The sequence below is a fragment of the Serinus canaria genome, chromosome 17, assembly GCF_022539315.1.
Source record: "Serinus canaria isolate serCan28SL12 chromosome 17, serCan2020, whole genome shotgun sequence".
NCBI lineage: Eukaryota > Metazoa > Chordata > Aves > Passeriformes > Fringillidae > Serinus > Serinus canaria.
Window position 1 is genome coordinate 377,248 of NC_066330.1, and position 133,294 is coordinate 510,541.

General features: G+C 51.7%; 1 protein-coding gene across 9 annotated transcripts; it reads right to left on the reverse strand.

Annotated features, from left to right (window-relative positions):
- Positions 1 to 323: 323 nt before the first annotated feature.
- MVB12B (multivesicular body subunit 12B) lies at positions 324 to 55,000 on the reverse strand. Of its 9 annotated transcripts, none has more exons than XM_050980795.1 (11): positions 54,557 to 54,670; positions 49,857 to 49,941; positions 48,688 to 48,810; positions 43,838 to 43,945; positions 40,714 to 40,810; positions 37,818 to 37,947; positions 37,434 to 37,556; positions 25,980 to 26,077; positions 9,461 to 9,516; positions 8,090 to 8,149; positions 324 to 4,798 (listed from the first exon to the last, which is right to left on the reverse strand). In XM_050980795.1, the coding sequence occupies exons 3-11, from the start codon at positions 48,799 to 48,801 to the stop codon at positions 4,712 to 4,714; spliced, it is 873 nt and encodes a 290-aa protein (XP_050836752.1). In that variant the 5' UTR covers positions 48,802 to 48,810; positions 49,857 to 49,941; positions 54,557 to 54,670; the 3' UTR covers positions 324 to 4,711. The 9 variants fall into 9 exon arrangements, with proteins under 9 accessions (XP_050836752.1, XP_050836754.1, XP_050836755.1 ...); XM_050980797.1 differs by having other exon boundaries at positions 49,857 to 49,973; positions 54,557 to 54,615; XM_050980798.1 differs by lacking the exon at positions 54,557 to 54,670 and adding an exon at positions 54,210 to 54,459.
- Between the last annotated feature and the right edge of the window lie 78,294 nt (positions 55,001 to 133,294).

The window sequence follows — 133,294 nt, forward strand, 5'->3', positions numbered from 1 at the left end:
AGCCCAGGCTGGTGGCCACGGGCTGAGCCCAGGGGGCCAGTGCTGCCCTCACTGCTGCCAGCACCACGGCTGGGCTGAGGATTGCTCCTGCCAGGCTTCACCCAGTCCTGCCCCACAAAACACGTCACTTGAGTTTGTTTTGACTTCGCAGCATACCTGTAGAGCAAGACATTTTGGACACATTTTCCAAGGCTTTTTACATCCAATTTCCAAGGAAAAAAGCCCACAAACAAGAGCAGGTTCCCTACAGCACCTCTGTAGTTCACTCTTCCAATCCAGGTAGCTGTTTCAGTCAGAAAATTAAAACACAAAAGCACACAGAATTATCTGATTAAAACAAGTTTCATTTAACAAATTATATTAAGAATACAGACGGAGTTATCACACAATGAAACTTCCCTTTGTAAAATACAGGAGGGTCATCTAAAATAAATATAAAACATAGTAACATTCATAAGATTAATGCACAGTAAAATCACTTTCAGTAACCCAACCATCTTAGAAAACCACCTTGCAACTGCATGAAAGGTTTCTCTCTGCCATTAGTATGACGACATTTAAATCTGTTGCTGTCAGGAAACAATTTCACAACAAATGACCAGAATATCCAGAGTGCTTGGTTTCCCTGTGGTGACTGAAGCGAGCAGCACCTCGCAGAGCCTGTTTGTGAGCAGAGGAGCAGCTGTGCCCTGTGTGCCCCGGCCGGGCAGTAAGGCTGGGCTGCCTGCTGCAGGGAGGATTGCAGGCTGCTCACCAAGGCTCCGAGGCTGAGGTAATCACTGGGGTGCAGCGAGGCGTGCCTGCCTTTGGGAGGAGCAGGAACAGCTCTGTGGCTCCTGGGGCTGCCGTGGGCACACCTGGGCAGCAGAGGGGAGGTGAAGCCAGCATGGGACTGCCAGCTCTGTCCCATTTCCCCTCCGGACAGGAGATTCCAGGCCCCACAGAAGAGGAGGTGCCAAGGCCCGTGGAGGCATGCCCTTGCCACTAGCACCTACCTGGCACGTGCAGTGCCCACGACAGAATTCTCCAGGCTCGGCAGCATGTGGGTTCGGTCTGGAGAGCTCAGGACACTGAGGAGCAGTGGTGGGTGTGAAACCAAACAAGCCCAATGCTACAGACTACCAACAACCTCCCACTGCACAGGAGGCTCCCAGGAAACCTCCAACAAACACTGTGGGGACACGCAGGGACAGTCACAGGAAAAGCCTGACACAGTTTACTCCTATGGAAATACAGATACGAGGTGCTCCCATAAGGGAAGACACCTGCTACAACTATTCACACTTGAATTTTATCACAAAGTTCACACTCTACATCACTTTCTGGACTAACTTCTTGCCTTCCCATGATCAACACAGCAGACAGCACAGCCTGGCCTGGGTGGCCACAAGTCACCTTGGCACACGACCAGCTTCTCGCCGTGAGGAATGCAGGAGGCAGCGTGTCACTAGGAATTCACATCAGAAGGCGTATTTTACAGTAAGCAAACCCCTCACTGCTGCTTTTCTGTCTCTGTTGCAGATATATAATAATTTGGCAAACTAACTTCTCCATCAGCCATAAGATTAAACTACCTAGAGACCAGTTTTGTTCTACAAATTCAGGCAAGATAGCCAAGAACATCTGGAAAAGCTCTGCAAATTCACTTCTGTTGCTTTCCACTGACTCCTCCCCTCCCCTTATGCTCCAGAAGGCTTCTCCTCAGCCAGACAACATCCACATCAGGTGCCCTGAACATTTATTGCCTGGGCCAATTGTTCCACAGTCACCTCTTGGACAGGGAGGGAGATGCAGAGAGATGCTGGTACTGGCCATGGCACATGCCAGCATGGAGGACTCAGTGTAAGGATGCAAGGACCAGCCTTGCAATGAGCTGCCACGAGTACAAACGTTACAGAGCAGCCAATAAAACCTTCCAGTGGAAATGCTGACCTGACAGCCCTGGTCTCGGGAATTCAGCAGTGCAATAAAAAAAGCTTCCTCTGATCAGTGGACTGAGAAGTTGACACAGTCAACCGCCCTGCACTGTGTCTTGCTGTGCTTCCAAAGCACCAGCTCCGAGCCCTCTCCCTTTTGGAACTGCCTAGTTTTCCAGCTTGTGGTTAGCAGGCCTGAGAGCTCAGCTGGCTCTCAGCAGGTGCAGCTCTTTGTTCAAAACACCTTCATTGTATTTGCCCCACAGGAAGTGCATCTGTCCTGCCTGTGCATTTGAACCAGGCTGTCCCCGCAGCGCCGTGGTGCAGGACCACACCATGGAGAGCAAAATCATCTCTCAAGGTTCTTTGCAGGTGAGTCCTGAAGCAGCTTTGCTGGCCCAGTGTTAGAGAGGGAGAAGAATACAAATATATCCTGAAGATGCAGATGTCTGTCCCAGCTGCATATCCTGCCAGTGTTTCCTGTAGGTCAGAGCAAGCTGAGCAAACCTAGCAGTTGGTACAAATACTAAAGCACTGATTTTCTCTTACATAAGGGACTTGAAGCTCTGCACCCATTTCCCCAGACATATCCAGGGAGTGTGGCACTGAGCACGGGGCTCGCTGGCTCTCAGAACCTGCTCCTTGCTCAGCCCCCATCTGCTGCAGCCCTGCCCTCCTGGGAAGAGGCGGCTCCAGGAGGGGCTGGCAGCTGTCTCTCCATCTCCCAGTGGCAGGCAGTGCCCTGGAGCTCTGCAGACTGTGCTGTGCCCTGTGCTAGCCCTCGCTCCTCCACCATGAACAGGGAAGGTCAGCTCTCATCCCAGAGCTATGAGGAACGCACTGCTGCAGATGGCTCCTGCCTACCTGCCGTGACCACTGAGCCACAGGAGGAGCTATAAACGGATGTCACAGAAAACTACAGAACAAATTACAAGCAGAAAAATAGAAAGACAAAAGATGGATGAGATGGGCACAGCACTACGGCACAGAGTGGATTTGAACTTGAAGTGAACCTGAGCCGAATGACCAAGCTGCCATGGTATGTTCATTTGTCGACGTCGGCATCATCAATCTGGCCTTTGTGAAGCCTGGCAGTGAGGTCTGGCTTTTCTTTACTGCAGGATAAATAACAACTAAAAATGGTGGAGCAAGCTCCAAGTAAACGAGCACTTCCAGGGGGTCACCCAAGGGCTCCAGAGCTGGAGCACAGCTTTAACTCTTTTGCCCAGAAACAATGTACATGCAACCAAATTGGCCTCTGCTCTCCAACCACCAGGCCACTCTACAGATGCAGCTCCAGAAAAGTATTTACCTGATTGGAAGAAGCTGAAGCAAAGATCTGGACTCAGTTTGTCCCAAATGTATTTTGTGCTCTTTATCCCAGCAGTACAGTGTGGTGCCTTAAAACCAGAAATGAATCTTTGGACAAGAATTATTTTACTTATGTACAAATAAAAATATTAGCTGACAGTACAAATACTGCTGTTAGTTACCACTCTGTGCAACTAGCAAATGCCAGATCAATCCAAGGGAGTGCAAAGTAGGTCGGGGCACATGTACGACCCAGGCTGAGAGCAACAGCACTGTTACTGTTACCATGGCAATTGCATTTCAGTGGGGTCAGGGAATCAGTATTTTACAATACAAAAAATTGTACATTTTAACTCTTACTCCAAAATTGCCATTTTGCTGCCATGATGTATCTTTGTTCTACAGCAGAGACTTGAAAGAGCAGCACAGAGTCAGACGGGCACTTGTAAATAACTTATTACAGCAAAGGACTTCTCCAGGACATGCGTTTGGCTTGGGAGCAAGGCCGGTCAGCGATCACAGGGAGGCAGAGGTCAGGGTTTAATGCATCCCACTCTCATCCTGTGCCACATCAGTGTTCAGTGCTTCCCCATGAATGCCCAGGAAACAGGCACATCTCTTTTGTTTTAGCAGCTAGCAGGGAACATGTTAGAGAACTGTCTCAATGATGGGCAGGTGATGGCATCCCAGCTGTCAGCAGGTCCACAGGCAGCTTGGCTGGGGTCAGTGGGGCACGGCCAGGGTCTGCCAGGGTGTCGCTGCCAGCATCCATCCAGAAAGAAACACAGGATGCTTGTTGCCCTAGATGTGCATGGACAGATGAACACCCTGTGCAAAGCGAAGGTGCTTCATCTCAGGATCTGCAGTGCACCTTGGGCATCCTGCCTGCCCTGCCAGTGTCCACGGAGAGCCAGGGACCCTCCCTAAGCAAATCCAGTGACCACAGTGGATCTGAGACTGATCCCAGCCACAGCAGAACTTCTGTGCCCAGACCGTGGCAGAGGGATTGGCATTCACTGCAGCTGAGTTCTGCACTGGACTGGGTGCTGCAGGAGCCTCCTGCTGCAAGGTGTGAAGAGCCAAGCAGCTCCAGGGCAGCTGGCGTGGCAGCACCCAGCCGTGCCTTTCACTGCTCCTTTCAGGGAGAAGATCTCTCCATGCTCCGCAAGCTCCCGGCTGTGTTCGCAGAGGTTTGCTACAGCTCTGGGTTCTGTGACTGTCCTGCAGCAGGGTTACAAAGTGAGGATGAGCAAGGGGCTGCATCAGGCTCCCAGTCCTCAGTCCTGTACTCACGTGGAGAGGGGTCTGCGGCGGGGGTAGGGGGCAGCTGCCCAGGGGCCACGGTGCCCACGGAGGAGCGGTGTGTGCAGGGGCGGTGCAGCGCGGCGCGGTGGCCGGACACGGGGAGGCCCCGGGCTGGTTCCATCGCTGTGTCCCGTGTCCTGCTCAGTAGTATGCACGCACACACGCTCCGGCCGCGGCCCTCAGGACGGCGGCACCGGCGGGCAGCGGGTGGGGCTGGGCGGCAGGCGCGCCGCCGCGCTCTGCTCCGTCCGGAAGCTGTAGTCGTACTGCGGGCAAAGCAGAGAGAGGGAACCTGGAGCGCTGACCCACACACCACACTGCCTGGGCTGGCACAGTGTAAGAAGCAGAAGAATGAGAGGAGAATTGCGGCTGACAACAGCTGGCCCAGGCAGGGCCGTGCCAGGTGAACCTGCTGGTACCACCTGACCCCACATCAGTGACCTCCCCAGGGAGGGCTCACCCCCTCCCCCAAAACCCCACATTAACACAAACGTGACCACGCTCATCCTGCCCATAAAGCAGCTAGTCAGAAACATTCCCCCTGGCAAGTTTACTCAAGCTGCTACCATCAGAATTAACATTTTTGGCTGGCGAGAAAGTGAAAATCCCTACGTACACATTCCTGTGCCCCCACGGTGTCACTGCAGACAAGGGACATCCCTCGCAGCCTGGCGTGCACTGTAGCAGTGCCATCTCGTGGCACGCTGTGAGCCGCACCCGCTGGCCCGCAGCCACACCGGCCATTGCCAGGGCACCCCAGGACAGGCCGGGGTAGCCGTGGCTTTCCTGTGGCAGGTGGATGGCAAAAGCAACACCATATGTTGGAAGTACCGAGGTAGGAGCTGCCCATGACCGTGGCACACGCACTCCAACGGCCCTGTACACAGACTCTCCTCCCATGCACATCCCAGTGTTGCATTTGTGGCTCTTGGAATGTCACAAACACATCCTCCTTTGTGCTTCTCGCAGCCGGACTGGGACATGGGATGTGGTCCGTGCAACCATCAGCCACACCGGTACCTGGCCCAGGGCTGTGCCAGCTGTGCAGGGGCCAGGCCAGCTGTACCAGAGCTGTGCCACTTCCACCCAACGCCGACCTGCTTCTGGAGCCGGCTCGGCAGGACAGCGGCGCGACGCTGAGCTACCGGAGTGCCGCTCCAGCCGAGCGCACAGCGCCGGCCCCGGAGAGCCATCCCGGGCGAGGCCGGCAGGGGGCGCCGCGGCTTCGTGGCGGGCCGGGCCGGGCCGGGCGGGAATGGGCACCCCGGGCTGGACCGGGGCTGTAGGGGCTGTAACCGGGCTGTACCGGGGGCTGTACCAGAGCCTGTACCCGGGCTGTACACGGGGCTGTAGGGGCTGTACCCAGGCTGTACCGGGGGCTGTACCCAGGCTGTACCGGGCTGTACGGGGGTGACCCGGGCTGTACCAGGGCTGTACCCGGGCTGTACCCAGGCTGTACCGGGGGCTGAACCCGGGCTGTACCAGAGGCTGTACCCAGGCTGTACCGGGGGCTGTACCCGGGCTGTACCGGGGGCTGTAGGGGCTGTACCCAGGCTGTACCGGGGGCTGTACCCGGGCTGTACCCAGGCTGTACCGGGGCTGTACCGGGGGCTGTACCCAGGCTGTACCGGGGGCTGTACCGGGGGCTGTACCCGGGCTGTACCAGAGGCTGTACCGGGGCGTACCAGAGCTGTTACCGGGGCTGTACCCGGGCTGTACCCAGGCTGTACCGGGGGCTGTACCGGGGGCTGTACCCAGGCTGTACCGGGGGCTGTACCGGGGGCTGTACCCGGGCTGTACCGGGGGCTGTACCCGGCCTTCACTCCCTGGGGCTGCACCTCCCTGTCGCGATGCTGCAGCCGCTGGCACGCAATAGGCCTCATTTTTCAACACCCAAACGCATAAAGATGTCAGCTCAAACTGTTTACTAATTAACACTTAAAAAGACACAAATTAGATATGCGTGGCTAAGAGCAATTATAATCAAGACGAATCTTCCAGTCATTGGGGAACTGAGGAAACTCCTAATTGCTGGAACCAATGTTTTAAAATCTGAAATCATGCCAGTTAGCAAATATGTTCATTTAAAGAACATTTCATGTGACTGTACTCAGGAGAATTGACTACAAACATGCAAACAAGGAAAAATATTTCTGTGTAAAATTAAAATTTTAAGCTCTTCTAGATTTACAACTTCTTCATTAAATATATTTGCAAAAAGCAGCCCATGAAAACTTGTAGCAATTCAGCGGTTAAACGAACTGCCTTCCTCATCACTTTAAAAGGAATGATGAATATTGGATGCTCCCTTTACTAATTAGACTCTCTCTAGACTTTTTACACCCAGATGAAGGCAGGGTGCACCCTGCCGTGGCCAGACCGCTGCCCTCGCTGCACAGCACCCGCCACAGAGCTGGGAACAGGGACAGTGCCACCACCTTGGCAGTGACTCCAGCCCACCCAGGACAGCCAGGGGTAAAGGACAAACCCCCAGAGCCCTGCTGGGAGACCTGGCAGCAGCACTGTCTGTCCTACATCCACCACATTCGCCATGAAGTGATGACATGTGCTGCTTACACCTGCACTTCACCACCTCTTCAGAGCCCAGCTCTCTGAGCGCTCCCCGGGGCACAGCTGTGCCATCCTGGGGAAATGAGAACAGTACAGGTGCAGTCCAGGATTTGCACCTATTTCCATCATTTTCCTGACAGGGTAGAGTCCTGAAATTCAGCTGCCTGCAGCTTGGAGGATGGGTGCATACATCTGAAATGTGGTGACAGAGAACAGTAATTCTTGGAATTCTTTGGGAATATTTTTTGCAAGGCATCTTGCTCCAGGGAGAATGTTCTGGCTGCTTTGGATATCCAGAAGATTTGCTGTAATGGTGCTATTGCTTGCAAGGGAAATAAAGCCATGCCGAAATTCACAATATTTATATGTGTAGCTCTCTATGTGCAGACAAGATGCTTCATCAAGGAATATGGGCTGCATAATCATACTTTTCATTATGCTGGAACGCACACAGCCCGCTCCAGAGCAGGAGCTGTGGGAGAGCAGCAGGTCTTGGCCTCTCCTCCCTGGCCCACAGAAATGATTGCAGTGCTGGTGTCCCCACCCTCCACAGGCCTGAGAGGGCACAAGCAGGGCTGTGCAGCCCAGCTCTCCCAGCAACGACTTCCCAGCATCAGCAAACTAAACTCATGAAGATGTTTATCTGACATTGCTGAGGCAAGTCCATTTGCCTCCCTGACATGCAAGAGGCACCTAAGAGTGTTCTGCCACTACCTTGTATTGCTAATACATGAGAAAGAAAGGCTAACCAAGACAGACACCTGGAAATAAACAGAAGGCCCCACACTTTGCCATTAAATTCACCACCTGAAGTGTCTTCACTCGTCACAGATCAGAGAGGGCACCGCTGACCCTGGGCTAACTGCTTGACTTTATCCATCCCCTGTGACTTGGGAGAGACAAGAAAGGTATTTTCCATAAGGGAAGGGCTCTTAAGAAGAGAAGCCAGCCCTCGTGATTTGCTCAGTGCCTGGCTGGCTACTTACCTCCTTTTCAATTTCTGCAAGGGTTTTGATTGTGATACCCAAGAGATCAACCGGCTGCATCTGGCAAGAAAGAAACAAAAATGTCAAAGTCAGGGTCGGGGGTGTGTGTGTGTGTGTGTGTGTGTGTTTGTTTGTTGTTTTGTTCTGGTTCAAGTCAGCAAACACTCCATCACTAGAGATTTAGAGGCACCATCTGTAAACAGAGGCACGATCCTGTTCCTCATTCCAGCAGGAGAGTGAACAGCAGACGGTGGGCTGGGGCTGGTAGCTCCAGCCCTGCTCTCCCTCAGCACGACAGCTGACACTCACCTCGGTGCTGCTCCGTGCAGGCAGACCTGCCACCTCCCCCTGCAGCATGGCTCTGCCACTGGATGGGTTCTGTGGCTGCAGCACGAGGTGTGAGCTGCAGGAAGCCCTGACCAAACTGACCATATGGTGGCAATGGTGTCTAAAGGATCCGCGGGGAGGATTAGCACGACCTAATCTCTCTGCATTTGTCCTCACAGCAGGGACTTCAGATTTCTGGGAATAATGGCCCATAAACAACCCTCTCAGAAAGCAAGGGATGTGAAAAACCGCTGTCAGCAGGAAGAAGAAAGCAAAAAGCTGGAGCACTACTGAAAAATCAGACACAGCTGATGGCCCAGTGTTTGCCTTAACAGCTGCCTGTAAATTGATTTTTAAAAAGATGCTGCTTTAGGATCAGATGGATTTGGGAACTGGTAGTGGGATGCTGAATCTTTGAGCTCTGGATCATCAACCTTAACAAGCACTGGTCCAGTGACACCCAGAGGTCATTCTGAACCAGGAGCAGTGTTTCTGTTTGGTGAGGCAGACGTGCCCTGCCCGTGCTGGCAGCAGCACCCGCTGTGGAGCAGGCACCCCCCAGTGCCCTCTCCAGCTGACCCACAGCCAGGCAGGACCCTGGGGGCAGCTGATGGCACTGGAGTGCACTGTGCCATCACCACTGCCCTGAACTGCAGTGACAACAGGAAGTAGTAAAGCTGTTGGCACTATGCCACCCTCACAGCAGGTAAATGCAGGAGAGCTCCACCTCTGCAGCTTTCTTTACAATCGATGCTAAGAAATTAGAAATGCTTTCAGCACCAGGGAGTCCCATTGCCATTCCTATCTTTGATGGTAATAAACCTTGAAATCCCAGGACAAACCAGTTTTAGAAGCAATCTGGCAAAAGCCTTTCCCATCTAACGGGCAGCTATTGGGACATGCAACCTCAGCCCATCTCAAGCACTGGGTATGTATTTGGCCCCACAACAGAATTGCTCCCAGAAGCAGGAAATTTGTCTGGATGTTTTGTGATCGCTCCCTATGAAACAATGGATTTCAGAGACTGGAGAACAACAAACTCACCCCTTCAGGAGCACAGGCAAACTTCTCCGAAATCATGAAAGGCACTCCATCCATTGCTGAAAGGGACAAGACATCACATGTGACGTTTCCAGCTGCCTTCTGACATGCAACTTCACACATTCCCAGTGACAGATCAAGTATTCACAGCACTGACACATGACTGATTGCTCCCAAACGTTACTGCCAGCCTTTTTCTCCCTCTAAACTGCCAGTGGCTTCTTTCCATTTAAGACATAGCTGGGTCAGTCCCTACCAAGCCAGGAATCCAACAAATTCTCCTTGCTCTATCTGTATACGATTTCATGGCCTCAATTCTGCATTTACCAATTTTGTGCAGCTGGCAAAGCAGGACAGTATTTGAAACTGGAAGGGCAAACTTCTATTTATCACCTCCTCACCAAACCAGTCCAGCACTTGTGGTGTCTGAGCAAGAGAAAAAGGAACAGCTGGTTCAGGGGACTTGTAGCCCCCAAAGCAGCCAGCACCACCACCTGTGTACCAGGCAGTAAGTTGCCACCACCTGGGTAGGATGATGACAAACACCTGGGACCAAGCACCCTCCCTGGCCTGGCTGTACTTAGTGTAAACTCAACAGTGAGCAGTGGCTCAAACACTTGCAAACCACATCTAGAGGGTGTAAACCAGTGGAATATGAAGACAGACATGAGTACATGACACCACATGGCACAGCCTCATGTCCCATGGCCCAGCCTTTTCTGGAGCATAACCTTAATGGTACACAGAGCACTGTTTGCCTTTATACCATCTTGTGTATTCATTCTAGTGCAATGATGTTCAGTGTTTGTGTCTTGCTATCAGCATGTCACAGGAAGCCTCCCACAAGATGTGGTAGTACAAGGGAGACACTTATTCTTAAAACACGTACCTCAGCAATTTGCACAGAAGATGGAAAAGGGCACGTTTCAAAGGCAGCTCACACCCCAGATACACCCCCTTTATTGCACTTACACCTTTAAAATCTGAAGTCTTTAAATTTCAACTCTGAAAGAAATAAAACTTCAGATCAGAGCAAATTTAAGCCCTGAGAGGCCCTCCACTGATCCTCAAATAGGGTTTTCTTTCAGAAAGCATCTGCACCCACAAACCCAGTGCTCCTCTGCTGTTTCTAACTTCTGCAGCACCAATGAGTTACCATGTTGGCTATTAAACAAGGGTCATTTAAGAACACTCAGCCTTTTACATTCACTTTGTCTATTTTCAATATAAAACCCCCTTCCACTGGAGTAATTTTGTTATCAAAGGTGCTGTGTGGCAGCCACAGCGCAAAGGAAAACAAAAGGAAACAGATGAAAAGCAGCATCACCAAATCCAGGAAGTTTTAAACCTGAAAGACCATCTGCACTTGTTATCCGACAGAAACCCTCTTTGATCAGCCACACACCAGCTTTTGTAAAGCAATCTAGAGCCTGAGCTAGGGAGAGTGTGCATCCCCAGAGCCCCGGTGCCCGGCCACGCGCTCCAGCCCACCCGGAGCTCAGCACACACAGCACAGCAGCAGATAAAAGCAGGGTGAGCCAAAGGCTCCGCAGCGCAATTAGCACTCTCCTAAACAAACGAGCTTCAACAGAGCTGTAATTAAGCAGGCCTGTAATTAAGTATATGCCCTTTATCATAACGATCATGCTTAAAAATGGCACGATGCATGGAAGTGTGTTATTAATGCCGCGCTCCCCAAGCGCGGGAGCGTGTGCGGAGCTGCCGTGTCAGGCCCGTCACCAGCCTGCTGCTAAAATGCATTAGAGGCACAAGCACAAAACAAGGTGCTCATTCAGCGTCTCCTTTTTCAGCCAGGCACCGGTGTCATGAGGGTTTAAACACCGCCAGTTCTGGAAACTTTACAGAAGCGGAGCCCTGTGCGGCCACTGGCACTGCCTGCCCCAGCACCAGGAGGGCAGCAGCCCTCAGCCCTCACCCTGTGGCTCAGCCAGGCTCCAGGAGCCCTTTGGCCACCCAGGGGGCTGCAGGCAGGCAGGCAGGGGCGAACCCCAAGACAAGACGCAAGGGGAGCATGCTTCCCCCTTGCATCCGCTCCCTGGCTGAGCAAGTGCCCTGAGCAAAGCAGATGCTCTGGGGGCAGGACCCTTCTGGGCCCCCCACCTCACCTCTGGGGTCCCCTGCTCACAGGATGAGACACCCACTGCTGCTGCTGCCCAACATGGGCTTTTTCACATTCACGAGGACTTCAAGGGTGTGCTCTTCTCCCTCAAAATGGAGCAAAATAAAATCGTGTTTCACAAGGAAAACTGTTTCCAATGGTTGTTTGCTGCCTCCCAGGATCAGCTCCTTCCTGAGGGTCACAGCTAATTAACTCAGGCACTGCAATGAGTTAAAAGAGTTGAAAGGAGCCAGCAGCCACAACCAGCCTCGCAAAGGCCAGCCCCAAAGGACGGTGTTCCCATGCATCCCTGCCAGCAGGAAGGGGAGGGATGCCTCGGTGAGGTGTAGTGGACACGTCCCTTCATCGGTGCAGGATCACCGAACACACAACCGGCCTCCAGCTGGTGGCCACTCCTTCACTGTGATTTACCAAGACTTGCTCTCAGGCTCTAGTGGGGAGGACACCAAAGCATGCTCTATAATTCAGCTTGCTAGCTCGCTTAGAAATCCTCTCTTTAATCTGTGAAAGTATTGTCACCCTTCTCTAAGCACTCGAGAGATGCTGCCTTCTGTGCTGCAGACTCCAACTAAATCTCAGTTGTCAAATTAGTAATTCATCTTTCTTGAATAACTATATTTTTAGCCAAGCTACCAGATTTAAATAATCAGACCTGCCAATGCTACCCTAATTTAAACATGCTGACGAACTTTCACAGGCAGCATCAGCTAACATAATGAGTTTCTGGATGACAAAGAACTTCAGACGGTAGTTCTCTACACTACCCAGCGTAATAAGCACTTGTTCTTTTCTACAATGTGCACATAAAAGAAAAATCTAAATAATAGTTGCTGTAATTATCTTGAAAAATATGTGGTGATTAATGGTGATTATGAAAATCTGTATAATTGTTCGCTAACGCTCCAAAGATCAGATGTTCTCTTGAAGCAACCATCAGTGAAGAACTTGGAAACACAAAAGCTTCCAAGCTGCTGTCCCTGTGAGAGTGGGATGACCCGTGTGCCAGCTCAGCCTTCACCCTCCCGTGACCTCTGCCAGAGGTTCCAGGGTGTCCACCATGTGACACATGTGTCATTGCGGCTGAAAGCACGAAGTTCAACCTGTTATTTATGCAAATAATTAATTACTCTTGTATCCAACTCACAGTTTGTCATGACACATTAATGACTTGATAGACTTCTATGAACTAGTGAGCACAGGACAGCAGAGCGCTTTTATCGTCATTTAATTTAAAAACGATCCTGTGTGAAATTATCTAGTTGTGAGTGATGGAGGCATAAAGAACAGACTCAGCAAAGCTTCTTTTGGATCATTGCTTTATTAATGGTAACGTCAGGGAAATGAAAAATGCTAACATTGTCATATTTAACTCCTGGGTACAGATGAATCGCTGCCTCAGAGCCTGGCAGGCTCCGTTTGCACACTGCAGTGAGCGCTAATTCCTCACACCATGACTGTGGGGATACACAGCCACGGAAGAGTTTATACACCTTAACTCCCAAGGAAATAACAGCTGTTTCTGCATTAAAGTCTCACCATAAGCTTTTATAGCTTTGGATTTCTTTATTACTCTTTTTGCATAGCTTGTTACACTAGAATTTTCAATTTCTGATATTATATTTAAATAAATAAATAAATCCCTTGCAAAATGTTTTCCTGCATGACTGAAAATGAAGAACTGCTAATCCAAACCAACAAAAAACCCAACACTGAGTGCACTACTACCACCTTTAAAATTTAAATGACCTTAGATTTTAGAAAGGGCTTCCTCTAATGCAGCAGAACTGTTCCCATTTTCCCCAGACCTGAATGCTAACAGAGTGTTTATCCTTTACCAAGAAGAGTATCTCATAAACCAACCTACAGCAACACCATAAAACCAGCAGAGCTCCCCCGCTTAGAGAAAACTTGATTTTCAGCTGAATGGCACCAGAGGAGTCTGAAAGCAGATTGAGAATCGGGGGCTGGCGCAGAGCTCCGGCACAGCAGCACTGGAGGGGAGCCACGGTCAGGCTGGAGGGACACACGAGACCAGCCCCTGTCTGGTGTGGGCAACAAAGGTGCCCACCAGCAGAGCCACAGAGCCTGGCCACGGGAGCTGTGAGGCCTTTGCACTGCAGCAGGAAAGCACAGCCACGAGCAGCCTGTGCCCCAGCCTGGCGAGGACAAGGGACTGCTCCCTCCAGCAGACAGGACATGCTGGTTCCTGGGGGCTGAGCAGCCATGGGGAGCTGGTGGCACAGCGTGTGCCAGCCAGGGCAGGCTGGAGCCAGGCCACCCGCCCTTGGTGCCCTCTTGCAGCTCCTGCCAGGCACACAGCTCTGGCTCCTAGCCATGCCCTGGCGTGAGCGCTGCACCCGTGCAAGGAAGGCAGCACAGCACACCCACGCAAACCAGGCACTCTGTGCCCTCAGTACAGGGGAAACCACCCAGAAATATGAAGAAATGCTTTCCAATGGTTTGCAACGCATCCAGAGAAGGGTGTGAGCTTTTCAAACCCAACCAGCGCTCCATGATGCTAAGCCTCCTATTCCTGTATTTCTATACACAGAGATTTAAACAGCAACCTGAACAGTAAATTTGTGTGTTCTTTGTGCTACAGTGCACCGAGGCCCATATGGAACCACACCAAATCACTGATGGCAAAACCTCAGGGCCAAAACCAAAAGCAGCCTTTCCTGACAGCTCCTGCCAAGCCGGCTGCAGCAGGGAACCTGCAGCTGTCCCAGCTGTGCTCCCCAGCTGCAGACACCAACTCCAACATGCATACAACTCCTTTGTGCCATACAAAGAAGTACAGAGGTGCAGGCAGGGGCACAGGCACGGGTGCAGGGCTCAGCTCTGCTTGCCCAAGGCACAAGCCCAAGCTCATGAAAGCCCCAGAGCACTTCATGTGGCTGAGGGGGCAGCTGCAAGTCCCCAGGGCTGCCGTGGGGCAGCAAGGCAGCAGGGGCACAGCCAGCTGGGAATGCCCAGCCCAGTGCCCAGGCCTGGCCAGGCAGCAGGATGGCAGCAGCTCCAAGCCACCCAATGCCTGGTGCAGTGAGTGGGACAGCAGGGGCCTCCTGGGCTGGGGAAAGAACCTCTGCTTTGGGAAAGGTTTACAGCTTTCCTGTTCCTCTTGAAATTACTTTGATTAAAAAAACAGACCTGGACTAAATTTTCATTTTTGCTAATTTGATTGTCAGCCTTGATTTTCTCCATTTCCTGCATAGCTCATGACATGGCACAATTAGTTCTTTACTGCTAAGATCAAGCCACGAAAACACTTGAAAAAGTACCCCTGGATTTGATTATTTTCTTTTTTAAATAAAGTGAAGGTTAAGTACTGCATGGTGACGCCTAAGGAGCACCTCAGCACTGTGACTCCATCAGCACCAGAGAACATGGAGAGACTTCAAACAAGCTCTTCAAATTGCAAGTGTTTAGGAGCTCTTGATTTTATTATTTTTTAATAAAATGTCCCCTTTGAAGTCTCTGCACCACACTAAACTTCAAAGATCACACCTTAGCATGTGCTGTTTCCAAGCCACAACCCCTAATTAATTAGAGCAGAGCAGATACAAACCAGGGCACTGGTGTGGGGCTGAGGCAGAGCTGGGACAGGGCCCGCTTAGGGATGGGGAGGCAAAGGCAAAGGTAAAGGCAGAGGCAAAGGAAAGGCAGAGGCAAAGGCAGAGGTAAAGGCAGAGGCAAAGGCAGAGGCAAAGGCAAAGGAAAGGCAGAGGTAAAGGCAGAGGAAAAGCAAAGGCAGGTATTCCTCCAGCGTCCGCTCACGGCTGTGGGCTGAGGAGAAACCCAGACTCTTTTCCATTCCCTTCAGCTCTGGCTGTAAGGACAGACTCCTTGGAAGTCATTAAACATGTAATGTCTGTCTGCCACGGCCGGGCAGCGCAGGCTGCAGCAGCACTTGCAAAAAGCATCTCGGGCAGCCCCACAATGGCCGCAGTGTTCCTGGCCGGCAGCTGTAAATTCCTGCTGCTTGATGAGAGAAACATCCACACGGCTTCCAGGGCTGCAGGGTAGGGGCAGGGGGTATTAAATCCACAGGCTGCATATTGTTACAGTGTCTGGCCCCGGAAGCTTTTTCCTTAGCCGAGCCACCTCTGGTGTGAGGAGGGATTTGTTGCCACTGTGGCAGCCCTGGGCTCCCCAGACTCCCTGGACAGCAGCCAGGTCACTGCCAGGGGCAGATGCTCACACCTGCAATGATGCTGTGATCCTGCCCAACAGCACCCCACACTCTCCAGCAGTGCATTGAGTGACCAACATCTGTCCCACAGGGCTCCCAGGGGAGACAAAGGTGCACGGTCTTCTCTTTACATGGTTTTGGTCTAAGAGACTCCAGTTATTTTTAACACACAGCAGCTTTGTGTTTCCAATAAAAGCAGGAGAAAGAAGCTGGATCAGCTGCCCTGACAGCACCGTGCTCTCCATTCTGCGAGCATGCCTGCAAGTTAGTGGAAAGAAGTCCTGAGCATGGCTAGGAAGGATGTGGGGATACCCATCTTCTGCCCTGCAGCTCACTGACACCCAGAACACACTCCCACCATGCCATGGAGCACCCACCCAGCCAGAGGAGCCTCGACACAGACCCAAAGCTGAGGCCCCCAGGGCTGCAGGGGATGGCCCGGGGCACGGGCACGCAGCGCTGCCCGGCTGCAGGAAGGTCCCTGTGCCGTGGCTGGGGGCTGAAGGCCAGGGGAGGTGCCCTGCTGCCCACGGCCAGGCACAGAGCCACAGCCCTTCTGAGGAGGAGATCCACACCTTCTAATGGGATTTCATTTTTAAGTGCTCAAAATCATTACTGGAACCACATATTTCTATCAGGTAAATTTCATTTGCATATGCAAATGATATCCAAATACACTGCACCATTAATATGATCAGTAATTACATAATAATAGTCACCAATCTCCACACACATCAAACTTACAGTTTTGTAGCTATTAAGGAAACTGTGCTTTGTAATTAAGATAATCCTCATTTCCAGATGCTAATTAACTATATAATAATTAGCTTCTTTTGCTAATGCAAATGAAGTATTTTCATCTTTATTGGTAAAAGAGTTGCTTATCACTTAAAAAAGAGACAACCTAGAAATAATCCCTCCTCCTCCTTAAAGGTGAAAAGGTAACTCCATTTTTATCAGTCTCATTTGTGAATGCAAATTAGCCCTGATTAATCAAATCACAGATTAATGTGCCCATCTTGTAGCACGGCCAGTGCCGGGTGTGGCCCCCAGCCCTCGGAGGATGAGGACTGCCCGTGGCCCAGAGCAGCCCGCGGCTCCTTTCTGCTGGTGCTGGCACTGCAGAGCCCCCTGCCCCGGGCACCGCCCCTGCAGGGGCACACGGTGCCACCCGAGGAGCCGCGAGGTTGGTGGCTGTGCCACCCCTGGGGCGGGGGCAGCGGCGGCAGGTGCCAGTGGCAGCGCTGCCAGCCTGCCACGCCACCGCGGCACGGCCCGGCCCTGGCGCAGCACATTCATCATCTGCTCAACCAATCCACCCACTCTGCACCACCATTTGTCATTAATTATGCTAATCAGCACACCATTACTCTCCGATGACACCACGGCACTTATTAGCCAGTTATGGTTTTTCAAAAGCACAGCTCATTGTGTATGTGAGTGCTGCGCCTGCATTAGCCTACAGGGAAGAAATGTCCAATTATGAAAAGAAAAAATCTGCTATTATCTCCCTCTAACAAACCAATTTAGTAATTATAAAAGTCTCTGAACTCAGAAGGATTTGTTAAGAAGAGCTGAGTGATGAAACCAGAGAATTTTCTCTGCAATAACTTTCTGAGTTGGAATTGAAGTGACAACAGAGAATGAGCAGTTTTTATTATCTTAATTACAACTCTTGCATCTTCACTTTAAATGATCAAAAAGCAGAATTTATCTAAACACAGGCCCATATTTGGCTGTTCCCTTAACCCATCTGATTTGTTTATTTTAACAGATCTATATCCAAACATGTGTAACATGTCACAGACCCCGAGATGGGCCTGGCCAGTTCTCAACATGCAGCTCTGAAGTGTTGGATGTTGGATGCAGCAGCCACCCATGCAGAGGCACCCTGCAAAGGCACCCATGCAGAGGCACCCACGCACCACCCCAGGAGCAGGGACACTGCCCCAGGAGCAGGGACAATGCCCAGGAGCAGGGACACTGCCCCAGGAGCAGGGACACTGCCCAGGAGCAGGGACACTGCCCCAGGAGCAGGGACACTGCCCAGGAGCAGGGACACCGCCCAGGAGCAGGGACACTGCCCCAGGAGCAGGGACACTGCCCGTGCAGACACAGCTGAAGGGATGGAGCCAGGCCCTGGAGAGTCCCTGGAAAACTGGCTTTGTTGGAACATCCAACTCCTCCACAATTCCTATGTTGATTTGCCCACTGCAAGGAGACACCACTGGTTTTAGAAGCTTAATACGTGTTAAGCGCTCATTAATATCATCAGAGTAAATGGGCCTATTAAAACATCTTTAAGCAATATCTGAACATACATCTCCCTAAACTATATTTAATGACTGTACTTAAGATACATTATATGAAAGTCTTAATGAGACATTAGATAGCATTTTGAAGATTAAAATTAGAGAATCCATATAAAGTCTGTCCACTTAATTTAGCCTTAAGCTACACTGATGAAATACATTACCACCAAATTATTACTTCATTAGAACAAATATTTTCTAATAATTTCTGATTTATGCCATTTGTTGTCTCCATATATATTATATATTCGTATCTATATGCACATATAAAAGTATACACAAAACAATTTTCTAGTTCAAGAAGAGATGGTAGAAATTCTGAGCATTCTAATGGCTGAGTTAATTACCTGTCTTTTTCTTCTATTGAGCTAAAGATATGCAGTCTTCATAACAGTCCATTTGTGGTGCCCCCACTTATCCATTATCCAGGAGGTCATTGTTTAAGCATTTGCTGGTTTGCTTTTCAAGGCTCAGTGGGATGCCGTGGCCCTGGCCCCCCGGCCCCTCTGCAGAGGTTGAGGCTGTGGCCGTGCAGCCCCCAGGTGGGTCCCAGCCCGGGGCTGAGCAGGACCCTTGCTCTGTGCTGCCCGTGGCCCAGTGAGGGCTGGGACCCACCAGAATTACCCAGGGCCTGACAGGACCTGTGGACAGACCTGCAGCAGTGCCCATGGCACTGTCCCTCCCCTGCCCTACGACAGCCAGGCCATGGGACACCTCCCCCAAACAACCGAGTCACTGCCAAAACAAACTGCAGTAAACTTATTAGCAAGAGGGTTTTATGTGTGGTTTGTTTTGTAGAAACAGCTTTTCATTTGATAAATGAAGTCCAACAACCTTTTTAAAAATGTTTTCAATTATGAAATGATGCCATTGAGATATCTGGATGGTGATAACCAGGGAAAACACCAGTGACATCTCCTGCTCGGAGCTGGAACGTGCTGCCTGCACGGCTGCTCCTCCCAGTCCCATCCCACCCTGCCACACCAGGCATTTACTAACTCCTGCTTTATTTGGTGGAATCTGTAGCAACAAGACTATTTGCATTTATTCTGCCCAAGCCTTCTATCCAAAAGAGCAAACATCTCATTGTAACAATTTTGCATTCTTAACTGTGCGAATTAAGCATTCTTCATAAATAACAGCCTGGTTTGCTGCACTGCAACTCCTTTTTATTAGCAGCACAGAAATGCACAATGAGCAACATGTTCTATTATTCTTTGTCAAATCACAGAATGCTACATTAGAATAACTCTGCTGGTCAATGTAATATAGTAGATTAAATTCAACTTCTGTGCAAAACCCACTGTAAAACAGCATGATAAGAAGGCTATAAAAAATTTAATTTTACTCCAAACTCCATCAAAAAAAAAAAAATGGTGTGAAAAGTAATTTTGCATAATCAGTACACGCCATCTGGAACAATTAACTGATTTCTATAGAACTATGAGGATCAGTCATATCTGCTTATTAAAGATCAGAAATTATACAAGTAATAAATCCTTGAAAAAACTAAGCGTACTCCTGCCTGTCAATGCTATTTTAACTTCAAATACTGAAGAACGCCTGATAAGGCTGAAAAGAAGAGATTAATATATGCAAATTACATCCAGCATTTAAAATCCCCAACAACTGTCTCTGGTTTTCTGTCCCTTATTGCTGCCTTTATGTTTTATTCATACACCAACTCACCTGTCACTTCATAAGCTATAATATTATGGGGGGTATTATTAAACAGCATAAAGCCAAGCTTTAATTGGAAAGCTTCATTGCATTTTCCAATTATTTGGAGTAAATTAAAAGCAGATGCACATAGTTTAATAAGGAGTCTAATATCAGTTCCGGGAAATCAAAATTCATTGTCATTACTATGCTGTGATAGTTTTGCAAACTGTACTCAATTTTGGAGGTTTTGAAAGGAAAATCTGTCTCTGCAATCTGTTAATTGTCATTCGGTTAATAACTGTTTAAATATCCAAACCTCTGAGCGGCTCCCTATTTAAAAAAAATTAAACTCTGGCACTCAGCAAAGCAAAACAAACACAGTGCAGGCCACCCCAAGGTTGTGCTCCACGGGAATGGCACAGTCCCGCAAGCTCATCCTCCTCCACCAGGCACTGGCCTTCACCCAGTGCTGCTGTGGGGCGAGGGCACCCCTGTCCCGGGATCCATGTCAGCTCAAAGGGATCACCCTTCCCTCCACCAGCCTTCTCCCATGCTGTGGGGCATGCAGGGCATGGGCAAACCCAGGATTCATGTCAGCTCAAAGGGATCACCCTTCCCTCCACCAGCCTTCTCCCATGCTGTGGGGTATGCAGGGCGAGGGCAAACCCGGGATCCATGTCAGCTCAAAGGGATCACCCTTCCCTCCATCACCCTGCTGTGGATGTGCCACCAGCCTGTGCCTGGTACACCTGCTCATGCATAATGTATGGATCCAGGGTTACAGCCAGATAATCCTCTCAGCAGAGAGCAGCAGCCCCCCTGGAAGGTGCTGTGTGAGCTGGGGAACACGGGTGAAGCCCCCCTGCCCGAGCAGAGGGGACAGGGCTGGCACGCCCGCCTGCCGCGCCAAGGGGAGCCGGGACCACGCGAGGGCAGGGCAGCAGCCAGCCAGGGCCCCCACCTCCCTGCCAGCACATGACAGGAGCAGAGGAAAACAAATGGCACTCTGGACAACAGCAGGTTCATCAAAAAATTGTCTGTCTTAAAAATGTCACCTGGGAGAGAACTCAGCCCCATTTGGGGTTGCTGCCCCAGCACAGCCTGGGTAACGTGGGGCACGCTGACACAGCACACCAAAAGGGTCTGTACACCACTGATGGGATAATTTCATAGGAAACATACTTTTTGTATAGTATTAAGTAACACACTTCCCTTTCTGAAATATGCAGCTGCAGCATTTTACATGAGACTCCAGCCTCCCTGAACTGCTGGATATTAATAGAGTCTTTCATAGCTGGAAGATTATCCAGGTCTCTTAGTCGAAAGACTGGAAATTGCAATAGGGTAAAGAACAGGCTGACTTTAATCTCAGCTTCAGGAAAGAGGTTTCAATGCAGAATAAAGCTTGTGTCACAACTTATCTGGCTTTTAGACCATCCTGATTAAAATTCAGTGTCACAAAATATATATTTAGTTATGCTTCTACTCTTAAAAAGCACAAAGAGCAAGAGTGAAGGGATGGGGACCGATGGTAGGATGTAGCACAGGACCTCCCCTTCCAAGACTGGGGGTCCCAAAACCCTTGAACATTAGAGGCAATTGCAGAACCACCAGGAACTGTGCTAGAAGATGAAGATAAAAGCAATCCTTGTGCACTGATCCAAAGAACAGAATCCCCCCTTTTTTTCAAAATTACCTGTTTTAGTGGAGTAAACACACTGTGACAAGTGCATAATTTAATTATCTACAAAAACAATGAAGCAAAACAATAGTTTGTAGAAATAAATTATTAACCTCTGATTAAAACACCTGTCCTCCTATACACAGAGAGCTACTGTGAGAGCTACTGTGTCTTTTAAAAGGAAACAGACAACTAAGGAAGTGGCACATGTGGCCAGATAACCTGGCATTTTGCAACAAGAAGGAAGTTGACACATGGGAACTGAAATATAACAACATCTGAACTTACAAAGACCTCTGAAATTGACTTCTTTTGTCACTACCAAAGTAAAAAAGAAAAAAAAATGAGGGGGATGGGGGAGTAGATGTCCCAAGGCATTTCCAAGTTAGCCCCTCGTGAACAGGAGGAATCAGGAAGCAAACTGCTGTCTCAGGAGCAGTGTGAGAAGCAAATGCTTCCCACGCCACTGCCCAGGGAGGGGACACCTGCCCCCCGCCAAGAGCCCCAGCCTGCAGTATGGAAAAGCAACTCAGTTTCCTTCCCAGGAATCCACTGCCTTTGATATTTTTCCAGACCATTAACATCAGTTTCCACTCTCTCTGCTGCCTCCAGAGAGCTGGATTGGAAACCTGCGTGGAGTGAAGTCCAAACGTGCCTGCAGGAACAGCCCATCCTCCTGCAGAGCAAGCCCAGCTCAGCTCCACCACGTGCCATGGCCAGACCCTGGCTCACCTGGCCCTGGCTGGGCTGCGCCAGGCTGAGACCCTCTGCCAGTCAGCCTCTGCCCTGGGCTTCCTGCTGGGAACACTCACCTGTGTGACCCAGCAGGTGCAACCTGGACTGGAGCCTCTGCTCACAAATGCTTCCTTCTCCAAGCCCTCAGACCACAGTTTGCTCTGAGCTTTCACAGAAAGTGTCTTAAAGAGGGCAATAAATATTTAAATATCATAAAAAACTACTTCTATATAAATATAATAAATACCCATTTAAGTAAATATTTACCTCCCTAAGGTAATAAATACTGGTATGTGACTCCAAAATAAACAAGGCAGAGGTGTGGAGAAACTGGCACTGTGAGAGCTGCAGAGGGAAACCTCCTCCTTCACGGCATGCTGGCACACACACTGCAGCCAACGCCGCGCTGGCAGCCGGCCGCGCCTCCCTTCCCTGCTCAGCCCGGCCGCTCACGGGAAAACACCTCACACAAGTAACCTGAGACGTATCAATAAAGTGTTTAAAGAACACAAAACAGCACCACTAAGGTAGGAAATACATGCAAAGGCATTTCAGCCTCAAATGACTGCTGGAGAACCCATGGCTCCTCAGCAAAGCAAACAGCCAGTGCTGCGGTCTCGGTCACAGCACGGGTGCTCCTTTATTACAGAAGATAAAACGTGCTATGGTTTTTGGGATCTGACATCTAAGCTCCAACCCATAGCTTAGACGTGGCATTTCTCCTCTTAAAGGGAATGAAAACCTTCACCTGCAGCTCAGCAAGGTCCTGAACTGAACTGAGAATGCACAGATCATTGGCAGCAAGGGCTGGAACTCACTGCTTAGTAACTTCAGAGTGCTGCTGCGGTCTAAGAGCCCATCCAGTTAAGTGAGGCCTGCAGAATATTTATACTCCTACATCTCTTGGTTCTTGAAAGGGTTAAAGCTTATTATTAGCATATAATTTACAGGTCCCTTCTCCCAGGAAAGAAATAATGCACGGTAAATGCCACATTCGTTTTAATAATACATGTTACAGTCTGTGCCCAACATCTGCACAAAGGTAAAGCAGACAGATTTTTTTGACATGTCCCACTCTGCCATTGAAACACAGGCTTTTTGTTTTGTAAGTGATGGAAGGTTTAATCAAGAAAGCAGGCAATTCATCAATCGAAACAAGGCTGCTCACACTGCCCTGACAGCACACACATGGTTTTATACAGAAGAAACCTGGCCACCTGTCAGCAGCACCTTTTACATCAGGATATACAAATACACTGGGTGATCAATCCTCCAGCTCTTCCCATTCATTTCTTCATTTTCTTATTGTATTTTTCTCTATGCTAGATGTTGCCCTCATTCTCTGCAGGAATAGATGGGAGACAAGGCAGGCTATGGCTGTTTATACACTATCATAAAAATTTATATACCCTTAGAGTGACTTATTTCCCTTCTATTTGAGTACCATTATTATAAATAATTTTTCACTTCATTGAGGAATTTTCCCTGTATGTTATTATCTGTGCCTGCCTGCGAGGGCTGCCTCTCCCTCACTGTGCTTGTGCCTCTGATAAGCCAAAGCAATATGCTGGCAGAAGATGCTCAAGTCTGAAATGAAGGCAGTATGTAGTCACAACAACATCTTAATTAAACTGAAGGCCATGAGGAAAGACTGTGCTGTGAAATACTGAGCCATGTCTGTCAACAGGTCTGTCTGGAGTGAGGCATTCTTCTTCCAGCAGCTGCCTGCCCCAGCATGCACATCAAACCTGGCAGCTCCTCAGCATGCTGCTCCCAGCAGCACCCAGAGACATTCTGCACATCAGCTTAGAAGTAATTCTGCCTTTTGGTCTGGGTGCATGGCAGGGGGTGGGACAAGGGAGGCTGCTGGGCACGAGGATGATGCCAGCAGTGCCAGTGCTGCCCTGCCATGGCTCGTGACAGGCTCTGGGCACTGCTGCCCTATCTGCACCCTGCCAGGGACTCCCTCAGCAGTACGTGCCAAGAGGAGTCTCCTTAACTTCCAGGTCACCCAGTGTGTCATGGCCAGGATTGGCAAGGACAAAAGAATGGTTAAAAATTGTAATTACTGCTTTCAGGGCCATTTTTTCATTGACTCCAGTTTTGTGCAAACAACAACTGCACTACACAGCCCAAGGGGTAATGGGCAGTTCCAGTGAGGATACAGTCATTCTGCCAAAATATATTTGAGATACAAAGTAGGGTCAACAGCCAAAATTCATTTTCTCTTCCCCAAACATGCTGAACCACAGCTGGAAGTGTTGTTTTCACCGAATAGTGAGAAAATCTTGGATGTCTACAGAGAGCAAAGAGAGACCAAGCTGCAGCTTTTCATCCTACCCCCATGACAGCCCTCCCTTCCCAAGCAGCTCCTCCTGTGCCCACGGCAGAGGCCAAACTGAAACGGGAAGAGACTGCTCCTAATGGCTTTTGTTTCCCTCAGCAGCCCCAAGAACCCCTCCTCTGGCCTGGGAGCCCAGAGAGGGAGCCCACAGGCAGAGAGGGACCCTGTGTGTGCTGGAGGCCCAGCTCCCCCACATCCTGCAGCACCCACGGCTCGGGGAGCCCTGGCAGCAGCCCAGGCGAGGCAGCCTGCTCCTAAATCTCCTGTTGCCATGGCACTGCAGCAGCACTGCAGATAGCCCAGACTGGCTGCACACGACACCGACGGAACAGGAAACTCAGGAATGGCTTCCAGAGCGTGTCTGGGGGCCAATCCACCTCGGCAGGGCTGGAGCACACAAAGAGAACTGTCGCGGCACCTCGCTGCAGCTGCTGACAAGGCAGCCGTGGGCAGGAGCTGTGCACCAAAATCCTGTCAGTGCACAGGATGTGTCATATGACAGGACCCTTTCTCTGGAAAGAGCTCACAGCTGTAATAGCCATTACAACACATGCACAACTCATAACAGTGTTTCTGGAGGAGAATGTGCAATTGGAGGAAAAATAAAGAGTTATATACTTGAATATGTGCTCAAGTAAACATGAAGAACTAATGCTCTGTCCAGTTCTACAAGGCCTTGTTTTGTGCTTTGCCTGTAAGGATCTGGTAAAGTGTTCAAGCTCTCTGTAAAGCAGGCACCTCCTCAGGCTGCACCTCGAGCAGAGGCCAGTACATCCTGTAGCAAGGTCAGTCCCACTAACACCACACAGAGCTGCTGCAGTTGGTGCTTTCCCAGGAGAGAGAGCACAGCTTCCCATCCCCTTGCAGAATTGTCCCCTGCGAACACAGGAATACACCTTCCCTTACATTTCCAAACATATTAGGGCAGGAGAGTAACAAGGAAAAGGAGGACTGACAAGGATTACGTAATTGTTACATCCTATCTCTTTGGGAACCTGAAGCTGCAGTTTCAGGCAGAGATTACCTTTTAAATAACCCTTTGATTATGGTACATGAATTAATGCATGTTCCCACATTACAAGTGTCACTCACTATTAAGAGAAGGAACCTGTGAATAGTACATTTTTGCCATCTTCTCTTCCCTGATTATGCACAAGCTGTTTCACCTGCACAGCCCACTGAACCAACTGCTGAATTTCCTAACTGTCCTAAAATCTCCTTCAGCCAGATGATGGGATAGACTTTCATTAGGCTTTGACAGAGTCAGGTTTCAATCCAGTATCTTTTTCCTCTTGCAAAAACAACATAACAGAGCAAAACCTGTGCTAAGTGTGATTCCACCATGCCTATGACAATATTTGTTCAGGTGTAACAGCACTACAGAAAGCTGTACAAAGCCCTCGCAGAGCAGCTGTAGCAGCCCAGCAGAGCAGGGCAGCGTGGCCCTGCAGCTCACCTGAGATGGCGTACAGGTTGGAGTGCTGGTGCTCCAGGTCCAGGCGGGTGCTGTGGCTCTTGCCCCGAAAGCTGGCGGGCAGCGTCAGCGAGATGTGCCTGAGGGAAGGGAGGACATGGCAAACGTCACCACGGGCCACAAGATGCTGCTCCTGTCAGCTCGCTCCAGCCCAACAAGCCCAGTCAGGTTAAGCAGCAAACATCAATTTTAATATTGCTTCCAAAGCTGTCTACCAACTGTTCGGTGTCAGCCCCTCCAGCCCTCGGAGCCCTGGGCTCAGCCAACAACCAAGGACTGCAACATCCATCCCCTGCAGGGCATTCAGCCCCAGGCAGGCAGAGCCAGCACCCACAAACAGCCAGCACGGCTCTGCCCCTTCACTTCAAACCTGCACTCTTCCAGTGCAGAGCCCAGTCTGTGAGAAGTCTAATAAAATGTTATCATTAACATTCTGGACTGCATGGCCACATGTAAAAGAGTTGCTTCCTCTTCACAGAGGGCTGGGTGCAGCGTGGGGCACAGGGAGCAGCTCCCGCCTCCCCTGGGCGAGAGCTCCTGAACTGGGCACACTGAGCACTGCCCTCCTGCCAGGGGAACCAGGCAGCCCTCGTGTCCCCTTGGCTGCCCGCGGGTGAGACAGGGCCCCGTGTACTCTGCAGCAGTGCCTCAAACCCATGCCTTCAGCCAGCAGATTTTATCTACCACACGAACCATCTGGAAGTTATCTGCCTTCAAAAACAGGACATGTTTGGGGAAGAACAATGTATTTTTAGCCCTTGATGCAGATGACGGTGAACAGTACAGATAAAATAAGAAAAAGCAAACATCAGTCTGAGTTTGCTTGTGCTTTCCAAAGCTATTTTTAACCAAAAAAAGATGGTGTGAAAATATATTTGAATTTGGCTATCAGTTTGCTGTTTAAAACACATGAGAGTCTCTGGAGCAGAGGCATGTTTGTTATGAACACACTTTAAAACAGGAGACCACTGCCCGTGGGCATGACACACTTCTCATTTGATTTTTAATAGAAGTATTCAAAAATATCTTCCAAGGCACCAAAGGCAGCCAGTAGAAAGACTGAGATTCTCTGCCCTCTATGGAGAACTGCTTTCTTCTTCTCCTCAGAAATAGTTCTGGAGTAAATAAACCAGATCTACTTAAAAAGCCCATTTCTAAGGAGAGTATTTTTTAGAAGTTTGTACCAACTTGTGCTGTAGGAGAAGCTGAGCCCAGGCCTCCAGACAGCCCACGGGGAGAGGGGGCAGCCCACGGGGAGAGGGGGCAGCCCATGGAGAGAGGGGGCAGCCCATGGGGAGAGGGGGCAGCCCATGGGGAGAGGGGGCAGCCCATGGGGAGAGGGGGCAGCCCATGGGGAGAGGGGGCAGCCCATGGAGAGAGGGCAGCCCATGGAGAGAGGGCAGCCCATGGGGAGAGGGGGCAGCCCATGGGGAGAGGGGGCAGCCCAGGGAGAGAGGGCAGCCCATGGGGAGAGGGGGCAGCCCATGGAGAGAGGGGGCAGCCCATGGAGAGAAGGCAGCCCATGGAGAGAGGGGGCAGCCCATGGGGAGAGGGCAGCCCATGGGGAGAGGGGGCAGCCCACGGGGAGAGAGGGCAGCCCACGGGGAGGGGGCAGCCCATGGGGAGAGGGCAGCCCATGGGGAGCAGGCAGCCCACAGGCGAGTGGGGCACTGCAGGGTGGGCACGTGCCAGGTGTGCCATGAGGACAGACTGCTCGCCCACGAGGCACTGGGGTCTTGGCTGTGGCTGTAACAAGGGTGTCTGGAAATGATGGCCTGCCTGCCCCGGGACCACTCGCTGTCCCTGAGGGAGGAACTGGGCATTCCATTACTCTACTGCTTCAGACAGCCAGAGAGATGTCTCCAAGAAGAACATTAGCTGCACAAGACAGGGCAGTGACTGCTGGATGGAAATCAGCTCTCCCCTTCCCTCCTTCTTTTTATAAAAGATGACATTGTAGGGAAGAATGGGAAACAAACCCTAATTTATTTTAAATTAATGTAAACTTTGGCCAGGATCAATATAGCTTATACCTACAAACTTGATTGCATAATGCATTTTCCTTATGGGTTGTGAGAGCCAAATCATTTTGCATTGTAGAAGACAAAAAAAAAGAGGCTGCCATTGAAAAGCAAGAAAATCCCAATTACAAAGTCCCCAAGTTCCTAAACACATATCGTGAAAGTATGTGCAGTTCTGTGGCATATGGCAAATCAATTACTAGTTTAAATTTTAAAACAAAAACATGGTAAATGTGTTGCACAAATAATCAAGAACAACGGTTTGGTTTAGATTACAGCGGCCACTAGAGTTTTGAATACAATTAATCATCATTCCAGGCACCAGGAAGCCATATTGACACTTATTCCTAATTTGAATATTTAATTAGGGTGAAGTTCTTCATCAAATTATCACAGAACTGGGAGGAAAGCCTAAAAGATTTAAACAATTACTACTTTAACCCTTACCCAACTGCTCACCTGTGAGCACAACAATCTCCTCCCGTTCTGCAAAGCTGCAATATGATCAGGCAGCGTGACAAAGCAGTATGCAAAATGCATTTCAAATATCCTGGGAAAGGGGAACAGACACCCAGCATCCCAAAGGGCCTCTCTGGAGAGGCCAGGCTGGCACAGGCTTGTGCTTCTGACTGCTTGTGCTCCTTCACCTTTACCAGGGCATAGCTTTTGGGCTGTATCTCTATTTCAGCATCAACTGTGGCTCCTTCCAGGGCTTTTTGGGTTTGGGGCTTGTTGTTGGTTTGGTTATTTTTAATGGAAGAGCCTGTCCAGAACCACCTACCAGGCTCTTGCTGCCCACAGCTGACCTGGCACAGTCACTTGCTCCTGCCTGGGAGGTTTCCCAGCCCTGGCCCTGCACCAGGAGCTCCTGGCGTGGGGCTGGAGCCCAGTGCTGCTCCAGACCTGCTGCACCTCCAGCACCCCATGGGCACCCTCCCTCTGCACAGCCCTGCCTCCAATCGCTCAAACACCCCTTTATGTGCTGTATTAATCCATATAAGAAAATCTCTTTTAATGAGGAGTGATATACTTATGAACTCTCTAGAGTCATAATTAGAGCAAACTAATTGAAGTTGTGTTTTGACACACTTTCCAAATTCACGGGTACTGCATGACATATTCACAGCACTACTGCTGCACACCGTGGTGACAGCAAAATCATTAGGCTAATAACACTTATTTGCATTCTGATCATGCCAGCAGCGGCCGTTAAATGCTGCCTCCACCAGCACTCGTTTACTCAGAAAGTTTCCACTGAAAGATATTAACAGTAATTATTAGTACTTTAATGACTCTCTGATGTTAAGGAACGGCAACTCACGGAGACTATCCCCACGCCAATTATCTGCCTTCTGAACTGTCACCAGAAGCAGCTTTGCTCCTCCCCAAAGATGAGCAGCGAGGCAGTTTGGAGGATGCAAGGTCCTGGCAAGGCCAGGCCCAGGGCTCCAGCCTTCCCCTGCACAGCTGCAGTCAAACCCTGCTGCTCCAGCGCTGCTCCAATAACAAACCCATTTTTCTCCAGCATACGATAATTTCAGGACAATTCAGAGCAAGTTTAATCACCCTCTTCACTTCAGTTGCTCTTTTATTCAGCAAATCCTAGAACAAGTCAGCATGTGATGAGGAGATCCCTCACATGCAGGCCAAGGGGATTTGAGGTCTGTGCACATTATGGCCACTTCTTGAACATTTTTGGAGAGAAACTCACATAAAACAGGCCCAGGAATGCCTGACAGTTCCAAACCTGTTATTAAGAACTGTCTGCAGGAAGGTGATAAACTGCTTTTGAAGTGAGGGGGCAAGTACTCATAAAACAGAACAGAGGATCACAAGGGGAAGTGCCAGATAGCAAAGGATGCTTCATAATTTATATAAAAATATCAACAATGTACAGCAAAAACCCAATGGTAAGTTGGGCTTTGGACCCAGCAGTGACAGACTGGGTGGTACGAGTGTGACACCCAGAGCAGCATCTGAACCATCAGCCAGCAAAGTTTGATTTTTTCACAACAACCTTCAGAACAGTGCTGCAAAACTTCATGGGAATACCTTTCAAAAAAAAAAAAACCAGAAACAAAAAAACCACCAACCTTACTTTTCATAAACAATGATCATGCAAAGATCATTCCTCATGAAAAATGGAGAACAGAACAATTAAATTTCTAGCTGTAGAAAGCTGAAACACACCTAAAATGAGTTAATATCAGGCTGCAGCTCTCAAGAAATGCAATCCAACATGGAAGCTTTGCTTATGGAGATGGGAGGCACATTTCTGAGAAAGAAGCTGCTGGGGTTCTATGAACTTGGCAACCCCCCCCTCTGGCAGGAGGCATTTCCCGGGCAGCAGCTGGCAGCCACTGCCACAGCAGGTATCTGTGCTTCCAGCAGTGGCTAGATCCCAGCTACAGCATTTCTTCACAGCCCTTAACTCTGACTGTGTTGGGGCACTGAGATGCCAGAACACCTACCTCATACTCCAAAGAACTGCAATGAAAACCTAAACTACGAGGCAAGAATCACCTCGGGTAATGGACTTCATTCCAGACAATCTATTCTAATCGTGTAAACCAAATATTTAAATACTTTTTAAAACCTCCCTGACCCTTTCCCTAAAACAAGCAACATATGGGCTTTGCAAGCATTTCATCTCATTCCAAGCTACTAAAATATCCTGTTTCCTAAGAGTCAATGAGAACTGGGGTGCCAGATTCAGATTTTATAAAAGCCCAATGGCAGGAGAGAATGAAAAAGAGAGTGAGCGATTCTTTCCACATTCAGATGTCCCCGCTGAGCTCTCCCAGCTGCAGGAAGGGAGGAGGGCCCAGCGGGTGCCTCGGGCAGCCTCTCCCCAGTGCCTGCACCCCTGGGGACGCAGTGCTGACCCCCTCTCTCCAGGAGGAGCAGCCCCGCTGATGCTCACCAGGGCACGTGGTCTGCTCAGACCAGCAACCCAAAATGAAAGGCCTAATGCAGAATGAAGCTCCTGCAGCTTCCTCTACATGGGGATTAATTCAGATCAGAGCAATTGAGTAACTAGGACAGAGCAGCTGCCAAACAACAGAAAAAACCCCAACAAGTTTAATTTACGCCGCTTGGAAGTCTGAGCTGCAGCCCATTAAATCCTTGCAGGCAGAGGCTGCATCAAAGAGCCGAGACCTGGCAGTGCAAGCATGAAGTGCTTATGAAGTGGCTGTCTCAGCTGAGCAGCGCCGTGTCTCGGGAGGCTGCGGCGGCAAGCACGCGGCTTCCACATCCTTCACGAGCTGCTCTCCAGAGTCAGGAGTTTTCAGATAATGAAGCAGTAGGGAAAAATTGCCAAACAGCAGAAATACTCCAGAAAGATAAATTACACATGGTGGAAGCTTCCTGGGTTAGGATTTTAAATTCTGCCCAATTAATCAGCGCAGTGCAGCCCAGGCTCCCAGGGCAGATGCAGAGCCCCTCTCAGGACGAGCCCCGTGCTGGGGACGGTGGGGGCTGCCAGGCAGACCCCTCTGCCCTGCAGGGCTGCAGGCACAGCCCGGCCTGCAGGGACATCCACGCCTCCCCTGCAAAACCTGTTAAACAAATATTCCACATAAAGACTCATTTGGGAAGAGCACATTGTCAGCACTTTGCCAGTAATAAATAATGACAGTCCAAACACTTTACTAAAAGCAATAAACTCAAGAAGTGTTTTGGAAAATGGTGAAAGTGATTGATTTAAAGGAAATATCTGAACACAACCACATGCTTTTCAGGGTGAAAGCACAGATTACAAATCAGCAGTGGCAGAGATCATATTAAATAGCAGACAACACACAAGTTTTAGGGGGAAAAAGCTCAGTTTCCCTGCGGGGCGTATTTAACAACCCAGAGCACAGCTTCTCCAAACGGATACCTCCAGTTTGGAGTTAACAACCCTATGCTATGCCCCAAAGAAAACATGCCTCCAGAAATACTGCTGTAGCAGAAGAGGACGCTCTATAAAGAAAAATTACTCTAAGATTGAAGCCTCTTCACTCAAAGCACTCCGCAAATTTTTCAATGCATTCTCAAAATTGGCCAAATCCATCAGGCTCCTTCTAATTACAGTTCATGGCTTTCCTTCTCAGCTGCTGCAAGGGACTCTTGTGCCTGGAAACCAACCGTACTGTTTAAACATTTTTTCCTAATCATCATTTTCTACCACTAAAACACACTGGACTGTGACCAATTTTTGCACGTCTTCATCCAGCTGAGCTGGACACAAGCCACACGGCCAGTGCTGTTTCATAACAAATCCTTTATGGGAACCAGACTCTGGAGAAACGTGTGCCAGCCCCCCTCACCCACCCAAACCATCATGTTCAGATCTGCACAGCCTATACACATCACGGGCATTGCAGCCCTACATTTTGCTCCTCACCACCCTCACCAGAGAGGATCCATGGAAACCCTCCCTCCAGGCTCCAACTCACTGTTTCAGTCTCACGGCGTTTTCAGTCCATTGCTGCTGAGATGTGACCTCAGCCCTTATGACATCCTTGGCTCCTGGTAAGTATGTAATTTAAAACTAGTAATGTTGTGCTGTGTTTCATGATGCAAGTGATTTGAGCATTCAAGCCACATAATATTTTCAAAATATAATAATTAGTAACTACTTTTTTTTACTTGATCTTATAGGTATTTTCCAATGCAAATGATTTTACAATTAGCTGCAAGTCAGAAGGTGGTTTTAAGGGAGGGATTTAAGGCAGAACCCCACTGCTCTGTGGAGGCATTCTGGCCCTCACACCACCAGCAGTGGCTGCCCTGTGCAATGGCAGCTTTCTCAGGATTTGACCTTTCTCTACAACACAGCAAAACAGCACTGAAGCCCTGGAACCTTTTCCCTTACAGATGCTTCATAAAAATCTATTTTCAATGACTTAAATAAATTATTATAGCTATTTCTAAATAAAAGGGTAGCTACTTAAAAAATAGGAAAGGCAGAAGGCTTCCCTTCCATTACCACACTGCACAGAACCAGGCTGGTGCATCCCAGCCCCAGCTTGGGTCTCCACACTGGCTTGTTGGTGTTGCTTTATGACCTGCCTCGATTGCACATCATCAGCCTGCAGCAGAAAGCCACAGACTGATCCCTTCCCAAGCTTACACCACCAATTTCAAGCCCTGCTAATAAATCAATTTGAAAAATCAGACTTCTCTGCCTAGCAAAGAAATTCCTACATTCCTCAACATGAAACTCCACTGGGAGCAGAGAACAGGAACAAATTGTTTCCTTTTCCTAAGGAGGGGCCAGCTTAACTAGTGAAAAGGTAACTGGGAGCTCAGAAGGAAAATTCACACATCTTGCTCTTATTCCAGGTGTTAAGATAGAGCAACTGCTATTTGTGTATCAAAGCCAGAGCTGCACTTCCCCGGTGCAGTGCTCTGCCAGAGCAGCGCTCAGAGCCCTGAGCACCTCACACTGACCTGCTCCAAGCAGGGAGGGAAGCAGGGACCCACAGCTGCGTGGGACCAGCCCAGGGGGTACAGAGCCCCTGGGCCAGACATCCTGGGAAGGCAGCTGGAGGAGCTCTACCCTTCTGAACCTGCACAGCGACTGCTGCGCTGACACATCACTGGAGTGCAAGTGGGCTGCAGCCACATCTTCCCTCTCCAGTAAATCATTAACCTTCCAGATGACAGCCTCACAAACCAAATCAATGAATGATTCCAGGGTCAGTGCAAATCTACGTTTCCAAAACCTCACAGCAACAAGTGAAGGTTGTGACTGAATCCGGTCTCTCCAAGAGGAAGATTAAATGCCTGTGACACAACATCTGCAATCAGAGTGCTCCTTTCCCCAAAGTATCCGTCACAGATTGATAACATCCACACAAAAAGTTAAGTGCAATTATGTCTGTCACTGTGAAACACACTTTGACAGCTCTGACTGACATCTTGCTTGCAGCTGACAAACTCTGAGCGGGCTGCTCGGGTGACAGTGGCACAGGCTCCTGCTGCACCTTGAGGAGGGATGCTGAACATGCTCCCAAGCCACAGAAGCCAGCTGGGCTCAAGGAGCACCACAGCAGCAGGGATGGAGCCACCACACAGGCAGCTGCAAGGCAGAATGGCTCTGTGCATACTCACAGCAGTCAGGGACTTGCTCCCAAAACACTGGAACCAGACTCCCAAGGAGAACGTCCCCCACAAATCCAGGAGTCTTAGGCCTGGCAGAGCTGAGCCCTGAGACCCTGCTAGGGTCTGGGAATCGCAGATGCATAAGCTGGGTGAAGCAAGAGTGTGCCAAAGGTCAGGTGAGTCACCTGTAACCACCACCTCCTCTGGGGGAGGACCACTCCCTGCTCCCCAAAATGACACTGCCGTGCAGCACCAGCCTCGTGCACAGAGCAGAGGGAACAACAACAACACATCAACCGAGGGAAGTTACATCAAGCTCCCTCACATAACTACAAAAGCCATCCTTTAGCAGCAGGATGGAAACCTGCAAGAGCTTTTCTTCAGACTGCCATTAGTGCCAAGAAGCTGCTCCAAGAGTTGGAGAGAAGACAGTGAAGCAGTTTGATGGCCTAGACAGTGGCATGGCCATGCTCAGGGCACAGCATGCCACCCTCAGCGGGACTGCCAGGGCTGCTGCTGGAGGCCACTAAGCCAGATGCCTGTAGAAGAAAACACAAAGGAGAAGAAATGGCTGGAAAATACCAAATGAAGGCCAGAGCAACTGTCAAACAAAGCCTCCCCTTGTGCAGCCCTGACTGTGAGCCATAAGCCTGTGACATGCAGAAGCAGCACTGCTGATGGGCACCAACCTGTGGAGCTCACACCTCTGATACATGACAACTCTGTGATGGCTACCATCCACTGCCATCAGCACCTTACAGAGCAGAGAGGCCAGTGCAGAAAAAAAATATATCCACAGGAAAAAGTCCTTCCATTTTAGGTTTAGTTGTACATAGAGGTTTAGTTTATATCCAGTGTTAGCAATTGTTCTGAAGCTCCCTCTTGATTCAGAATTATTCTAAAAGCAGACACAACTGAAGAGAGCAGCTGAGGTACCTGACCAGCCCAAGAGCAGACTCCCCACAGTGCTCCCTGCAGCACTGCTCACCAATACTGCCTCACCACTGAGGCAGCTTCAGAACAACCCACTGCTATTCCTGTCAGGATATATCCACGTGGAATAAAACAGCAAACTGGCTGCCAGTGTAATCTCCTCTCTCTACGATGACATGAAAATAAGAGATCACTTGTGACTACAATCTTTCACAAACACTATGTTGAGTAACTCACCACATTGCTGACAGTGTTAGAAAAGGCCTTCAAGTTGTCTGTGCTCCCTGTAATAATTAAATATTTGCAGGATGCACCTTTATATACATTTCTATTTCTTAAAAAATATATTGGATAATAAATAACCAAAGTAAAAAAACAGACATGAAAGATGCTTTGAATGATCAGGCTGGTGGTGTAAAAGTTACCTGTAAATCACACATGGGGTGTGAGAGTGGAGTTGGCTACAGACAGGTGGGTTTTACTACAAGGCATTAATGTAACATTCAATTATTCCACTGCATACTGGCTGGTTTAACTCAGCCAAATTAGAATACATTTTATATTGACTATTTTGACATTTGCTTTATTTGGCAAGTAAAACAAAACTGATCCAATTTCCTTGCAGCCATTGTAAACCATAAACTGCACAACAAGAGGTTATAAAATATATAAGCCTTGTAAACACTTCTTTTCAGACTGTCACTGATGCTTTGAGCTCTAATTTTGGCCCTGTTGCCAACAACTCTGACACTGCTCTGCAGCCTTCCCTGGTCAGCTATAAAGTGACCCTTCCACATTCAGTGATTAAGCACTGCCATTGACATTCTCTTGCTATGATAATTTTTTTTCTTTATTGTGGAAATCTGCCCAGACAGAACTCCTTACAGAATAAAAATGAAGATCTGTGCTCTAAAATCAAGACATTTTTCTCTCTGATCTTCCATGGCCTGGGCTGGCATCTAGCTTATGTCCAGCAGAGGTTCAGAATAACATCTCAGGTCCTAGTGGGACAGGCTGGAATCTCCAGAAAACTGCTGGCTTTTCATCTCTTTTGCCTCCATCTCTGAGAAGCATGACAGCATGTCTGCCTGCAGTACACCTGACAGCAAGCACTGTGCCAGGCCATGGCAGCTTACCAAGCAAAACTCTCAGTGAAAGAAACACCCAAATGCTTTGGAGAGCTCAAAGGGCCACCACAGGACCGTAGATTTCAGTCTCGGTCATGGGTGAGGGCTCAAATGTACACACCTGCCTTAAGGAGGTACTGGATAGCCTTCTGGGGAACATGCTACAGCAGTTTAAAAGCATAACTCTGAAATGACCTGTAAAGATTCTAAAGTACACAAGCAATTTCCACCCATGTGGTATTATGACCTTTGTACACAAACTGGGCCTTGGAACTCCTCTCTGCTTCCTTTGAAATTCCAGCTCTCACTAGTTACTGCAATACTGAAAAGGTGTCTGCAGTGTAGAAAATGCCTACTGCAAAAATACATGTACACATAATAGGCAAAAGCACAAAGGGACCTGAGGAGAATGTGCTGTCCCCTGGCAACAGCCTGGCCCAGTCTGTGAGCCTCAGCAGCAGGAGCCAATTCACACTGGGAGCTGTGCTTTTGGAGTGAATGTCAGGAGTGCAAAGTTCTCCATTTCGTCACTGTCTGGGCTGGTCTGTTGCTTAACAACACCTCTTTGTCCAGGGAAATCCAGCAAGTAAGCTGTCAGTACAGCACTACTGGTACATGAAAGTCTACACACCAGCACATCTGTTGATACACACAGAGAAATACTGCCAGTAACACAGAGGGAACAGCCTGGACAGACACCACTGCCCAGCAGTGCTGCTCCCATCAGTCACCACTGGATGAGCAGGCTGCTGTGCACACTCATGTCAGCTGCATAACTGGAGCTCAGTAACTGGGTACAAGAAAATAAAAAACCAAGAACCAGTACTTCAAACCATGAACAGACTGCTCCTGGAGATGAGCAAAACCTGTTTCCCTACTGAAGTCTGTAGAGTCACTTCTCCCTCCTTCTGGTTAAAGAGAACAATCAGCCTGGCTGTAGTTCTGGCTCACCCTTCCAACATATATGTGTTGGAAGCCACAACATCCTGCATAGGAAAGGAAAGGAAAGGTACAGTCTGCTGTTTCCCTTCCTCCGCAAGCATTTCCTGTCTTCTGGCTTCTTCACCCATTTTTCCTTACACAACAACAGGCAAAGGAACTTCCAGCAGGCAAATACTTCAACACACAGCACATTCCCTTATCAGATTGTGACACAACCATTCCGTGCCGATGCAGCACCCTGGTCTTGGTTTCCCAGGCAAGGTGAGTAACCACAAGACATGCAGCATCAAGCAGAAGGAGCTGGAATGCAGAAAGCCTACCTGGGCAGGTTGGGAGCGGGCGTTGAGGCCGGTGCTTGGGCGGGAGGAGCCGCAGGCTGCGCGGAGTCGTGGTTGCGCGGCACTCTGCCCATCCGATACCAGATACCCATGCTGTTCAGCTCCCTGGGAAAGCAACACACAGCACCAGCATCAGGCACTGACGTGTCTCACCAACACCTTTCTTCAGTGGGAACAAGGGTAATTAAAAAAAAGGAGGGGTGAGTTAACTCCTACATCAAACTCAGTAACACTGTACTTACTTGGACTTTTCTAATGATAAGCTTCACCTCTTACAAGCCACTGCTTGGTAATTACAGGAGCACAGGGCCCTTGCTTTGGTACAACTGCAATCCTGACAACAGCTTCAGAGCGAGGGGTACTTACCCTATGAACGTGTACTGAGGAGGGGCTTGCTTGGATCTCCCCAGGATTCGGATATCGCAGATCGCTGCCTCTGTAGAATCTCGAGGGATGAATTTAATGCACAGCCTCTTCTTTCTGAAAGCTACTTCTTCTGCAAGAACAACCCAGGATACAGGGTGGGTTTATGCAAGATTAGAGTATAAATGTTATTTATAGTCTCTCCAGGTATTAGGCAGGTAATTATGGCAGAACTGGTGCCAAAGAACAGACATATGTCAACAAACCAGTCAGTGCAGTGCCATTCAGAGGGGAATGTTCTATCAGATGTGCTCTTGGCACTGCAATAACCAGATCTCCTCCTGCCTGCTGCAGAGATCAGCCCCCACGTGTGCCTGGTGCTGTCCCACAGCACAGAACAGCAAGTGACTCTGCCAGTTCTGCATGCCACTCGCATTCCCTTGCTCTTCCCCAGGTACTGTTTGCCTCACTGGCCTGGACAGTCGTATCTAAACATTCCTCCCACAAGCACTGCCTCTAGGAATGTACCTGGAAGCTTCTGATACAACCAGTCAGTTCATTCTGCTATGTGCTTCCAACCAGCCACTTCCAACCCACTGCAAGGAGGAGCAGGCAGAGCCTGCCATGCAGAGAGGTTGTGTGCAAGAGCTGTCTGTCCCAATCTCACACATCCCAAGTGTTAGTGACATCTCCTCATCAAGTCAGCAGGCACAGAAATGATACTCCCACCATGTTTGCCCTGGTTCTTTGCAAGGACAAACCAGATTCACAAATCAGTAAGTGCCAGAACCTCCCACGAGGCAGCTGCGCTGCTCTGACCTGGGCTCTGAGGGTGGATGAATGCACTGCACAGCCCTTTCTGCTACGTGTCACAGAGCAATTGTTTCCATGTTATCCATCACGAAAAACTCAAGCCCATCAGAGTTAAGGCTTATCTGTGTAATGAATTCATAGCTCTTCAGACTGTTTACCAGCACGCAGACACAATCCACAGCCAGCTCTGGTGTTGTCTGTGACCACAGCTGGCCCTGGCACACAGACACAGATTTGCAGTGCTTGGAAAACAATGCTCCATCTCACCCTAAGGAGTCTCAGGGTGAGCAAGGTGAGTTCCTGTTTGGATGCAGGCACTTGGAAAGCAGGACAGAAGTCTACTGATATACTGAAAATCTAAAGAGCAGACGCTAAATGAAAATCTGCAAACCAGCAACTACAAACAAGTGCCTGCAAAATAAAAACCCTTCATCTTAATGTGAACAAATATCTCCCAACTTAAAATATGCTGTCACTTCAACAGATGGCAAGCAGCCCTGTCTCCACAGGCTCCTCCTGTTTCATAATCCACACCTTGGGAAACAGCAATCCATTCCAGCCTCTGAAATGTGCTGCTGCACCAGCACAAATAACCATACAGACAGTGTGAGGTGTGCCAATAGAGCATCTGTGCATGCAGCTTGCAGTTACAGTGGTGTTTTTAAAGATGGTAAATACCTGCAACCCTGAAGTCTAGCCTTCCCCTGCTTTGAAAAAGTAGAGCTTCTGTTTGAAGTGCCTAAAACTCATTTTAGGAGTCTAGGATTTAAGGCTTCCTGAAAATCTCCTCAAGACCTACCAAGAAGTACTGTATTAAATGTATTAACTGCAAATCAGCTGCCATTTGAGAGGAGCACAGAGACACCTGTAACCATAAATCTAACTCTGAACAAAATCAGTGCCTCTTATTTGACTTTCTCTGCAAGTACAAAGCTGACTACTTGCTTCTGTCTATGTTGTCTTTCACACCACTTCCTTAGAACAGGCAGTGCCTCTGCTTTAAAGACTGTCACAGTCACAACCCAATGCATTTCAAACTAATGGCAAAGCCCCCTTCCACCTGTCCACCAGGACTTCCACAGAAGTTGAAGCAGCACACTGTAAGCTCCAGCACTCCCAGGGGCCAGCAAGATAAGCCAACAATTCTACCTCATACCACAAGTGCCCAAGAATTTTCCAGAAGCAAAGGGTGACCTGGAAGAACAGTCTTCAGAGTCTTTCATTTCCAGGCCACAGGTTCCAATCAGAACCAGATCACAGTGACTGAAAAACCACCCTCATGTGCTGCAGCCCCAGATGAATGACTCCCTGTAAAGCAGGTTCATGTAACCCCTTTCAGCTCATTCCTGGGCTGGATTCCATCACTGACATGTACTGGGACCAGCCCTTCTGTGACAAGCAGCTGCACACCAGGCACCAGCACCACTCCTGCCATCCTCTCACACTCCACTCCCGTGGGGCTTGTCCCCTGCCAGCCCAATGCCCTCGGTGCCTGCTGCACAGCAGCAGGCCTGCCACCAGACGTGGCTCCAGCTGCTCCTGGCACAAGTCCCAGGGGAGCTGAACACACTGTTTAGGAACTGCTCACTTGCATGCTGCAGTGAAGCAATTCTGCCTTGCAGAAATGAGGATGATATTCCCCCTGGACACTGCACTTGTGCCTTGAGTCAGCCAGCACATACCTGACATCCCTCAGCACTTGCTGGCAGGACAGGAGCCTGTGTTCTCCCACAGCAGGAGATGTACAGTGGGAGGGCACAAACCCACACCCCCTTCCATTAGTGCATTTCTGAACCCCTTGGCACAGCAGCTCTGCTCCTGCTGGGCCCAGTCCACTCTTCAAACTGAAAACAGAAACTCTCCCTTCCTGCCGCAGAGACATGGGACTCTAGCAGGTGAGTGAAGACAGACAGGCAGCCCCATTAAACAGCCTGAGGAGGACAAGAAAACCAAAGGCTGTTTTACTGCAGCCCAGATCTGCCACCCCAGAGTGCAGAAGTGCCGGGAGCATCCCTCTGCCTGGGACACAGCTCTCCTCTGCCTGACCACACAAGCACTGAGTGCACTGAGGAGCAGATGTACTTACGCGTATCAATGGTCTCCTGGATGGGCATGAAGCCAACAGGTAAAGTGTCCTTGATATCAATGAGCTTCATGTCGACCAAGACGTTGCCTAAATGACTCTTTGGAGAGAGACAAGAAACAGTTGATTATGACAATGCCACCAAATTAAACCCCAGATCTTCACACCTGCTGAAGCCTGAATGCCTTGTCATTGTATCTGACCAGAGAAATGTATCTTACCTTTAGAAACCATAAGAACTACCAAGGCAACCCTTGCATGGGTCCTCTCAGCAGGAACCAAATAATGACTGACTAGGAAATACTAGACAACTTTCAGCATTTAAAATTCTAACACCTCATCCACTGCCTTACTTCCAGATCTTTGGAAGCACAGACAGTTCTTCCCTTTGCAGGCACAGCAGCTTGAAGTATTACTTTCACCAAGCCATCCACTGAGCAGGTCGCCTCAGTTCTTACACACTCTACATTTACAAGAGCAACATGACATTTCCATGACAGTAACAGCAAAAAGCATTACAGGATGATGGCTTATGCACACAGAGCCAAAGTTATTACATGCATTAGCTAATCAGTACTGAATAGGCATGGTTCTAGCTCCAAATGCAGCGCACTCCAGAAGCACAGGCCATTTGGAACAACAAACTCCATTTAGAGTCCATATGAATTCTGAACTCATGCCTTGTCCTATTAATCAAGGCTTGAAGAGCTCAGAGCCCAATTCAGAGTGACAGCCTCCACAATGGTTTAGAGACCAGATTTTCTTTGCGGTTTTCGATAAAACCAGCACTGCTGCCAATAATCTGGGGTCGCGTGAGAAAGAACACATTTGAGGTACTGCACAGCCTTTATAACTAGAAAAACAACACAGCACAATTAAATTTTAATCCCAAGCTATCAAACTGTGTCATTGAGTTTTACTGTTACTGGTTGCAAAGTGCCTCCTTTAGTTTTTATCTGGCAAGAGTTTTTCAGACAAACCTGCACTCTCTGACTATTTCACTGAACTTCTTACAAAATATTTAAATTTGCAGGCTCTGAAATAAGGGGAGGACAGGAGTGAGTTTATTTTTGGGAGGTCCTGCATTTTATGGTCAGCTCCTGACCAGAGGGGTCAGCAGACCTGCAGCCCTGTCCCACCAGACACAAGTGGGGCACACATCCTCTGCTCATGTGAAGAGGCCAAAGCCAGGCAGCCCCCACATGTCTCTGACCACCATGTCCAGGGCATCTTGGAGCAAGCAGTGCTGGATGCTGCCAAGCCTGAATGTGTCACTTAACATGGTCCTGGCACAGCAAACAGCAGACGAAGCAGTTGCTGCTGATTCATCTTTCATGTTTTATTTATTTTAGCTGTCTGTGTTACATCAGCGGCAACTTTCTGCTAAACCACCAACCACTCCTCAATCAGCAGCAGACAGGTAGAGAGGTGTCCCCAATGAGCTGCTGGAACCCCGGGAGTCAGCTCTGCCAGGTGCACAGCAGAAAAGGGGACAAAGCTCCCCAGCTGTGAGAGCCACCATCCAGGGCCCCCCACACTCAGATACAGCAATGTCAGATGCTGTAAACTGCTGACCAGGATGATTCTGCTAAACAGGCACTGCAGACTGACTCTGCTCTAACCCAGATACCTGAAGTGCATTAACTCTACTAACTACAACATTGCTCTTCAGGAGAAAAGAGTTCCCAGCCTTTTATTAAACACAACAGGAGCCTCTGAATGGTAAAACTTCTAACCCAAAGAGCAACACATCAGTGTCCAGGGGAGAGGGAGGAGCCTCTCACCTCCCTTGCTCCCAGATGAGGGAACTGAGGCCCCTTAGCCCCCAGCTGCCACCAACAGGGAAGCACGTCATATATCCCATGTGGCCAAGAGGACTGAAGGAAGGGGAAACTTTTGCTTTAATTTATGCCTCATCAATATGAAGAAAGTACTCCCAAACCATGGAGACGCCCAGATTCCTGCCAAAAGTCCAACAGGCACCACCTGAGGGTATTTACACCATCTCTGCAGCCAGCAGCTACTTCTGTCCTGTAATTATTTCTGACAACTTCAATTTTAGGTAGCCACCGTTAAACTAATACTCAAATCAGCACAAACCTATTTAATAGCCCTCCTGCCTATTCCAGGGCTGCTATTCCTGCAACTGCACATACTTCAGGATGAAAAGCACAATTATTGTCCATCCACCCCAGGAAGTGATATTTCCCATAGCTCTGGAGTTCTACATTAATCTAGACTCAGGCAGGGAAGCGGATGGAGTAAAGGTCAAACGGTGGGAACTGGCAACCCCCAGCTCCACTGCCAGGAGCCGTGAGCAGCCCCTGAAGCTGCCATCACTTTTCTGTTCCTGGCACAGTGAAAGCACAAGTACAAAATGGTACTTCCAGACCCTGCCAGCTGAGTGGCCGAGAATATCCAAAGCACGACCAAAAGCAGGATTACCCACTAGATGGAGTGCATTCATTGCAGAAGTCAACAGTTCCTCCAGAAAAAAGAAAGTTTTCACAGTAGCCTCAACCAAAACCACAGCAGAATGCATGAAGCTCTTGCTGCACACGGTCTCCTCTCCTCCACAGAAAGTGTGGGCAGACAACTGCTGCTAATCACGAAGTAACTCATACTTAATAGTCAGACCAGATAACAAGAATGTGGTAGCATATGCACAACGTGGGCACATTTTCAAGAATCAGCACCAAAACCAACAAAGCAAGCAAGCTAATCCTGCAATAAAATATCTGTGATGCCCCTGGATTCAGAAACCAACATTTCCTTCACCACCACTACCTGCATTGTCTGTTTCTTGAGGAAATTGGGTTAGACGTGAATCAGGACCACGAGTGTGCAGCACCCATTGCTGCAGCAGGTAATAAGGGTGAGAGGCTGCCAAAATGCCAACATTCCCTTTGTGCTTCTTTTATTACAGAAGATTTTGTCAGCAATTTCTTTCCATGAGAAACACACACAAAATGCAAATATTCTGCCATTGCACTTTGCCTCCTTACTCACCCGAACTCAGCAGAACGCCTGCTTGAATTATAATTGGCTCCATAAAATGAATCATCGTATGGGTAAGCACATACCAGCACAGATGCAAATCACACAGACACTCAACAAATGGACTTACATTCTCTTTCGAAAATGATCTGGTGAAGCACAGGTACCGTGTGACCTTGGATTTAAACAAGCCATCTTTCCACAGGTCAGCATCCAAGCCATCTGCTGTTTGTGCAACCTGTGAAGAAGAGACAGAGGAAGAGAAGAGACATGTGAGCCAAGATAAAGTTAATACTTGTGCAGTACTTCTTCCTCAGACCTCTCCTAATTAACAGCAGCCCAAACTTTCACAGCATCTCATTAGTTTCTTCGCAAGGTGCAGTGCAAAGAACTTTCAAGAGGAGGTATATAAAGAAGTTCTAAAAATGCTGTCTCTCAGGAGACCCTTGATTAAAGATGCTCTGACAAAGGCTACTCTAATGAGGAAACTGCAACTTCAGTTACAGTCTCCAAACAACAGTTTGGAGAAGTCAGCACATTGAGGCATTCATTACCACCCTACACACAAGGACACACCGGGCGAGTTGCGAGGGTCCGGGGAGACAGAGCACAGAAACTGACTCATCTCAGGACTATTTTCATGGAAAGCCATCAAGGAATTCTGGCTCCCAGGTCAAAAAGCTGCTTCCAAGCAGGTTGAGGAATCCCTGGTCACTGATGGGTTTCAGTAGCAAGGCTGCATGAGAGGACACACCCCACAAATGTCCCTCTCCAATGCAGCCCCACATCCAGCCAAACTGATACCACATGATGGTGCTGGGTAAGGAAACAGACCCTGGACCCTCCACAGGAGAGACAGCATCATGTGCAGGAGAAAATGTCACTTCAGCTGATTCAAGGAGTGGGCAGGAGGCAGCACCATGCACTGGGGAAGGGCTCTACTCTCAGCAGCTGAGCACTCACCACACACAGAGCAAGCTGGTAAGAGCCCTAGCCCCAAAATGTTTGTTGTTGAGTAAGAGAGGAGGCAAGAAGACAAACACAAGGAGAAGGGTAGAAGAAACAAGATTAACCCATCAGACTAACACCCAACTGGCATCTCCAACAGGAGACTCCAGCGTGGCCCTGAAGCTCCACAGAAGCTGAACTTCTGCCTGATGCCTCTCAGATGGGGCAAACTGCTCCACGGCGGCTCTTGTAATCACAGCGAGCGAGCCTTTGGCCCCAGAGTGGCCTGGTAACAAAGAGCTGACACTTGTCACCTTTGCACCCATGTTTAGTTGAGCAGAGACTGCGCCGGGCACAGGAAGCCAGAGCTGTGTGCTGACAAGGCCTCTGTTACCCCGAGTGCAGCAGACAGACAAGAGACAGTCTGATCAAAGCAGCAGAGTGCTGACTGCTCCCTCAAGTTTGGCAACTGCTGCTCACAAGGCCCAGCTCAGGCCAAGCCATTGCACAGCACACACAGCTTTTGTGCTCAGGCTCCACAAAGAAACATGCCTGATTTTTAAACAGACACATTTTAGAACAGGATTTCTGCAAAATTTTTTGCTTATTTGAATTCTTTGAATTCAAATTTGAATTTGAATTCTTTAAATTCAAATCTTTCCTAAACTGATAATTTAGGAATATGTAAAATCTACATGCATCTTCCTTTGTGATGGGTAAATCAGTCCTGGTGAAAAGGTATTCAGGAAACAGTCTGTTTGGGAAAACTGCTGACATTTAGGGATGGTTAGCTTGAACGCCAAGCCAGGAGAATGTAAGCATGAATGAACTTGTCAGAAAACTCATGGGGAAAGAAAACAGAGCCATATAAACAGGAAACTTCTTGCAGCAAGGCAAAGCCCCAGCAAATCTCAAAGCAGAGCTGTGCCTGATCAGCATGCCCTCAGGGCAGGAGCCAAGTGGGAAAGGCTACAGCAGAGCAGGCCAGCAGGACAGGCACTCCAGAGCCCCAGCCTGCCCAGCCTTTCCTTGGCTGAGAGGCAAGGAACGTGCGAGACAGAGGATCTGGCACCTGGCACTGGGCACAAGGAATGGACCTTCTCCTCACAAGGCTGGGGGAGACACTCCTCTCTGTGTGCTACAAACAGATGGACCTGACAGAGTGACACCCAGTAAGGTGTGACCCCCCAGTACATGCAGGGTGATCTACCTGCTGCACTGCACTCAGAATGGGGTTACTGCACCACAGTCAGGTCTTTGGCAAACGTGTCCTTTAAACCTCCTGCCCCACAGGGTGATCTGCCCCTCTGGCAAAGTCAGGGCTGTTCCTGCTGGGTCTGCAGCTTGCTCAGGCACTGCCCCAGAGCAAACCCCACCATGGAGCTGGTGCTCAGCCTGTGGCAAATAACCCAGCTGCACAGGAACCACACCTCCCTCCTGTCCCAGGCTCCTGCCTCCCACCTCTCCTCCCCACCCAGACACTCAGTCTTGCCAGTTTGGTTGGATTTTCAGGAATCTAATTTCAGACACTCTGTATATTTTGGCAAAATCAAGTCTTTGGTGCTTTAGCTGGGAAAAGGCCTGGCCAGCTATTCCAAGTGCCAGTAGTGCATTTGTTTTCTAAGCACACACAAAGGCAATAGAGATTATGAAGTAACTAAAGCACTTCAGAGGAAAAAAGGCCTCTGTCCCAATTGCCAAGACATCCCCCCAGGCACTGCCACCTGCCATCTCCAGCTGGGCAGCAGGCCGAGCCGTGGGGCTCCATGTGAACCTGGGAAATGGACATCTACAGGCATTTAATTTACACCCATGCTCCTGGAGACTTCTTTAAAAGATAACAAAAGGGAAAATGAAGTTGTTAATTGGAGAAGGATAAAAATGAAAGGGAAACTGGTAAAGCCTATAAATAACCAAGGTGTCTCAGAAAGAGCTGGTTACTTCACTGCAAAACTTGAAACCATCAGTGAAACTATGTGAGAAAATACTTCCCCATACAACTCTGAATCCACCTGTAGAACTGAATGCTGCAGGATGCAGTAGTGACACACAAAGCCATTGGATGCCTAAGGGGACTACAACATCCCAAGAAACACTCCTGTTAATGCTTCCCAAAAGATGAGTGTGGCTCTCCTTTCCAGGGTGCAGTGTGCACCTCTTACTAAGAGGGCTCTAGGGAGCACACTTCTGGGATGCAGCTGCCACAGCTGCCTTCCTCAAGGCTTTACAGCAATCTGCCGTCAGTGCCTCATTAAGGAAATTGCATACCTGCAGAAACACAGATCCCAAGACCACCCAGGGCTGCACACTGTCCATGTCTCAGAACACAATTTCTCTGCTGTGCTGAGCACTGCCCTTGTGCATTCAGCTTCACGCTTTTGGGGGGCCAGACCAGGTTCCAGAGAAGCCATGGAGAAATGGCAACCTGGCACACCACACAACGCTCCAGTGCACTAACTCACAGACCAGCCACCTTCACAAACACCCAGGCAAGACCAGCACACTCGTGCATGGCACTGTCCCCTGTCACAGCAGTGTGGCACCCAGCATGGCCCCTTGACAGCAGGTGCTGCACAGGGGACAGGACACCAAGGGTGGCTGGCAGCACCTGGTGTCACACTGCTGGGCTGGTAAGCTGATGTGGAAAGCTGACGTGGCAGCTGTGCTGGGGGCAGGACAGCACACAGCAGGCACTGCCCCACGCCCGCTCCAAGGGCAGACAGTGCTCCTTGTGAACAGACAGGGAGGCAGCAGAGCCAGAGCAAAGGCAGCTCCTCCCTGTGCCCTGAGGAGACAGCGACCCACATTCACCAGCATTACACCACCACCATAATTGGATTACGCCACAGGAAGACTCTTTTATCTTGTTTAGTATAAACTGCCTTAGCGCTGCAACTCCCCATTAAGCCACAGGCAGGCTATCTGGGGTGAGCGTGCTCTCTGCCCAGCCATTTAGGCAAAATGCAATTCTGTTATCAGAAGTCTCACACTGTCCCGTGCTTCTTTATCAGGGCAAGCAGCTAATTACACAGCCTGGCTCACACAGGTAATGAGCACTTGGAAAAACACAGTAAATATAAAAACCTCCCAGGTCTTTAAGGAGCCTTTTCACAATGCCCCCCTTGTGTCCTTCCTTCAGTCTGATCCATTTTGTTTCTTCACACTGAACAAGGTATGAAATCATCCAGAGCTGGCGAGGTGTGAGCAAAGCCTCAAGTCAGCTGGCTTCCACTCCTACCACACAAGCTGTGAGGCTCTGGAAACCCAAGGTGTGATGTAGCACAGTTGGAGCAGGACACATAGAAAGGAGATGAACTACAGACCAAATCTTTCTCTATAGATCTCTGCAAGGTCAATATTTTATATTCCACATTTTGGGACACTGATCTATGAGTAGAAACATCCTGCTGATGGTTACACAGCAACTAATCCATGGAACAAGCAGCTGTTGAACAGCAACCTCCCTTTATCTGTTCACACATTCATCTACGCTGTATCCAGCTGCCTTTTCTTGCTGCCAGTCTCCTGCCAAATCTTAGTTTAGAGGTTTGCATTCTGCCTGTCAAAATCATCCCTGCAATTTCAGCTGGATGCAAAACTCTTTGATTCCCTTTCTGGAGCTTCTCATCATCATTGTGCAGTGCTGATATGTGGGATTAAACAGCTGATGCGGGATCCATTTATTTAGAGATATAATTTGTACAATACTTAGGACTCCTTCAGGATGAATGTTACTAGGATTATTAAATTTGCTTGCCATAGTGGCCAGCTGTTTCAGTAAACCCCTCCTCCAGGAAATTAAACTCCTCTGGAGGGGCAAAGATGAAGTGGCACATTTGCACCCACAGCCCTCTGCTGAAGGGAGGTACTAAGTGCTGTGGGCTGAAAGGTGGGCAGCTGACTACCAAATGACTCCTGACAGCACAGTTCAAAGGCATGTTCTCTCTGGAAGAGGTGCTGCTCCCAGCACAGTAAAGGCTCATTAGTGCAAACCAAAGCCTTGAGTGCAGCAGCTCCAACAGCTCTACTCACAACATCATATCCAGTGGGCGCTCGGCTGCGGGACGCCAGCACGCCGACGCCGGTGATGGGATCCATCGGCAGCTCGGGCAAGGCATCCGAGAGGTCCCGCACCTCAGGCATCATGGACTGCTCCTGGAAGAAAGGAGCGGAATTAAAGGGCTGCCTGCTGGGCACCACACCCCAGCAGAAGCCAGAGAACCAAGAGCACACATGCATGCCACAGTGCCTGTGCTGACACACCACAGCGGCCAAGGTAAACACAGGATTAGGCCAGACACACCTTCTGCACTTTCATTTGCTTTTGATAAGAGGGTATACTTGTGGGCATTACTTTGCAATGCCAAATAGGTTTGAAATTTGGGCTGGCAGCCTCTGAGACTCATTTTGTTGCTTCCATGGGCTGGTCTCCATCTAGCAATGACAGGAAAACCAAAGCTCAATCCCTTCTCTTCCAAAAAGAGAACAAATTTCATCCCCAAGCCAGGCTGATTGAAGCAGCTCTGTCTTTTTAAACAAGAAATCTGCTCCTAATGGCTTTAGGGAGAGGTTCCCCATCCACTGTGGGTGTAAAGACATGCTGGGGGTTCCCCTTGAGTCCTCAGTCCCATCACACCCCCATCAGCCAGACTGATTTCAAGAAGCAGCACAGATGTCTCTGGCGCTGGATGCAGAACCGCTCTGGCTGCAGGGAGCCCCAACAGCAGGGAACACAGAGGAAGCACAGGGTGGGCTGGCACAAAGCAGAGAGGCCTTGAGGAGGCCTGAGCATCTTCCAGAAGACACATCACCGAGAACGTCAAGGGAGGGAGATATGCAAAAAGGACAGAAGCAGGTAAGACCAACTAATTTTGGTGGGATGCTGCTGCAGGAAGCAGGAGGAGAGGACAAGAAAGGGGCTGAAACAACTGAGGTGAAGGATGGGGAAAGGTGCCACCGCCTCAGCATGTGATCTCCTGCAGAGGCAGCCAGTTAAAGCAAGTCTTCTCTGGCTTTCAGGCAGGAATGCCCCAGGAAACCGCCCCCCCACGCACCCCAAGACAAAGGGCAGTGCTTTGTGTAAACAAGCATCACTGCTGCACAGCCAGACAAGCCGTGAACCAGAGCTGCCTAATTCAATTCCCTCCTCAGAGCAATCAAACCCCAGTATTTCTAGGCCATTTAGATGGCTGGTTACTTACTGCTTCTAGAAAAGGCAGAGGTGAGTACTGGTGCCAGTGGAATGGGGTTTACACTTCACAATGCCCAGTCTGAACAAACATCGTGCTGCAGGCAATAAAAAAGAGCAAGTCTGGGCCCTAAGTAAATAATAATAATGTCACATGAACAGCCAGACTACTTGAGGAGTCCAAAACAGGTGCTAGTGACCAGTAGGGTGCAAACACTATTGCTGATGAACCAAACAGGACAGAGCTCTGCTTTCGTACCAGTGTGCTGGACACGCATCCAGCACACAGAGCAAAGTGAACCCTCTTCACTCCCAAAGCAGCTCAAACCTTCAAGCATGATGGCAAGTGCACCTTGAGCCCCAGGGCTCCCCGTCCTCTCCCAGCAGGCTCCCTGTCCTTGGGGTGGGCAAGGAGCACAGGACCCTGCTGCAGGAATGCTGGAGGCACTGACACAGCCATGACAGACCCTGTGCCAATGTGTGCCACCCCACAGCTCATCCAGAGGCCTCACAAATAATGCAGATCCTCAAGCATACAGCATGGAAGAAACATAACGTGAATTTAACAAAGAGCTTACAATCTGTTCTTCATGAATGTTTTCTGAAACTTCAAGTCACTCAATAGTGTGGTGACTTCTCACTTCATATTGGAAGGAGCCGGGAGGTAATGAATGCTGATGTAAGCTTCTGTGAGGCCATTCTGAACTGAAATCCAGGTAAGTGATGCTATTACCCAACATGTTAAGAACACCACAGCAGGCTCCCACCCAGCTGTAGCGGCACTGCAGGGAAGCAGATCTGCTCACACGGTGCCTTCAGCCCACCCAAACGTGCCCTGATGAAGTGCCTGCTGCTGAGCACTGCCCAGGCTGTCTCACCATGCTGGGGCCTGTGGAGGGAGGTCCAGCAGCCCCAGCAGGAACGTGAGCAGCTGCCAGCTCAGCCTGGGAAAGGCTGAGGGCAAGGGGGTCCCCGGCACCAGCACAGAAGGAGGGGTGGGTGCTCCAAGCCGCAGCCTGGTGCCTCCCCCTCAGCCCGCTGGCACCCTGTCCTGAGCGAGGGAAGAAGGGTACCTTTGTGGGAGCCATTTGCAGCCCTGCTGGCAGGGCAGGGGGAGGGGAAACGGCATCAATCCTCACTTTGTGCCAGCTCACACAAAGCCCCTCTATGGCGGCAGCGCTGGGCATGGGGCAGCCCGCCTGGCCGTGGTCACCACGGGGTAACGCAGCACAGCACCGGCACGGGGCCCTGAGCAGCACCTGGAGCTGGCCCTGCCCAGAGAGCCCAGCACCTTCCTCTGCCCCTGCCCCGTGCCTGCAGCTACAGGGACGGCAGGCACAGCACCTGCCCAGCATGCAAACCTGCTGTGGCCACTGCAGCAGGGCCAGGCTCTGCCACACAGGGCTCTGCCCTGCAGACAGGCTCTGCAGCCACTGGGCAGCTGCCTGCTGTGCAGGCGGCAGGCACTCAGGATGCATCTGGAACAGACATGGAGCAGCAGAACTCAGTTGCACACTGGGATAAATGTTTTTCTGAACTCTGCACAGGTCAGAGGGGAGTCTCTGGCTGGGCAATTGCGCAGATCATTAGTTACACTGCACTTCTCTGTGAGAGCGTCAACAAAGTTTGGTTTCTCTCCTACTGAACCTTTTAACTTAAGAATGAAGACATAAACAGTCAATGGGGAGATTAAACTAAGGAGCAGGATTCTATAAATACCTATATTAGGCAGCATGTTACTTTAATTCTCTTTATCAATATGCGTTTGGCTTGCATGCCCAGCTACCACTACAGTTACTGAGCACTCAGCCCAGGATACGGCGCTCAGCATCCTGCAGTAAGCTGCCTGTGCCCACCCGCTCACTGCAAGGCTATTCCAGGCCAAAACAATGAGAAGAACATTTTTCCCATTAGCTGGGAGCATGCTCCCTGGATGCTGTTCTCAGCTGTGGGGCCCCATCCAGTCCCCAGCACACCCCAGCAGCCAAAGGAAGCCGGATGTGAGCTCTGGGGCAGGAAGAAGCTTCAGAACACTGTGGGGCTGCCCAGACAAAGCCAGTGGGGAAAGAATGTGTTTTTAAGGAGAAAGTCCTTGTGCATCCTGGCAGCACCAGCTCCAAGCAGTACACAGCAGAGCAGGGTGGGATGGTTGCAGGACAGGATGGAAGGATGCACTCTTGAACAAGCAGCCACCATGCTGCTGGCTCTATCCCAAATGCTTCCCAACCCTCCAGCCAGACATGCTCAAGACAGGAAGCATAGCATCCCTGGGATCTTGATGACCAGCTGTAGTAGAGGCCTTCTGGGACTCCACTGGATTCTGGCACAGCCTTCTTCCCACAACCCATGCCCTCAGTCACACACACCTCCCTGTCTGCCAGCACTGCCAAGTTTGTCGTTTGTAGCCTTTTTGCTTGTTCTCTCCCATTTCCTTGTTAGCTCATCCGCCTTCACTAGTTTATCCTAGGCATACTTTTCTGCTGGCTCCACTGAGGTGACTGACCACACACACTGCTGGGCTCTGGCTGCGACACATACACAGAAGAAGAACCTGCTTTCAGAAATGAATGCGTTATTGTGAGTTTCTAGACCACCTTCTGCTCTCAGTGTTCCTTTTCAACAAGTTCAGCAAGTTCAAGGGCTGGTGGGTACATGACCAGATCAGGCCTTTCAATGTATTTGCTACAGGAACATCATGCTGCCAGCAAAGCGGGTCAAGCTCTGAAGTTAAATAGCCAGGGACTTAGAGAATGGTGTTATTGTTTCTTCCTCCAACTACAAGCCCTGCACTTTGACACTGGCTTGCTCTTCCCACAGGCAGAAAAGTATGAGCTAAGGCAAAACTGGAAAAAAAACCCAACTACCTCATCACTGCGTGCCTGCAGCCTGTGGGAAATGGTCCCATAATCCCAGCAGACAGGGCGCTCAAAGGCTGTCCTCCCTGCCTGCAGGAAGGCACTGCTGGCACAGCCTCCCGCACCGCACACGGCCCCAGCCAGCCTTCTCCTTCTGCTCATGGAACACGGCATCGTCTCCACCAGGAAAACAGGAACCCGCAGCAACGGGCTGTGGAGGCCACCATCACAAACAGGAAGAATTCAGTTTCACATTTCACCACCATCGAAGGCATGCCTGGAATCACCCCTGCACACAGGCTCCCTAAGGAGACAGTTGCCCTGCACCAGCTGCAAAATCTACACTTTGTGACTGAATGGGATGGAAACAGGAACTTAAGTGACAGAATGAGCTAAATCGAGACCCTGTATTGCTTCACAGCACTTCTAACAAAGGACACACATTTCTGAAGTGTCCTGTTTTGAAACAAAATAGGTTTCCATACACGGATGACCTTGCACCAGGGCAGCAAAACTGAAATGACATTCAGTTCAGCTGGCAGAGGTCCCGGGGAGCTACCAGCACCCTGAAGCCTGGGATTTGCTTTGTCAGAGATGCACATGGTACAAGAGTGAGATGTTGTCTGTTTCATCTCACACCTCCAGAAGTTAAGTTATGCCTTCGTCTAGAAGGGAAGGCCATCTCAACTAAGAATTATAGGGATGACACTGCCAACCTGCTGCACAACACACAGGCTCCCTTAAAGAATAGATGAGCACGTTCTCACTCAGTTAAAATAAAATACAAAATGGAGAAACCCAAGCTTTAGCTTGAGCAGCTACACACCTGCTGATACCCAGCCTGTCTGGTTTCAGTGTTACTGTGACCAAGCTGAGAATGACCCCGCTCTGGGAACCTGCAGACAACACTGAAGATTGGTGGACCTTTGAAAATAGCTCCAGAAACCTCAGAGAAAGCCTGCAAGCCTCCATGATGCAAGGCACGAGTACTCAAGACACGGGCAGCTCTGTGTCGCTGCTGCAGCCAGGCTGTAAGAGTCAGCCTGTGCCACTCCTCCAGCCATGCACTGAGCACAGGTAAGAAACAGGCAGTCAGGTGGGCCCGTGCTACAAACGCAGCAAAAGACCACATGAAATAGACAGGGTTTTGTTATTTCCTCCACCCGTCATCAAGAAAAATTTACAGTAAATGCCGGAGCAGGTCAAGGTCACCGGGGCTGCACCCCAAGGCTGGTACCGGAGGCCGTTCCTGCAGCTCGCCCAGCCCCGGAGGAACCGCCGGGTCTCACGGAGGCCCCGGGGGGCTCCAGCGCCGGCCCAGGCGCGAGGTCCCCGCGACAGCTGGCCCCGGCAGCCCCGGCAGGCCCCGGCCCGGGGCTCAGCCCGCCCGCCCCGCCCGGCGCCGCGGCCGTGTGAGCGCCCCCGCCTCCTCCCGCCGCGCCGGGCCGACCCGCAGGGGCCGCGGGAGGCGGCGGGCCCGGCCCGGCCCGGCGGCCGCAGGGACACTTAACTGTTGCCCGTGCGGCGGGCGGCGGGTCGCGGCTCCCCCGGCGCAGGCAGAAGCAGCTCCTCATCGCCCGGCGGAGCCGGCGCGGCGCGGCCCGGCGGGAGGAGCGGCGGCGGGGGAGCGGCCTGCGGGCCCGGGCGGAGCGGCGCGGGGCGGGGAGCGGAGCGGAGCGGACGCCGGGCAGGCCCAGGCCCGGGGCTCGAGCTCCGCCGCCGCCGCTCCGCGCCCACCGCGGCCGGACCGCGGCGCGCAGGGCCCGGATCCCGCCCCGCCCGGCCCGGCCCCCGCGCCGCCCCGCGCCCCCCGCCCGAGCCCCGCGGCCCGGCCCGGCCCGTCCCTCGGGACACTCACCGCGGCTGCCGCGCTGCGCTGCCGCCCGCCGCTCCGCCCGGCCCGGCCCGGCCCCGCCCGCGCCCCCGGGCACCGGGCTCGGCCCCGCCACGGCCCCTCGGCGCCCAGGGCCACACCTCGCCAGAACCGCCCTTCCCCGGGAGCAGGGCAGTGCCCGGCCGAGCTCCGAACAGCCTCCCCCACCCGGAGCGGACCGGAGGTGCCAGGTGGAAATGGCTGAATAGTTGTGATTTGGACAATGTAACCTCCTTCTTCCTTCTGAAACGGGCTGCTTCCAGAAGATGGGCAGCAGCTGCCGTGGGCTGAGGAAGGGCAAATGGTGTCAAACAAGCTGGTTATCTTCTCAAGAATTCCCTGGGGTTGGGAGGGATGAGCAGTTTCAGCACCTACCTTCAATTCATTAAGGTATTTGATGCTCTGTCTCGCCATGGCCTGGAAAACAAAGATCTGGTCCAAAGTAGTCAGGGTTTGCCCGGCTGGCTGGGTGTCCAGCAGCATTCGGGTCCACTCACAGTGCAGGAAACATCCTGAACAGAGGGTCTGCAAAGGTCTGGTTCTGCTCAACCTTAACACGTGTCAGTGTTGAAACTGACAACACACTCATTGAATTATCAGATGATGTGAATCGCAGCATGTCGTGGGACAGCTGCATGGTCCATAGCCATCGTTACATGAACCAATCCCGCAGCTGTCCTGCGCTGCCTTTTGAGCACCTTACCTGAGGCAAGGTCAACAACAATCGTCTGGAGAGCAGCAAGATGGGTGTGGGGGCTGACATCAGCGGCCTCTGGTGCAAGACGGAGATTTGGAGCTGCTAATTTAAAGAAAAAGAAAAAAACCCTAGGGTGAAGAACAAAATAAGGGAGGGAAGGAAACATGTTAATGTGTATGTGAATTTAAAAGAAAGAAAATAAGAACCCGTTCCTCTTTGTGAGAGGCTGAGAAGTGATGTGTGTGAAGTGCAGCAAGAGATTCTGTGAAGATCATGGTGAAAACGACAATACCAAAGAGTTAAGAACAGCTTGGAGATTTTTTGTTAATGGTCAAGTCGCAAGCCACCCTGAAAGCTCTTATCAGACATTATTCAGTCATTCCCTGGAGCAGATGGTCTCCCCCATCCTTTATAGAGCTGGCTTACTCAATTTTCCATGACGCCAGAGTTTCCTTTGTATGGGGAGCCTGTCTTTGTGACTTAGAAGAGGAGAAGGCTCTCACTCAGACCCCCAAATTTCCTCCCACTGACTAATGGTGCATTTATCAGCATGGTCACAGAGTGTTTCCTTGTCTGATATTCTGCCTTTAACTAAAATACTAATTCCCTTTCGTTGTTTTTTTTTTTTTTCTCCTCCCCCACTGTCTTTTTGCTTGATTTGGCCATCTTTTGAGGAGTTCTGTTCAGCCTGTTCTTTTCTCACCTAGATGATGATTTGTGCCTTCCATCCTGTTTGGACTGTCTCTACATTGCTTTAGCCAGTCTGAGCCGAGCAGGAGCGGCTGAGCCAACAGCCCTTCTCTTTCCTTCCGTGGGTGTCTCCAGGCTGGTTTTGCACCACTCTGGCTCTCTGTGAGCTGGGCAGGAGCTCGACTGCCCAGGCCATTCCCACTGGCCCAGCCATGACTGGGCTGTAGGTGCTGAGGAGCAGGGGGGCTCTTGGGTTTGATCCTCAGGGCTGTTTCAGCTCCTTGCTCTTCATCCTGCTGTGGTCAGACTTCCTACCAAGCAAAACACTGCGAGCTGTGATTAGTCAGTGTTTGAGGGGCTTGTCTGGAAGGCAACGTATGCATTAGTGGTTTTGTGTTCCTGTCCATAAAGCAAACAACAGAAACTGGAGTCCCGCTTCATCCTGGACACAGTCCTGGCCTGGGACCAAGCCTTCCTCCTGTCCTGACTGGTGCTTCTCTCCAGGAAAGCACTTTGGACTGGTGCTTGCTGAACTGTGGTAATTGGTGTTTTGAACGGTGGCTCCGTTCCCTCCCTGTTTGACCAAGGCTCTCTGGCTCCTACTGATACAGCCCTGATGGCTGTTAGTGGCTTCTCCATCCAAAGATTAAAAAATATATATATTTTGAACGATAAGGAATACAATGCATTTTTTTGATTTGGAGAGTAATTTAGAGAGAAGAAAAGATGATGCCTGGTGGAAATGAGAAATATATGTCCCATACATAATATATGCCCCAAATGTCCTATTACAAATACAAGAAGATTTCCTGAACTGGAGAAGTTGTTACATATTACAGTGTGCTAATGCTCCCCCGTGGAGATGCTGATACTGAGAGAGTCTTTAGTGTAATAATATTAAAAATCCGAGAGTTTCAATAAGATCCTCCCTGCTACCATGGTGGTAGGAAATGAATTGATTCCAAAGGAAGACTCTAATTGCTGCTTAGTATCCACAAAATATTCCAAGATTCACTGCAAGCGTATATCCCAGCGTGTCTGTGGCATGATCTGCAATAAGATATTTTCCAGAGAGAGTCTTTTCCCAGCACGGTTTGGCTGCTGCCCTCGGAGTGGCTGCAGCACAGCCCGGGGCAGTGCTGGCACCTCTGCCCGCAGGCACCTCTAAACCTCGGCAGGTTTGGAGCCTGGGAAAAGCCCCATTGTTCTCTTCCACGGGCACTGCACGGGCTCTGAATCAGCAAATGCTGCATGTTGGGTTCGTGAATCATAGCTACACTGGAGCTGGTTAATCTATCTCTGTAAAGTTACTCAAAAGCATAAATATTTGCAAGTATAATGCTTTCCTATGAATATTTTACATCCATCTTTTTCAAGATCCATTTATTTACTCCTCTTTATTTCAGAACATGTCTTTTCTCACAAGTTCTGCAGTCCTGTGCGTGCTGTCCAGTTCATACCAGTGTTGTCTTTTCAGGACACCTAACAGGGGGAGTTTTGGTCAGTCTTGGCTCCGATACTGTTGCTGCGGCTGAAAAACCAGGGCTTATCCCTGGGTGGATGGCTGCCAGAGCTCAGATCTTCCAGAGCACTGTTCCAAAGAGTGGTGCATGCAAGCTGGGTCTGTCAGCTGTGCTCTGTTTGTGCCACCCTGCTCCGTGTGGCTGCCACAGCACGGCACAGCTGGAAGGGTGGTGACTGCTGGTGCAACTCCTCAGGGCTTAGTACTGGCCACAGCACAGCTTTGCACCTCACAGTGGTCTGCTGGCAGCATTTGTGGGGTGAAGATTTGCCCAGGGAGCCAGTCATACAGCCATTCCAGAGGAAGCTCAGGGCTGGGCCAGAGATTGCTGGCTGTGGCGAGGTGCTGCCCACCACACTGCAGCTCCCACTCTTCATGGGAGAGGGGCTGTGGCTGGCCATGCAGGAGGGCAGGGGTCCTGTACTGGCATCCCCAGCCCCAGAGCACCTCAGCTGAGCAGCCAGATCTGCAACTCACTCAGAGGCTGGACCAAGATAGGGGACAGTGGTCGATCCTCACCACCTTCTTTAGGTTTTGTAAAGATTTCAAGCATTTTGTGACTGCGAAATCTGTCCATGCCCAGACACCACCTCTAAAGAATAACAGTGCACAGGTTTCTGCACCTTCAGCTGAGAGCAGACAATATACAGAGTCCTGTGGCTAGCACAAGGACACTGGCCCAGTGCTGCTGCACATGCTTCTCCCAAGGGCAGCAGGAACTCCCAGCAGGCCCTGGTCAGACCTCACCATCAAAAAGGATCCCAGTTTCCAGGGGGAAACAAGGTGAAAAGGATCCTGCATTCGCATCCTGCCTGTAAGCTAAAGTCCTTTAAAATCCTTTGTGCTGCAGGAATTAATCTCTCCATAGCCACATTTAGCATAGTAGTGCAAGAGTGCTGTGCGTTCCATGTTTTCCATGCTTGTCTTTGGAGGAAAATCAGCCTGGAGTCTCATTTCATGCTGGAGTTGCTGCAGGTCCCAGCTCAGCTGCTGCCTGGTTTTAAGGTTTCTTAAAGTTAGGCTTAACCTGCTGCCTCTAATTCAATGCACCAAAATGTCTCTTTGCAGTCAGAACTTCCCTTCTATATTTGTAGTTTGCACCTTGATTATTCTAAAAAAGTGAGGCGGTCCTAATTTCCTTTAACTCAGACACCCACTCTGAAACAGATGAAGCAATTTTGAAAAAGCAGTTTCTTGATCTCTTTCCCATTAACTTTCCTATCCCCTACTTGTTACTAAGCACTAGATAAGTTGTCACATATGTATTTCAGTTATGATGTACAGGACACCAATGTACAGCAATCCTACCAGAGATAACTGACTCATGTAGCACCCAGTGGTGGCTTTGGCCAGGAGAGGGGTTCAGCCCCTAAAGAGGTTCAGGGCATCCCTCACCTGAAGGGATGGTCCAGGAGGAGAGACTGTCACCAGCAGTGACAGTCACCCAGACTGTCACCCACAGCAAGGGAAGCAGGGCCCAAAGCATCTCGTGACCTGCCAGGGTCACAGGGAGCCTCAGGCCCAGGGGGCACAGGCACTGGCACTGTTTAGTGGTACAGGGATGCAATCTGGCCTCGTGAGTCATGTTTCAAGGCCCCACAGCCAGGACCAGCCCTGCCTGTTCTGTGGAGACACCCTGGGACCAAAGCACAACTGCTGTTCCACCAAATGGAGGGCAGAGAGAACACTGTGCAGCTAATTACCAAGGAGAGCCAGGCATCCAGATCCTCAGATTATGAGTAATGGCCACAGCACGATGGAAACCTTTGCTTGAACAATTTTGAATGATGAACACATTTGAGGAAATAATGTTTTCTTTGCAGGCCTCCTCTGATGAAATGCTCCTGCTTGCTTTGCTTTCTCACTTGGGGTGGGTGCTGTCCCCACAGCACCCAGCCACCCGCTGCTTACTGCCTGTCCATGGCCTTCCCTGTGGGTCTGTGCAGGGGGAACCCATGGACATGTGTCAGGGCTGCAAAGCTGCTGACCCAGGGACAGGCTGGCAGCAGACAGCATTCCAGTGCTGGGTGTTTGCACACAGGAATGCCAGGGAGTCAGTGAATAGGTGACCATTTGGCAGCGGTACTGGCAAGTTTGTCACAGTTCAGCTACATCTGCAAGACTTTGTTTGGGTGCAACCCCTTCTCCATTTAGCTATGCAGGACCTCTGGTCAGCTCTGGTCTTCCAGCTCCTGAAAGCAGGGCCACAGGCAGCACCCCTTGTTCCTCTTAAACCAAAAGAAGTAATTCATGCACTGGTTAAAGTGCAGCAGCCAGGGATTTTGCACGCCTATCTAGCTCCAAGCTGTCCCCCTGTGTAGCAGCACCAGGGAATGCCAGGGGCCCCATCCCCTCCTTCAAGAGCACATTGACTCCCTCCAGGGCAATTCCCAGGCCAGCTGGCATCTTTGCACACTGCTGTTTGGCTCCTTGGCTACTGCAGCTTGTGCATATTAGCACCCCAGCAAGCTTCCCATCCATCTGACAGGACCTGTGGATAGGTGTGGATAACAATGCCAAAGTCGGTCGTAACTGGACAATTACTGTATCACTGGGAGACCAGAAAAACTGCAATCCCAACATCCTTAATGAAGAGTCCTCAGGAACAGCAAGATGTTCCCCATTCTCACCTGGCTGTCCCCAAACAGAAGGCCACTGACCCAAGGGCATCACAACACCCTTGGGCAAGGGCAGAAACCAGCTCAATCAATCCTACAGCTGAAAAATTTCAATTTCTTCTGGCCAGAGATGGGGGTACAAGCTCAGAAATGGGGTCTTCATGGGAAAACCCAAATCTACCATGGCTAACTGTTCACACAGAAGCCCCAGCAGCTGAGCAGCTCTGAGTGTGAGGTTGGCACAGCCATTAGGACAGGTATTGCCTTCGGTTCTGGCTGGAGCTTCCCTGAAACTCTGCATGTCACACAGGTGGGATGAGCTGTGCCTGTTCTCAGCAGGACAGAGGCCATTGCTGTGACAGTTCACTGAAGGAGAAATGCCTTGTCCCATCCAGCCCCACGTATTGCTCTCTTCATCTCCTAAGTGACAGTAAACACCATCCATATCACAGTGACACTGGCAGAAAAGCTGCCGTGGGTTTGCCTCCTGCTTTATGCTTTTCAGGCAGAGGCCAGCAGCAAGAGATCAGACTGTTTTTCTGTTGCTTTGGAGCCGTGTGGGCTCAATGAGCCAGCAAACCCTGCGGCGCCGCGGCCGCGCTGCTTAGCGCCCGAGCAGCAAATTACTGACAGGACACTGCAGCTGGACCTGCAGCACTCCTGACCCACACACTGCCAGCTCCAAACCTGCAACACACCAGGCTCCAAAATGTCAGATTGGCTGAAATATTCATGTTGCAAATACAGATGGTATAAAAACCTCCAGTGAGGTTACAAACCTGCACGTTGGCATGTGTCAGCTCCAGCACCACGAGCAGAGGAGTCACAGCTGCTTTATTCAATTCACAGGCAATGGCAAAGAGGGGAGCAGGGTGTTGAATGGGCTTTGGGTGACACCAGCCCCTTGCACACATTACTGATTCCAAGAGACACCTCTCCCTGCTCTGGCACAGCATTGACTCTCACCGTTGCCCAGCTGGAAGCCAGCCGAGGCTGCTGTGGCGTTTCCATGACAGAAAGTGCAAGAACAAATGGGCATTTTCCCTAAACCCATGATCATCTGACAAAATGGGGGAGCGAATTTCAAACTGTCTTGCTTAGATCCAAGGCTGTGGATCCCTTCCTGCTGACAGAGTATTTGGGCAGGAGAAATGGTGGATTCAACCCAGATCTGTTGCAGTGTGTTGGAGCTGGGCCAGTCCCAGCTGGCACAGCACTGAGCACTGGAGGTGCAAGACCAAACTACCTCTTCCACCAGTTCCCAAGAGAGTTTGATGGAAACAACGAGTGGCAAATTGAAGATGCTTCCACCAAGTGGGTTCCCAGGTTTAGAGAGGATGCTTGAGGATGCATCCACCCACCAAGAGGGAACTCACTGCACACGGGCTGCCCCGTCCAGCCGTGTGCTGTTCGTGGGGTGAACGGGGCAGCCCATGTGCACAACTTGGATTCACAGGGGGCATGGCAGCTCCAGCTGCCTGTGCCTCACTGCCCTTGTGCAGTTGTCTGCCAGTTGTGTGTGCCGATTGCTATGAATGCCACCATCTGGTGTGCCACGTGGACATCATAATCTTTTCTTAATTACATTAGCAGTGCAATCAGTTACTGCATTACAAGGCCGGCGATGAGCTTTTAAATCTTGGTGGAAATCATAAATAATTGCACTAAGTACCAGGCGCCAGATGTGAGTGCCAACTTCAGTTGCTCTAGATAAATAGTAACCTTACAACAGTGTTAGATAACAGTCCAGTGCTGCTTTTCATGGCTTAACAGTGGCTGCACACCCATTTTTTTTCAGGCAGGATCTATCCCCAGTGGTAGATTAAAAAAAAAATAGAAAAAACATAAACCATAAACAGGATTTTTTAAAATGTGGGAAATAGAGCTATGTGGAAGAAAAATATGTTTTGGTTTAACATGTTGGAGTGGATGAGTGTCAGGCAGCCCCCTCACAGTGAGCCCCTTGTGGCACTGCTGCAGTGTGATGAGGGTCGGCTGAAATCCAGCAGAACTGAGGGATGCCTGGAGGTACAGACAGGGCAGCACCTGCAGTGGGAATGGTCCCAGTGGATCATCCTGGGGTGAGATGGGCTCCGTGGGAAGGGCTGCTCAGGCTCACCCTGGCTCAGCTGTTCCCCGAGGCCTTCTTCTTTCAGGAAAATTTGGAAATTTTTTGTAAAAAGAGGAGTCTTGGATCACCGACAAACATTTTGCCAGTTTCTTTGGAGTAATTCAGGTAATTCACTGAAATTCACTGAAGTGATCCTGCTCATAACAAGCTGGACCTAAAGGAAGAGCCTTCATCACACAAGCAGAAGAGGCTCACACAAGCCCCTCTGTCCCACCATCCTGCTGTCCTGCTCCCAGGAAAGCACAGGGATGCCAGCTGGGGGCACGTGCCAAGGGCGGCTTTGCCACGGCCATCTGTGCCCACTGCGGGGAAGGAGCACGGGCAGCCCAGCTGGGCAGCAGGAGGAGGCTCCTGAGCGTGGTGTGCTGCCCCAGCTGCCAGCCCGGTGTGCCCAGGCCCTGCAGGAGCCACCCAGGGCCCTGTGTGTCCCCAGGAGCTGCGGGCTCTGTGCCAGCCCTGCCCGCGCCCAGCGCGGTGCCCGTCAGTGCCTTTGTAGCACCACCTGGGGACACACAGTGTCAGGGCACGGCTGTGACAGTGCTGTCAGGGTGACACAGCCTGGCCCCAGGGCTGCCATCCCCAGGGAGCTGGCGCAGGCTCACCCCTGTGCTAGATCCTGGGGGCCACAAGGGTACAGAGTCCGGCTGCACGTCAGGATCCATCTGGAAGGAGAACAGGAGCTGGTACCCTTGCAGTGTTTAAATAAGCAAAGTTTTTGTGCAAAGCAGAGGTTAATGTACTTTATTGTTCAATGTCATGTTTATAGTGGATTGTTGGAGGAAAAAAATGTGATTAATTGCCCAGAAACCCACGGATCTACAATTATTTGGTTGTTGTGAACAAATAAAGGGCTACAGTATTCATCATATTCAAATGAGGCAGTAAAATAAATGATGGCATGCCGTTTATGAACAAAACCTCGCCATGTTCCCTCACAATCTGAAAATGTACTCGAAAAATTGTAAATGAGATACAGCCATTGTCGAGGGCTCACTGGTGATTTGTCTTTGTGTAATGTTTTGCAGTGCTGACCCATCACTTGCCTGTTTTAATTTATGTCACAATATGCACCTTCATTATGCACTTTATGAAAACGAAGTGCCAATTTGTAATAAAGACTTGTTTTCAATGAAATCTCCTCTTTTTGGTAGGTGTTCTGCTTTTCATTAGCACCCATTTCACCAGGCCTAGTTAAAGAGCACAGGTACAGACTAAATATGTCCGATCATTCATCATAATTTTGCTTTCCACTTTGTCACAGCTTGGGTATTTAAGGAAGATAGATGATACAAGATGTTGTCTCCTTTTCAGACTCTTTATGCTCTGGTAAGTGTGTCCGATGCAGAATTATTTTGCCACTTTATTATTTTCCAGTGAGTGTTTGTCACAGCCCGCTCTGCCTCCGGAGCGGTGCTGGTGTTTGCTGTCACTCACCGCCGGCCTGGGGCAGCTGCTGCTGGCTGCTGGTGCTCCGGGTGGAGCTCAGCAGAGCCCAGCTCAGCAGAGCCCAGCTCTGCACTGCTGCTGCTGCTGCCTGGCCGTGGCTGAAGCCAAAATCTTGGTGCTCGTTCCATGGGGACCTGTTTCTCCTCTCCTTGGGCAGCCAGGTGCAGGTGAAGGTTTGGGCAGCTCTGCTTGGCAGGAGTTCCCGTGGCACTGGACTGCCTGCGGAGCCCAAGGATGTCCCATCCCCTTGGCTGCCCAATGCCCTTCCCAGATGCCTTTGCTGGCCATTCCTTTGTGCCCCTCTGACCCTGCACTGCCCCGGCTGTCACAGATGAGGGGATTGCTGCTGGCCATTCCTCTCTCCAGTGGTGCTGGGATTTGCAGTTTGGGGTGCAGTTTGGTGGGACCTGGAAACAGCTCACTTTCAGGCACCAGTGCCAGCACTGCAGGGTCAGAGCAGCCCCAGGCCCAGGCCCTCAGTCCAGCCCCCACAACTGCCCAGCAGTGCCAAGGAGGAACAAATGCCTCACTGCTACTGGTAATGAGCAGCACACCTGGGCCAACGCCTCACTCCCCCTGCCCACCTTGCTCCTCACGGCTGCCACAGCGCAGGGAAGGGGCACAGCCAGGCATGCTGCACTCCAAAAGCTCTCCCTCCCTCCCTCTCTGAGCAGCAAAATCTCCTGGCCTCAGCTGCCGAGCAGAGCGTTGTGCCTCGCAGGAGCCGGGAGGACAGCGGCTGCTGCTGCTAGATGCAGGGCTGGCTGTCCCCAGGCTGGCAGCAGCAGTGGTGGCACACGTGTGTGAGCGCAGACAGGGCTGGAGAGCAGAGGTGCCAGGAGGCTGGTGGCTGTGCCAGGGCTCATTGTGCTGCAGCAGAGGCGGCCTGGGACAGGTCAGGGGATCAGCCCCAGCCTGCTCAGGGCAGCAGAGCTGCTCTGCTCAGCTCAGCTCAGGCGGCTTTGTGCCTTTAATCCGCTTGTTGCCACATTCCTGTCTGGCCCTTCCCAGTCTCTGTTTCCCAGGCACGTGGGCACAAGCTTATTAGGACCCAGGATGCAGCACCAGGTATTTTCATCCATCCCAGCTATCACCACAGCCTGTTCTTTCAGGAACCCTGACTTCACAAGTACAGGGCTTCTCCCCAGTCAGCAGAGGCAGAAGGGGAGAAAGCCAGGGCTCCCCAAAGGATTCTCCTCATATCTGGAGCCCTCCTTAATATGTAGACATTCCCCAGCAGAGGCACAGGCAGTGCCCCTGGACAGGGAACAGCATTTACTTCATGGCAGAAAGGAAAAGGAATTCATTCAGCCATTGCCTATGGTTTCTTGGCCAGCAAAACCAGAAGATTTATGTTTAACCTCCTGAGTTTGTCAAGGATGATCCCATAGAGCCCTGCCAGCCTGGCAGGGCCCCACAGCGAGGGACACTTCGGGATCATGGGCTGGTGTTTTGTTGTCATATGCACAGCCCTGAGCAGACAGCGTGGGCAGGGGGGACAGGGGGACAGCTGGGGGGATATTCTGCAAAGACCACAACTAGGGACCCAACCCCATTGTGCAGCAGGAACATTGTGCTTTGAGCTGGATGGGTGTCACCCAGGGACAGGGGCAAGTGCCAACCTCCAAGATAGGTTGGCTCCTCCATCTCTGGCAGCTCTGGCAGCTCCTTGGTAAGGGAGAACCAACTATGTGAACACATAAATTCTATTTCTAAAAGTCTGAGGAAACAACCACCATTAGCACAGCTCCCAGCTCTGCTCTTTAGGTATCATATAATTTAGATTAACAGTTATTTTGCAGGTCCCACCAAACCCGACAAGATATAATTATTTTCAACCAGAAAAAGTTGGATTTTTGGCTGCTTTATGAGTGTGGGGCTGTTCCCAAACAGCGATCCTGCAGCGCGCTGTGCCGGGCTGTGGTAGCTCCGTGCCCATCTTCATGTCTCGTTTGTGCTGATATTTGCCACTCTGAGGCTGTCCTTGAGCAGCCCCCGCTGCCATCGGGGGACAGCACCTTCCCAGGTCCAGAGTGGTGCTGGGCTGCCGGGGCCTGGCTGCTGCTCAGGATGGAGCAGGCTGGGCACCGGGGGTGCCAGGCAGAGCCTTGGCCTGCAGAGCCCCGTGTCCCCCCGTGTCCCCCCATGTCCCCCCGTGTCCTCCCGTGTCCCCTCTGTCCCCGATGTCCCCCGTGTCCCCCCGTGTCCTCCCGTGTCCCCTCTGTCCCCGATGTCCCCCGTGTCCCCCACGTGTCCTCCCGTGTCCCCTCTATCCCCGATGTCCCCCGTGCCTCCCAGCCGCGCGTGGCGCTCGTTGTCCACCAGGTGGCGCTGTCGGAGGCCGCCGCCTCCCCCCGGAGCCCCGGGACGGGCCCGGGCCGGGACCGCGGCACCGGCGGGGAGCGGAGCCCGCGGAGCCCTGCCCGGAGCCCCCTGCCCGGAGCCCCCTGTCCAGAGCTCGGAGCCCGCTGCCCGGAGCCCCCTGCCCGGAGCCCCCTGCCCGCAGCCCCCTGCCCGGAGCCCGCAGCCCCCGAGCCAGCGGCGCCAGAACTCTTATTTTATTTTTTTTTCCTCCAAGAAGCACTTTTCCGTGCCGGGAAGCGTTTCCATTGGAATGGGATCACTGGCGGGTGTCAGCTTCGATGACACCTTTGATGGGAGAAAGATTAAATCACGTTTTTCCTTTTAATACTAGGTTGATACAGTGAAATATTCAATATAAATACAGTCACTGTTCTTGCTTTAATTACTTTTGCTTAAATTGTGTATAATATTAAATATTTCACATTATAATCTATATTATGCTGTATTTCATAATATATTTTTATACACATAAAACTTGATCACATCAAGAAGGAAGGTCACATGCTTCTAAATTAAAGTTAGTTTGGTTTTTTCCTGCATGGTGAATATGAAAGATTTGTTCCAATACAAACAGAGGAGAATGGCTGTCATGGTGCTGTGTGTCCCACAGACCAGGAGCAGGGCTATCTGGCCGTTCCACACCACAGGTTTCTCGGTGGTTTTCAGGCTGACACGGTTCCTGAGGCCAGCCCGGCCCCGGGCAGTGGCACATCCCCACTGATGTGCTCTGCCCCAAGCTGCCTCCCAGTTCAGCCCCCCCAAACTCAGGATGTTGTGTGGAATGGTCTCAAACATCACTTATTAATAATCACATATTATGTGAGATGCCCAGTATTGATTTAAACCCGGGGCAACTTTTGGAAGAGCAGGTTTAATTTATAGAAACTCTGATGTCTGATAGCAATAAATAATTAGGTGATCGCAAGAAAAGGGATCAGAGGGCTCTACCCTCCGACTCCAGCTGGCTGCTCATGTCCTGCTAATAAATTGGTTAATAAAAGGAGAAAGAAAGCCTGGATTCTGGGGTTATAAAAACAAATGACATTTTTATGTTTAGTGGACAGGAAGAACTGGGAAGGCAGAGAAGTCAGGCGGGTGCACCGGGAATCACTCTGCGTTCACCATCTGAATTTCTTAATGACATTCTCATTAAAAGTCCTCGCTGCCAAGTGCTGTTTGCTTTGCCCTCGGAACTGCCTGCATTAATTAAAGTAACTTGCTTGGAAGTTGTGTACCTACAGCGTGGTTCCTGTCACTGCGGCAGGCGGGAGGGGGATGCTGCAGCCAGAGCATGGGCTCTGCCTCACCCACGGCCACGCTGGGCTCCTCTGCCACAGGCTCCCTGGGACAGGCACCTGTCAAACCTGCTCCAGCAGATGGCTGGGATGTTCATTCCCAGCACATTTTGATGCATGGTGTTTACTGCCGGTCTGACTGGCAGAGCCATGCCCATCCCTGAGGGCACCCTCCTGCATCACCTCCCACTGCATCCTGCAGCTGAGCACTGCCAGCACCTCCCTGCTGCCCCCCGAGCCAGGATGAGCCTCTTGGCTTCCCGGTGATGCCGCAGCCAGGGCAGTCCCAGCGCTGTGCAAACAGCCAGCCATCAAAAACCTGCAGGCCCGAGCACCCGGGGCTCTCCAGGGCCGTGCCCTCGCTGCAGGAGCGCTCGGCCACCAGTGCAGGGCCTGGCACTGTTGGTGGGGAAGACACTGGGCTTGCAGCAGGTCTGGGCAAACAGCACAGCGGGTGCAGGGCCCTGTGAGTGCCGGCGGGCAGCCCAGGTGCACAGCTGGGTGGGCATGGGCAGGCGGGCACGGGCAGGCACAGGTGGGCGGGCATGGGCAGGCACAGGTGGGTGGGCATGGACAGGCACAGGTGGGTGTGCACGGGCAGGCACAGGTGAGTGGGCATGGGCAGGTGGGCATGGGCAGGCACAGCTGGGTGGGCATGAGCGGGTGGGCACAGGCAGGCACAGGTGGGTGTGAACAGACAGGCACAGGTGGGCGGGCATGGGCAGGCACAGGTGGGTGGGCATGGGCAGGTGGGCATGGGCAGGCACAGGTGGGTGGGCATGGGCAGGCGGGCACGGGCAGGCACAGGTGGGTGGGCATGGACAGGCACAGGTGGGTGTGCATGGGCAGGCACAGGTGGGTGGGCATGGGCAGGTGGGCATGGGCAGGCACAGGTGGGTGGGCATGGGCAGGTGGGCACGGGCAGGCACAGCCCTGCAGCCGGCCTGGCCCCCTGGGCGTGCTGGCAGACTGACCCCTCGCTGCCTGTCCCGCACCCTGGCCTGTTCCAAGCCCTCATCCTTCCCTCTCTGCCAGGAAAGCTGCGTGTAAAGGCCGTAAGGAATCGCCTGGCTGCAGAGAAAGATCTTCAGGGCAAGAAATCAAATAAAATCTTCATAGTGATGAAGTGAAAAATAAAACATGGTTTAAGAAAATTGTCCTTTTCTTTGCCACTGGAGGGGGGGGGTGCAGAAGGGAACACAGACAAAGGTGCTGAAGGTCTCAATCATCCTACTGCTTAATTATTCTATCTCTCAGAAGGCATCTCCTGGCAATTAGAATAATCATTCATGCCTGTGCTTTACAGGGACTCTCGCATTCTTCCCATGAAGCATCAGAGCTGGATTGTAATATTTTTTTAAACTTTAACAGTGACCTGCAACTAAAAGAAAAATAAAAGTTTTTTGAAATATTAGTTTAATAAGACATGAGAATAATATTAAGGATATGAGCCTCCCTTATTTATTATTTATATGTATAGTGTGATTTAGAGATGCACTTGAACCAAGCTAGTCACTACCAAAGAGTGGATCTATCCCTCTCTATATATATTAAAAAAACCTACAATATTCGCCTGGAGATTCTGTCCACATATTCGGAGATTGTGATTTAACATACACAGTTTATCAAGGCTGGTGTGCTGCACACAGAGGCTGGGGTTTTATGTAAGGGTATAAATAATCAATGCACATAGCAACTTTAAATTACTGCTAATGTGTTTTACTTATGTTCCCACTAGAACAATATGTGAAATAACAGGGAGTTGCTAGGCACACGCTTGACAAATAATATCCATGCGTTTCCATTTTTATTATTTTTATACATTTCTTATTAAGCCAAGTGGTGCAGTTCATGCCCATGCAGCCGCCCTGCCCTCGCTGCCAGATGACAGTGGTGTGAGCTGGAGGGGAATGCAGCAGGGCTGGCAAGGCTGGGCTGTGACACTGGCACCAGCGCTGGCACTGGTACCTGTACTGGCACTGTGGGGCTGGCAGGGCTGGGCTGTGACACTGGCACCAGCGCTGGCACTGGTACCTGTACTGGCACTGTGGGGCTGGCAGGGCTGGGCTGTGACACTGGCACCAGCACTGGCACTGGTACCTGTACCGGCACTGTGGGGCTGGCAGGGCTGGGCTGTGACACTGGCACCAGCGCTGGCACTGGTACCTGTACCGACACTGTGGGGCTGGCAGGGCTGGGCTGTGACACTGGCACCAGCGCTGGCACTGGTACCTGTACCGGTACTGTGGGAATGGCAGGGCTGGGCTGTGACACTGACACCAGCGCTGGCACTGGTACCTGTACCGGATGTGGGCTGGAGGCTGGGCTGTGACACTGGCACCAGCTGGCATGGACCTGTACCGCACTGTGGGCTGGCAGGGCTGGGCTGTGACACTGGCACCAGCGCTGGCACTGGTACCTGTACCAGCACTGTGGGCTGGCAGGGCTGGGCTGTGACACTGGCACCAGCACTGGCACTGGTACCTGTACCGGCACGTGGGAATGGCAGGGCTGGGCTGTGACACTGGCACCAGCATGGCACTGGTACCTGTACCGGTACTGTGGGAATGGCAGGGCTGGGCTGTGACACTGACACCAGCGCTGGCACTGGTACCTGTACCAGCACTGTGGGGCTGGCAGGGCTGGGCTGTGACACTGGCACCAGCACTGGCACTGGCACCGGCGCTGTGGGGCTGGCAATTCTCCAGCAGGACCATCAGTGAGCGGCTCTGGCTGCAGCAGTGCATGCTCACAGCAGCGAAGGGCTCCTGCTCTCCTGCAGGTTTCCCCATTTGCTGCTTCTGTCCATTGGGGTATTGGCACAACTGGGCAGCTTGTAGACCTGTGCCATGAGCTGCTACACCCAAACCAGAACTCACCTTTTCTCTTCTGTCACTTACCTTATACAGTGTCTGTGAACATCTCTGCTGGACCGAAACAGGGACCCCCAGGAAGGGATTCTGAAACAGTCCAAAGCCCAGCAGTACCTGGGCAATGTGCCATGGCACTGTGTGGGCAGGGGGCTGGCACTGGGAGCAGGCAGTGCTGCCCCAGGCAGTCTGTGCCAAAGGCTGGATCCCTCCAGCAGCATCTGCTTTGGCAGCAGCTGGTCACACACACCGCGAGGAGAAGGGCAGCCTCACCTGGCCTGCTCGAAAGAGGCCATCCACAGAAATCCCAGCATTAAACATGGCACTAGCAGGAAAGCACTTGACTAGGAAGGAGGACAGATTTGCTCTAAAGCATGTAATCATCTCATCTGTGTGTTCTAGAGCTCCTACAAAACCTTCTCTGCGCTAAAGCAATGGGTACGTGAGGAGCAGGGCTCAGTGCCTGCTTCCCCCCCGCATCCACAGCCCCCTCCCAAACCCCAGCAGGGAGTTTTCCATTAAAACTACTTAGCAGACAATAACTATTTCTTTGTAAACAAGTCTTTGAGTGTTTATTACTATGTCACCATCAAAGCCATACAGCTTTTTACTGTGTTTAATGGAAGAAAATTAACAGAGTGTTTTGAAACTCACTCCACATAGAAATGCAAATGGATTTCCCAGGGCACACAGGCTGGGGCTGTCCCTGGAACTATCAGGAGCCCCCTGGACATTGCCACAACCTCCATTCTGTTGATACAGACCCCCTTCACTGCATTGTCCTCACAACTCAAATGTCATTTCTTGCAGCGAGAGCAGAGTCCAGCTACACACTGTTAATGTTAATTGAAAGACTTACCTCAGTCTCCATGAGAGCTCAGACAGCCCCAAAAATGATACCCAGATGAAATGTGTGTCATGTGGGACTGGCAGCTCACAGGACCTTTTTGTTGGGGGTGAAATAACAGCTGTCAATGAAGAGGGTAGCTGTGTTATGGAGAATATTAATTTGGTCAATGTGATGGTCAAGATTATCCTTAAAATGTATTTCCAAAGAGTGGGCAGCTGTGACGGCCCAGTGCAGCAGTGAGGGGCCACCGAGGGCTGGGCCAGGCCAGTGCCACCAGTGATGCCACTGTCCCTGCCAGGCACACTGCCCGGAGCTGGCACCAGCCCTATGGCACATCCCCACACAGAGGGGAGGGATGTCAGCCCTCAGCACAGGACCTGGCACGCGGGGAAAACACCCCATTCCAGGGAAAAGCAGCTTTGGATCTTTAATTAAAAAACAGGGTTCACAGCACCGGGGCATTGACTTCCACCAGTTAATCTCCATCACTTCATTTCACCACCAACTTCCATACTCTACAAAACTGCTGGAGACAATTTTTATTGATTGCTCTTCAAGCCGTCAAAAGCGTCCCTGGCTGATCATATGTTACCCCCAGACACCTTGTGCATTTCAGATAATAACTTGGTGCTCTACAGAAGAAATGAATTGGATGTGCAGTCAGTAACTGTCCAAGTGAATCATGTTACTATATGTCAGCAGCCCAGGCTCTGACTATCATTTTAACAGAGAGAAATCCGCTATTTTCATGGCTGTTTGAAATTATTTTCCAGATGAATAAGATATAACAACAACTACTTACAGTAAAGAATAATATGGGGAATCTGTTTGCTACTTGGAAACAAATCTTTCCAGTGTAATGTTGTTTAATATTATTTAATCTGTAACTATGAACATGAAATTTTGAGACTAGCTTTCATGTAGTACAGAAAGCTTGTGATGTGGGGGAGTGGGAAGCTGGAGTTGGTATGGGTGATGGGTGGTATTTGCTCTCTTATAACTGCAAATACAGTAATTCATACAGAAAATGGAACATTGCTAAAATGAAGTTGTCAATGATGCATCCTGTTGCCAATCATTGGCAGTGTAGGTTTATTTTGCATGAGCAATTACCATGTGCCAGGCTTACTTCCTTTTTCCGGGGTGTTCGGAGTGTGCGTTTTGCTCGGAATTGCTGCAAATAACTGCAAATGGATTTTGTGAGGTTGAAAAGAAGCAAATAATTTAGAAGCTCTTACCAACCTGGGAACTGGTTATTCATACAAGCCTTGTTTTTTCTGTAGAACCGGCTTAACGCGCTCCCCAGGCCTGACCCTGGCAGGGCACAGGGGGTGAGTGGGGGGCACTGTCAGGCCTGTGGGCACCCTGGGGCTCCCCTGGCAGCTCCCCAGTGCACAGGCAGGGTGATGGAACGTGGGCACTGTCAGTCCTGTGGCACTGACAGATCTGCTGCAGGAAACCCCCACCCACTGCCCAGCGCAGGAGCAGCTGTCCCTTTCACTGCCTTATCTCCTGCTTTACACAAGACTAATGAGAGGGATTATTTGACTGATATCAGCCTGCTTTCCCAGTCTATCACACGCAGTTTCGCCTCCAAGAGTTCCAGACTCCGTAAGTGGCTTTATAGCCCCACCTCAGGGGGACGCCTGCTGCCCTGACCACTCCATTCCACCCCAGGCTCTTGTAAGAAAGGGCCCCAAAAGGACATTTCCCTCAGGAAACAGCTGCCCTGCCACTTCTGCAGAGCCTCCCAGAGGCTGAGGCCAGAGGCAGGAATACAACCCCCAATGCCTGGCTCAGTCCTGGAAATGTCTCCAGTGCATCCCAGAACCAGGTGGCACCATCCTGGGAGTGATCCTCACGGACGCAGGAGTTCTGAGAGCCATGTCACAGCTGTGTGTTACAGCAGGCAAAATGATGGAAATAAAGAAAAAAAGAGGTTTGATAGCATGGAGAAGGTCTGGGGATGCCTGCAGCTTGGTTCATTAGGGACAAGGGTCCCAGCCAAGCTGAGCTGCAGCTCATCATCTGTACACAGTGGAGTCCTTTGACTGAAAGGGTTAAATACATCATGAGCCATAACTGCTGCAAAATAGCAATTCACTCCTTGGGTGGGAGAAAAAAAGGTGGTTGAGGCAAACCATATTTATTCTGATGAGTCCTGGTGCTTTTCTGAGTCCAGAGGCAGGACCTATTTGCATACGGATTTGTATGCATTACATGAGCACAGCTATCCCAGCTGGGTGCTAGGAGCAGTTTGCCACCCCTTACTGGACTGGTCCAACATCAGCTCAAGAGCCCTGAAGAGGTGATCCCACCCAAACACGGCTGCAAGGCACCCCGAGCAGAGGCACCTTTTCCATGAGTGTCCCATTTCCTGCAGAGCCTGTCCCAGCCCAGGCTGGGGCACAGAGCAGCCCCCACACGGTGGGATGGGCCAGGCACGTGCCAGAAGTGTTTTGGATCTGGCACGATGGAACACCACCAACATCCCTCTCTCCCTCCCTGCCTCCCTCCCTCCACCCTCCCTCAATCTGTTCCTCAGCTTCTCAGCTTCCCGCACTGGTCCCTGATGTTCTGTCACAGGCTCCCGGTGGGAGCTGGAAGCAGAAAATGGTCCTGCCACTCGCGTCGGCTCAGCCTGCTCATGTTCCAGCTGGTAAGTCATAAAGAAATGGTAAAACACAACCCCCTCAGGGCTGCTGGGAGCTGGATCGAGTTTTTCCATCTCTCCCCAGAGACTGCTCTTTATTCTCACTCTGACAAAACTAATGGCCTCGCTGGTCTGACAGTGACAAAGCGGCCAGTGGCGTCAGCCCCACCAGCGCGGTGTCACGCGTGACGGCTGGACCCCCGTCCCGCTCTGGGGACAGCTCTGAGCCTCCCGTGCTGACGCAGGCCCAGGCTTCTCGCAGCCAGAGATCATGGTTGCAGATAAATATTTAATTTTTAAGAATGAAATCCTAATTACTGCACTGGCTTGCACAGTGAGACTGTAAGGCAGCCTCCCACACTCGGGCAGGTGCAGCGGTCGGGGTCTTTGCACCCACCTGGCCCCACTGCAGAGGGGGCTCCCCTCACAAGCAGCCCCCGTGGCTCGCTGTGGGCTTTGGGGGCTGCACTGTGGAGGTCCTAGAAGAGCCAGCCACGCCAGGTGAGGCAGTGGTGAGAGGTGGCAGCGCCCTGGCCTGGCGGGTCCCTGCTGGTGCCACTTGGTGAGGTTAGGCTGGAAAGGGGATGCCTGCACACGTGTTCCTCCATCATTTAATCTGGAGTGATGCATATAGAAATTTAGATCAGGCAGCTTGACATTCCTGACTGCTGAGGCTGTGAATCGATGGCCTCTCTACTCCCTGCCGGGGAGATCGATTCCCCAAGCACAATGGATTGGTTTCATCACTTTGGTTTCACCTTGTCAAAGTCATGTCTGATTTACTTTAGTCTGGAGGGCAGCTTTAAGTATTTCATTGCATTTTGTAATCTGGCTGTGTGCCTTTGCTAACCACACTGCCCTCTGTGAGGCTGGGGTGCTCCTGGCACCGGGCTGGACAGCTCTACCCACAGCAAACAGCCAGCTTGGTCCAGGCAGGCCAGCTCAGAGCATCCCTGTGCTGGCAGTGAAACCCTGCCAAGACTCAGAAGCAGCTGGGACACCTCGCTGGGATTGCTGTGCTCTGGAGGAGTCCTGAGGCTGTCCTGACAGGGAGGATGCTCAGTCCAGTGGCAGCATTCAGGTTGGTTGAGAAGACAAAGTTTTGCAGTTTTGCACCCTTCCCCAAAAGACATGAAAAGGGAACATGTTACTGGAGCTGGCATGGCTATAGCTCTCCCAGGAGCGATGCAGCCAGTCCTACAAGCTTCCTGGTGTCTGGTTGTTAGCAAAATCATTTTCCTGGTCCTTGGTTTGGCCCAACTTCTGCTTTGTCCAATTATACTCCTGGGTGAGTTTCCTGAATGCAAGTATTGATCACTCTTCAGACAGGTTTTCTGTCTGGTCTCTACATTACCTCTGCTCTTCTTCAGGCAATCCATTATATTTTTATAGCCATGGGTATTATTAATCAATATACAGTAGCAATCTAATTGATTTGTCCAAGGCTCTCCGTCTGCAGCCATTGGTGATCAGGAGGGTCAGGCTGTGTGTGCAGCTGGGGAGCAGGCGTGAGGTCCCCACGAGGTGAGGGGCAGCTCCAGGCCCCTTGCAAACACCTCCATCACACTCCTCCTGTGGTGCCTGCAGTGTCATACTCTGACCCCCTCCCCGCTGCTCATTACCATTATTTATATCTCATGGATGCATCTGGAGGCCACAGGAAGGGTCAGGGAACATTTGTACAGAGAATTAGCAGTAATTTTTCAGGGGAGAAATATATATCTCCTGCTTTATGCAGAGCTCGGTGGGGTAAGTGGGCTGGGAGCCGAGCTCCTCCTTCCACCTGCTCCATCTGTCACTGCTCCCACACCGCCAGCGCTGCCTCCACTCTGCTGAGATGGATGCCCTCAAGTTCTGATACTCTCATGGGCAACAATAAATGTTTGTGATTGGAAAGGCCCCTGGGGATGTTCCAGCAGTGCCACGGTGGTGGGAAGGTGCAATTCCGTGTATGCAGAACGGGGAGCCCAGCCCAGCCCAGCCCCACTGCAGCCCACGCCAGCCAAGCAAGGCAAGGGTGGCTGGCAGCACCCAGCTGGGCCAGCACCAGGCTGGAGCCAAGCGGGCACACAAGGGTTAATTTGGGAAGATCTGTGTTGATAATAAAGCTGCTTTTTTCCTGGCGATGATATGATCGGAGCAGGGTTGCTATGGCAACAGTGGCTCTAGAAATCCCCCCCCACCCGACTGCTGTGGCTGCTCCCAAGCCACCATGTGCCCACCCACCATCCATCCCTGCGCACACCCACCCTCCCACACCCGCTGCCCGACCCCCGGCCCACCAGCCCATCCCACACCCGCCCCACTCTGCACCCACCGCTCTATCCCCTGTGCGCCCCCATCTCACACTCACGCCCTGCCCTACATGTACCACTGCCCCGTCCACTGGCACCAGCCCGGGCCCTGCTCAGCCCCCAGGGGTGCCCAGGGCACCAGGCAGCCATACTGGCACGGGACAGGTCCCTCAGTGTAGCCCTGTGTTAGCCCCTTCCCACCTGCCCTGAGCTGCCCTCTGGGCACAGCGATTCTCAGGCCTTTCCCACTCCTCTAAGTCCAGCTTTGCTGTGTGCCCCATCTGCAGCCACCAGTGGCAGGGTGCCCACAGGGTGCCCTGGTGGTCCTGACCATGTCAGGAGCTGGCCAGGACCACCAGCCCCACCATGGCCCAAGGCTCAGCACGTGGCCAGGCACTGCCAGGGCCTGTGCCCCGCTCTGGGCCTGGCCCTTCTGCTGTGGGTGCTGCCAGGGCCTGTGCCCTGCTCTGGGCCAGCTGCTGTGGGCGCTGCCAGGGCCTGTGCCCTGCTCTGGGCCTGCTCCTGTGGGCACTGCCAGGGCCTGTGCCCTGCTCTGGGCCTGCTCCTGTGGGTGCTGCCAGGGCCTGTGCCCTGCTCTGGGCCTGCTCCTGTGGGCGCTGCCAGGGCCTGTGCCCTGCTCTGGGCCTGCTCCTGTGGGTGCTGCCAGGGCCTGTGCCCTGCTCTGGGCCTGGCCCTGCTGCTGTTGGTGCTGCCAGGGCCTGTGGCCTGCTCCTGGGGCCTGCCGGCTGCCTGTCTGGGCTCTGGGCTGCCAGGGCCTGTGCCCTGCTCTGGGCCTGTTCCTGTGGGCACTGCCAGGGCCTGTGCCCTGCTCTGGGCCTGCTCCTGTGGGTGCTGCCAGGGCCTGTGCCCTGCTCTGGGCCTGCTCCTGTGGGCGCTGCCAGGGCCTGTGCCCCGCTCTGGGCCTGGGCCCGGCTCCTGTGGGCGCTGGCACCACCCCAACACACTGCTGACTAAATCACGCACCCTCCTTCCTCCTCTCCCTTCCTCCCTCACCCATTAATGAAATGAAATAAATTTTCCATTTTTAAACGTGGAGTTTTAAAAAAGAGCTGCAATTCTGCGCAGATGCAATTCCCAGCGGGAGGGGAGAGCGGAAGCGGGGGCCCTTGTGCTAAATACAGAACAAAGCCTTCTGTCTGAAAATACCTACGAGGAGCTAACAAATGCTAATGACAAAATAATGTATGGGGGGTTTAACGCTGGATGCTTTTTATCAGCAAATTAGCACAGTTATTATGCTGCAAATGCATTTAACAATAATTTGTTTCAATAACTGTAGAACTGGTATTTTAAAAAATATACACCATATTTAGAACACTTCATCCATGAAGGACCATTATTGTTTTTTCCTCCCCAGAGAGTTATAAAGGTCTCTCTTACAAGTGAAAGAAATACAATCATCACCCTTCACAGCTCAGTTACTCTCTTTTATTTTATTCAGAGCCATTTAAAGTTTGTGTTTTTAAGGGTAAAAGAGCAAGTGTCTTTAAAGGGTCGGGGCTGGAGAGGGTTCGGGGACCAGGTGCGGGCGAGGGTTTGTCTGGGGCACATTCGAGGTGTGGTGGATGGGTGAGCCCAGAGCACGGCATAAGCAGAGGGCAGGTGATGTGACAGTGCCTTGGGTACCCCACAGGCGCTGTGCCCCACCGCTGCCCACCGGGCACTGCTGGTGTGCTATGGCAGCCCCATCCCTGCAGGCCCTGCAGCAGGGTGGGAACAGGCAGCGGGTTCTGGCCAGGGCGGTGGCACAGGGCTGCCCACGGGCACTGCTGGTGTGCCATGGCAGCCCCATCCCTGCAGGCCCTGCAGCAGGGTGGGAACAGGCAGCGGGTTCTGGCCAGGGCGGTGGCACAGGGCTGCCCACGGGCAGGGCAGCGCTGCTCTGCAGCAGCCCCCTGTTCACAGCCCAGCGCCGCAGTCACAAACCATTAAGGAAGGAAAACAGCTACATCGACACTTGCCCGAAGTGGATTCATGAGTAAATCAGCTGCTTTTAAAATTTCACTGAGCATGAAAGTTCACCTTTAAAATCCACATAAACCACAGCTGTTCCCAGGGCAACTAAGGCACAATCCCAGGGGAGGGGATACATTCAAATGTGCAACACAAGCACAGGGCTGTCAGAGAGTCGGGGCTGCATCCGTGCCTTCAAACCCTTTCCTGCTCCAGGAGGTCAAAGGTGGCCCCCAGCACCCATGAGCAGGCAGCCGTGTGCTGCTGCCTGCAGAGCTGCAGCTCGGGGTGCTGCTGCCAGCTGCAGCCAGGAAATGCTGCACCAGTTGGCTTTCTGGGCTGTATGGGAACAGGATCCTTTCTGGGCTGGATAGGAACAGGATCCTTTCTGGGCTGGATAGGAACAGGATCCTTGCTGGGGTGTATGGGAACAGGATCCTTGCTGGGGTGTATGGGAACAGGATCCTTGCTGGGGTGTATGGGAACAGAACAGGATCCTTGCTGAGGGCAGGCTTCAGCCCAAGCAGGAGTGAGTGCTGCTCTCTTCATCAAGGCCATGCCAGGAATTCCCAGGAAGTGCCAGTGCAGCACTTCTTCAGTCCTCTGGAGAGTTCTGGCTGCTTGCTGGGGAGCCAGCTCTGCTCTCAGCTCACCCAGTGAGCACTGCTGGCTGATAAAATCAAACAATAACTTCCAGGACAGTCTACTCACACCATAAACAGCTGAAAGAAAATCCATCTCTTCTCCATGCAAAACCACTGATGAGTTCATGAACTGTGCTGGGCAATAAATCACTTGTGCTTATGTAGGAGAGCCGAGGTTTTTGGGTTCCTAATAGGCACTCTGACAACGTGATTGCTCCATATTTCTCTGTAGCTGTCACCTTTGCAGGCCTGTCAATGCTCCTAATCCTTTTTCATTGCAATGTCAAGTTTTGGTAAGTGAAGAGGTGGAAGGTGGGATGGGATGTGAGCAATAGTGGGACCAGTTTCCTGAGGCACTCCTGGAGCCCTCTCCCTCCTGACAGGAGCCCACCCCTGGGCTGTTTCTGCTGAGGGGCCTTGGGGTGGCTGCAGCACCCCAGGCTGGGGGGCTGGTGCCAGCTCCCAGCTCCCCTCTCCGCTCCCTGCCATCCTCCCCCTCTCCCTGCCCTTTCTCTCAAGACCATCCTCTGCCTTTTCCTCCCACCAGACCCACTGATGCACAGGTTCTGTTCCCAGGGGAAGACAGCCAGTGCTGAGCCACCAACGCAGACCAGAAAACATACTTTTAATATTCAGCATCTGGATAGACAATAAAAACTGGGACAAATAATCTAGTTGAGGCAATTACCTTAGCATAAATGTATATATTATTTATAAATGGCTTTGAATATATAAATAATATTGATAAAATTTGCATGAGTAAAAAGAGACATAATTACCAAATGATGCCTTAGAGCAGTGTATCCTGCTGGCTGCTTGCTGCCCTGATTCTCATCCAGTGGACCCTGCCCCAGTCCTCTTGTCCTGCTAAAAATATTACATACACATTAACGTGAGCTAAAAAAATAGAGCCTTAAACAAGGAAACCAGTTTAGAAAAGTCAGCGCTGCCCAAGCAGCTTTGGCTGAGTTTTGAGTGAGATTTTAGGATTCAGCATTTCCTGGGGATATAATTCAGGACAGGTTTCAGAGATCTGCAGAGACAAAAGTGCATTATCCAGCAGTGGGGGCCATGGGGCTGTGGCCCTCAGGAATGCTGGGGTGTCCCTGCCCTGCTGCCAGCACTCACCACCATCCCTGGGTGCCACAGCCCCGACCTGCTCTTCTCCTCCTATGAAAGGGCCAGGAAACTCTGTGGGCTTCAACTGAAACCACAAGTGGCTTTTGTAAAGTTAAATTCAGCAGCAAAGGGAGCACATAAACAGTAGAGCATAAAGAGGAGCAGTGAGCTGAGCACTTGCTGGTGCCCGAGCCGTGGCGAATGAAGTTGTCTGAGCCTGGCGTGTCCCACACGCGGCTCTTTAATAAAACTGGCTGAGATTTGTTGATAAGCCTGAAGCAAAGTCAATGTAAAGTGTCAATCCTGCCTGTTCACAGGAGCCTTTGGGGGTCAAGCTGCTTCCTCGCTATGATGGTCGTATCACTGATATGTCAGCCGCGTGTTAACTGTTTTCTTGTGGCTCCTGCTCAGATCACACACGAGATGCAGATAAGCCAAGGCAGAAGGGCTGGGGCCAGGCTGTGCCGTGCTGCTCTGTGCCATGCTGTGCCAGCCCTGTGGGGCCTTGGCAGGCTGTGCTGCAGCCACTGGCCAGGCCTGGGTGGCACTGACACTGAGCAGGGGAGCCGCAGGCACTAAACCCCACTTGGCCCATGGGTTCCACCACCCGTGCCAGGCTGGGCCATGTGCGATGAGCATCTAATGGCTGCACAGGCTGCACTAAGTGAAGCTGAGAGAGAAGAAATCAAAAGAAGTGGGGTTTAATTAAGTACCAACCAAGATTTATGCAACTTTCTCTTGCCATCATAAATATTAATAAGGAGCAAGTGGTGGCTCTGTGTGGCAGGCACTGTCGAGCCATGAAGGGATGTTAATTCCAGGCTCTTTGAGATGGACTAAGCGTGACACAGAGCCTCTTTGATTTGGAATATTCCTTGAGTTTAAAAGTTAAATAACATGAAGGGGGATTTAGTGGGTAGTAAACCATTAGTGAGGCTGGGATTTAAACTCCAGTACGCATGTCTTGTATTTCACGATTGCCAAACTGATTAATGGCAGCATTGCCAGAGGAGCTCCTTTGACAACACTGGGTGCCCTTGGCAGGATCTCAAAGGCCGGACTGGCAGTGCTGGGATGTGGGGCCACTGGAGCTTGAGTGCCTTGGGGGGCTGCAGAGGGGCCCCAGGGGTGAGGAGCAGGGGCAGGGACCTCCAGGGCCACCCCCAGTCTGGCACAGCCCGCAGGCAGGTATTAAAGGTGACACAGCCGGCCTGAGGAAGGACTTGCAGAGCCCACTAAATCTCCAGCCATCCCTTAAATAAAACTTTATGCTGGCTAATAAATTTTAATGGCACTTGTCAGTGCTTGATAACTGCAATCATTCAACAGAGGAGGAGAAGCCCCAGTGCTGGAGCATGGCTGTGCCACGTGTGGTGCCCGCCGTGCCCACTGTGCTGCCCTCTGCACTGCTGCTTGCCATGGCCACACAGAAACAAACAAATCCTGCAACTCCCTCTCTCCCAGTGGCAAACCATCCCCTCCTGGTGTGCACTGAGGAACAGGCATCTTCTAGAGCTGGAAAATAACTGCCTAAGGAGAGAAGCAAAGGGCTCTGCAAATGTGTTTGAGGACAGAAAATAAAAGCTTTTGCCTTTGGAACAATGCCATTTTTGGGATTTGGGGGGAAATTATAAAGAATAATCAAAAGGTTTTCAATTTTCAAAAATTGCTTTTGAGGCCAACAGGTTCCTCGGATTTCATGAAAAAAAAAAGCCCAGTCAGTAGTCTGAGAACTTGTTTTTCATCATTAATTCAAAACACTTTCCAAACTTTACTCAGAACCCTGAGCCAGGGTTAACACCAGAGTTTATCGACTGCAGCATCTCTCAGCAGCCTCCTGTGGATGTGGGGGCCTGCTGAGGCCTGGCTGTGGGGCTGAGGCAGTGCCTGCTGCTGAACAGCGGGGTCTGCCTGCCTCGTGCCAGCCCTGCCAAGGGACGGGATCACCGGGCTGCCATGGGCTTGTGCCGTGAGCTTGTGTGATGGGCTTGTGTGATGGGTTTGTGCGATGGGTTTGTGCCCTGGGCTTGTGCAGTGGGTTTGTGCCCTGGGGTGTGCCATGGGTTTGAGTGATGCATTTGCGTGATGGGTTTGTGCCATGGGTTTGTTGGTGGCACAGGCAGCTAGGGCAGAGCACGTGCGGGCCTGTCCGGCACAGGCAGGAGAGAGCAGCTGCCTCCAGAGCTGAAATGTGGGAACAGACTGGATTTCACTTGAGCACAGGGGAACATCGTGCAACGAGCAGATCCTGTGGAAAGGATCAGCTCGCTCTGCGTAATAGCATTTCCTTCCTCCGCTCCCTCGCCCACTGCCGTGCAGCACGGCTGCACACTGAGATTTCATGTAATTTTGTTTTAGTGCAGAATTTAATGTTAAGTTTAAATATGTAATTATCTTTAATTGAAATTACATCCATGCTTTTCATTAACAAGATGCACAGAGTGAGCCGTGTAAGGCAGCGCCGTGCAGGAGCGGGGCTGGTGCGGGGCTGTCCCGGCCGAGTCCCGCTCCGAGCGGGTGCGAGGAGCCGGGGGAGCCCCCAGCCTGCGCCCCCCGCCCGGCCTCGGCCCCGCAGCCGAGGGGCGCCCTCCCCGCGCCGCTTCCCGGCCCTGCCCGGCGCCGGCCGCGGGCTGTGCGTGCCGCGGGCAGCCCGGGGGGCGCGGACGGGCACTGCCCCGGCGGCTGCCCCGGCCCCGGGGGCTCCGTGCCCGGCCGGAGCCGCGCGGAGCCGCCTCGCCGGTCACCAGGGGGTAGCATCGGCCCGTGGGCCCCGCTCCGCTGCTCGGCTCGGCTCGGCACGGCGGCTCCTCCCGCTGGCCCCGCTCCTCCCGCTGCCGCTGCTCCGCACGGCGGCTCCTCCCGCTCCTCCCGCTCCTCCCATTCCTCCCGCTGCCCCGGCACCGCGGCTCCTCCCGCTCTTCCCGCTGCCGCTGCCCCGGCACGCCGGGTCCCGCCGGTTGTCCCTCTCTGTCGCTCTGCCCTTTCCCCACAGCTCCCGTTCCCCTCGCTCCTGCTGCGTCCCCTGGCAACGCCCGGGTTTTGCCCGTCCCAGGGCCCAGCCATCGGTTTCTTTTCCAAAGCATTTCGATAAGTGTTCCTAAAATCGCATTTCCGTAAATGAACCTAAACCCGTGTTGCAGTGCCGGCCCGACCCCCGCTGTCACGTCGCATAGGAAAAACCATCCGTTCCCAGGTTCGGTCCTTTTCAGACAGTAAGGTCAGTGATTCAAGTGGACGTTAAACTAATACAGAGACAACGCGGTTATGACTGTCTGGTGGCTCTTCTGGAAACCTCCCTATCCTTTCAAATTGCTCACGGAGATCGGACCACCCGCCCATCAGGGGCTGAAGCCTGTGCTCCCCCCTGGCTGCTGCCCCAGAACTGCCTCCTCCACCCAGGGCACAGGGATGGGTCCTCTGTCTGCACCAACACTGCTTGGATCGTTCATGTCCTGGGGACAGCTAGGACAAGGCAAACGTGGCACCAGTGCTCCAGAGGAGCTCTCCAAGAGTGGTCAGTCTAGTGCCAAGCTGGGAATAGCAAATGAAGACACCCCCAATTACCAGCTAAATTGAAATTTCTCTCAACAATTACTTTAAAAGCAAGGAGAAGGACCTTGCTGAGCATGACTGATCACTGCACTTCATGAACCATGAACTCAGGTCTTTGTTGCCCCCAAAGCAGCTCCTGCATCTTCTGCAAGCATGAATCCAATGGATTTCTACTAAATGCTCTTCAGCCTTGTTAGCAACAGCCAGTGAGACAATCAGCACGTGCTAAAGTCCTGCTCTGACAGTGCAATCAATTAAATATCAATTAATCAGTTAATCAGTACAGAGGATACACACAACAAGGCTATGATGGCCGGTTTCTAACCCTGCATGTTTCATGCTAGTCCCACACATGCAGCTTGACAGAATTGTTATTTTCTTGCGAGGAGGTTTCAGGCTGGGATTTCCAAACTGTGGGACAGACCTGGGCCAGCACTACCAGGGCATTCCCACAGGCACTCACGAACACAGCTAAAGCTTCCTTCCTCCACATCTCCTGTATTTGCACCTTCTATCATGCTCATTTTCAGACAGAAAATTGCAGAGAATTTGGAGAAATAAGTGTTCAAGAATTTTGGAATTTGGTCCTGAAAAGGATGAAACTAAATTTGCCATGGAAGCTGTCTCAAATTCCCAGCTGTGGCAATAGGACAGATGCCAAAGCCATGGTGTCCCAGACCTTGCTCTAAGGGATCTGTCTCTAGAGCACTCCTTGTTCTTCCTGCCTTTCTCCTTTGCTCCATGACCTTTCACACTAGGACATCTCCCCATCTGCGTCCTTTCACCCTGCGAACCCCTGAACAATTGTCCCAGTAAAGCCAGGACAGGTGGCCCCAGAGACCTTTTCACCTCGGGTTTGTCCTGCCTGTTCCTTAACCTGATTTGGATGTGTCTGTGATGTGAGTGATACACCTACCCAGAGCCCGAGACCTCCAGAAGCCACTGCTCGTTTCCATAGACCCCCATAAATGGATAACTGGTTCTTTTAATCTTGTTACTAAATTGTAATGGAATTATCCCTCTAATCCTTTGGAGCAAGAGCAGAACTCAGCCACCAATATAAAATTAAAAAAAAAAAAAACCTACAGTAATCATAGATTTTTTAAGTATTTATTTTGTGCTGCTCTCAGATAGGCTGTATGTAAAATTTTATTTCTGAGGAATAATGTCACATAGTGCACATTGTGGCTGCTCTGTGATTAAGTCCTTTTAATCTGCCATGTGTGTGGAGGTGCAGCGCTTTCCCATCACAGCTCCCTCCTGCCAGACTCCCCATTAACGGCGTTACGGGATTATCAGAAAGAGGCGGAATTACCCAGCTACAGGAGGTTTTTGCTCTGATCTGCTTAGCAGCCCAGGCCATTCCAGGGCAGGAGGGCTCAGCATGTAAGCCTGTTTCCTTCTCAGGACCATGTGCTCCTCGCTGCTCTATTTTCTCACAAGAAACTTTCTAGCTGGTAAATCTGTTTAGAGTGATTGGTTCCTGCTGCTGCTCGGTCTGTCTGTCTGTCTGCTTCCTCACAGGCAGGAGCTGCCAGGTTGGGCTGTTGGCACTGCTGGCAGTGGGATGGGAGGCAGAGATGGCGCCAGCAGCAATGCTGAGAGCTGGGGCTGCCTGGGCATTGTCACCGCAAGCACGGCAAAAGCACATTTATCCAGAAACCACTGGCTACAGGATGGGGAGTGCAGCTGGCTCTGGAGCCTGAGGTACCTGGTGCCATCAGGAAAAGGCAGCTGGTGCTGCTACGGTCAGTGCACAGAGCCATCCTGCTGTCACCCACACCGTGCTGCCTCTGTGCTGCAGTAACAGGTTCTGCTCATCCCTGCCCAGCCACGGCTCCCAAACCTCCACTGTGAGGAAGGTGGTGACACAGAGATGGGGACTGGGCATCAGAGGCTGCAGCCAGGCCAGGCCAGCACAGCCAGAGGGGCTTTGCTCCCCACAGCACAACCCTGATGGTGAGGCTGCACAAGGGAAATCACCTGGCTGATGCAGGAACGCCCTGGGAACAGACAGGGCATGGCCAGGAACACGTCCTGGGCCCACAGGGGCGTCCCTGCGACGCGAGGAGGAGCGAGTGCAGTGCGAGGAGCTCCAGCCCTGGTTTGCTCCCGCCTGGCACGTGGGCGAGGCAGGCAGCGGGAGAGCAGAGGGTTAGGGGCATGCCAGCGTCCTGTCACAAAGCATTTGCTGACCTTTCCATAAATATTCCTCAGAAAGGCTAAGAGCCCGGGTCAGCTCCGAGGTGCCGCGCTGCGCTCAGCGCTGTGCCGGGGGCCGCTTTGACAAACAGCAGCTGAGCCGAGCACTGCGGCCCCGCCAGCCAGCGTGTGGGGGCTGCTGATGGCCCTGCCTGGCTGGGCAGGTGAGGCTTTAGGGAAATCAAGGCAATTCTGCCCTCAAAAAAGTGAATGCTGCAGAACGCAAGACATTTATGAAGTGCCGCTTCCTGCTTGATGGCTTTGCCTGGATTTTCTAACCCTAAATTAAAGAGGTCTTATCTGTTCCCATTGAAAACACCAGATATGAAGTGGAAAGAGTTTAGTGGAAGGTCACATCACCTGACCTAAAACAACATTACATGAGAAGAAAAAAAGGGCTTCACCGGCATGATTTAAACTGTGAAGTGTATTCCCTCTTTTTTTGTCATTTGATGGCACAAATTACAACATGGAAGTGAAACTTGAAGATTCATACAGTGAATCAAATAGCCCAGGCCCTGAAAAAACAGTGCTGCTACATTCAATCACCCCATAAGCACAGTCAGCAGGATGTACTGTGGCTGGCATGCACTTTACCAGTTCTGTCTGCAAAAAACCTGGTGACTTCTTCCATCAGCTTAACTCTGGGTCACACTGGACCAGCTTGCAGTGGTGAACATGAAGCAGATTCGATAGCACCTGGTGACAAATCCACATGAGAGCGTCTGAGCAGAGGAGGCTGCAGGCTGCACTAGATGAGCTGGGCTGGAGTGGAGCAGCTGCAGACGCTGCTCCGGGTCCTCGCACGCTGGCCTGACCACATCTGTGAGCAGGCAGTCCACAGGGAGGGAGGCAGGGCAGAGCCTTGCTGCACCACGAGCCTTCAGCTTGCTTCCCTTTCCGTGCCAAGCAGCTGGCACGGCAGAGCTTTCCCGAGCTCTGCTCCCACTCTGACTCCAGCGCTGTCTGTGGCTGTGCACGCTGCTCCCTGCCTGGCTCCCCTCCCGCTGTGATCCCCCTCCTGCCTCCTGGAGATGCTGGCACAGACACTGCATTTGCCAAAGGTGGCGTCAGAAGTTCAACACCCCCACAGAAATGTGGGAATGCTGAGGAGGCTGGCAGCAGCGGGGGCTCGGTGTGCCCCGTGCTGACACCAGCCCGCAGTGGGCTGGGGCTGTTCCATGACGCGTGAGTGCAGGAATGCTGTGCCTGGGAATGCCTTGGGCCCCAGCCTGCAGAGATTTATGGACGTGCTTAACTCTTAGCAGATGAGAAATCCCATTGGGACTATGCATATGCTACAGGTTAAAGACAGGCATAAAGCTTTGAAGAGTCTAAATCTTGGATTATAAAGATTATAAATTTTCAGAGGACAAATACAGCCTCTGTCTGGATGGCAGCAGGGTCCTGCAGGTGAAGGACAGGTCCTGCCTGCAGCTGCACCACCTCACCTTCCTCCCCTGGCAGGTTCCTGGCAGCAGGAGTGCCCCAGTGTGCAGCCTCTCTGGGTGCCTGGCACGGCTGAGGAGGGGCTGGGCAGGCTGGTGCTCATGGTGTGGTGTCAGGGAATGCATTCCTCAGCACACCGGCTTCAGCAACTCAGAGGAAAGGGAATGCAATGAGAAACAGATGATTTATCCATTTCTGGAGCTCATAAACTCATGACCAGGACCGTGGAGTGAGTAGCAGGCAGCTGGTGACCAGCAGAGCCCATGGGTGACCAGCAGAGCCCGTGGGTGCAGGGCTTCATGTGGGCACCTTGCCTGCTGCAGCAAGACCAGGGGGAGCTGATACAGCGAGAACTGAACCCAGAAGCTGGGGCTGTGCCCGAGCTTTGCCAGAGCAGCCTTGCTCAGGTGGGGCTGGTGCCAGGCGGCAGAGCCCACGGTGCAGGTCTGCTGTTGGGTGTCCCAGCTGGCCCCAGTGACCCAGCCCTGTCAGAGAATGCTGCAGCATGGGAGTGCCACCAGCCACCCAGCTTTGCTGGGTACAATTTCCAAAAGATGGGGCAAGGGGAAACTATTTCCTGCTACTCTGTACTTTTAATCCATATTTTCACAGCTCTGCCTGTCCTAAATCCCAAGCAGATGGCGCAACTCAGCCCAGCTCCTCAGTTCGATGATCCCTGGGGCCTTCCTGCAAAGTGTTCATTTCAAAGGATAATTCCACGAGCACTTCTTACCCTTATCTGGAGCCCTCTGAGCACCCGTGCCCTTCATCTCTCTTCACACAGCCCCGCCCTGCCTCAGCCCAGCTTCCACCGGGGTTCCCTTTTCCATTTAAAAGCTTGGTGGAGTCTCAGGCTCTTATGGCCTTTGAAGCAAAGGGAGCTCTGAAGTGCAAGAACCAAAAGAAAAACAAAAGGAGAAAAGGAGGGAAATCCCCTTATGACTTCCCTGATTTATCCTGCAGAAAGCGGGGCCACCCCCAGCGTCTGAGCAGGGTAAGCTGTCCCCCAGCCTGGGGTGACACGGTGGGCAGTTTGCCCTTCGCAGAGGAGCCCCTTCCCTGCACCCACAGCCCCTTTTTGTGCTCGAGGAGCATTTCTGCACTAACAAACCCCGTTTGATAATTGTGTTGCGAAAGCCTCACTCTGAATATTTAATAGAATTATTGCTAGTTATCAGCACGGGGAGGTGATAAATCACTGCCGCCTTTGCCCACCACCAGCCAGAGCCATTAGCGGGTTTCAATCACGGTTCCCACCCTGCCCTCGGGCTGGGATGACCATGAATTAAAAAGAAAAACAAACAATCAGCCTTCCCCCCCCATCCCCCGTCTGGCTCCCCCGGCTCCATCCCGGTAGGAAATAAAGGCTCAAGCAGCGGGCAGTGCTGCGGGCTGGGTCCCGCTGCCCTCGGCCCCCTCTGCCCCCTCCGCACAGGAGCGAGGTGATCTTTTAGCTGCCCTTTGTCTCGGAAAAAAAATTAATTCTCATTTGCATTACCTCGACTAAATGTCACCCACCGATATTTTGTTAGACATTAGCAATGCTGGCAGAGAGGGGCACGGGATAATTGCGTTCTGCCTAGCGCTGGGATTTACATAATTTCAGACAGCAATTAAAGAATCCCTGGGAATTTTTTTTTTCCCTTCCAACCTCTCCTACAAAGAAAGTGTTCGTTTACATTAAGCGCTCAGCTCCTCGCTGTTCATTTGCATAAAATTAAAGGTTTTTGTGTTCTGGAACAGCAGGGTAACATTTAAAATTCCGTTTCAAAAAGCTCACCTTAGAATAATAAAATGTTAATATCATTTCACGGGCTGGAGAAGGTTGCCAGCTGCCTTTCACTTCAAACTTTTACCCAATACTAACTGTTAGGGTGGGTGATATTATTATTATTTTTTTTTGTTAAGATATAAACTTTCTTGAAAAAGTGGAGGGCTGTGGATGTGCCTGTGGATGGGTCTCTGCAGGGCTACTCCAGAGCAGAATGTTTGTTTACTCCATAGTTTTTTAATTAAAAAATCATGCAAAAGAGCAGCAGCGGAATATTATAGGCTTTAATGCGCCGTCATACTCCATACTAGGAGAGGAAATGCAATTTGGACCGAACCCCGTTCATTTGCATCCATGGAACACCGGTGACTTCCCCCGGGCTGCGCTGCCTCAGGGGCGCGGAGGGGCCGGGGGAAGAGCTGAGCCCCGCTCCCTGCTCCCGCCTGGGGGTCCCTGCAGGCCCCCTCCCTCCTGCAGCCTCCCCTGCAGCCCGGGGGATGGGGGGGCTGCCGAGGAGCAGCACTTGGCACCCGCCCCGCACCCCCTGGAATTGGGGCACCCACCCCGCACCCCCTGGAATTGGGGCACCCACCCACTGCACCCCCTGGAATTGGGGCACCCACCCACCGCACCCCCTGGAATTGGGGCACCCACCCACTGCACCCCCTGGAATTGGGGCTCCCACCCCCCCACGCTCCAGGGCCTCTCGCTGGGGTCTCCCCGGACCGGCAGCCCCCGGCCAGCGCCCGGAGCCCGCGGCCACCGAGGAGAGGGTGGAGGCTCGGTGGGCTCCGAGCCCCCCGTGTGCGGGCGAGGGCTGGGAGCCGGGGCCACTGTCCGAGCTGCAGCTCCCTCAGCCATCAGCGGCCTTCGTTCGGAGCCCTCTAGCAGCTCCCAACAATGAAAAATGGCATTTCCGTTGGAGGATGGCACTGCTGAGGTCCCCGGTGACCTTGCCGGTGTCACCAGAGTGTTCCACCTGGACAGGCAGCTGTCAGCAGCACCCCCCGTCCCTGGCACTGCCCTGCCCCGGCCCACCCTCACCTGCCCTGTCCCTGCCCACCCTCACCTGCCCTGTCCCTGCCCACCCTCACCTGCCTTGCCCTGTCCCTGCCCACCCTCACCTGCCAGCTCTGGCTCTGTCCCCCGCGGCCGCCCCCGGCCGCCAGCCCCCGCCCCCGCCCGGTGTCCCTGCCGTGTCCCCGCCGTGTCCCCGCCGTGTCCCCGCTGCTTTCCCTCGCAGAGGGACTCGGGGAGCCGGCGAGGAGGGAGCACATCTTCCACCTGGCGTCCTCTTGCCTGCCACCATTTGGGGCTGCTGTAGGATTGTAGCAAAAAGCGTTTCATTAAAAATGAATCCGAATCCCAGCCGTTGTGGGAGAATACCGAGCACAGCCTGCAGTCCCTGGTGCCCGTGTCGGATTCCTGCTGCAGGCTCCAGGCCGCTGGAGCTCCCACCTGGCTGCGATGTTGTCCCGTTCTCTCGATGGTTTGCACGGGCAAGCCGCACCTTTGCGGTGGCACCAGCCGCAGGCACAGGGCAGGCTCGGGCTCACAAGCACCCAGCTCTCCAGCAGCCTGCTGTGCATGTTTTCCAAACTCCTCTGGATTCCTGGGAGGTGGAATTACCCCGGTACAAACGGATACCGAGCAGATCAGCACGCGGTGTACTTCCCAAGCGGAGCCCGTGCCAGTCCCGTGCCAGGCAGTGTCCTTGTCACCCAGGCTGTCTGGTGCCAGGACACATCCCCGAGCTCTGTGCTCCTGACACGCTGCTCCTGGGAGGCTTTAACAGCCAGCACCGAGCCCAGCTGCTGTGGGGGAACAAAGCAACAAGAGGCAGCAAAGCTGAGGATGAGGAATGGCAGGTTTTACCTGGGGAAGACCGGAGTAACCCCATGAAGCAAACTTCAAATTGTGAAGGAAAAGGATTTGCTTTGGAATTTCTCTGAGGAAAAGTCATTAATTCCTTTTACATTTTTTCATTTCAAAATTTGTTTTCATTACTTTTACATTATTTTATGACATCAGTAGTAGTGCATAATGTGACCTGTCACATCATGTCAAGTCATGTCATAATATGCATAATAGTAGAGAAGTGCATAATATTACATGTCATATTGACATAATCAGAATATTCTATTATTATTGACTTCATCAAACTAATTATAAAAAAAGCATGAAATACTTTGCTGAAGAAAATAAGATTTAGAAGGTGCAACCTATAAAAATTAGTTATTTCCCTTTGCAGCCACATTTTTAGGTATTTTTAATGCATTTTTATGAAAATATTTACATTAGCATATTACATCATATTATGCACAGCTGTATGTAACTCCATGGAAAAATGGAATAAGATAAATTAAAACAGTCTAAGTCAAATTTTCTGCTTAAAACTATGTAGTTTTTCTTTTCATGATAGACAATTCTCAAAACAACAATCACAAATTCTTCTCTATGTGAAATCTAAAAGTCCCTCCTATGAAAGCCCTACGTGGGAGCAGCAGCTGTAAACAAGACTGTGTGTGTCCAGGGCAGGGAAGGGAGCTGGGGAGGGGCTGGAGCCCCAGCAGGGGCTGAGGGGGCTGCGAGGGGCTCACCTGGGGAAAAGGAGGCTCAGGGGGGCCCTTCTGGCTCTGCACAGCTCCTGCCAGGGGAGGGGTTGGGCTCTGCTCCCTGGGAACAAGGGACAGGACAAGGGAAACAGCCTCAAACTGTGCCAGGGACCTTTAGATTGGAGGTCTGGAACCATTTCATTGGGGAAGGGTGGTCAGGCACTGGCAGAGGCTGCCCAGGGCAGGGGGGGAGGCACCTTCCCTGGGGGATTTAAAAGCCATGCAGATGTGGCACCTGGGGATGGGCAGATGTGGAACCCAGGGATGTGCAGATGTGGCACCTGGGGACGTGCAGATGTGGCACCTGGGGACGTGCAGATGTGGCACCTGGGGACGTGCAGATGTGGCACCTGGGGATGTGCAGATGTGGAACCCGGGGATGTGCAGATGTGGCGCCTGTGGACGTGGGTTCGTGGTGGCCTTGGCAGCTCTGGGTTGGACTGGGTGATCTTAGAGGGTTTTTCCAGACTCATGATTCCATGAGTCTCTGTGGATGGATCCTGCAGAGCTGCTGGCAGCTCGTGGTGCCCGGGGAGGGCAGTGCTGGGGGGGTCCCTGCAGGTGTGACACCCCTGGCGAGCCCATGCCCCTCGTGTGCCACAGCCCTGCTGCACACCCTGAGCCCCCCGGGGTTTCTAATTGACTCAACACCTTATAAATTGCCAAACTTGGTTGTGATTGCTGTGAAGAATGGTACTTTAAAGGACTCAATATCTCTATCTCTCCCTTTGATAAACATTGGCTTTCTGAGCTTAGATCTTATTTATTTACCCTTGGAGCAGGTTCATTACTATGTATTAGGTAGATATGACATATTTATGGAAATATGGGGACTCTTTGTGGAATATATTAAGATTAAATAAATCATTGACTATGTGGTCAAGAACTACAGCAATCCTGATGAATGACTCCATGATTTATTTTTTTTTGAATCCTTGCATAATTTTAAGAGCCATCCCCTTTGTCTCCCTGGACTCTTGCAGAACTTCCTGCACCACCCCAAACACGCTGGGGAAGGCAGGATGTGCACCTTCCTTGGGAGGAAGCCCAGGTCCCAGGTGGCCTATGGAGAAAGCACCTGAGAGACTGCCAGACTCAGAAACTCACCCCTGGGAACCTGCTTAGCAAGCTGAGAAATGGTTCCAATTTGGTTATCCCACATCCCAGCCTCTGTGATCTGCCATGTGCATCCATTAGCCAATAAATTTACATTTCTAATGGCACATTTTCCCAAATTAGTGATAATTACATTTAAAGCGGCTGTTTTGATACAAACCAAGGAGAGCCATGGGTAATGACATCAGTGTGATTTCCTGTGTCCCATGGCCTCAGCACAAACCCTGGAGATGGGCAGAGCACAGGCCATGGAGCCAGTAGCTCCTTGTGTCGGGCTGTTCCTCCTGCACCAGGTACATTTCCTTTCCAGCCCCCTGCTGCCACTGCATACCTGCTCCCCTGGCTGCCCTCCTGCAGGGCCAGGCACAGGCTGGGCATGTGCCACGTGTGCCTTTGGGCTCAGGACAGCTAACAAACACCTGCAAATACTGGGGGATTCTTAAGGGTAGTTAAGTAGCAAACTATCTGTTGATAATAAAATTTGCTTGCTTCTCACAGATATCCAATTTGCCTACTATCCAAAGAAAGGAATTGGGTGTCTGCTTCCTAAATTGTTTTAATCTCTGGCAAAGAGTGCTTCTGGCAGAGTCCCTCAGCTGGAAAATAGGAAATGAGTTAGAAACAACAGACAAACGTGAATAATGCAGAGCTTAAGATGTCTGATCATGATCTTGAGTAGGGAACTTTAAATAGATTCCTCAATCCACCTGCCTGTGATCCCCTGGGAAGGAGGAACACCAGGTCAGGTCTGGCAGTGATGTGCACTCTCCCCCCAGGGTGGGAGCAAGTGGGGATGTGGCAGAGGGGCCTTGATGCCACCTTGCCAGGCCTGGGGGATGCCCAGGGTGCTGGGGATTGACATGGGCTGCAGCAGCTTGCCCAGCCTTTAACAGGAGTGTTTAGCTTGATTGTTTCTCAGTTTTCCCTGGAGGGTTCCTGCACATCCCCTGCTCTGAGCCCCCGGGGCTGGGCACACCTACACCGGCGGCGCTGCCAGCAAGGGCTGGTGGCTCTTGCTGCCCCCAAGACACCCACCCAGGTGCCAGGTGCCCGCTGCCCTCACCTGCCCCCTCCTGTGCCCGGGCCACCTGCACATCCCTGCCCTCAGGCTGCACCTTTGCTTTGGCTTCATAAATATTCTCTCAAAAGATCCTCGGATGCTTTCCCACAATAGCTTGAAAGGATTGCCAGAAATCATGAGATCCTGGTGAAAAAAACCCTCCTGCTGGCATCCTGCTGAGAAGCTCTGTGTTCTGTGTCTCTGCAGCCACATTCCCCTCTCTGTGATGCTAACAGAACTCTTCCATGCAAAGAGGCCCCTGAGCATGAAGGTGCCTCCCCACCCCAGGACAGCCCCACAGCAGCCCCCTCCCCAGGCTGGCCCTGTCCTGTGCCCCAGGCTCGGTCCTGGCACCGCCAGCACTGGCACCAGTGCAGCTCACCCCAAAATCCCCCCCTGTCCTGCTGCTCTCAGAATGGATCCCATTCCTCCTCTCCTCACAACCCTCACCCCTTCCAGGAGGACGGGGATCTTGGTGCTGCACGGACGGCAGGAGCTGCCCTGAACACCAGAGGAAATGCTCCTTCCCATCATGCTAAGTGAAACAATTCAAACCGGGAAAATCTTGATAAAAGTTTAATTAGGAAAACGGACTCCATCTGTAACGTATCCCTGTTCTCCCCATGTATTAACCCTTTTGCCATAAATCTGCCACCCTTGAAGAAACCTGCCTTCCTCACAAAACCTACTCAGGGTTCACATTATTTTAATCAGTTAGAGGGGTTTAATACATTATTGATTTTTAGGAGAATTGAAAAAGCTCCCGTATTAAGTCCAGGTTGCTTATTCTTTCTGTATATGACATTCAGGTACTTGTGAAAAATTATACCAATTATGAAATCAGCCATTTACTGCTTCAAAGTGCAATCAGTTGTCACACTGGAAAGCACTTGCTCCTGAATATTATTAGTTGGGCTATGTGCACAGGAAAGTGCTGAGAGGAAAGACTTTAACCAAAGGGCAATTGCATGAAATTTACTTAGAAATAGCTATTTATCACCCTTGGATTTCCTACTGTTCAAATCCACTGCAGACACTTTATGGAATGAAACAGCCATCTCACCAACGTAACTCAGCCAACTGAGGGGTTTTTTCCTCACTGACATTAAATGAAAAATTTAGAAGTCATTGTAACAGCTTAAAGATGCATTATCCTTTTTGATGTGCAATTTTAGCTTCATATCAAAAGCCATATAAAATAACCCCCGCACAAACACAAAAAAGGAACTTTTAAAAGTTTTATGACATGTAGTTCATCTTACCTTTTATGCATCTACCAGGCACAGCTTCTCCTGCTGTTCTCAGAGACCATTGCGTGATTACCACGATGGGGGAGAAAATATTGCCACAGCAGCAGCAGAGGCAGCCAAAGGAAGGATTAGGCTCTGGAGCCTGGGAGACAGAGGGGAAGCTGAGCCTCACCACGGCAGCAAACGCCTCCGAAGGCAGCGCAGAGCTGCCCCTGAGAGGAGCCTTCAGTTGTGTCACAACTGCCACCATTAATGGGCTGTGCTGCAGGCACTGGAGTGAGAGGCAACATAAATTACAGACAGGACATTCAGGAGGAATTTCTTGCTCGGTACAGATGCCTTGTCTGCTTGTTTTCCAGAGCAAACAAGAATTTTGGAGGGCAAGGGCAGCTTCTCAAAGCAGGAATGAACCTGGTCAGCCTGGGAGTGCTGGCACAGCGCCTGGATCGTGCAGGACCAACAGGTATCTGATTCCTGACAGGTGTGGCCACTGCTCCTGCCCATCTCCCTGGCTGCACACACCACCCAGGGCGAGCACTGCCACCTCACACTCCTCATGTGCACGGCAACGCTTCCTCCTCTTCTAATTCCTCCAGATAAAATGCACAGCAGGCTGGAGCAATTGCCAGGTTGGAAGCGTGGGCAGTGGGCAGCCTGGATACACCACCAGTCGCCCTGGGATTGCAAACAGTGCTCCACAGGAAAATGGGAAAGCAGCTCTTGACCCACTGGGTCCTTGGAGACTGAACCAGGAGAGAGGAGCAGCCCCCTGGCCTTGGGATACAGCTGGCTTGTCCACAAGAACCAGGTCTGAGCGGGCCTAATGCTTTGGAGGCAGCACAGAATGCTCCCCACCTGCCCTGGAAAGGTCCAGAGCTGGGGATGGAGGACAGTCTCACCATACTCCAGGCAGCAGCTGGATCTCCTGCCGGGTGGATCAGGGATCTGCTGGTACCACAGGTAGGGCTGGGCACCCACTTCTTGTGCCACGAGCCATGCTGGATGAGCCAAACATGCAACCAGGACAGTTTGTGTTGTTTGCCACAGTCAAACCCCACCCTCAAGGAAACAGACAACTTCAAAATTTTGCTGTTCTAGAATTTAAGGTCCAAACGAAGAGGGGGAGAGGAGATTCTCAGGGGAGCTGCTGCTCTGACACCAGCACTGTGTGTGGGCACCAGAGTATAGGCACAGGATGCTACAAACTGCAGCAACAACACTCTTAACAGGTGACGCCAACAGAGCCCTAACAGCCAGCTTTATAGCACAGAAATAATGCAAAACCAGAACACTTATGGTACTGCAACTTAGCTAGAGGACTGTTATAAGACCATTTAATTTAATAAATAGTAAAGTATTTATAAACGAACCATTTCATAAAGTGTTACCAATTTCTCACACACAATAATATGATTTGCACAAACGTTTGTCCTTGAGGCAATAGAAATTTTCTTTGCAAATCAATCCTTACAGGGATTGTAATTAGTATCTGCTAAGGCAGCTCGCTGTACCTGTGGCTGTGCTGCTCCCATAAAAGCCCTGATTGCTGCAAGCTCTCACACAAAGCTAACGACACAGAAGGAAAATGCACACGTTGTCTAGACTATTCATTTTAATCAGGCAAGAGTGATTTTTTGTGGCCCATTTGATATGACTTTTACACAAGATACAACCTCGCTCCACAGGGGCTGGCAGAAAAGGTCAACACTGCTGTATAAAAATACATTTAAAGAAGGAATTTAGAGAAGCAAAACCTGCAGCCAAGGCCCAGCATTGCTCAGGCAGAGCTGCAGATGTTGTGTCTATCTGTGTGATTTCCGAGAAATTTATAGATCTACCCATTTTTATTAAATGCACAAAATTTTTAAAAAATTGTGGACTCATTTACTGCCCAGGATCCATAGGGACAAAAGCCACAATCCAGCGGTCCCTACTCTGGGACATGCCACCCATGGGTGCCCACATATCCTCTGGTGTCTGTCACAGGATGCTGGCACCCCTTGGCATGGCCACAGCCATACTGGGAGTAGCTCTGCACCGACCCTGACATGGGGACAGGAGCCCTCTGGTCCCTTGGACACAGCGTGAGTCAGGGGTGTCTGTCTGTCTGTCTGTCTGTTGGGGTTTGCCTGGAGCACCCCACTGTCTCCAGCTGCACTCTAAGTGCCCCCAAATTGCACAGCAGGAGCTGGATTATGCTGTGAATAGGGTCTGAAATTCCAGCTGTAGGTCTGAGTTCCAGCTTTAATCATGCCATTCATCATCATTACCCACAGTCACTCCACTCGCTGCCCCAAAGGCAGCGGCAGGGCCAGGGGCTGATGCTCTCTGTCCCTTTCTCCCTCAGAAGGAGGACAAGCCAGGCATCAGTAAGATCATTGATCTGGAGCATTCCTGTCCTCCTGAGCAAGGAGGAGGTTAATTTATCACAGGTTGGAGAAAACCCAGTCTTTAAATTCTCTGCTTGCTGTTAATTAAACAAAAACCAACTGTGTTTGCTAAGCCTTACTCCAAGGACCCAGCTGCCCCAGCTCTGCAGCTGAGTGCAGGCAGCCTGTCCTCCAGGCAGAGCCTCCTCTGCTGTCCCCGCTGCAAAAACACCAGGAGAGGTGTGGCTGCACCTGCCTGGCATGTGGCTCAGGGCCCCTGTGCTCCCCCAAATGCATTATCTGTGTAGGACAGTATGGGCACGGGGAGAGGGTCCTTTGGAGACACAGAACCTCCTCTGTCTGCAGAGAAAACGCCAGCCCCTGCAGCCACCTCCCAGTGCAGCCACAGGTGCACAGAGCAAAACAGCCAAGTCCATTGCAAACCTGGCTGCAAGGCTGCCTGGAGTATTCCTCAGCATGCTCCAAGGTGTGAGGGAGAGATTAATCTTCATAATTACTGTCCTTAGCTTGCCTGGCCCCATCCAGGCACCGGTCTCCCCTGGAAACGTGCAGGTCTCCCTGTGCCCTGGCCTGCCCTGCCCAGGGCTGCTCCAGGGGGCTGCACCCAGCCTGCAGAGGAACCCTCCATCCCAGCTGCCAAGCTCGGCAGCGCCTCGAGGCTTTTCCCCTCCTGTCCGAGGAGTAAATGAAGTGGGGAGAGCAATACAGTGCGCGCTCGCCGAGACTGACAAGCTCGAGCCTCTCCTGGAGCTGCTGTGCTGGTATTAAACAGACAAGACAAGCTTGCAGTCAGTTATCGGCCAAAAAAATAATGAAGGAACAAGTCAGCAGAGCAAAGCCAAGTCCCCCGGACCAGCCAAGTGGAGAATTTAATTTCGCACAGGTTCCCGGCAGCAGCGTCTCGGTCTGCGGCCCGAGCGCTCCGACGGCTCCAGCTCCCCGGCCTGCCCGGGTGCCCCCGCTGGGCTGGGCTGCCAGGGGCACGGGCTGGGTGCCCCCGCTGGGCTGGGCTGCCAGGGGCACGGGCTGGGTGCCCCCGCTGGGCTGGGCTGCCAGGGGCACGGGCTGGGTGCCCCCGCTGGGCTGGGCTGCCAGGGGCACGGGCTGGGTGCCCCCGCTGGGCTGGGCTGCCAGGGGCATGGGCTGGGTGCCCTCACTGGTCTGGGGGGCAACCTTGAAGAGCAGGAAACCTACAAAACTCCTTGTCATGCAGTGACAACTAGGGCATCTCAGCTTGGCCAAGCACACATCTCTGGGCTTATGCACAGCCGGGATGGCAGAGCCAGGGGCAGTTTCTCCTGCAGGACACAGAGCTGGGATGGCAGAGCCAGGGGCAGTTTCTCCTGCAGGGCACAGAGCTGGGATGGCAGAGCCAGGGGCAGTTTCTCCTAGGAGCAGGGCACAGAGCTGGGATGGCAGAGCCAGGGGCAGTTTCTCCTGCAGGGCACAGAGCTGGGATGGCCCAGCCAGGGGCAGTTTCTCCTGCAGGGCACAGAGCTGGGATGGCAGAGCCAGGGGCAGTTTCTCCTGCAGGGCACAGAGCTGGGATGGCAGAGCCAGGGGCAGTTTCTCCTGCAGGGCACAGAGCTGGGATGGCCCAGCCAGGGGCAGTTTCTCCTGCAGGGCACAGAGCTGGGATGGCCCAGCCAGGGGCAGTTTCTCCTGCAGGGCACAGAGCCGGGATGGCAGAGCCAGGGGCAGTTTCTCCTGCAGGGCTCAGAGCCGGGATGGCAGAGCCAGGGGCAGTTTCTCCTGCAGGGCACAGAGCTGGGATGGCAGAGCCAGGGGCAGTTTCTCCTGCAGGGCACAGAGCCGGGATGGCAGAGCCAGGGGCAGTTTCTCCTAGGAGCAGGGCACAGAGCCGGGATGGCAGAGCCAGGGGCAGTTTCTCCTGCAGGGCACAGAGCTGGGATGGCCCAGCCAGGGGCAGTTTCTCCCGCAGGGCTCAGAGCTGGGATGGCCCAGCCAGGGGCAGTTTCTCCTGCAGGGCACAGAGCTGGGATGGCAGAGCCAGGGGCAGTTTCTCCTGCAGGGCACAGAGCTGGGATGGCCCAGCCAGGGGCAGTTTCTCCTGCAGGGCACAGAGCTGGTATGGCCCAGCCAGGGGCAGTTTCTCCTGCAGGGCACAGAGCGGATGGCGAGCAGGCGTTTCCTGCAGGGCACAGAGCGGGATGGCAGCAGGGGCAGTTTCTCCTGCAGGGCACAGAGCTGGTATGGCCCAGCCAGGGGCAGTTTCTCCTGCAGGGCACAGAGCTGGGATGGCAGAGCCAGGGGCAGTTTCTCCTGCAGGGCTCAGAGCTGGGATGGCCCAGCCAGGGGCAGTTTCTCCTGCAGGGCACAGAGCAATCCCGTGCCAGCTCCCCTCAGCCGGACTGGCAGTGGCTCACAGGTGCCAGCAGCGCTGCCAGCAGCACCTGGGCAGAGCGACACGGGAACAAACGGGCTGAACCAGCCGGTTTCTGCCTGGGAGAAAGAAATCAGGCAACAATTTCCAGCTCCGCACAAAGATGTGCCGCCGAGGTGCGGACTCCTGGAGCTGCTGACAGCCCCTGTGCTCCGGCGGCCCGGGCAGGTGCCCGCGATGGATGCGGGGGGACTCCCCGGCAGAGCCCCCGGCAGAAAGCGCCGCGGCCGCCCCACAAACCATCAGCGAGCGAGTGTCCTGGTGGGGAGAGCACGCCAGCGAGAGAAACAGCCCGCGAGAGCTGAGCGAGCATCCCGCCTTCCCCCCAAATTCCTCCTCTCTCAGCCCCGGCTCTGATCTATAGCATGACTCACTGGAGCGCCAGTAAAGCTTCAGAGATTGTTATGCTAAATGAGAGAAAAAGTAATTGCCTTTTCCCCATCTAGAACTCCAGATATATAACTTGGAGAAATATAATTAGCTGCTAACTTCAAAGATGCATTGGAATTTTTGTAATGGGCATTGAGACCCTGTATTAAAAAAAGCTAAAAGAAAAATGATACACTCCTTGTTGTAAATGGAATAAGACTTAAAGGTTTTAATTAGGATTCGCTGTGCATCTGCAGCTGGGAAAACAGGAGAAATAGGGGAAATGCCCTGGTACTATCTTCCTGCTTGAAAAACACATATTGTGTGAGGAGCTTTCTGCAAAAATAATTGTGATACATTTTTGATTTATGAACAATAATCATCTCCTATTAAAAATAAACTCTTCTTTTGTCTCTTTTTAAATCATTACAAACAAAGGGAGAGTTTTGCAACAAAGACCTGGGGGTCTTGCCTGTTTGGCATGAGAACAGGGGCACTCTCACCCAGCATGGCCACGGTAGCTCCTAGGAGAACATGGACCACTGGAAATGAATCTGCCTGCAGTGTCCTTTGTGCCCCCCCTGCCCACGGGTGCCCTCAGCACAGCCCAGGGAGCTGGGCAGCTCAGGAGGGCTCTGCACAGCCCGGCCCGGAGCAGCACAGGCTGTTTGCTCACAGACCTGTTTGGTTCAGCCTTTGGTGCTTGTTGAATAGCTCTGCACATCTGTTTTACTGCCAGCCAGGGCCTGGAGTGCAAGGGGTGTCTGGGGGGACAGGCTGGCACAGAGGCTGGCACGGGCAGTGTGTGGCACGGGCAGTGTCCCTGGCTGGTGGCACGGGCAGTGTGTGGCACGGGCAGTGTGTGGCACAGGCAGTGTCCCTGGCTGGTGGCACGGGCAGTGTGTGACACGGGCAGTGTGTGGCACAGGCAGTGTCCCTGGCTGGTGGCACGGGCAGTGTCCCTGGCTGGTGGCACGGGCAGTGTCCCTGGCTGGTGGCACGGGCAGTGTGTGGCACGGGCAGTGTCTGGCATGGGCATTGTCCCTGGCTGGTGGCACGGGCAGTGTGTGGCACAGGGCCAGCTGGTCCCAGCAGCCCAGGAAGGAGCTGCCACCCCCGTGTGCTGTGAGGAGGACATGATACTGAGCACTGGTAATACAATTTATTTCCACTAGTGAGTGAATTGCCCATAATTCATGACAAGTAGAGCCTCGAGTGATGATGAAGGTCAGCCCATCAGATCTGGAAATAAATTGTATCCTATTACAGCTCCTATTAGAGGTCTATTTATAGCAGGGGTTTGCAAACTCCTGGAAGTTGGGAGGGGTTTGGGTAGGATTTTTGCTTTCTGCTTGGATGGGGAGGGTATGAGGACAGGAAAAACCGATCTGAAACAACCTGTGCTGCTGACACAAACCAGTGCCAGGGAGGAGCAGCCTGCTTGCTGCCGAGGGATGCTGGGGCTGGAGCTGACCAGGGGATTCAGGGGTGCCTCGGGGCTGGAGGCACTGCCAAGGGGCAGGGGAAACCTGCATGGAAAAGGCAGGAAAAAGCAGAGAAACATGGATGCTTGGAGGAGGCTGATCTAGAAAATGCCTAGGTTATGCTTGTGTAGTGGCAGCACGGCTTGTATGTGCCGGGAGCAGAGCAGCGCCTCTCTCCTGTATTTACCCCTCTATTTACCATGCCACCGTAATCCCCAGGTGACAGATAATGTGCAGGATGTGGTTTGCCATGGAAACAGAGCCCTGGATCTTTACATTTTTAAAAAGATTAATATTTCTCAGCCTGGTTTCATTATTCTGATATTAAAAATCATCAGTTATGCAGCATTCCCAGCCCTCCTGGGCCGTGATGTGCCCTTTTGGACACAGCTCTCCTCCAGGCAGGATGTCTGGGGACAGGGGGCTGTGGGAAAGCACCTGGTGCCACCTTGGCACCGGCTCTGCTCTGCCAGCTGCTGCCCAGGGGTGTGGCACAGCTGTGACAATGCTCTAGGTGCAGAGGAACAGAGCTGCTGTGCCCATTTCTGCCTCTCCTCTGCATTCCAGGTCTGCAGCTGCAGAGAGCACCCCAAAGCCCAGTGAATGCCAGAGCTCCTCACCCCTGGCAAAGGAGGGATGCTAGATTTTAATGTCGTCCTCTATCTCCTTGAAAAATACTCGACTTCCCAGAGGACTGGGGACAGAGTTGAATTTCCATATTCTGTTGAAGGGAATGGGTTTGGAGGGAGGTGAGTGCTGCTCCTTGCAGCATGCAGCAGCTTTTCCTCCCCAGGGCACAGGTCTGGGAGGTGAGTGCTGCTCCTTGCAGCATGCAGCAGCTTTTCCTTCCCCAGGCACGGGTCTGGAGGGATGAGTGCTGCTCCTTGCAGCATGCAGCAGCTTTTCCTCCCCCAGGACACAGGTTTGGGAGGTGAGTGCTGCTCCTTGCAGCATGCAGCAGCTTTTCCTCCCCCAGGACACAGGTCTGGGAGGTGAGTGCTGCTCCTTGCAGCATGCAGCAGCTTTTCCTTCCCCAGGACACAGGTCTCGGGAGGTGAGTGCTGCTCCTTGCAGCATGCAGCAGCTTTTCCTCCCCCAGGGCACTGCCCAGATGCCAGCCCCCACGGAGGGCAGGCAGGTGTGTGCACAGGAGCCCCAGGTCTGCCCACAGACAGGTGTCACCCCTCTGGGAGAGCCTGCTCAGCTTCAGGAGCATCTCTCATGCTGGAAATGCCTGAAGTCTAGTTCCTTAAATACAAAGAAATAAGAAAAACAGCTGTCTTTTAAACCTCATAAATCTGTACACTAAAATGCTTAGGCAAAACCATATTTTATTGTTTTTGCTGTCAGAAACAAAGAATTAAGGGCCATGTGACTCAGTAATTGCTGTGGACTTTTTTTTCTGACAAGAAACATTAAACTTAAAACTGTATTAAAATCATTTGACAATTTTTATGCTTTAACAGCTGAGAGTGAATAATGTTTTTTGCATATAAAACACTTTCTCTTGTCAGCCTATAAAACTGTCAGAAATAAATTCATCAAAAAAGATTATATAATTAAAAGTCACTACTTTTCTTTCTCTAGTTTAGTTGGAATTATTTGTTTGTCACTTTTTCAGGACTAAATTACGGCATTCAGAGACAACTTCCTTTGTTCAGACCATTGTGAAATGTATGATTCTTACAAAAGGAGCCCAACTTTCTCCTCTAATGTATCAATTCAATATCACTTCTTAGAAAATACTTTCAGATAGTTCTGTTTCTGAAAAGTGATTTTATTCTGCAGAGGAGCAGGACCAGAAATGGAAAGCTTCCAAATGTAGAAATATTTTTTATTATTGAGCTGCATATAATTTATGGAAAATTGCTGAATTAATTTTAGCAAAGTAAATCACTAGCACTTCAAACTGCACATTCTCTCTTTCAGTGAGGGCCATACAGGTGTTTCAAGCTAAAGGAGCAATATTGATTTCCATGTTCCAGGGTCAGGAGAGGCTGGTGGGCTCTTGAGGCCCAGCTGGGTGTGTGGCCTGGGGGACAGAGCCATGCCCAGGTGGGACCCAGCTCCTGTCAGTGCTGGGGGTGCCCCTGGCAGGGCTGTCCTGTGGGCACAGGGCTCTGCAGAGGGCAGCCCTGGCAGGGCATCCCTGGCACTCACCCCACACAGGGTGCCTTCACCTGCCACCATCCCTGCCAGCTGGGAGGGCTGATCTCTCCTTGGGAGAGGTGGGGACAGCCCCTCCTGCAGCAAGGGGTGCTTGGGCAGCCAGCTCTGTGGAGGAGCTCTCTTGGCTCCTCACGGTGAGAAGCTGTTGGAGCTGGGTGGGTTTGGGGTGACTGGCTTTTCAAGGCTGGAGACAATGATGGTTTATCGATCTGTTGTTCAGGCATTGGAGCCTCAGTGGAGGCAATAAACTGGTGGTGCCCACTGCTGTCAGCTGGGAGCCTCCCTGGCACGCAGGAGGGGGCTGGGGCTGGGCACCTCCGTGGTGCCCCCGGGGCCAGGCAGCATTTTGTCCTGGGGCAGCAAAGGTGCTGCTGTGGGTGGGAGCAGAGGGGGAAGGGGTGCTGAGCACAGCACAGGGCTGGGGTTTGCTGCCTCGGTGCTGCTCTTCTGATCTGACAAATCAGGAGACTCCAAAGTGCTGGGAGTGATGATTTAATAACTGGAGGGGGAGTGGGAACAGAGGGTTCAGGCTGGGATCACTGTGACTGCTGCCCCCCCAGGCTGGACAGGTCCCACCCGCCCAGGAGCTGAGAGGAGAGGCTGAGCTGCTGAAGTATTATCTCTTGGTATGGTAATTATTATTTGTGATTAATCCTGCCCATGCTGAAGAGCTGTGCAAGCCTTTTTCAGAGGGCTCCTCTTCATGTCTGCTTCTGCTGCTGGTGTGTAATGCAAACTGACGGGAGCTGCTGCTGGAGGGAGGCAGACAGGGGTGTCTGTGCCACACAGCTCTCCATGGCAGGCTGGAAACCTCCTGCAGGAGTCAGACCCCTCGGGGCTGGGCTCAGGGTGTGCTCAGGGGCTCTCGGTGCTGGTGCTGCAGCTGACCTGTGATCAGGGCTAACAAAGCCCAGCTTTCCCTCCCTTCATCCTCCTGCCCACCCAGCACCTGCACTCCAAGAGCAGCACATGCACCCTGGGCATTGCCCTGCTGGGCTGCTCCAGCAGCCTGAGAAACTGCCAGCCACAGCCCCAGAGCTCAGCCCAGGGCTGACAGCTTCTACCTTGCCCTGCCCATGGTCAGCCAGGAAATTCTTTTGCTGGCAAGACATATTTATTTGTGAAAAGCTGGAAATACCTGGGAAGTTTGCTGGACCTTCAGTAGCTCTACAGTCATTATTTAAACAAGTTCATGCTCCATTAAAACCAGTTATTTAATACAATAATCATTCAATTAAAAACCTCTTGAAGCGCCTGCCAAAGCCTATTTGTATCAATACAATATTTTAATTGTAAATAGCAAAGTATGGTCCTGCCAACTGCGATTGTCAAGGAAACGTTACCAAAATGAGTGCTCAGTCTCAGGAGGCTCTGGCAGCAGAGCAAGACTTGGGCAAGAGCTGGGAGCAGCTGCCCTGGGCAAGGAGCACCCCTGCAGAGCCCCTGCAGCCCCCTGGGCAGGGCAGGGGGTGCCAGCCCCCTGTGCCCCCCACACTGCTGCTGCTGCTGCTGGGCAGGCAGGGCCAGAGCCAGGGGGACTGGGGGCAAGGCAGGAGCTGTCCCAGCCCCGGCTGCAGGGCTCTCACCAAGAGGGACCCTGCCCCTGCTCCCCACGGCACCCAGCACAGGCTCAGCTGCCCGAGCTGGGAGCTGTGGGGCAGAGAGGCTGCAGCCCTGGGTGGGATCCCTGCTGCCCTGCTCCTGGTCCCACACCCTGCACTGGCCTCGTTGCATAGGTGCCATCACATAAATATTCCAGTCACTATCGCTTACTGTCAGACCCAATTTAGAAAAGTACCTGTCTGTTACAAATATTTTATAGTACTTGAATATGCAATTTATGTAACATGCCCAGCAAAAGAAATCCATTATACAGTTTTGTCTGATTGAAATTCTGGCATCGTAACAGTAGGAAAAAATTAAATTATTCTAGAAAGTTGCAGTCCATTATGAAGACCTAACTGCTCTCTCTGAAAAAGCTGCTGCTGCCTCAGTGGTGCCAGCACTGTGATCTGAGCACTGCATGCCTTGGCTTCACTCCTGCCTTGCCCAAGGAAAACTGGGCTTCCCTGAGCAGACAGGCATCTTGTTCCTCCCCATGGCTGCCCCCTGCAGCCCCCCAGCCCTGGGGCTGGCCAGGGGCTGCCTCTGCTCCTGCAGGAAAATGGGCTCACAGCACACGGGGCTGAGCTTGAGAGCCCTTGGAGTTCTCCCTGCCCTTCCCACTGCTCCTGGCTCTGCAGCAGCCACTGGCTGTGGGCAGTTTCCCTTTCCTGTCTGGGGTTTGGATGGTCTGGGCCAGTTTCCTTCTGCACTTTGAGAGGCACTGGGACCTGTCCAGGGTGAGGAGAATCCCAGCAGGTCACTCACCCCCTGCTCTGGGCTGTTCCCTAGCGAGCCCAGGCAGGGCAGAGCTGCTCCTCACTCCCAGGCTGAGCATCCTGCTGCCCCAGTTTGGCAGGGCAAGAGGAAGGAGCTTATTCCTCTGCCACCTTTTCTGTATTCCAGGCAGCTGGAATCGGGGACAGCTCGTGGTTCTGCTACTCTGGCACCAGCTGCCATTGAATTCCCATTACTTGTGTCTCTGGCGTCGGGTTCATTTACATTTTGCAAAGTTGCCTCTCTTTTACCTTGCACTGATTAGGTCTGTCTGAAGTAAATTACTGAGTTCATTGATCTGAACAGTTTTATTTCAATTGGGGTGAAGCACACCCAGAGAGTGGCCTTGGCAGCAGCCCCCTGCCCACAGCCCCTCCCCTGAGCGCAGCCCCCCAGCCCGGAGCGTCCCCAGCCATGGGAGGTGCAGGGGACGTGTGTGAAGGTGTTTGAAATTGATGTCCACTCCTGCAGTGAAACACGTCTTCAAGCGTGTTTTGGGAGGAAAAACCAGGTCAGACTAGAGCGGAGAGTATTTATTTCCTCTGGGACCCTGTGTGTTACTTGTGGTGTATTTTATGGATAGAGCTGGCCCCATATGTCTTGGGGAAGGTGTTTGGCTCAGCAGTGTGTTAACAGTTAGTGTGCTAAGGAGCCCTTGTTTGGGTACTTTAGTTTTGACATTTAAATGCATTTTTCAAATACAGTGAGATGAATGTGATGTCACCGGGGAGCCACGAAGGACTCTCAAGCATAAAAGCAGACGGTTGGGTTTTAATCTTTAACAGCACACTGGCCTCTTGTCCCTGAAGGTCCCTCAGCAGAAGCTGTGTTGGGCTTTAGGTACCCACAATATCAGGTTCTTTATCCAGTTATGGCACTCTGTGTGAGAGAAAAATGTGTGTAATGCAAAAGTGATGTTTAATGCCACTCAGACCTTATTTTGTTTGACCATGGGAAATCTGGAGGCTAAAGATCTTTGTGGGCTTTGGCAACAGGCACCGGGTCAGACACAAAGGGTCTGCACTCAAGTGTTTGTTTTTATTGATGCATGGCTGGTGCAGAACGTGAGGATTTTATGGCTGGGCTCTGCAGAGCAGTCACTGGTACAGGAGGAGCACCAGGGAGGGAGAGAGGTGAGGAAGGAACCAGGGCAGGGGGGAGATCCTGGCTGGAAACCTCAGGGAATGGTCTCAGGGCAGGTGGGTCTCCATGCCCAGAGCTGGAGCAGCCCCCGAGCAGCGGGCAGCCCTGCTGGGAGCAGGGCACTGCCAGCTGGGAGCAGGGCACTGCCAGCCCTGCTGGGAGCAGGGCACTGCCAGCCCCAGTGCCACCAGCTCTGGGGCCTCACTCCCATCTCAGGAGCTCCTTCACATCCACACCTCCCCCTTTTGGGAACATCTGTATCCTGTGGTTTCCACAGTGTCTGATCTTCAGGGAAAGATCACAGATAAACTTGAACAAGCTTTTAATTATAAGATACTGATTGTTGGTTTGCACAGCAATATTTATTCAGTAAATTGCTAATTAATGCAAAGAAAGCTCCATGTGACATCAAATATTTGCTTCCATTTACGCTACAAAATTTTATTTTTCACAATGATGACAGTAAATGAGATTTGTGAAGACAGGCAGGACAAGGATAGAGCCATAGGATTGTTTAGGTTGGAAAAGCCCCCTGGGAGGATCAAGTCCAGCCACTAACCCAGTGCTGCCACAGCCACCGCTACCCCACGTCCCCAGGTGCCACATCTAAGAGGTTTTTAAACCATTCCTGGGACAGTGACCCCACCACTGCCCTGGGCAGCCTTTGGTAAATATTCAGGAGTAAGAAATTGCTGTTGGAAGAGCCCTTTCCAGCAGCTGCACTTGGTAGTGAGAAGAGACACAAAGTAGTCCCAAAAGTGTGTGGAAAGTTCCATGTTAGGAGCACAGCCAGAAGTTACCTGGGTTTATCTGGCCTTGCTGAGGTGACCTGCAGCTGCCCTGTGGATATGGAGTAATTTATAGACATAATGAAAAAGCTGAATTTATGCCCTGATCATAGGAGAGAAATGCTACTACGTAAAACTGAAGTAGCTTTTGCAGTATATAGCTAAATCTTTAATTTTTATAGCAGCTAAGAGAAAAATAAGCTTGCATACAGGACACATGGCATAAACTGACTGTAAATCCTGGCCTGTGGAGAGCCCCAGCAAGAAGCTGCTGATTCCCCCCCAGACTGTTGGCAGAGGTGCCAGAGCTGATGGCTCTGACGTGAGTCAAAGCTGGAGCCTCCAGGTTTCTCCTGGCTTCCCTTGCCCAAACCAGGAATAAGGAAAAATGGGAACCAGGCCCTTGCTTTGGGATCAGCCTGGCTGAGCAGGAGCCCCTGGGCCTCTGAGGCTCTGGGAGTGTTTGTCTCTCCCCTGTGTAGAATAAACTGCAAATGAAAATGTCCATTTTTAAACTGAGTCCAATTCAACTGTCAAAAGGAAATTAAACTTTTTCGGGGCTTTAGCTACATTTTAAAGAAGAAATTATTCACTAAGTTCAGGTCTTCCTGACCACTGTCTATCCCTCTGACTCATCAGTAAATTCCCTATTTGTTGAAGGAATTAGCTAAATAAATTTCCAGGCCATCTGGCTGGCTACTCATCCCTGCTACAGCCTGAGCCTGGCAGCAGGAAAAGATCCAACTGCTTTCAAGAGTCTCCAGAACTGGGGATTGGGCTGTGGTGACTTGCAAGGATTGTGTAAGATGTGAGACACTTAAAAATAAAACCAAAAAACTTTCAGATCCCAAAAGAGCTGCTGAGTGAGTGTGAAGAATTGGATGAGGAAAGGGAAAATGGAAATTAATTCAAAATATTATATTTCAAAGGTATTTGGGTTATTTTCTTTTCTTTTTTTTTTTTTTCTTTTCTGCAGCTCTTCCTGATTCTTGGCTATTGCAATAACAGCTGCCAGGCTGCAGCCCCCAGTGCCACCCTGGGCTGCTGTCCCTGGTGCTGTCCCTGCCCTGCTGGGGTGAACCAAACTGGTGCTGAGCCTTTGGCTTCAGGGAAGCACTTTCCGAGGAAATTCAGGGAACACTTGGAATGCCTCTGTCTATTAAAGAGTGACATTTAGTGTTGTAGTTTGAAATATGTTTGAAGTACCACACAGCATAAAGGCCCTAAGGGGACCCATGAGCCAAATGAGATTTCCATGTCAGCACCAGTCACGACCTTTCCTTTACTGCATCTGCTTAAATACAGAAAACACGTTTTTGTTGTAAAGCCAAGTCAAAACAGGGATTCGGAGTAAAATAAAATATATACTTAGGGCTGCCCTCGGGGACCTTTTTAATGGTTTCATATAAACCAATACTCTGTTTACAGTAAGATATCTCTCAGCTGAGCACAGTGGTTCCCAGGGTCAGCAGCAGGAGGGGCAGCAGGGTGGGCAGCTCTGCCCGGGGGCTGGGCAGGGTCTGCATGCAGTGCCAGCTCTGCCCGGGGGCTGGGCAGGGCCTGCATGCAGTGCCAGCTCTGCCCGGGGGCTGGGCAGGGCCTGCATGCAGTGCCAGCTCTTCCCGGGGGCTGGGCAGGGCCTGCATGCAGTGCCAGCTCTGCCCGGGGGCTGGGCAGGGCCTGCATGCAGTGCCAGCTCTTCCCGGGGGCTGGGCAGGGCCTGCATGCAGTGCCAGCTCTGCCCGGGGGCTGGGCAGGGTCTGCATGCAGTGCCAGCTCTTCCCGGGGGCTGGGCAGGGTCTGCATGCAGTGCCAGCTCTGCCCGGGGGCTGGGCAGGGTCTGCATGCAGTGCCAGCACTGCCCGGGGGCTGGGCAGGGCTGCATGCAGTGCCAGCTTGCCCGGGGGCTGGGCAGGGTCTGCATGCAGTGCCAGCCTGCCGGGGCTGGGCAGGGTCTGCATGCAGTGCCAGCTCTGCCCGGGGACTGGGCAGGGTCTGCATGCAGTGCCAGCTCTGCCCGGGGGCTGGGCAGGGCCTGCATGCAGTGCCAGCCGCAGGGGGACAGCACCGGTCCAGTGCGGGCAGGATGGCTGGGGCTCCCCGGGGCTCATGGAAAACCCTGCAGAGCCGGGGAGGGAGCCTGCCTGGATGGGCTCATGGAAAACCCTGCAGAGCCGGGGGAAGCTGCCTGTGCCCGTGCCTGTGCCCGCGCTGCCGCCCAGGGCTCCTGCGGGTGCTTTAGAGAAGCACAACCTCTCAGCATCCTTCTCAGCATCCTTCACAGCATCCTCGGGGCTCCTCCCTGCCTCACCCCCCTCCCGTACCTGCAGCAGCCTCTCCTGCTCAGGTTAACGCCTGGAGAAGGTTTTTTGGGGAAAACAGCCTTTCTGGGGCTGCAGCTGGTCAGCAGAGAGGGCAGGACAGCAGGAGGGGCCTCCCCCTCACCCACTAACGCAAACAAAGTGCTAATTGTGAAAGGTTTGAGCTTGGTATCCGTAAAACTACTTAGCAAGCGCTTTGCCCGAGGCACAAAGGGCTGGCAAAGTCTGTTCCAGGCCATTGAGCTCTGTCAGAAGCATCCCCCGCCCATTAATTACCGCGGGGCGGCTGCTCCGGAGCGATGCCGCCGGCCTGGGCGAGCCGGGTGGGACATTCCTGCTCTCACAATTCCACCCAGGTGGAGAAAGAGAAGCCAGGTGGAGTGGCCTTTTCTGCTGCCGCCAGCCCCAGCATTAGGAATCCCAGCCGCTGCTGGAAACGTTGGTGGTGCCTCCCAAGAAAAAAGCACCTTCGTGGAGTGACTGTGTCAGAAACCTTGTACCTGCTGTGCGTTATTCACCATGAGCTCGTTTAGAAAAGAAGCCATCCAGGCAAGGAGCAGTGACACGGTGTCAGGAGTGTGGCACGCCATGAAGGGCAGCCTCACCACGGGGGCACCTGCCTGCCAGCAGCCTCTGCCCAGCCTCTTTGGGGGAGCACAGCTCAGGGGGGTCGGCAGAGAAGCCTAAAATCAGATTTTAAATTCATCTTGATGACTGCTATCAGAATCTGGTGTTCAAACATGCTTCCCTTTCCCCAGAAGTGTATTGGGGTGTTGGCAGGGAGCCTCAGCTGCCAGGAGAGGAGTGGGCAGGGAGGTTGGGAGCTGTCTGAGTTCTGCAGACACCAGCCACAGCTCCCTGGACTTGACCCTCTCAGAGCTGCCTGGAACACCAGGGGTTTTATTGGTGATGTTAAAGGCAAAAACGCCCTGTGTGGGTGAGCCCCTCCTGCTAGTGATGCCTCCTGCCAAAGTCCTGCCAATCTCTGTAATCCACTGATCACCAACATCTCTCAGAGATTCACAGCTGCTCTGAAACCAGCCAGGCAGAGGTGGGGATGTTGTGAAAGGTGATAAAGTTCAGTAAATGATGCATTTAGCTATACAGAGCTTATACATCATGAATGATTTATTCGTTTATAAACACTCCAAACTTCACATACATATTCTTCTGGTTGTTTAGTTTCTTGTAATTTATTGGTTCATTATTATTTAATATGTAAGTTATGTCATCCAAGAAGTTAAAAAAGTATCTTTTCCACCTGCTTTGTGGACTCTGTTAGAGGAGCAGAAGGAGCAGGGTCTCCGGGCAGTCTGGGGCTCTCTGGCTCTAGGTGGGAGGCACTGCAGGGACCATGGGCTTTCCAAGTGCTCCTGTACTGGCAGCAAGAGAACAGGCTGGGGGCAGGAGTGGCTGGGCTGAGGTCCATGGGTTTCCTTTTCCTGGTGGATCTTTGCTTTATGTCTGCCTGAAAATGTCAGGAGAAACTCAGAACCACCTGAGCATGAGCCAGGTGGCAAAGCCACCACAATAGGTGGCCTGGACAGGAGGGTGGAGGGGAGAAGGCTGAGCTCACACCCTGAGCCCCCAGCCCAGGGTCCTCCCAGCACTGCTGGGACAGGACTGTCCTGCCAGCACAGCTGAAGCCAAGTGGAAAGGAACTGACACTGGCAATTCTTTCATGTACTGTTAGTGAACAGCCATCAGAAGACATTGACACTAACTGTGGGCCTTTTAAGAGTGTAATGTATTAGCAACTTGTCTCCTCGAAAGCTAATGACAAATGCCTTGTTTAAAAGGAAGATCAAAACATCAAGAAAAATTAGATTAAATGGTTATGAAACTCCCAGTGGAGGACGCATTTCTCAGAAGTATTCCCTGTTGAACCTTGGAAATCTGTAATTATTTCCCCTGCTTACTGCATTAGGGCTGGGAAATGTTTGCATTGCTGCAGCACAGAATGTTTGCACAGAGAGCCCTGGCCTGGGGACCTGGCCCTGGCAGGGGCCCCCTGTGCCAGGGGAGCAGTGCCAGGGACACAGGAGGGTGCCAGGGACACAGAGGTGGGTGCCATGGACACAGAGGTGGGTGGCAGAGACACAGAGGTGGGTGGCAGGGACACAGGAGGGTGCCAGGGACACAGAGGTGGGTGGCAGGGACACAGGGGTGGGTGCCATGGACACAGAGGTGGGTGGCAGGGACACAGAGGTGGATGGCAGGGACACAGGAGGGTGCCAGGGACACAGAGGTGGGTGGCAGGGACACAGGGTGGGTACCATGGACACAGGGGTGGGTGCCATGGACACAGAGGTGGGTGGAAGGGACACAGAGGTGGGTGCCACGGACAGAGAGATGGGTGGCAAGGACACAGAGGTGGGTGGAAGGGACACAGAGGTGGGTGGCAGGGACACAGAGATGGGTGGCAGGGACACAGAGATGGGTGGCAGGGACACAGGGGTGGGTGGCAGGGACACAGAGATGGGTGGCAGGGACACAGGGGTGGGTGCCACGGACACAGGGGTGGGTGCCACGGACAGAGAGATGGGTGGCAGGGACACAGAGGTGGGTGGCAGGGACACAGAGGTGAGTGGAAGGGACACAGAGGTGGGTGGCAGGGACACCGAGGTGGGTGGCAGGGACACAGGTGGGTGGCAGCCACGTGTGGGACAGGGCAGCAGCGGGCAGCCCCCGTGGCACTTGGGCAGCAGTAGAGCCAGGAGAAGGTTTCCAGCAAATGCTGAGTTGGAGATGGCAGGGGCCCATTTGGCTGGGGCTGGCTGGGTTGCAGAGGTGCAGCCTGCTCACATGCAGGGCTGCCCAGATTTCTGGTGGCCGTGGCGTGTGAATCCACAGCAGCATGTTTAGCATTTTTTCTGGGCAGAAATGTGCTCAGGGCTGCCAGAGACTTTATTTCAAAGCAGGAAGAGCACGAGCAAAGTTTGTCAGAATTTCCCCTTCGCTGGAGCAAAGACAATTGAAATGGTACATTCCAACTCTCACCAAAGAATGTAATTTGCATGTTTTTAGTGAATTTCCCTATTAACACACGGACATCAGACCTCACTGGCACTAGTGTGCAATTACCAGTTCCTGACCAAACTGTGAAGGACTGACCATTTCCAGTTACAAATTATTTTAATACCTAAGTAAATTAATGTTTTCCTTCTAATTTTTGGTGAAATAAGGTTTGTAGTTTTTGGCTGCAAGTAGCTGCTGTAACCATGTATTTGAATACTGAGCTCCTGCACAGAAGTTTGGTGGTGAAATGGGATGAGGGTCTGTCTCGTGGAGCACTGTGGTCTGCTCTGGGGTGGAGAGCTCTGCACTGGCTGGTGTGTTTGTAATCAAAGTCAGCTGAATTAGGCTCTTTCTCTCCTATTTCTATGTACCAATTTGAAGAGCTCAGATGAAAAGTGTTGCATTACACCAGCACCAATAAGTCACACTATCTGTGTTGTGACACACAGAATGTTATTAATTGTCAATCACAAACCACCAGGCTTGTCAAGATGTTCTCTTCTGAACAGGCTGCTTTAGACCTGAAGTGATTTTTAATCAAATGTTAATAACACAGCATCTGTCAGTGGACCATTGGCATCATACAATAATAAAAAGTTAACATATGACATGGCAAATTCTAATGTTTTCATTTTTACTTCTTTCCAATTATCTGTGGAATTTCTGCCAGAGTGAGAAGTGTGCTGACATTATTACATGCAAAACACACTGCTGAAAGATGAACATGTCTATTAAAGCCTGTGCTCCCCATCACGCCAGCTCCCAAAAGCACCTTCCATCTCTGCTCCCAGGGCCTGCTGCCAGAGCCTGCTGCCAGGCCCTGCCCGTGCCCAGGGCAGGGGTGCCAGCCCTGGGGAGGGCTCCCTGCCTGCCCCTGTGAGCCTGGGCATCCCAGGACATGCAGCCACAGGTCCCTCTTGGCTCTGGCAGCCCCTCAGAAGTGTTCAGGGACACCAGCAGGGCTCTCCCTCCCTCCCCAGTGCCCAAGATTTGGACAAACACGTGGTCTGTGCTCGCCCCGACCATGGGTGGGTCGGGCAGGGCTGGTGGGGATCAGGGGCACCCTTTCCCCTGCCCCAGCACAGAGAGGGCAGGAGCGGGGGCAGGAGAGCTCCATCTCTGTCCTGCACTCCCCTCTGGCAGCACAGCATCAGTGCCAGCTCCTGCCAGGGATGCCTGCCGAGGGCTGTGCCTGTCCAATACCCACAGAGCGCCAGGCACTGCTGCTCTCAGAGTGCCCTCGGGCCAGCCCTGGCACCGGGGCCGGCAGGGTGGGGACGGTCTGGGAGGGAAATGCCGCTCGGCAGGGCCGGGGCACAGCGGGCATGGAGCTCCTGGCTGCAGGGCTGGGGCCTGGCTGCCCACAGAGCCAAGAGCTGCCAGGGGGACGGCGAGGGGTGCCCGGGCTACAGCCACATCCTCGGGGGCACGCAGAGTTGCAGAAGCTTTGAAATCTTAACAAGAGAGCTCAGTGCAGCGGGAGCGTGATTGTTATTAATGGTTTGTGTTACAGGATAAGCGGTGCATAACAGATCTGCTGCAATATCAAGTATTCCATCAGAAATTCATCATTTTGAGGACTTTGTCAAAAGTAGGCTGTGTATGCAGTGTATACAAATCTGCGGGAGCGTAAAGCGATATGGAAGTTCCGAGCACCTGTATATTTAAAATACACTCAATTTCCTTTCCTAAATGCATTGTTTTCACTTGAATACTTCATAGCATTCAATGGATTGCAGTTGCTTTGTCTATAGATTCAATTTGTGTCTCTGGACAGAGTTTGAATGGATTTATTATATTGAAATGCAATTTTGCAGACATAACCTTATATCTGACCCGTCATTACTTATAATGCTAAACTTTGATATGTTAATTCTGCCTTATGTTTTTATATATTTTACGACACTTGGCTTAAACATTTTTAATCTACATATTGGTTTATGTCCACCTAAATTATTGTTGCTTCCGGGGACAATGTGCACACAAGATCTGGCAATTCATTATGCTGGCCCCACTTAAATGAATTTCAAAAATTTAATAAAGTTCTCCCCCTCCTTCCATTGTGTTCAAAAGCTCCAGCATAAACACCAGTCCAGTGTTATCAAATCACAGAAGAAGAATAAGGTTAACCTCGAACAGCCCGGCCATGCCGCAGACCCCGAGAAATGTCGCCTCCGATTAACGCTGCTCTCTAAAGCTCCACGTGTCCCCTCGGTGGGAAGGGTGTGTGCCCAGGCAGGGAACCGATCTGCTCGGGCAGGGAATGGATCTGCTCGGGCAGGGAATGGATCTGCTCGGGCAGGGAATGGATCTGGTCTGGCAGAGAATGGATCTGCTCAGGCAGGGAATGGATCTGCTCGGGCAGGGAATGGATCTGCTCGGGCAGGGAATGGATCTGCTCGGGCAGGGAATGGATCTGGTCTGGCAGAGAATGGATCTGCTCGGGCAGGGAATGGATCTGCTCGGGCAGGGAATGGATCTGGTCTGGCAGAGAATGGATCTGCTCAGGCAGGGAATGGATCTGCTGGGGCAGGGAACCGATCTGCTCGGGCAGGGAATGGATCTGCCCGGGCAGGGAATGGATCTGCTCGGGCAGGGAATGGATCTGCTCGGGCAGGGAATGGATCTGCTCGGGCAGGGAATGGATCTGCTCGGGCAGGGAATGGATCTGCCCGGGCAGGGAATGGATCTGCTCGGGCAGAGAACCGATCTGCTCGGGCAGGGAATGGATCTGCTCGGGCAGGGAATGGATCTGCCCGGGCAGGGAATGGATCTGCTCGGGCAGGGAATGGATCTGCTCGGGCAGGGAATGGATCTGGTCTGGCAGGGAATGGATCTGCTCGGGCAGGGAATGGATCTGCCCGGGCAGGGAATGGATCTGCTCGGGCAGGGAATGGATCTGCTCAGGCAGGGAATGGATCTGCTCGGGCAGAGAACCGATCTGCTCGGGCCGGCTCCGCGCCACCGGGGCACCCCGGCTGTCACCGGGGCAGCCCGAGCGTCACAGCCGTGATGCCACCAGTGCTGTGCTGTCACCCAGGGCTGGGGCCGGAGGAAGGGGAGGGACAGCGACATCAGTCCCCTCGGTGGCACCGCGGGCCGAGGAGCGGGGACGATGCTGCTGCCGGGGCCGCGGGCCGCTGCAGGGAGGAGCAGCCGCCCCTCGCCCCCTTCCAGCTCCGAGCCAGCAGGTTCGGAACGGGACACGGCTGCCGGCCAGGGCCGCCCCTCGCCCCCTTCCAGCTCCGAGCCAGCAGGTTTGGAACGGGACACGGCTGCCGGCCAGGGCCGCCCCGGGCACCGGCTCCACTGCGGGGACAGCCGGCAGAGCCCGGGAGCGCCCATCCCCATCCCCGGCTGTGCCCAGCCCCTGCCCAGCATGTCCCTCCGTCCCTTGGCCTTTTTCCTGCCACAATGTCATGAATTTTTCATCCTTGATGAACTTCAAAGTCTTTTAATGACTCTTCATGAAAAAACAGAGGGGCCAAAAGTTGAGCAAAGGGAGATGATTAAAGGACCTTATTAAAAGCAACCTTGTAGAATTCTCCACATGAAAGAGAGCGCCATTATGAGGGCTTATCCTTATAAATGACACTTCGCTTTTGCGAACATGCCGAAACCTGATTAGAGTGACAAGCACTGAGTGATACTGCAAACCTGTTAATAACATGAAAATTAGAAGAGGCTCATGCAAAGAAGGGAGATTAATTTAGCCCGAGTACATCTCGCGCAAATTGCAAAGTTGTGAATATGTTCTCAGATAATGAGCCTTCGCAGTCATCAGCTCACTTGTCATTTTCTGTAATTAATGTTAAGGAAGACTCCTTCCTGATGGTTCGTATTACTCATATACCAAGAAAATTTCTTCAGAGAAATAATTTACATTTATTATCATCGGTCTGTTTGTGTGGTTTATTTCGCTGCGGAGTAATTTATTGCAGCACCGTTTCACTTGCCTTGATTAGTCGCTCGTCAGCCTGAAATGTAATTTTTTTTTCCTGATGGCAACGTCTGAAAATTGACAGTGGTGCAATACTCTTTTTAATCGGAGAATGTGTTTTCTTAACTTGAATAAACTTTTGGGCTGGAAGTTGAATCTACTTCCCAAGTTGAATTACTGTTGAATTACTGCTAGAAACTCAAAGGTTTTGGCTCTCTTAGGTCCCCAGCTGCACGCTGGACTCACCACCTCTGCCGTGGGTGCTTGGCACTGTGACCATGCTATAGTCAGAGTACTTTGCTCCAGGAATGAACTTGGTATGGGTCTGGAGAAGTGCATAATGGGCTTCTTCCCTGGTCTCTCAGACTTCGTTTGGATCTGAAGCCAACAAAAGCCTTCTCAAATCTTACAATTGTTTTCCCTGGATTTCAAATTTATTTTTTAATACTTTTATTATGAACTTCTTATTTTTATCCTGTTTCAAGAAACAAAAGCAGTTCAGCTGTCTGACAGAAGCAGCAGTTAAATTTTGTGTGTGTCCTCTTGACCTGCCTCGGCAGTTCCCCCTTTGGCAGCAGCCACTTCTACATCTGACCAGTAAAACTGGAAACTCCTTTTCCTCCCAAACACTGCAAACACAGAAGCAGTTAAAGTGAATTACTGACCTCTGAGCTGCAAATGAACCAAACGTTACTGATTAGCGTTTTTAGGCAGAGATAATGATTTTTTTTATTGGAGGCCTTCATTCCCAACAAGCTTCACGGAACACTCTGTAGGCAGCCACTGCCTGTGCCAGTTAATGGCAATCCATATTTATAAAACTATAGTCCATCAAAGTGGGATGAATATTTTAAAAGCCATGGACAAATCAAATTGTCTTTGTCAAATTGCATGCTCTCCACATCAAATGTATTTTATGATTCTTCCTTGTACGTGAGCCAATGGGATCCCTGCACCAGCTGAAAGCTGCCTGCCTAATTTTTGCTTCTGTAAACAGACAAGTCTCTGCTGTTTTAAAGAACTCAATGAGCTGTGGAGATTGACATTTAAGCCATAAAATTGTACTTTATTTGATGAAGTTAACAAATAATGTATGAAGTAGATTTATTTGATGTCTCTGTGAGTAGTACTTGGTGCATCCTTATAGGAACAAATGGACTATTTTTGAAGGATTTTGAAGTTGTGGGCAGCACACTGGGGAGGGGAGCCTGGGCTGCTTGGGAGGATCACTCAGAGGAGGATGAGCTCAGGGGCCCGGAGTACTGGCAGAGCTGTGCCAGGCAGTGCCACCACGCTGCCATGGAGAAGAACAAACCCAGACAGGTCCTGGAGGAGATGCTGGGTCCCCACACAGGGGTCTGGCCCCGCCCCTCAGCAGCAGTTCAGGGGTGGCTGTTGTCTTTTACCAGAGAAACACTCCAAGCAGGAAGGTCATGCATGGGGCTGTGTAGGACTTGTACCTGCCATCATGTTTTTTAAATCCCACTGAATTGTAAAGATTAGAAAGCTTGGAAACATCCTGAGAAACACTGGTAAAGCACTGCACTTTGCTGCCAGCAGCGTGCTGGGTGCCCACTGGCTCTGTGAGACCGGCTGTCCCCTCTGCCAGCACCAGAACAAACAAAGGTCCTGTGGGGCTGCCAGCAGGGAGAGCTGGGGAGGTTGGTCCCCAGCCCACTGCCTCACTCTGCAATGCCAAGAGCAGCCACAAATCCCTCTGCAGACAGAGGTGAGAGCTGGGCCAGGGCAACAAATCATGGAGCAGCAGCGAGGAAAAGCAGGAGAGCACGAGGGGCAACACGGTGATGAGATCCTGGAAGTGATCCGATTGGAAATGTCAGCCCAGGAAATAAAATGCTGGCACCCAGGCCGGCCTCACCTCTTCTGTCTGAATTTAACAGCAAAAAGTTTTGCCACATCTATCTTGTGATGTCAGAGAGACAGGCTGATAGTGCGGAGACAGCTGAGACAGCATGAGGGTTAGCAGACAAATAAATTTGAGAATCATCTGCATAGAAATGGAAAGCTACTCCACGCTGATGAATAATATAACCCAGTGGCAGCATATAAACACAAAATAACAACGGGCCCAATATCGAGCCCTGGGGAACCTTGGAAACAACTTCACTAATGGAAGATGAAAAATCACCCATCGAAACAAAATGCTGTCTATTTGATAAATAAGATTTGAACCGACTGAGAGCAGCATCAGATAAGCCAAGCAAGCTGCTCACATGAGGATCCGAGGGGATACCTTGAGCAGCAGCATCAAGTGACAAAGACCTGACAGTGTGAGAACAGATCCCAAATCAGGGCTAAAATATGAGTCTTTTGGGGTCCATCTTGTTGGACCAGGCTGTCCCAGCTGGGCTTGGCTGCTTCCCACTCAGCCAGCCTTGCCAGGCTGCCCAACGGGAGCCTGCTGTGGGTTGCAGCAGCAGCAGTCCCAGCACCAGGAGCCAGAGCCCCTCTGCCCAGGTGGCCTGACTGCAGCGGGCAGGGGGATCTCCCTGCTGCTCCCAGCGACCATGGGAGCCCTGCTGCACTTCCAGCATCAGGAGTGGCAGAGGGAGTGTGTCCAGAGGAGCCCCGGAGCACAGCCAGCCCCTCCCTGCCCCAACACAGCTCCCTGTCCCTGGGTGCCTCTGCCTCCCAGCAGCCTGGCCATCCCGTGGCACACTGACAATGCAGTGCTGATCAGGAGTGTCTCTTTGCTCATTTGTCTTTGGAATTTGCAATTGCTGTCTCCAATTCTGTGTCAGCACAAAACAGTACAAAACACAGGTGGGAGCCCTCGAACTGCAGAAGCAGCAAGTGAAATGCTCTGGGAAGCCTTGGCAGGCACGTTGTGAGCAGCGAGGCAGAGGATGTCACTGCATGCCTGCAGCATTCTGGGGAACCACGGAGCAGAGCAGAGGATGAGTCACGCAGGGCTCCCACCTTCCTGCTGCTGGGGAGGGTCTGACAGCTCTCAGCTCCCTGGTGCTGCCCCACTCACCACCTCTGTTCCAGCCCCTGTCCAGCAGGCCGTGCCTGTCATGACTTTGGGGGTGCTTTTAGTGTTTGCTGTAAAAAATGAGAGTTGCAAATTTAAAGAAGAAAAAAATGGTCTGAATTAATCCAGCCCTTGGGTTCTCCACCGCATCCCCAGCCCAGAGAAGTGGACTGTGTAAAAACATGTACATTGTTTGGAAATATATTAATAATTCTGTCATCTGCACTAACATTGGCCATTGGTTTTTAACAAATTGACACCTTCTTAGCTGAAAGAAATCTTTATTAGTTTTCATTTTGATGGCTTTTCCTGGAATAACTATAAATTATGTTTATTTCACATAATTCCTCCTGTCAGTAGTTATAAATAACTGTTTCATATGGAGATTGTGATTCTGGCCTGTCTGTGTGTGTACCTTAAACCCAGCATGGCAGCAGCCAGGGGCAATGGATTGCCCAAGGTTCCACTGATGCACCTTTCTAATTTAAAGAGTCACTAAAAATGTATTTGCCTCAGTCATCCTATCTTGGCTTTTACCAGTCCAAGTACCAACAGCTCTATTGTATCAGTCCCTTTCATACAGCATTTTTCACGCCGTGTATCTCCAGCACTTTACAGGGCAATTAATTACCTGGAGGAGAGTGACGGCTGCGGGCGGTGCCGGCCGTTCTGCAGCTGCAGCACTCCCCAGCCTGCACGGCTGGCATCTCCTTTGTGCTGCTCTTCATGGGGACGAGGGGAGCAGAGCTGCCAGGGCTGCTCTGGACCCACTCCTCCAGCCAGGAAAGGGGTCCCAGCACTGGGGAGGGCCAGGCAGAGGAGGGGGCTCAGCACTGAGGCAGGGGGGCTGCAGGGCCCCTCCCTGACCGCTCAGGGCAAAGCCCACCGGAGAGATGCTGCCTGTTGGCAGGGCTCAGAGCCCTCCTTTTGGGGAAATTCTGATCGTTCCCATCTTTTTTCTCAAAATCAGAACGGAACAAAACATTTCCAAACCTCCCCATACTATGAGAGCAGTGCTCTGCTTTTGCTGGAATGCTGAAACTCCTCCCTTTCCCTTTTGCAAATTGGGTCCCCCAGTTCTTTTCAGTGTCCTCTTTTGCGACCCCAAAACACAGAGCTGTGTAACAGGCCCCCACTCAATATCAGCATCACTCACATTTTAAAACATTGGAGGAGTTTCTTGTGATTTTTGTCCATATGTTTTCATTACAGTTGACTGGATAATTCATAACAAATTGTTTAGACAACACAATTCATCTGGTTTCTTCCCCCACCACATCTCCTGTCTACCAGTCAGCAATGTGATCCTTCATTCTTTTTTTTTTTTTTTAACTCCTGGATTTATTCAGAAAATCATTCTCTCTGAACCAAAACTGTCATGGTCCTGATGATCAAGACAAAGGCTAAACTCTCTTTTATTTACTAGCTGACTAGTTGTTAGAGGTGGACTTGCTTTTGTGCACATCCTGACCCGATGAGCAGACTGTCTCTGAAGCTTTGTCAGCAGCACTGCTTGGTCTTTCAGCCTTCTCCCTTCAGGCTTCACTTTATAGGACTAAAAATGGCATTTTTGCAAAGTGATACACTAGTCAAAATTTAATTTCAGTAAGAATTTTGTTATTTAAGGTTAAAATATTATTTTCAAGAGGAAGGAAGGAAGGAAGGAAGGAAGGAAGGAAGGAAGGAAGGAAGGAAGGAAGGAAGGAAGGAAGGAACGAACGAACGAACGAACGAACGAACGAACGAACGAACGAACGAACGAACGAACGAAGGGGAGCCCCAGCCTGCTCAGATGCCAGAGTGGAGCTGGAGTGACTGGGTCCTTAGCAATGCTGAGCAATGCTGAGCTCCCACACTGGAACTGGCCGCTGACAGCTGAGAATGTGGGCTCAGCAAGCAGCAGCTTTTCCACTGTCCTGATCCCTCTCCCAAGCACCAGCTGTTGTTTCATCTATCTTTGTGGCCAGCAATCTGCTCTGTGGATTGATAGATACCATCCTTCTAAAAATAGCAGCAGCAGATTCCAGGCTGCCCATGGAAGGAGAATGGAGAAATGGAAGTGTCCCACCTGGCTGCCAGGCAGGCGGCCAAGCCTCGGCACCCAGAGCACAGCCACCCTGTGCCCCAGCGCAGAGGAGCCTCGGGGCTCCCTTACCTGCTGGGAGCTCGCTGGAGCACTTGTGGGATGCAGAACTGCCCAGCTCCTGGCCCCTGCCCCGGGGCTGCCTGGAGCTGCCCAGTCCTGCCACTGCTGTCACCATTGTCACTGCTGTCACCGCTGCCACCAGTGTGGCTGCGCTCTCAGGGCAGGTGCTGCAGCAGAAAGCAGAGGTGGAAATGGATCCAGAGGTTGGGAGGCTGACACTGTTGGGCTTGTGCAGTGTCCCCTGGCATGTGCACCAGCCTGGCTTCTCACGTCCATTGAGAAGCCAGGAAGGGGGAAAGGGGCGAGGGATGCTCCCAGGAGTGCTCTGGGGACCTGCTGTCCCTCGCCTGTGACAGGGTGCCCTCTCCTGTGCCAAGGTGGATGGGCTGCTCAGCAGCTGGCACAGCCCATGCCAGAGGAACCCAGGCCTGCTGTGCACAGGCCATGCTGGCACTCAGCACCACGTCCCACCAGCACACAGGGAGCCCTCCCAGGCTGCCAGACACCCTTCCCACCTGAGCCACCCCCAGTGCCCCTGCAAGAGCCAGTGCTCCTGGGACAGGCTGCAGGAGCTGGCTGCAGGGGCTGGCTGCAGGGAGGTGCCATGGTCTTCCCTTTTGGAATGGTGTCCCTGACTGATCCACGTGGAGAACACGGGTGGAAATCTGCAGTGGGTGGAAAACAAAGGGATCCTGCACTTGGAGCCATATGGATCACACGTATATCTGATACACAATAAACAACACATCTTTCAGTCTGGGTCTGTTTGAAACCTTCCGACATATGTTCTGCTAACAGTTTAACAAATTGATTGCTAATGTTATCCTGCTCAGAAATCTGGCAGAATGTGCAGGAGGGGAAAAAACCAAAACAAAAGCATTCCTACCTCAACAGAAATTCACAAGAAAAGCTATTAGAAAAGGCTTCAGGATGCCTGACAGGAGAGAATTTCATGCCAATTTGTGTGCTCGTTGGAAAAATCATTTATTAAAAAGAAGATATACCTTCATGTTAGTGAGATGAGGGAGTAAAACTGAGCTGGGTCTCCCACTGCTTCAGCTCTATAACTCAAGTTATATTCATCAGAGGCATATATTTAAATCATAGCTTACTTTGCTTTGTGTTCTGAAATTTATTAGCCTACTACTTAAATGTTTTATTCATTAGGCCATGTAAATAATGCATGGTTGTTTCCATGGCAATTTAACCCCTTCTCTCCGGGCCGCCTGCAGATCCCTGTCTTGTTTTCTGCTTAATTGCCACCATCGGAGTTGCCATTTTCTCCATGTTGAGGCCATGGCGATTTTTTTCCTTTTTGTGGCAAATTCATCAGGAGGAAACTTTTCCACTAACAAATAAGATGTGTTCAGGCATGAAGAGGAAGGGGAAGGCACTGCTTGCAGGTCATTCAGCAGAATTTGGGCATAGCAGATGATGCCAGATTCTGTTCTTCACAGACCCACACAAAGAGGGTGAGCTTAAAGTGCCTTGTTCCTGTGTCCTTTGGCTTTCATTGCCCTGTAACCTGTTCATTGCTGTAGCCTGTCCTCTGGAACCCCTTCCAGTAAGCAGGGCATCCTCTTTGCTTGCAATGATGAAGCTCCCTGCAGTTGTCTCTGGAGTGGTGCACTCGCAGTTACACAGAGCTCTTTATAGGCAGCAGTAACAGGCTGAGATAATTTACACTGGCAGTAAGCTTGGAGCCCGTTTTTCCCCTTCCCTCTGCCTCTTCCCAGCCAGGCTGTCCCCACGAAGTCCTTCCTGTGGCAGGAGATGCAGCATCCCTGCCTCCCTGCCAGTGCCACGGCACAGCAGGCACCCACTGTGGGCAGTGCCTACACCCCACAGGCCCTTGCTCAAGGAGGAAGTGTCACCTGCATGGTAGCCCCAGGAGAAGCCCATGTGGCTGCCCAGGCCTCCAGCCTTTTGTCTGGGCACATCCTGCAGGTGGCCAAGCACAGAGGTTTGTGAGCAGTGCAGAAGCAGGAGCACATTTAAACTCATCCACGTCCCTGGCCATGGTCTGAAAGCATGAGGGGCAGTTCAGCACAGACAGGCACAGAGTGGTTCTGTGTGGGAGAGAAAAGAGCACACACAGAGCAGAGCAGGGATTACAGCTCGAGCAAGCAGAAGCTGGGGAGGATCCAGGGTCTGCAATAACCATGGCATCTGTCAGGAGGGTGATGCTCTGATAAAACACAGGCAAAACATATCCCACATCTGTAGCCTGAGAGAAAATTCAACTTTGGTTTTTCTGTGGACATCCTCAGCTTTCCCTTTTAAGTGTATAGAAAATGGGAAAGAATCCAGAGGCAACAGAAACTCAGCAGGTTCAGAAAATGCAGTGCATGATCATGGAAGCTGGTGGGCCTGGAATTACTTAGTCTGGAGCAGAGGAGCTCTGGCCATTAACGTCTTTGAGGACACAAAAGTTTGGGACAAAAAGGATGGTTGTCCTTTTTTATTTCTTGAATAATACAGAAATATTGTGCTGTCCTTGCAGGAAGGAAAACCTAGGTGAGATAAGGCAGCAACTCCCAAACCATCAGCAGGTTATAATCTAGAGGAAATACAGGCTGTGGAAGGTCACTGAGGGGTTTTACTCAATGGGTAGAGAAACATCTGCAAGGAGCCTGTGATCTTGCCTCACTGCAGAGAGACAGATTAGATGAGGTCTGTTCCATGCCTACATGTCTGTAATTCTTTGTATAAAAATGCCAATGAATGCCCCAGCCTAGGGAGACAGCTCCTTCATGTCCTACAAACATGAGGGCGCAGGAAACAGGGGCCATTCAGCCCAGCAGCTCAGCCAGGGAGCACAGGGGCAACTCTGGCATCATGCTGGAGCTACAGCAGGAAAAGGATTCAGTCCCATTGCTTCAGACCTGATCAGGTTTATTTTCAAAACGTAACACTTCTACAAGAATCACCTCCATATGAAATACAGCAGGAAGCAGGTAGAGGTTAGGAGAGAGAAATCATTGAGCTCCACAGGTCTGAATAGCCGAGATCAATCAGCCTGAGCCATGGAGATGAGATTTGGGACAACATATCCGTACGGGCCTTCGGAGGCCTGTAGATCTGCCCAGCCGTGCTCTCGTCCATGATGGATGGCAGAACAGATCCTCTTTTCCTCAGAATCGGCTTTGACTTAATTCACTCTCGGCATGGAAGGAGGGAAACAAAGGATGAACAATCAGATTTCCCATTTAGCACCTGGCTGCTCCATGGCCGAGCTCGGCAGAGTCTGAGCTGGGAGGGCGAGGGCTGTGGGACCTGCACCAGCGCTGCCCCGTGGGCTCTGCCTGCCTGGGCTCTGCCAGCCTGGGCTCTGCCAGCCCAGCCTCTGCACAGCCTCCTCACCACCTGCCCTGAGGCCCCTCGAGGAGCCTTCCCTCTTCTCCAGCCTCCCAGGGTTTTCTCTCTCGATGGCTTCGGGAGGAGTTGGCACTTGCCACCCCTTGCCAGGCTCACAGTGATTCCCAGGCCGGGGGCTCCCCTGCCCCAGAGCTTGCTTTCTCCTAACACAGTCTGCCCAAAACCTCATCTATCTCTATCTCGGCTTCCCTCCAAATGCTGCTAATTTGTGCTGCTCTTCTACAAGCTTCCTCCCACCCTCAGCAAGGTGCTGCCGTGCCTCGGTGCAGGGAGGCTGGCCCAGGGCTGTGAGCGCTGGGAGGTGCCCTCGGTGTCCCCTCCGTGGGATGCTGGGCTGTCACTACACTGAGAGGGAGGCGAGCTGCGTGTCATCACAGACCTGGCGAGTTCATTGATCTTCCTGAGAACATCAATCTGTCTTTCTAATACCACAATCAGGTGTCTTGCAGAACAATTTGCTGAGTGACAACAGTCACAAAAAGGTGTTCACTTCCCTCCGGCTCCAGCAGCCAGAAATGCCCTCAGGGCTCAGGACCCTCCTGCTCAGAGAGCAAAGGTTTAACACCGGGGGAGTTAAACCCTGGCTTCTGTTCTGTGTCGAATGGATTCTGACAGGCAGCACCGGCGGAGAGGAGACATTGTGACAATGGCCATCGTCACCTGCGAGAGCGAGAGGGCCCCGCTGCCACACGTGCCCGTGCTGGCCGTGTCCCATGCACGTCCCAGGCACGAGCACTTGCACATGCTGGCCCGCTGCCATGCTTCCACAGAACGTGGTAGGCTAAATACAACTCAGGAGAAGTGCCAGCCGAGTTTATTACACTGCCACGTCTGCTCCTGCAGTCTGTCATTTACATCTCACCCACCACTCTCCGTAGCAGTAAGCATGCATTAAATTTGCAGGACACAACAAACCCAGGATGCCAGGCTGCCGAGGCTGCTATTAGCCAGAGAGCTCCAGCAGCACACAGAGTAATTCATGGCATTCAAATGGATGTATTTTATTAACGAGGCCGTGCTGATTGCCCGTTAAGTAGCTCTATGCTAATGGCCCACTGCAGATGCCCTTCTGGGGAGCCATGCTGTACTTCCACAGCTGCTCCGTCAAGCTCCAGCACCCGAAGTCACCATGTCCCTGTTCTCACGTGTGCCCTGGGACCCAAGTCACCTCCTCTCCCCTCCCACAGGTGCCTTGGGAGCCCTGTGGCTCTCCCCAAGCCAGGGGCTGAGCCTTGGTCTGTCAGGGAACAGAGAGATTTGTTTCCTGCACTGTGCAGGGCTGGGCACCACGGAATCACGGCTGTAGATTCAGTGCTCCTCAAGGGAACTGGAGCCCAGGGATTCCTGGGCTTGCTCTGGAAGGAGAGAGGGCTCTGTCACTCCAGCAGTGCCATCCTGTGCTGCCAGGACAGTCCCCAGCCGGGCCATGTCCCTCGCTGGGGAGGGTTGGAGCAGGATTCCCACTCTCTCCATCGTGCCCAAGTCAGGCAGAGGCAGGTTTTCATCTAAGGCAAGTACCCTGGGGAGCAACTCACTGCTGAACAGTTCTTAAAGGGATTTGAAAAACAAGCAGCCACGTGAAGGGTTAACAGTTTATTATATTTTTTTCTGAGTGATTTTATCACTGTCGTTAGAACATTCATTGAACTAAGTGAGAAATCCATCAAGACGTGACAGCAATGTGCAGACTAATGGCTGTTAGATGGTAATAATTTTTAATATGATTTTTATTTCACTTAATTTCATATGTGCTTGACAAAAGGTCCCGTGTCACTAGGGAGCTGTGTGAAACTGGGAATACGCTGATGTGAAGGCCTATTAAACCAAGTGTTTGAAGTATTTTTAAGTCCCAACTTCAGAATTCCAGAGAAAACTCCAGCATTTTAAACCTTTTTTGGCAAGAAGTCAATGAGACAGCAGGAGAAGACTGTGTGCCAGCTCCACAGGGCGGATCAGCCGCATGCAGGCACTGTGTGCTCCTCAGCTCAGGCGCATTTCTCCAGGGCTCCTCTCAAATGCCCAGTGCAGAGCCCTGCTGTGCCCCGGGGGCTCCTCCTGCCTGGACATCAGCATGCCTTTGTTGGGGGCTAGGAGGCGTGGGACAGCACCAGCCCAAAGAAGGAACGGTCTCCAAACCCTGAGGGCAGCTTTGCCCATGATCACCTTGTGCCTTTTCTTGCTGCAGCAAGTTGTAGAACAAGTTTGTAAAGAAATATGTGATTGACTGCTGATAGGCACCACTGCAAACTAATAATTAATATTAATTCCAATAAATCTTGTCAATAGAAATAGAAATAGAAATAGAAATAGAAATAGAAATAGAAATAATAGAAATAGAAATAGAAATAGCCATTCCTGAAGTGCCATCTCCTACAGCTGCAGCTGAGATCCAGCCCCAGTCTCTCCCAGCTATAACCCCAAGAGCAGAAGCACAGCTTCTGTCTCATGTCTCCATGGGTCTTTGCCTGCTCCATCTCAAAGGTCAGGAATTTGAAATAAACACTGATGTCCTTATCTAGACAAAGTGTTTTGTTGTCCAGTGAATAAAGAGCCGGACTTTTCTTTTAATACTCCCACATGGTACAGTCAGAATGTCCTCGGGCAGCTGATGGCAAAGCCATGGCCACCTCTGGGAGAGGGAAGGTGGGGTGAAGAGCTTTCTAAAGCACATGCAAGAATATTCCCTTACCTGCAGCTTGGCAAGGCTCTTCTCCAAGAGGAAATCTCAGAGGGGGCTCTACTGCAGAGGGGAAAGAGCAAAATCAAAGGCTGTTGGGGTACAGATGGTGCCAGCGCCAGAAAAAAATGCAAACACTTAGGTTTTTGTAAAAATGTATTTTTAAAAATTTATTTGTGAAGGACTGAACCCCTCCTCCAAGCATCCGAGCATTGAATCCTCAAAGGTTTTACATTAATTCACTTTGGTACCTTGTTGTCACCTCTCTTTCAAGGGTGACTTGTGCCCTGGTGTCCCAGCAATGCCTCTCAGTGCAGCCTGGCAGCTGAGGGGGAGCAGTGCACACAGGCACGGGGGCTGGAGGGGAGCTCCACAGGCCTGGCCAGGGGCCACACTGCTGGGGAGCCCCACAGAGCCCTGAAAAGGCCAAGCCTGGTGTGGCAGAGCTCCAGAAGATTCCAATTCATCTGCTTTCCTCAACAGAATCTTGCCCTGGTTGCTGCAAATTTAGCAAATCCTCTCATCCATCATCTTAATCCTGGACTGGGATTCAAAACAGGGAGCCCAGGCCCGGGAAGGCTTTCCCCCAGAGATGATGCTGTAATTAATGGTGGCAGACCTGGGAGCACCTCACGCTGTAGCAGAGCCTTTCAGTATTAATTGGGAGGGCTCAGAAATGTTGCTGTGCCTTTAACACAGAAGAAGGGTGATGTGTGCATGTGCACGCGTGCTTAAGTATATAATATATAATATTTGTAGTAAGAGTCAAGTATGGAAGCTATACATTCCCCTGATAAATGGGAGGCTTTATAGAAAAGCCTGAGATAGAGAGATTTTACACAATCTGACACTGGTTTAAGGAAGCAATATCAACCATTGTTTAATGTAATAAAAAGCCAGAGGTGTAAGAAATGATGGTAATTCTATTGTAACTGAACTCAAAGATCCCTGTCAAATATGAGTGTGAATGTGGCAGTTATTTTAGGTATGTTTGTAATCTTTGCAGGCGTTTTGTCAAGGAGGCACTGTGATATTAGTAAGAGTGCACAAAGGCTCGGCAATGGTGTCATGCACAATTAATGTCCCCAGGTAGCAACTCCATTAGTCTTATGAAGTGAGCTCACAAATGGGAATACTAATGGGGACGCGCCTTGGGGCATTTGCTGAGCTCACTGCGAGTTTATTTCATACCCTTTATGCTCAACACCAAATTTACCTAGCCTGGATTTAAAACGTGTCTCATTACACAGGCAGCATCCTTTTACTTCAGTGCTTCCCTTTTAACATGCAAGATTTGCAATTCTAATCATATCAAACCCTGACTACTCTTGCTAAAAGGGAAAAAAGGGGATAAATAAATGAAAAAAACAATCCTACAATAAAGACTGTCTGGGGTTTTAATCTTCCCTGACAGGTTTTTTCCCTATGTACATACAGTAGGGCATGTGTTCCTATTCAGGAACTCGGAGCCGCAGGTGGCACGGCCGGGGGTGCCAGGCTGGGGTGCAGGATGGGGACCCAGGGCCAGGTGCAGGTGGCACCAGCCAGGGAGGGTGCAGGGACAGCCCCTGCACCACCCCAGCTCTGTGCTGCTGCAGCCAGGCAGGGAACCAGCAGCTCTTGTGAGCGGGGCCATCACAGGTGGCCGCAGGGACATGGGAGGTGTCTGGGCAGCCCCACCTGGGGCTGAGGTCATTGTCCCCCCCCCCACCTGAGCCAGATGGCACAGGGCAGGGACAGAGGGACAGTCTGCCATTACCTGAGTGAGTGCTGTGGTTTCTGTCTTGCTCGCTCCCCTCCTGAGAGCTTGCAAGGAGTGATACCCAGGCAGTGAGAATGCTCTCACTGCCTACCTGCAGAAACAGAAACAGAAACAGAAACAGAAACAGAACAGCTCATTTATTTCAAAGCAAGCAAAACTGCACAGCAGAGAAGCCTTCTGGGAAATAATCTGGGGGAACATCAGAACGGCAAGAGCACCACCCTGTCCCTCTCCTGTCTCTCTCCCTACCTCTCTCCTTGGCCTGGTCCCAGTCAGGGGCACCCCAGCTATCACCATCCCTCTGGGCACAGCCTGGCTGGCAGCACCCTCCTGGGAAGGGGCACCTCCTGCCCTGGCAGCAAAGCTGTCCTGTCCCCAAGAAACTGCTCAAGTACCACAAGCCTCGTGGAGCAACAAGCCCAGGAAGGGCTGGGGCATGGAGCAAACTGTGGCCGTGCAGCAACCTCTGGCCCAGCACTGTCCCTGTTTGGAGAGCCAGGCTCTGCTGGCTCAGCTGGGGAAGCGGGTCCCAGCCCCAGAAGCCGACCCCTGAGCAGTGAGCCAGCAGGGCCAGCCATGGCTGTGCCCCTGGCCCTGGTGCCCCCGCAGCTGGGGGGTCCAGCCCACAGCTGGGCTGCAGGAGCAGTGCCTGATGCTGCCTCTCCCAGCACCAAAATGCCAGATGAGCCCCAGACAGATTTATTTTCAAACTCTGACTCAATCACAGCATTGGATTTGTAATCACAGGCTCCAATTTTAGTGGAATAAATATACTAACAAAACTAATAGTTTGTTAGCTGCAAGGTAGGGACAATCAAAGTGTCTGCGGTGAAATACAAGGCTCCTCAGGAGAAACCCCTACATGATAAAGACATTTGGAGCTTTATTTTTTTTAAATAAATATATTGTGAGGTGTCAAGCTGTTCCCAGTGCATGCCACTCGCTCACACTGCATGTGTGTGTGTGCCCCCTTTGGGGAGGGGGTGTTGGGAAAGTTCACCGGTGTGTAACTGTCTCCAGCCACAGCATGAGCTGCACCGGAGAGGACATAAACCAAAATGACTCTCAGGAACCCAGAGGAGAAGCAGGAACTGTTTGGTGGAGAATTATAGCTATGGGTGAAATTAGATGTACTCAGAGCCCCAAGGCTGAGAGAAATAAAAAGCATTTTAAATGGAGTGTAGAATTCATATTCCTCAGTCACTTCCAATAAATAAATCCTTGACAATTTTTTCTGTAAACAGTGGTTACACTTTGCTCTATTGTCTCCACAATGCATATTCCAGATGGGACTGTGGGCTCTGCACCCAGCCGGGCCATGCTCCACCTCTGCCCAGGGAGAGTCACCGAGGGCTGGTGGCTGCACACTGAGCCTGGTGGGGTCTGGCTGTGTCATCAGGGCCCCCTCCTGCCACGAGCCACGTTTCCAGTGCCTCCTAAAATCCTCGTGCTGCTCCTTTTCCTTCCAAACCCTTGGGCCCTGCCTGTGGGGAGCCCCTGCACGCCTGGAGCAGGTCCCTGGTGGGGCATCCTTGCAGGCAGCAGGACAATGCCCACCCCAGGGTTGGCCATGAAGCAGCACTCACTGCAGGGGCCTCCCCTGGCCATTCAGATTTCCAGTTCATGAACAAATGAAGCATTTTATACTTTACGACTTCCCTGCAATGGCAGTCATCCCATTGCACCTGTCTGGGACAAGAGGTGATGGAAGAAGAACACAAGTGCCGGGCTGCTGGCAGCTGGTGCTGAGTGCAGGGGAGGACACGTTCATGTTCACTTCAATTGCAGCTTTTATTAACAATACTAAAGTAATAACTCTTGGGGCAGTAGCAACAGCCTTCTCCTTGTGGGGCTGTGGAAAGAGAAGGCAAGCTGGGCACCCTGATTACCAGCTGGGGAATGCCCAAATGTGCTTGGGTGCTGCTGAGCCCTCACTGCCATGCCAGCGAGATTCAGGGGCACTGCCAGGGCACACCCAGCCCCTGATGCTCCTCAGGCAGAGCTGCTGCAGGGTGTCTGTGGCACCCAGGGGACACACAGCCAGTGCCACAGTCAGTGCGAGGGGGCTCCCGATGCCACCCCAGCCCTCCTGGACAGAAAGGTCCCTGCAGAGCCCTTCAGCAGAGGAGAGGCAGCAGAGTGGGGTCACTGACGGGAACCCCGTGTCCTGGGGTCAGCTGCAGGGAGTTGGGGCTGCAGACTGTCACCCCTCGGACAGCAGGGCCCTGGAGAGCCCCTGGTGAGCCCGGGCTCCGTGCTGGGCACTCCTCACTGCTGCTGGGGAAAGCTGCAGCACAGCAGCTCCAGCAAACCTGCAGCAATGCATGGAACGCTTTTCTGCTGGAGGAGGCAGCTTTGCCAGTCTGAAATCCTTTGTGAGAGGAGGCAAATCCAATCACAGGAGGGATTTAAAGCCAAAATGCATCAATCCAGTTGGCCTTTGTTTGGAGCAGTTGGGCAGCACTTTTACCAGATTGAGAATAATTGAGTAATTTCAACGTTGTTCAGCATTTCATTCTGCAGAGAACTTTGATATTTCTTTTTATTTAAATGTTGGGTGGATTCAACTTTGTTTTGAGGGTTTCTTCTACGAATGGCTCCCAGAAGCATCTGCAGAGCTTTAAATGCCTCAAATAGGTTGGACAGCTGTCAGTCTGGAGCAAACCTTCTGACTCTCCCTTTTCAGGAGCTTTTTCCACAAAATTATTCACCATCCACTGGGATTCAGGAAGCAGGAGAGACATGAAGAGCTTTTGTCTTCTGCTATGGAATCTCCATTTGGGAAACCAAAAGGAGCTCTGCCCATGGAGCAGCAGGGAATATCCACTTTGTCCACGTAACATCATTCCTTGACACTGAAGCCTTCATTTAGGCTGATGTGGTGCCAACAAATTTACTAAACTTTTTGTAACTAGCAAGTTATTGAGTGTCACTTTAGTACAGTGTGTGTGGAAAATGCATGGAAGGTGCCAAGAATGCTGCATAGTCTTTAACTATTACATTAAGCATCTGCTGCTGCCATTTATGGATCAGATAGCATTTTACTCTTGAGATATTTGATTTTATTACCTTCTAGGGAGAGAGCCAAACAAGTGTTCTTATTGATTTGCACATTAAATATATTAGTAATAAAACAACATCTCTGTAAACCAATTGTAAAATCAATATTAATTGGTAC

Bases quoted from the DNA above. Each gene is read 5' to 3' on its own strand.
- MVB12B (XM_050980790.1), bottom strand. From the start codon at position 54,985: ATGGCGAGACAGAGCATCAAATACCTTAATGAATTGAAGGTAGGTGCT. The intron at 40,811-43,837 runs GTAAGTCCATTT...CTCTCTCCAAAG, and splicing joins GATCATTTTCGAAAGAGAAT to AGTCATTTAGGCAACGTCTT. The intron at 37,948-40,713 runs GTAAGTACATCT...TTGTTCTTGCAG, and splicing joins CCAGGAGACCATTGATACGC to AAGAAGTAGCTTTCAGAAAG.